This window comes from Zootoca vivipara, chromosome 7 (assembly GCF_965207765.1).
Source record: "Zootoca vivipara chromosome 7, rZooViv2.hap1.1, whole genome shotgun sequence".
Lineage (NCBI taxonomy): Eukaryota > Metazoa > Chordata > Lepidosauria > Squamata > Lacertidae > Zootoca > Zootoca vivipara.
In genome coordinates, this window is record NC_142590.1 from 6,961,816 (window position 1) to 7,086,341 (window position 124,526).

Sequence of the window (124,526 nt, forward strand, 5' to 3'; positions counted from 1 at the left end):
TTTAACGAGGAATTTGATGCAGCAAAGAATAGGCAGGCTATCAAGTCTGTGAGAATGATGAACATTAATACTGATTTGCTTCTGTGTACTTCATTTTCAATTCCTGATTATCAACTCCAGCAAAATCAATAAGGAATTGTGTGCATCAAGGCTGAATTAACAAAAATCTGCATGCATGCATGCAGATGGTGCTCTGCCCTTTGGCTGGATTGTTTACCTCTGTTACATCTTTCCTTCAAAGTTCAATAGAAATTATATGTACGCCCCCACTCCATTAAACCTCAAGTGTAATAGTCAGAGGGGTAGAATGGACTTATAAACTCTACTGGATGCAAAAGGGCATCTGTGTACATTGATGCCACACCCAGAACACCACTGCTAAGGTATCAACAAAGCTACTTTTCTGCAACAATTGCATGTGTATGACAATTTATCAATCTGACATCAAATGAGAGAAATGTTTGCTCTTGAAACTTTCGTTTAGACGATCAGTTTGCATCCCAGTTTTATTAACTTGATTAAGCTTAAGTTACAACCGCTTTGCCATGAAGTGTCTAATAAAGTTTGACATTTTCTGGAGGATTTAAGAACATCTGCCTGAAATTGTTCAGATGTAGAGAGAATCATGCAAATTGATTACTGCATGTTCTTTGCCATCCATGTCTCCTTAATAATCCCTGAAGAGCTTAGCATAACATTTTACCTGCCTTTGCAATATTCCAGCCTTGTATAAGGTCTCAGTGTTTTTGACCGGAACTCCTCTTCTATGACTTTAGCTTTCACGTGCACTCGTAACGCAGCTAAGGCTGGTATATTTGTGGGAAGGAAATCCATCTTCCTGTTAAGAGCACTGCATTTCAGGACTCGGAAACAGTGCTCAGAGGACTAATTCACAGTTTAGTGTGAACTTGTTGTATGTTATGACCTGTTGCTGCAGGGCTTTGGCCATGGTTGAAGCTAAAAAAGAAAAAGCACACCACTGGCATGTTGTCTATTTCACTTGGGTTTGGTTGTCGTCTTTAAAAACAGAAACAAACAAAAAAAAGAACAGGATTTGCTCCTAACCGCAACAAGGAAGCAAATAATGCAAAAGCAGAGGTCAGAATTAGCATATTCACATTGCTCGGTAAACACAATGCTTTCCTAAAGCACATGGGTGACTTGTAGCTAGTGCTGTGGAATAAGAAGGCATCTTTTGTACCTGAAGAGACGACACACAGACTGTGTGCATGATGGTGTCATGAGCTCATCAGGCATTCCATCCAATAGCTTCTCTGTGTAGACATGCAAGCACAGAACTCCTTAGGGGAGGGAAAAGACCAAGAACAAACTCAGCATCTTGGACTCGGTAAAAATGAAGCTGTCCACTTTTTGTTTTTGAATACAGTTTCAAGCAAGAAAAATGACAAGAGCAAGGCTGATGCATTCCTTACATCTCCCTTCTACCCCACCACGGACAGCTCCCTGCAGTTATACATTTTGTACAGTTCTAAAGAAACCTATTTATTGCCATGTGTCTCTGGAAAAACACAAAACAAAACCTGGCCAAGTTTCTTCGTATATGCCTCATGTGTGCTGGCATGAGTTGTATGTAAAAAAGAAAGAAAGTTCTATGTAAAATAAATATGAAAAGTTCTTTAGGATTCAAGTGCCTTTTTCTGTGTTCTATCAATAGTTTAAATTAGAGCAACAAAAACTTTGCTTACAGCACTGACGTACTTTCCCCAAGGATCTTTTAAATATATCACATTCACTACACAACTGAAAAGGTTTTAGACAGCACCTAGCACCCCTTGGCTTAAATTGACCCGCTAGCACCCAACCTCTTTCTTAGTAGAACTGTAGGACACAGTGAAGCTCTTATTTCTTTTTACAGGATGATACGGATAAATAACCAGCTTACCAACTGGTTACAAGATTTTGCAAATTGTTTGTATTCACCCATCCCATCATGCCCATATACAGCTCAGACAGCTATGCAATGAGGGATGGATCTGCAGCCTTACATGGATAAAGGAAAAGAGTGTGAAGTTAAGCAGCCCAATGTATTTGCATTATGACTACAACTTCCATCCTCCAAAGGATGCAGAAGTAAGAGCTGTTAGACAGTGGAATGGTCTCCCTCGAGAGGTTGTGGACTCTCCTTCCTTGGAGGTTTTCAATCAAGAGGTTGGGTGGCCACCTGTTATGGATGCTTTAGCTGAGATTCCTGCATTGCAACTCTACAATTCTATGATTCTTTGAACATTTAGAGGGCCACAGATTCATCATCCCTGTTCTACAGATTATTTATTCCCCCAAATCCCCCCTTTCACATCCTGTACAAGGACATATATTTGGTTCCAATCTCAGAAAACACAATCTGGAGCTAGCTAGCTTAATGGGGCCAGCAGACTTTCAACAGACTAATCAACTGACTAATTAGCTTCTGTGTTTAATTTCAATCAAGACTTCCTCATGTTGAAACACAGAGAAGTGATAAAATATATTACATTATGAGGGTTGGCAGAGATCAGATACTTATTTTCAGATGCCCAAGTTACATAGGTTGAGGTTTATCACCAGAGATTCAGTTATCTCCATGCAGCAACTGGCTGAATCATACCAGTCCATACCATTTAAAAAAAGAGAAGCATGTTGCTTTTCTATTCTCAGAGGCGGTTTTGTTTTGTTGTTGGTGGTGATGATTCTCATATAGTGATGCACATTTTACCACAGTTGTCACTATTACTAAATTTTATTTGGGCTCTAATGTGAAATTTCTTCCCACATTTTTTTGTTCATCACTTGTCCTCTTGGCAGCATGTGATCTGGCCATGGAACCTTTAGAGAATCAGAGTACAGGTTCTCTCCCACCCTGAACTCATACAGGGCGGGAACCTCTCTCTCTCTCTCTCTCTCTCTCTCTCTCTCTCTCTCACACACACACACACACACACACACACACACACACACACACACGACAAAGAGACATAATAATCCTACAGAACCAGAAACAGAATTAAGCATTAAGTCATCAAACCTTCCCCAGTGACTCTCAAAGTTTTTGCTTCCATTCTAGTCAGAGAGCTACTTGCTCTCCAGTTCTGTGAGTCAAGAAAATGGACCAATTTTCTTTTCAGGGAATTCTAAGCTGTATCAGCCTTCGAAGCTCAGGCTTCAGAGATACTGGGCCAAGGAACACTCTGAAGCTGTGTATCTGGGCTCTTCATATACACCATGTTGGCTTTATGTATTTTAATCATTTTAACATTTAATGCTTCTCAATTAAAGTGATTTCCTGGAGTAGATGCCAGGCTTAGTTTGAATATGCATTAACCATTTTCAGTATCGGTAGTTAAAGGCACCAGAGGATTTAAACAGCAATCCAGGGGGCTGTTTGGGGAAAGGTTTGGCTGAATAAAGCAGATTATAAACAATAATATATGCCTTCTCAATTTTTTTTCTTCTTTTTTGGAAGGGCTCCAACTTCACAAACAGTCCTAAAGTGCTATAAACATATTCAGGCCTAAGCTCTGAGCTCTGCAAATGTACTTTGTGAAAGGTGTGGGCACTGCAGCTTGCCACTTTGCATCTGGGCACGCAGCAAGCATGTGTTATTTCGAGAGAGCCTTTTAGTACACAAGATGTCCATCAGAGAGAACTTCCCTTGAAAATATAAAAATGCCAGAAAGGATAACCTTCAGCACGAAAGAATAAATCAATCCTGGCTTCTGGGCAAAGTGGCTGCTTCTGTGGTGCCAAGGGACCACAGAAAGGTGACTGTTGTGCTCTTCAGTGTTTGCCAACTTCTCCACAGCACAATTCCAAAACTGATGACTGATTTCACGAATTTGGCAGAGAGGGGGAGTAGTTGCCAACCATGCAGCAGTGACCATTCTTGTCATGCCTTTCTCCATGCACCAAAATGTAGCTGTCACAATACCTTAGCTGCACAATGATTCCAGCAAACATATCTTTGGATCTAGTTTCCATGGGATGAAGAACCACCCAAACATTCTTTTGGTGTGTGAGAAGTGATTTAACACGGGACTGCTAATTCAACTAAGAGTTTGCCATACAGATGGCTGTATGCAAATATAGGAGATAACATGCCCAGTTCTGAGAAAAGGCTTATCTGTTCTGACAGATTGTTATGTGTCCATCACACTTATTTGTGCATATTTTTCAGACAATTGTACAACCTTGCAAAGAAATCAAAAAAAGGTGGTTTAAAATGCACATCACAGGGGTGGATGCTGAGAGGGGAGGAAACCCCTTAGCAAACAAGATGGAAAATGAGCTTGCCCAGTCATCTTCGGACAGGCAGCAACAGGCAAAGGTAACCTGAGCAATGGCAAGAGGTAGGCACAAAGACAGAGCCACTACCATTCCACTATTAAAGATGAAATTAGGAATATAGGTGTCCACCACTGCCTACATTTCATCTTCTCTGATTTATGCTCTTTAAAGCTTTGCAACCTCGTCTACATCAACCATTTCCGGTAGCATCTACACAAATACTAAAATATTTTCAGTGCAGACCCTGCAGCAGTGAAGAAGTAAAATGGACCTGTAACTTACTTGTACAGTGACAGAGGATAAGGGCGTAGCTGAACACTCCTATCAGTCCTAAAGGATTAAATTCTTGCAATGTTATTTATTTCTGGTGCATATTCAGTCAGCCAGTGGACACTGGTGGATACTACAAAGTTACCAGCATACTTACTCACGTTGCATGCCAAAGAAAAGCTTTCCTCTCTTCTGATTTTCTTTCCGCAGAGAAGTTTCTAACCACATCAGCTCCTCAAACTGTTCTAGCAATCCAAGCACTATAAACTGTAAGCTGCAAATCAGTAATATTTTTCTTCCTCTCTTTCTGGATTCGCAGTCATTTAATATTTGATTTCATACTGCCTTTCAAAGATGCTTTAGTCTTCATAGTTTTTTAAATAGCTCCGTCAGTTCTCTTTCAGTAACTCTAGAACACGAGGTGATTACGACAGGACAATTAAAAACATCCAAAGTAACATTCCAGAATGTTCAACACAAAATCATGCTGCTGTTTGTGCAACTGATTTCACATGAAAGGAAGAAAAATAGCAATTCGGAAACAATTCTTTGACATCTTTTATCGTGCAAGACAGTATTTTACAGAGACAGAGGGACACACACAAAGGACACTCCCATCAGTTCTCAGTCTCATAGCAGTAGCTCAGTCTCCATGTTTTGCCATTTTGAACTTCAGGAGCCAACAGGAAAACACTCAGTTCTTACATCTTAGATAACTCCATTGCTTCCATTACCCAACTCAAGGAAGTAGCAGTAGTGATACAGGACTAAAAAGTGAAATCTGTAATGGGAAGATCGGCTTTGTAAAGATGCTCATTTCTCCCCACCCCTTTCGCCCATCAGCTAGACTTTCGCTTCTTATTAGTAACTTGCATTTTGGAAAAGAGCAGATAGTCTTGCAATTCAATCCTGTCCATACTTACTTGGGAAAATAAATCCCTCAGAGGAGGCTTGCTCCTGAGTAGGCACATACAGGATTGCATTCATAATATGGTTGCTCCCTTAGTTAGCCTCTAGATTCATGATGAAACTCTGCTTCATGCAAACTGAGCCTCAGGCTGCACAAGGTGTACAAAAGCTTGTTACCTATCAAAGAGGAAAGATCCCATCAGCCATGCTTGGCAGCCACCGGAAGCACAGTAGATCTGTTCCTTTTTAATTTGGGGCTGCAAAATCAGGGGTCTGTCAAGCAAATGACAGGTCACAACCTATGGCTGGGGCTGTGTTGTGCCAGGCAGCCGACACAGATACACAGGCCTGTGTTGTTCAGTGGAATATTGCATCGCTCTTGTTTTCTGCTCCCAGAAATAAGCTTCTTTGCTCCGCAGATTCCAGTCTCCATACATCATGCATATTGATTATGTGGACATAGGATGATTTTATTGCAGTTTTTCGTCCATTTTGAGAGCCCTGGGCTGGGGCTACCTGCACTTCCTTGGCCTTTCAATCAAGCTCTGCCAGCCGTGTGCTCCTGCAGCATGGAGGTGATCGCTTTACAGTCTGTTACCTCCTCAGGCAAGTAGCCCTCTGTGTCCCGAAGAGTAGGGTCAGCTCCAGACTCCAGGAGCAGTTTCACAATGTCAGAAAACTCACAGGTAGAAGCTAGAGGGGAAAGGGCAGAAAACACAGGTTACTTTTAAGTGGCTTACAGAACATTTGATGAGTGGTGTGTTTCAGAATTGCCGAAGCAATGAGTTTTAAAGCCAAACGGAAAACGAAGTTGGCAAAGCAGAGAAAACTCTGCTTAAGATTGATATTCCAGATTCTATCAACATGCCTACGGACCACTATTTCAGTTTCTTAAAATGTATGTCAGGTCACAGTTTTGACAGTAGTTAGTAAGGAATGATTACTTGGATCTTGATTTATTACTAGAAAGAAATAGGATAAAAGTCTGAATCTTGGAACATGAAAAAAACCCAACTAACAGAGCTCAGTCTTGGAGAACACTATGGCACCTCTGCTATTAACTATAGATATTACAGCAAAATTACTTCACAGGTAGCCAGGAAAGCATAGCTTGCTGAAACGAAAGAGGAGGAGGATGGAAGAGATGCAGGATATTAAATTTAAATCGTAACCTTTCAGAGAAAACATGAGACCAACCTTGACTCTGACATTTCCTGACTTTTGAGCAATCTAAAAAATGGAATTATTTTACCAGACCATTAACACATTTTTTTAAGATTCACCCTTATAAAAAGACAAATTGCAGGTAAGACATTTCAGGGTGTGAAAAATTTTCTAGGCAAAGGGGGGGTGCATCTTTTGCAGGCGTCGTGGCAATTGTAGTGCATAATGTCTAAATGCTGCCATCACCCACAACTCGTGACCTGCAGCCTTAGGAAGAAGTGGCTAAGTGACCAAGGCCTTCCAAAAGGGGTAGTAAAGCAGTGTTCTTCCCCACAGCAGATGCTTTTTTACTCTGAATGGTTTCTGAGTTGTTTGAAAATCTGCCACATAATACTTCTGGCTATAGAGAAAACTGCTACTTTTTCTGGATTCATAAAGGTTCATGGAACCACCTAGCATCCATAACTCTGGTGGCAAAAGCCACGTCCCATGAGTATCCCTCCATTAGTGGCTTCATAGCTTGTGGAACAGAAGGCTGACTGCAGCAGCTGTTGTGATGCATCTAACAGTCTTCTTCTGCCCATTTTTGGACATGTCTGGCTAATTTACAGGGGACACGAGGTGAATGAAGCAGGAAGGGAGACCACTTGGCTGAAACCTACCGATTGCAGCATAGATAATTCTACTCTCATGGCAACCTCCTATTTTTCAGCATCTGCCTTTGGCTGGCGATTGAATGCGGGTGAGCAGCTTTGAAAACTGAACTGGACAACTGAAACAATGATTGATATAAGGCAAACTGGCATGAAAAATATCTTGGAATCCAAGTCATTGTGGCTAAGTCAACTTAAGGAAGTTCACAGAAGTAAAGATGCTCATTCCATCCTTCCCCAAGCAGCACACTGTGCCCCTGCAAAGTCTCTCTGTAGGGTTAAGGGGCGCCTTAGGAACCATGTAGAATGGCCCTGTATTGGTTTTGGATCCTAAGATCTAATTTAAGGGAGCCCACTGAAGGAAAGTTTCTGTCTCTTTTTGACAGTAGCCCCTGCACACCCCACCCTAGATTGTTTGAGGCCTCTTGTCCCCTCCCTGAAAGGCTTTAGGCAGAGGATTACAAGTGCACTCCGTAAGTTAACTTATCTTGTGATCCAAGACACTCTATCTCCCATGCAAATTTCCCTATGCCAGCATTATTGGAAGGACATCAGATGGGAGAGTAAAAATCCAACCAGGCCACTGCTATGTAAAAACTGGCTCTGCATTGATCTTTATTTGAATTTGAGCAGTAGATGAGCACTGATTTCTTCACAAAGAAATTTCATTCCAACAGCACTTTTCTTGCAGAGGTGATTAATATGGTTCTATTCTCTCCTTCCTTAAAATAGAGAGTAGGAAGTACACCGCTAAAGAAGCTTCCACTTGCCAAAGAGATGAGATGCAAAAATATTACAAATCAGAATTTGCCTGTAGTCCTAGAGAAAAGACAGGAAGACTGTAATGCACTAGAGCCAGGAATATTAAGTGAACTGTTGCACAGTAGGTTTGTGTATTGTAGTTCATACTGGATAGAATTATGAATTGCACACTAGACTAATGTAACACCATAGGCCCACTCTCACTCACACTGGAGAGGAAGCCTTTGCTTAGCCTGAAAACATGATGGCTTTGGCTGGAAGATTTACCCGAAAGCAACTTTGTAACTGAAATTTCCAGTGGGAGCTAAACCTTCAAGAAGCCTCTCTGTTGAACACTAATTACTGTTTTTAATTATATTTCAAATCAGCACATTAGTGGTGTACTTCTTTTAGCAATTAGGTGTAGTAATTAGAAAGTATCTTGAATGTTTTGTTGCCTTCCTCAGCTGACACGGGGGAGAGGAAGCAAAGGTTTAATTAAAATAGGACAGCAGCACATTTGGAGGTTATTTAAAGAACAATTTTAGCATTTTAGGAGCTTATGCTAGGCGAAATATCATTTGTCTGTCTGGGCTGGAGCTGCTAACCACATCTGGAAAAAAAGGTCTCAAACCAAATACTCCAGGATCTTGCAAGCCAAGGCTTGTGTTAGCCTTGTGCCGAGGATTGTGCCCCCATTCCCCATGTGAAGACAACCCAGACTGCTTCCCCAACTCATCCACCTACCTGCCACCTTGGGTAGCAAAACAAAATTGCCCCGTTGGGCAGGAATACACAGATGACCCACAAGAAGCTGTGCCTTTCCACAGAACTAGCGAGGGAGTGACAGGATGAACTGTGTAGTCCTACCTGCCGTAGCAACAGTAAAGCAATCCATCTACAGGACATCTTCTGAGAAGCTAGGAAACTTCCTCATTACATGGTGGTACAATATAAGGCAGAAGAGCGTGGGAGGCTGAATAGAAGACAGCTCAGATCTTTGTTCCACTTCTGGAAGAAAAAGCTAACCAGGTGTAGAACTAGGCTGGTTAAGCCCCTCCCTGCCAGAGATTGTTTTTAAGCCCACATGTTGGGTGTAAAGGTAAAGGTACCCCTGACCATCAGGTCCAGTCTCAGACTCTAGGGTTGCGGCGCTCATCTCGCTCTATAGGCTGAGGGAGCCGGTGTTTGTCCGCAGACAGCTTCCGGGTCATGTGGCCAGCATGACAAAGCTGCTTGTGGCGAACCAGAGCAGTGCACGGAAACGCCGTTTACCTTCCTGCCGGAGCGGTACCTATTTATCTACTTGCACTTTGATGTGCTTTCGAACTGCTAGGTGGGCAGGAGCTGGGACCGAGCAATGGGAGCTCACACCCTCGTGGGGATTCGAACCGCCAACCTTCTGATCGGTAAGTTCTAGGCTCTGTGGTTTAGACCACAGCGCCACCCATGTCCTTTTTTTTACATGTTGGGTGTAGGGTAGCTTAAATGTGCTTTACCTAGTATAGATTTTTCAGGTGCTGAACAGCTCAAAACCAGGGCAGGGACCAATATTATACCCCTGCCCGCAAACAGACAGTTCTGGGTCTCTCTTTTTCAGGAGATGCAGTATTATTCATCTCTAGTAGAAGCAGCTGAACAGTTAAAACAGATCAGGGCTTACTGATCCCACCACACTAAAAGAAGCCACGATGCTATTCCTTCAAATTAAGGGCCAAAAGCTTGGGTAGAGCAAAAGGTTTTCTGCCTGGTGCCTAAAAATAAAGCATGCTTCTCTGGGGAGAGCATTCCACAAGTGGGTTGTCAGCACCAAAAAGGCATGGTATTATGTTACTACCCTCCAAACTTCCCATGGAAGGGTAGCACATGAAGAAGGGCCTCAGATGATGATCACAGGGTCTAGGTTGGTTCATGTGGGGAGAAGTGGTTCTTGGGTCCTGAGCCACATAAGGCTCTTTGAACCAACACATAAAATTGAGCCAGCAAACAATTTGGTAGCTAGTGCAGTTGTGCCAGAATCCGTGTTACATGCTAAGGCAGTCCTGCGCTGGGCAACAAATTGGTGAAATTGCTTGGAGATCAATCTCCTAGAAAGGCTATAATGGAAGGAACCCTGAACAAAAACAATGGTCCAGGCCCAATAGAGAGATCTGTGCAATCTGAAGTCTGACCCATGTTTCTGTGAACACCATGCTATGTTTAGCGAAATACTGACAAATTTCCATGTGCTGGGAGTTCTAGGAAGAGATGAGAACACAAGGGTGTTATTATATGTGTGAGGAGCAAGGGATATCGCGAAGCCCCTCCCCTCCTGAGTTCCAGCCCAGCCCCGAGCGAGGCTGAAAAGAGGGAAAGCTCCAGCTCAAGTGGGGAAACAGGAAGTGGTGTCCAAGGCTCTGGCAGGGTAGAAGAGCCATCGTCCCAGGTGGGACAGGAAGGGGGAAGGAAGGGGGGCAGGCCAGTCCCCCCAACTCCGGAACTTTGAGGAATTTTCAGGTGGGTTCAAGAATGATGCAAGGTGTCATTTCTCATAGTGAGGGAAATCAGTGTGCTTTCAAAAAAGGTTTGTAAAACACGAGAACCTACTTCACATGAAAAGGTAGAGCATGCAAGGTGGCCCAGTTGAGAGCGCACTTTGATTTCGATTTGGTTTCAATCCTCCGTTCTTCCACAGGCATAACTGGCGACCTTGTGCAAATCATTCTCTAAACACTGCAGTTTTGGATTTATGAAAATGTAAGTAAAAGTGACCTACTTCATAGGATTGTGGCAAGGAGGGAAGAGATTGGAGCGATTGAATGGCATATTAAAATTGCTATATTGGCGATAAATAGATTGGTAGTAGGAACCTTTACAGCTGACAAAATTAATTATGGTTGGGATCAGCCCATAAGACGAGGTAGGCACAACCTTAAAGATGCACAACTCAATCCTTGACATGTTTACTTGGAACCCCCTCCCACTGTGTTCAAGGGGCCTTACTCCAAGTACAATGGCAGACGACTTCAGCCTTCATTGATTAATCAGCAAGGGAAATTGTTAAATCAGTCTGGCTACAAGTTAATAGTTCTTTTGGTTCCAGGGTTACCATTAAAGGGAAAATACTATTAAAAGATTGCATTTTCTTCTAACAATGAGTGGCATTTTATATAGTTTCAGCATTGTATAAAATAACCTATATTAACATTGTGTTAACATATTGTTTATTTTAATCAATGCCATTTTAACAAGTTGACAGCCCAAAATGAGCAAGCATCAAGTAGTGGCAGGGTAGTTATCTGGATTATATTTCCAAACAAACCAAAACAAAGAAAGCCAGACATTAATCCAGCCCCCAAATGTCACCATCTTTCAACAGGAGCCTCCATAGTAAGTAAAGTGGGGGGAGCTGCAGCACTACTTGAAAATAGCCTGCTTGCTTCTGCAACAAGGGCAGCAGGGATCCTTTACAAACGGAGGTGCCGTGTGGACAGATATTTGGCATTTCTGAGGAGGGGCCCCAAAGTGAGACAATGTGTTGCCACTGCACCGGGAAACCCAAGAGGGCCTCAAGCCCACCTCTAAAGAGTGCAAAATTTCCCCTGGAGATTAGAACAGCTGTTGGATTTACTGCACATCCTGGGAACGTCTATTTATCAAGCACCAGGGAGGCAGCCCTGACACAGGCACAGGTGAAGATGAATTTTCATTCAGCACAGTTTGCCTTCCAAGTCCATTAATCCTCAGGGTTTTCATGATGGATGTCTCCTTTTATTATTTATTTTCACTCCAGCATCCCCTCCCACTGCCCTGCAACGGTGCAAAAAGAGCAGAGCAGATGGTGCTTCAACGAGAAAGAAAGAACCCGGGAGGATACAGAGAGCCAGCCCACGCTACAGTCAGGTGACTTCAAGTCCAAGGAGAAACCTTGATTTCCTCTGGGAGACACAGAGCCAATCGTTTGAGCATTCCCTGAAGGAAACAAGTGTGTGCATGGGGGGAAGCGGTGGGGGGGGGGAGAAGGTCTTAAAGAGGGAATTTAAGGCTAGCAAGCCATTCATGAGGGAGACCACACACATCCTAGCCTTTTCAAAGGCACAGCGCTAGTGCTGACCACTCAGTGACAGGGGCACCAATAACCAGAAGATATTGGACGAAGGGGGCGGGTCCCCTTAGGCAGACCATTTGAGGGTAACATACTGGGGGAGCTGTCCTTCATTTAACCTCCGAATGGCTCTGACCCGTGTTTAATCAGAACAAACCAGGATTTATAACCCATCTAAGGATGCAGCTTGACACTTTCTGTAATCACAAGAGCTGCTGAGGCAAGGACAGCTGTCAGGCCAAACATCCTCATCAAAAGATAGATAAACTCAGATTCTATTTCACCATCCTTACTGTAAAGGGATTTTGCTAACTACTTGGTTTGTTGTACAGCTGCAGCAAAGGAGGGGGGAAGGATGCCCATAGACAAGAGGTTTGTGTCTGCAATCAAGTCTTGGTTACAACGGATTACTTTATTATGCAGTTCAAGGAATGAATGAATGAATAAATAAATAAGGATTTTTTTTCCAGGAGAGCGCAGGCCTGAGCAAGTCACAATGATTAATTGAACAAACAAGATATTGTCAGGCTTCAAGTAATGTTTGATTAGTGCTATTGGAGGTGGTAACAAAGAAAACAGGATGCAAGGATACAGGCAGTGAACTCAAATGGTAAGAACCCAACATTGTTCCTTGCTGATAAACAACAGGCACCCCTTGAATGTATTAGCCACATCAGACCTAATTATACTGAAAGGATAATAAAAGCAAATACAAGCAATCTGTCTCAAACAACAGAAGACTCCCCTGAATTCTTGGAATATACTTTTTTCACTATAAAATGTTTCTGAATAATAAAACTGTGCATAATGGAATTCAGTGAAAACAGGCCCGGTCAATCTAACAACATCCCACTCCCTGTTACTACCTTATTTAGAGGGGAGAATATGGTTTTGTTTCCTGGCGTGGAACGTTATTACACATATATCTGCACATACCCTCATAAGTCTTCAGCTGTCTAGATTCTATTACAAAATTAAAAGCCAACTAATGAGAAGCATTAGATGAATATTCAAATCAATAGAATGCTGCATCTTATTTTGACCTATCTTTTCTGACAATACCTTAACTCAACCTTGTATTTAAGCACTCACAAAGGAAGCCTCTTCCTCTGGACCCAACAGAGAAATGCAGTGAACTGCAGCAGAGGGGTGAAGCTGTCTGCTACTCCTTTGCCAGTTCACAGCAGGCTAGTAAAACACTTTGTAGGCTAGTAATTTTGCAGACTAGGCTTTCTCTTTAAAGCCTAGAGAAGGGTGACCAGAATAGCAAGGGGTCTAGAAATCAAGTTCTATGACAAATCACTGGAAGAGCTGGATATGTTTAGCCTGGAGAAGCTTCAGGGGAGACATGGCAGCAGTCTTCAGCTATCTGAAGGGCTGTCATGCAGAAGACGAGGCAGGCTTTCCCTCTGTTGTCTCAGTGGGAAAGTCTAGAACAATGGGTGGAAACTGAAGTGAAGTGGATTTTGGCTAAACATTCAGGGAAAACCTCTTAATGGTAAGAGCTGCTCAGCAGCAGAACAGATTGGCTTGGGAGGTGGGTGGGCTCTCCTTAGCTGTAGGTGTTTAAACAGAGGCAGGACAGCATCCTGCACTACAAATCCTGCACTGAGCAGCATGTTAGAATAGTTGTCCTCAAAGATTCCTTCTAACTCTATGATTCTATTTTAGAGACTGACTGAGAAAAGTTTAAGTTACCAAAAGATCCATCAATGGTAATTAAAAAACAAAACACCTTGAAGCCATTTCCCTCATTCATGCAATATTATTATTCACTTTGGCACAGATATTGTAGCAGGTTTAAAGGAGTCAAAGCGAAGAGTCTTAGCTTGGAAAGCAACGTTTCCTAGTTTGAACAACTTATTACGAGTTGCTAAGCAGGCTTTTACTTCTGTTACATTTAGCTGTCTTGGGTATCATTTATTCACTCTACCAGATAATGTAGGTTAATAAGCAAATATGCTCACTCACTGCTTACCGTAATGCAATGCTGTTTGGCCTTCATCATCCTGGGGGGGAAAGAGAGAACTAGATTTAGTTTTATTCACACATGTGCATTTTAAAAGAAAGGCATGATTTTCTCTATGATTTTCCCTGTGCAAAATGGTCACCACCTGTACATACTTATCTGGAAGCAAGTCCTTTTGAAAGTACTCTGCTAGGAGATAGAACCTTGATCTTGAGCCCCAGTGGATGATTATCAATCACCAAAATGTGTTGGGTATTTTGGTTTTCCTAAGACTTTACATGGCCATAAAGACTGAACTTTCAGTATTATTTTTATTTTCTTCCCTCAATGCTACTCTGTTTCCACCACCTTCTTAGCCAGACAAATTAAGCTTTTGGCATCAAGGGTACCAGATCAACCTGGGACCATCTAGGTGCTGTTAATTCCCAGCCAGTTTAGGCCAATGATCAGAGATGATGGGCGCTATGGTCTAACAACATCTGGAGACCCAAGGATGAACAACACTGGTCTAGACTACAGTACCAGCTTGCCTGAACACCGTCCGCACAGGCCTATCCCTCCACATTAGGCTTTATAAACCCTTGGTATCAAAGCCCATCCCTCTGTCTGCACAATTCAACTTGAGGGCGAAGACTCTGAGACTTTGGCCCTTTTTTCTCTCAAATTATGACATCTGTTGCTGCTTAATCTGGTAAGGTGTTACATGGTATTATGTTTATATTTTAGTAAAATTTATGTAATATGGAGCATTGTAATTCAGGTATTATTTGTATTACACAGCCACGAACTGATGAAGTTTCATGGCGAAACCTGTTAGTAATCCGGAGGATAGGTCTTCTTCCTGTGTCTGAGCCGTCTGGGTGATTATGCAAGACCCACTGATACATTCTTCGTCCACCCTCCTCGATTACATCCAGGAGGTTTCTGTTTTAAACCTCTGAAGAATTCCATTATCATTCCACCTACTATTACTTGTGAACTTTTTGTTGGCATCAGGACCTTGTTGAATATCTAGCCTATTGCTGAATGGTTCAGTCACGTAAACATTTATCTTGCACAGTGCATTTATTCTATGATTCTGACCTATACATGGCTTTGTTAATTATTTGGCTTAGTTGAATGACCAATAGTTCATTCCTTTAGATTAGCTTTCGAGTAAATTCCTTGTTACATTTTCTAGCCAGTGTGTGGTGGTTTTGGTTGCATGTGGCCAGCATGGCAAAGCCGCTTCTGGCGAACCAGAGCAGCGCATGGAAACGCCGTTTACCTTCCCGCTGGAGCTGTACCTATTTATCTACTTCCACTTTGACATGCTTTAGAACTGCTAGGGTGGCAGGAGCCAACCATAGAACTGTAGATTTGGAAGGGTTATTTGGTCCAACCCCCTGTAATTCAGGAATCAGAGCTAAAGAATCTCTGACAGATGGCCATCCAACCTCTGCTTAAAAACCTCCTAGGAAAGTCTACCACCTCCCAAGGGAGTCTGTTCCATTGTCAAACAGCTCTTGTTCTTGCACTTGCTCTGGCTTCTGACCCCTACTGTGTCCCACTTCAGCAGTCCTCAGATCTCAGCCTTCACGATACTCTTGTCTCTGCCCTTGAAAGTACCTTCTTCACACAGTGTATGGAACTATGGAACTCACTCCTACAGGAGGCACTCACTAATGGCCACTAACCTAGATTGCTTTAAAAGAGGATTAGACAAATTCATGGAGGAGAGAACCATTGATGGCTTCTAGCTGTGATGGCTATGCTCAGCTTCCACAGTTGAGAGGTAGTAAAGCTTCTGAATACTAGCTGGAAACAACAAGAGGGGAGAAAGCTCTTGTGCTAGAATCCTGCTTGCAGGTTTCCCATGGGCACCTGGCTGGCCACTGTGATAAGTTGCTAGAATAGATGGGACATGGCCTGATCCAGCAGAATTCTCTTACGTTCTTATGAATCCTGGTCTACCTTTTCTGGAAGCTGACTTGTCCAGTTTTGGCTATTCCCTCACCTCTTGGCCTTTGGACTCTGTTCTGCCTTTGCTGGAACTTGACTTTGCATCGTATGAATCACACCAGACTAGCAGCTGGGTGCCCTGCAATTTGCCACTCAGCACAAAAAAGCTGGTTACTATATTTTATACTGGATAAAAGCGCTACAGATCATGGAAGGAACTATGGTCAATTTCCCGTTGTATGAAAAGTACATACAGTGGTACCTCGGGTTACAGACGCTTCGGGTTACGCGTTTTCAGGTTGCGTACCGCGGGAAACCCAGAAGTACCGGAAAGGGTTACTTCGGGGTTTCACTGCTTGCACATGTGCAAAGCGCTAAATCATGCTTCGCGCATGCGCAGGCGTGCCAAATTGCATCATGTGCATACGCAGGCGTGGCGCTGCGGGTTGCAGACGTGCCTCCGTCACGGATTACGTCCGCAACCCGATGTTCCACTGTCCAATAAAACAGATGCAATTCTATTAACCTGAAGTGAACAGCTTAAAAGTTTTGATGATTAACGGGTATATAAATCCTGCTAAATAATAAATAGTAAGTGCCGATGGCAAAAACGCAAGGGACTAAAGCTCTAAAATTATTACACCTGTGACCATATGCTAACTGGAAGGGCACTGGGGTGGAACAGGTTAGCTTTGTACATGAGAGAAGGTAAGTTCCCTTTGGCTTTTGTAACAAATATGCAAAGCCTCTACCGCCAGGCAAGGACCAAGGCCCTTGAACCAGAAGAGTCTTTAACATCAACCCCTGATCAGCTGCAGAGCAGCAGACACCATAAGCAGTGGTGAAGAAATGAGCCCCTTCAGGTGAATGCCCCCTTGCCCCATTCTTCTGTGCTATACCTATGTGCTGCCTATGGCAGTGACCCCTTCATGCTTCTCCATTTAGCATTGTTGCCACTTGTGGCTGCTGGATCAGACACCCTTTTCCTGCATTGAAGCAACTTTCTAAGAGAACACTGAATCCAGAACAGTAATAAAAGATTACTGCCAAGGGTTCACATGAAGCTGAATGCTAGCTAAAGTGTTTGTGCTGTGTTAGCGGTCATATATATTCTCCACATAACAAAATTTTAATCTAGCAAAGCTGAAGAGGCTGCTACAGAAATGCCTATTAAGGATTTCCAACTGCTTCACAGAGCTAAGTCCTTGGATTTTACTGCCCGAAATTCCGTGTCTAATGGGCACCTATCTACTGCGTGCTGGACAGAGACTCTGCACAACTCCAGAGTGAGAAAATCTAATTCTTAATCCTGAGAAATTTCGGCATGAAAACTCATTAGGAGAAGAGTGCCCTAAGTAAGTGTCACCACTTCAGTTGAAAGGAAATAACATGATTGTCACCTACATAATTCTACTGGCCTTCCTGAAAGGCTCACTGGCTCACAAGAAAGCAAGTCACACAAAAACTAAGCTCTTCAGATTCATGCATGCTAGTACTGTACCATTACACAAAATGGATTATATAAATATCCCTAAATTGCCCTAAACTTTTGGAATGCAAGAGGTTGTTCACATTAGGGTTTTTTATGTTTTAAAAAGTGTGGAATAGTGCAGCAACACAGTTTTCCATGTGTAGCCCTGATAAATTGTCTCTGGGCAACTACTGCGGGAAATTTCCAGTCCTACTGTAAAAATGCAACTATAAATAAGCAAATGGAACAGAGTGACAACATTTGATCTTTTTTTCTTGGAAATTGAGCAAGATAATTAAGTTTCATTTTGAGTTACTAAGCAAGAAGAGGGAATATTTGCCACAGTTATTTATACTCTGCTCTGTTCCAGGATGAATTACTGCCTAAATGTAGCTCATTTGGGGCTGTACCTATCAACAAGAACTAAGGACAACTGAAATATGGGGGAAATGGTTAATTGATCATGATTTTATATTTCACATTTCTTCACACTAGGAGTCATTATGTTCATACCCAGGCAGAGTTCTTGCATTACACCGATCTTGGAAGCTCATCCAATAAGTTGTTCGCATCAGCTCTCAAACTGTCATCCATTTTAAAGAGGGCTGGCAATATGAAGCTTCTGTTGCCTTACATCACATTAAATTATCAGCAACTCACAAGCAAACAAACAAACATGGCTTCAAGGGATGGATGAATCTGTCAGGTTTAGTTTCTCATTGTTCCATTGTTCCACATTTTTGCATCCGTTTGTGATTTTTCTTTGTAAAAAAGCTGCCATGAAAATTCATCCAAATTTAACGGAGGATTTCTCTGCTTTTTTGGTACCATATTTTTTTGTTTGGAGAACAGCATTGCAAATTTTAGATCTGGTTTTAAAATGGGAACTAAACCAAATTCCTCCTCCATTCCTAATAATTTCCTTATTAGGTTTCATGTAATCTGCTGTTGCCCAAGAGTGTGGACCTAAGGACAACTAAAAGACGAAGGTTTCATGAGTAACTCCCGATGGAAGAAATAATGAATATTCATGGAGAGGTGAGCTACAACCAGTGTGAAAACATACAACATGGGAATCTTTGATCTCATTTATCTGACAATGGTTAATGCCAAAACTAAAATACTACAAGGAGTAAGAGGGAGGTCAGCACAATGCAGGAACAAAATGTTTTTTAGGAATTTTGACAGAATCTTGCTCTTCACTCCCAGCACCAGATAATTAAAGCACTGCTACATTGACATATTTCTTTCTTGTTTTTTAACTTTTATTTTAATTGAAGCAAGTCAAACAAGACAAGACAAAAAAAACAACACAAGTACAAATCCAAAAAAGCAACACAGTATATATGGAAGAGACTTAAACCAGTTAAGTTGAGTACTTAAGACCATTAGGAAAGTCAAATTTTACTTTATACTGTGAATAAGGAGTCCTGTGCTTATTTGTTGTACAGTATCTATATATATATATATAAATGTTCACACTGCGTGCGCGGATGTAACACCCTTCCTCTGTAACCGCTGAACCGAATTGCATGAAATTAGGACACAACGTTCCATGCCCATCAGGGAGGGATCTGGCATAATTTGTTTCCTAAAAAACCACACCTTTCATACCTAAAATAATGATTAAACACAAAAAGTGGCGCCCAAATTAGACATCACCAGCAAAAGCTCTGAAGACTCCAGCAGCATCCAATAGAAAGGGCGGGGCCAAATTGTTACGTCATCAACCACCATCCAACAACTGCCAAAAGAGCCATTCCACACCCAAAGCCCAAGGATGGACCCTGACACTGCCACACCCACCCCACGAAACAGGCCCTACCCCGATGTCCCAACCACCCCCACCAAAGCCACAATGGCCATTCCACCCCCAAAGCCGGAAACCACCAAGACGGCCATTACCAGACAAAGGCAAACTGCCAAACCCAGAGCCACAGCCACAGGACACCACAGCCCACAACCACAGGCCACAACCCAAAAACACCCCCCCCCCACAAACGCTCACAAAACAAGCAACGCAACTAGCCCAAACCCTCATCCGCAAAAACCCAGAGAGTCAGGCCTGGGCCAAGGATGGAGATACAGGGCGGAGGCCTCGGCTCGCATTTACATACTAGCCCAAGCCAAGGCCAACATACTAGGCCTTGGCTCAACTTTATAGCCTACAGATTAGTCCAGGGGGGACAGGAGAGGGGGGACGGGATACCTCATGGGTCGCGACAGGATGGAAGAAATCACAGGGATGAGACACAACGGGGGGAGGAAAAGAAAACACATAGTCCAGGGGGGAACGTACACATCCTCCCCCTTTCCTGGGAAACAAGGAACCTGAGTCAGGCACAGCAACGTGTCATGGGTCATCACAGGGTGGGGGCAGCCACAGGGATAACCCACAGCAGCGCGTGGCAGGGCCAGCTAGTATATGATAAAATCCCACTAAACATCATACAGTAGTTTTTTTCAGGATCCTCTGAGCATATTGTGACACATAATTTATGAGTTATCTTTTCAACTTATGCTAAATGTCACATGTTTTTATACCAAGGTGGAAGCTGCAAGTCCTGTAAGGTTTTTCTATTTGGAGCAAGTTAAGTTCTGGTGGGCACCAGCATCCATGTCAAGAGCTCCTGAGAGTTGAACCCCTGCAGTTGATTGTCCCATAGATTTAGCAAACAAATCTGCAGTGAAGTTGGAATAGGATATCTGAGTGTTTTGCTCACTTGTTGGCAGTCCCATCATATGTGGAAAAAGAAGATCAGAAGAGCAAGGTCCTACTAGAGAAGAAACCTTCTTACTAGTTCAGGAAGAAAGGATGCATTTCCAGCAACAAGTCGCCCTGAGCAGTTATTACAGTGGAAGGGCAGTGCTGGGTCCAGAAGTCCCCCAGGCACTTTATGTGATCAGATAAAGTCTCAGAGACTTTATCTCTGGCAGGCAAATCCCCCCCATTACAGCTGTTCCCTACCAGCATCACTGGAATCTTCTCTGGTTTTTAACCACAGCCTCCAAATACTTTTGCAGATCGCCACTTCTGAATACAGTGGTGCCTCGCCAGACGAAATTAATTCGTTCCACAGGTCTTTTCTTATAGCGAAAAATTCGTCTAGCGAATCCCATAGGAATGCATTGAAATTTTTTTGAATTTTTTTTGTCCATAGGAACGCATTAATTGAATTTCAATGCATTCCTATGGGAAACCGCGATTCGCTAGACAAATTTTTCGTAAAACGCATTCGTCTAGCGAGGCAACCTCCGCTCGAAAAATCCTTTCGTTAAGCGGAAATTTCATTAAGCAGGGCATTCGTTAAGCGAGGCACCACTGTACTTTGTTTAAAATACATAGAGCTTGGTGTCATGACACCCAAATACTAAGCAATGGGTGGTCTCATATGGGAGCTAGACATCAGTGATAGCACCAAACAGTGAAGAAACCTACATGTCAACTGCAAGGAGCTGACATAGCCTCTCCGACAATCACCCTTTGAGTCCTATTAGAGAAAATGAGAAAGCACACTCCCTCCACAAAAACTACATAATTTAGGATTGGAAGCAAACTTGATCATCTCACTACTGTACTTCACCTTGACTCCAATCATTTGTGAACAGACTAAACACCTAATACAGATCTTTGGAAGATCTTAGTTCTTACTCTCGTGCTTTGTGAGAAATGTCAATTTAATCCTATGCTCTGTTTGGAGTTGTTTAAACTACTACTAATACCTAAGAGGAGCTACCTTCTTATCCCATGACTCCTAACTTTACTTTAATAGGGGACATGTCAAAGGCTTATTTAAAGTCCATGTATATAATATCTAAACAGATCAGTCTTATCCATATTTGTTGTTCCATCTGTCCTTGAGGAAAAGAAGAAGCAACAACCAGTGTGGGACTCCCATCTTCATTCATTGCTATTCTCACCAGCTGGTCTCCCCCTCCTCACTGACAGAGGTCACTAGTTCCCCCTGCCTTGTGACAAAGAGTAGCAAGACCATCTGTTGCAGGGGTGATTGCACCAACTGAGCACCTGTGAACCTATATGATGCAATGGGATTGACAAGAAGCCAATATATGATGATGATGATGATGATGATGATGATTAACAGATTTCAACCAGACACCACCCTGTTATATCAGCAATTTCCAGCTGCATTACAGTCACTTTCAAGAAGGCTAGATCATAGATTTCATAGTATCATAGAATTGTAGAGTTGAAAGGGACCCAGAGGGTCATCTCGTCCAACCCTCTGCAATGCAGGGATCCTGCCCACAGCCCCCCTGGCTGGGCTCAAACCACCAACCTTCGGGTTACCAGACCCATTGCACCACAAGGATCAATGATCAGCAGTTTTCAGGGGGCCCCAATGCTTGTTTTTAAACTGAACAGCCCATCTCCATCCAAAGGAATTAATATAACCACTTTATATCACTAAGATAGGGGGATGCGGGTGGTGCTGTGGTCTAAACTACTGAGCCTAGGGCTTGCCGATTGGAAGGTCGGCAGTTTGAATCCCCGCGATGGGGTGAGCTCCTGTTGCTTGCACGTCAAAGTGCAAGTAGATAAATAGGTACCGCTCCGGTGGCAAGGTAAATGGCGTTTCCATGCGCTGCTCTGGTTTTGCCAGAAGAGGCTTAGTCATGCTGGCCACATTACCCGGAAAAACTGTCTGCGGACAAACGTCGGCTCCCTCGGCCAGTAAAGAGAGATGAGCATCGCAACCCCAGAGTTGTTTGTGACTGGACTTAAATGTCAGAGGTCCTTTACCTTATATATATATATCATTAAGAATTTAGTGTCTGAGTTTGCTTGTTCTCCTTTCCCCATTCTTTTTTCCTTTTGTGTCATCTCTTTTTAGAAGGTAAGCCTGAGGATGAGGACTCTGCTATTTTTATAGAAAGTCACTCTGGGTGAAAAGTGCGGTATAATGCTTTGAAACCAACAGACAGACAGACACAGAACTTTAAAAGATTGGTGATTAATGACTTCTATCTAGGAAAAGGCTGCAGCCTCATTCATTTGTAACTTCCTGAATCCTTTTTCAAATGTTAGTGTTTCATTGCTGGCTTTCTGAGCCTCTGTTATAAAGGCTGGTGCTGGAGGAAAGTTGATTTGTTTGTTAACAGAGCAGAGAAAGAGAGCAGTCATAAGGGAAGCAGCAAATTGGTCAGAGAGATGGTGGGCAGTTCCCTTATGCTGGACACCTAGGAGGTAGGGAGCAAGACATAGCAGCCTGAAATTATTTCCTTGGCACTAAGCAGAGCCTTATTCACAAAGAAATCAAGGCAACTAGGCAACAGATGCAGCTGGTGGGGCACGTATAGGAGATCCATGACTCTCCACGTTCAGAGGGGGAGCCAGGATTCTCAGAGGAAACGAAATCAAAAGGTAGGTGGAGATTAGGAGATTCTTCAACTTGATCCAAGTGCATATACACCCTTGTTGGACTTTGCCACCTGGCAACCAGCAAGAACAGCTGTCTGACTATGCAGATTCAGTCTTCTTCATCTACATAGCCTTGCCTCCTCAGCTGCCTACGTACTTAGATGACTCATTTGGGAAAGCACAAATGTGACTAAGGGCTGCCCAGATGGCAGGGGTTCCTATATTGTATTTCATTTATTACACTTAAACTCTGCTGTTCTTCTGAAGAACACAGAAGTGGTTTCCAGGTAGTCTGAAACAGAGATAGCTGGCAGGGCTTCAGCAGTTGAAAAACATAATGTGCCTTCAAAGGAGTTCTGTGTGTGTCCTAATTAAACCTGTTTCTGTGCAGGGAGGTTAAATTCACATATTCAGACCTATCAGCGTATAGAAACTACATCCAACAGTTGAGCAACTAGCTAGCCCCTTCTTAGGCAACATTCCAAATGCAAATATTTTATCAACAGGCACCTAATGTGGTGCAATCTAAGCTGATAATCCCCCCTCCCCCCCAAAAGCACAGAGTTCTCTAAAACATAAAGGACCCAAGCTGTATGACACTTGTGCTATACCAAATGTTTATTTCCTGCAAGATTTATATCTCACATTTCCAATTCCAAAAGGAAATGCTCATGGCAACCAAAGCATGTAATGCTGCCAGCCCCTCCCCTCCTACCCCCAAGCCCACCAAGATCTGTTCAGGACATCAAGGCGATCCCTTTCTTTAACATGCTCAATGAACAGCGAGCCTTAAATCTGAAGCCCCTCTTCCATTTCCTGCAGCCCCTTTTGCAGCATTTTAGTCACTGGCTCCCTTCTGCCTCCCCCAATTGCTTATCGCTTTAGTATGGATGAGGCAGGTACCTGGTTATTTAAAGAGCAGGATAAATGGTCTGAGACAGTTTCCCCCCAGCTCCAATTCACCAGGGAACGCTCAAGAATTCCACCTGACACTGGGACAGCGTTGTGCTCTTAAACAATCTGCCGTCTGATCCGATTGTTCCCCAGTGGGGAGGCAGGCCGCAGCTCACTCAAGAGTCATTGATTGGATTAACAGCCTAATTCCCAACAGATGAATAGAATACTGATGTCTTGTCAGCCCAGATCATAGAAGGAAAACACAATCTGCTGCTACAGCTTAGAAATTTAACCCTTTCAATGCAGTATGGGTCTGGAGACCTGTATTTTCAAACATAACATTATATTCATTTCAACAATGGTTCAGCTAACTATATGTACTAGAGCTCTTGCTTCCCCCAACTGACGTCATATTTAAGCTTTTCTTAATTAGAAATAGGCACTGGAAGTCCTTAAAAAGAACTGTAGTATCTGCACAGCCCCTTGAATGAGTTTTAAGTAGCTCTCAGAATCCCAGCTGTTATTCTTGTTTATCATCACAACCACCCTCTGTGGTAGTTTAAGCTAAGCCCTCCCAGTGAGCTTCATGGGCCAAAGGGGATCTGAGCCCAGGTCTCCTCAGTCCAAGTAAAGCATCCCAAGTACACTTTGTCACATCAGCTCTACAATTTGATACAAGACTGAAATTTCAAAAAAGAAAGGTGTGTGTGAAGAAACATTAGAAACAAGGAAAGCATGTATTACTCTGTCTAAAATAAATAGTTTACAGGATGTGATATAGGATAATCAAGGAGACAATCAGGAGAACAGTGAATCAAGAGAAAAGCTGAAAGCTGCAGGAGTGTGCAATGCAATCCTCTATGTGCCTTTTCAGATATAAGCCCATTGAGCTCAATGGGTAACACTCTTGGGCGAGTATAGGATTGCCACCCTAGCTAGCTTATCTCTATATATGATAAAAATATAATAATGCCATCACATAGCCTTCATTGGAGGATTTACAGTGCCTCAATACAATCCTGGAATTGCTTGAATTCAGAGTAAGGTAGGGAAGCAAAAGTGAAGGAAGACTGCACAACAGGCATGGGAGTGGGAAGAGAGAACAGTGACAGGGGAAAAGCAGTGGTTTAAAATAACAGAAGTTTGGGTTGAGTTAGCAGAGGATGACACAGAAAGGGGAGCAACAGTTTAAAGCAATGTTTGAGTACTGTACATTCAGAAAGTTTGGAAAGGCTCTGTTGTGTAAGCTTTTAGCTTCTCTATTTTATCCATCTCTACTATTTCACCTTGTTAAAATATTTTCATTAAACCGTCAGTGTTTCCACATCCCTGCTTTATTCAAACCTCTGATATTGTTTAGAACAGTCATTTGTTTTCCTTTCAGCATCTCCCCCTTCTTGCTGTACTCAAACCCTTTTGTGCTTCTTGTAAAAGAAGTGAATGGTACGGAGCCCTCAGCAACTAGGGATACATTGCAATCTTTCAGTTTGTTGGCAGTCCTTGATCGTCCTTAATACTGACTTTGAGTAGCCTCATGCTTATCAATTTGGAAGTGAAACAAAGCCACCAAAAATAAGGGAATGGTTTCTGCATACTAGAGGGTTCCCTGACGAGTAAAAGCATGAAAGTTGTAAACTAAAAGGAAATGCATTTTTTAAAACCCAAAATAGTCCAAAGTGAACTGATGCTCACTGACTTCCAGAACCTATGTGATTAAACCAGGGAGGATGAAGTGCAGAGAGAGAAAATTGGCCTCATTTAAGCCCCGGCAGTTTGTTAGGGGAATGTGTTTACTTAAAAAAAATAAAACAAACAGTACATCATCTGCTCTTAACGGTGTAATTTCCAAACTCTGCACAGTAGGGTACTGTGAGATATAAATTGAAGAAAGTCTCCTGTTAGACTAAAGGACCCAGTCTTATCATGAGTCAGTGCGCTGGCCTTGCCTCTTTCCAATCGGTCTGCTTTGTAGATGGGTAATTATGCTCTGCCACAACAGAATTATCCACCTGTAGGAACGGATGGGTACCTCATCAATTATCCTTGGCTGTGATCTCTCTCAGCAAAACCGAACCTGGGAAGTGGTGAGTTTGAGGGAAAGGTTGCTGGGTTAGGGAAGGAGGCTGATGAGTCAAGGGGAGAGGGGTGCAAAAGGTTAGGTTGTAATCTGCAGTTCAACTGAGTTGGTGGAACTGTACCTGTACATTTCTTAAGCAAGCAAGTAAACCCTACAGGGAAAGGCAACCACAGTGTGGCTTGCTAGCCAGTCTTGGCAGGGGTGCTGGAGTCATTCCTGACTGCCCTTTTGGCAATTGCTAAGCCCTTGGCTGTGAGCAATGTCTATCCACTGAGTCCTCACAAAGGGTACCGTATCTATTTGCCTAATTTTGTTTAATTAAAAGCTTTTTTTATAAGTTGCATATCTTAGACACGCCCTCCTAAAGCAATGTACGGCAAAAGAAATGATACAGAAACATTGGCTATATGGGCACATCAGAAGAGTATATACTACTAAACAAAGTTGCTCTGGTTAAGTCATTCAAAACCTTAACTGAAGGTAGCAGTGAAGAAAAAGGTCTTTGGGGCTTCCCCTTAAATGCCTGAACAAGGTGTAAATCATTTGGAAGGCGTTCCACAGCTGTGGACCACCACTGAAAAGACCTTTTCTCTTGTACTTGCCAATGTCACTGATCTTCCCAGTAGGTGCATGAGTGACACCTCTCAAGTCAATCAAAATATTTTCTAGTTTTTGACTAGTTTGTTTTTGATTTTCTTTTTAAGTTGTAAGCCGCCTTCCATCTCAACTTGAGGAAAAGGCAGGTTATAAATATATTTAATAAACAAAGTATGGGCAAGATAATCTGAGATACAGTATTGGCTACCTAATATCCTACCTCTATGTCGACCAGGGACCCAGGTGGCGCTGTGGGTTAAACCACAGAGCCTAGGGCTTGCTGATCAGAAGGTCAGCGGTTCGAATCCCTGTGATGGGGTGAGCTCCGGTTGCTCAGTCCCAGCTCCTGCCAACCTAGCAGTTCGAAAGCACGTCAAAATGCAAGTAGATAAATAGGAACCTCTACAGCGGGAAGGTAAACGGTGTTTCCGTGTGCTGCTCTGGTTCGCCAGAAGTGGCTTTGTCATGCTGGCCACATGACCTGGAAGCTATATGCCGGCTCCCTCGGCCAATAATGCGAGATGAGCGCGCAACCCCAGAGTCGGTCACGACTAGACCTAATGGTCAGGGGTCCCTTTACCTTTATGTTGACCATAGACATCCCTAACGGATGGAGGAAGCATAGGAATAACATGAAGGATATGATTTTTAAGACAAGGGTTTGCAATTTTTGTATGTTTTATGCCGCCTTGAGCATGGTTTGAACTATGGAAATGCATCATACAAATTATATTATGTACGTAAATTATGTACGTCTACCTGCTGCCTTTGTGCATGAGTTGCTACTCTGGTAGGCTTGCCCACATTCCAATAGGAACAAAGGAAATTGTACAGTAACTGGCGCGTTCTGAAGTGCACTTTGGAGTGAATTTTACTTCCAGTTTTAGTTCAGAATATACAGGTGCTTCAGCTATAATGAGTATGGGAAGTGCTGATGTAACTACTAAGCCAAGAATAAAAATAGTAATTCACTAAAGGTCTTCCTAAAGAGCCAAACTTAAATAGCCTTTTTGGAGTCTGCAAAAGCAGCAGGTTGGCAAAGCAGAAAGCACAATCTTTTAAGGAATCATGCAGAACAATCTGATAAATCACAGGTACGATGAATCTGATTTCTTCCAAAGCCATCTCTGGCAGACATCCATCAGATAAATGTAGCGAATCATGGCTGTTTTATTCAGTAGTAGAATGAGATATTTAATAACATGCCACCCATTTTAATAGTATTTTCTAATTTGAATTTGTTTTAATTAGGCTAGCTGGAGCATGGCTCAAGAAGCTATATTAAAGTATGTTTAAAATTTGATATATTTGTTTTTACAATTGGAGATGTCTGATTTCATACAGCAGGAGCCTTCCTGAATTCATTCCAGGATCCCTTACTGCCTTTCAGTGCATGGTTTCTTCTCTTCTGAATGTTGATCTGCTCTTTGGTGCAAGAATGGTGTCCTAGATGGGGATTCACCTTAGCCAGTGAAAATCATATTCTAGAGCCTCATATCTGCCTGATGGGCCAGCAGGGCAGTGATTTCACTTAATCTCTCTGGACTCCGAGCTGCACGTGCTATCCTGATATCCAACAGCCGGTCCGATTTGGGCTCTCTGCCAGCAGTGACTTTACAGGCTTTGTGGCAGAGATTATTGAAAGGAGATTACCCCTTCTAAACCCCTTAGATTTTAATTATTTCTGTATGTATTTATAAAACCTACAGTCTGCTAGTAGCAGGGCACAACTGTGCAAGAACCCATCCTTAACCTGGTTTCACAAAAGGCCCAATGCCACTGAGTTATAGCACAAGGTCTGGATTGTTCTGGTTTTGTTTGTTCATTCCAGATATGCTGTGTGTTGAAATTTATTTATTTTCTAAAATTTATCTCACAGCCCTCTTCACAAAAGGGGCCCAGAGTGGCAATAGAGATTAATAATATGGTGCTTCAAATAGTAAAGTATTATAATCTAAGTGTTTTTTATGTTTTGTTCATTTTTTTTGTTATTATGGGCTTTAATAACTGGAAGAGGCCTGGGCCTTTCTGGATTTCTGAGAGGGCCTGGTGGTGGACACACTGGTGTCCAATTCCAGCGACATTAAAAGTCTTAAGATTTGTGCACTTAAGATTTCTATAGGCAGCCCTCATTTCCATCTCTGGGGACACTGAAAAAAGAGCTTCTCAGTGTGAACCAGGAAGTGACCTATCCAGAAAACAAGATAGTTCCCATCTGTATTCTCTTCCTTTGTCCTTTTTTGCTCTCAGAGGAATAAAGAGAAAGAGAAGAGTGCAAGAAAAGAATCATTACATCTGAATGTGGCCACTATGTATTTTTTATTAATAAAGTGCCTATGAACTCATGGCATGGTGTAAGATTCAAAAATCTAGCAAAATCTTAATAATCTAAAATCCAAATTCTGTTTCAGGAACCTTGTGAAAACAAGTTTTTACCAATGTGTTTCCTGCCCCCTATGTTTAACCCCCCTTTCTTTGAACCTCTGCTGTGTATCTTAGTGTTTTGTGTTTTTGTTTAGTGCTTTTATATCATGATTTTTGTTGTTTTATTGAAAATTATATACCACTTAGCTATTTTTAAATGCCTAGAAATTTCCAAAATAAATAATAGGTATATAACAAGGAGGGACCCAGATGGCGCTGTGGGCTAAACCACTGAGCCTAGGGCTTGCTGATCAGAAGGTCGGCGGTTCGAATCCCTGTGACGGGGTGAGCTCCCGTTGCTTGGTCCCAGCTCCTGCCAACCTAGCAGTTTGAAAGCACGTCAAAATGCAAGTAGATAAATAGGAACCGCTACAGCGGGAAGGTAAACGGCGTTTCCATGTGCTGCTCTGGTTTGCCAGAAGCGGCTTTGTCATGCTGGCCACATGACCTGGAAGCTATACGCTGGCTCCCTCGGCCAATAATGCGAGATGAGCACGCAACCCCAGAGTCGGTCACGACTGGACCTAATGGTCAGGGGTCCCTTTACCTTTACCTTATATAACAAGGGGGGAAGGTTCCCCAGGTCTTTCACCCGAAAGTTCTGTAGTGACTATATATGTCTGGGTAGCATCAGAAGGAGGAGCTCAAGGAACTGCCTTAGTTCAAGTCAGGCAACTGGTCCATTTAGCTCAGTACTGTGTACAAGGACTGGTAGTTGCTCTCCAGAGTTTCAGACAGGGAACCTTCCCAGCCCTACTTAAGAGTTGTAGGGATTGAACCTGAGCCCTAGTGCATGCAAAGCATGTTTTATATTGCTGAGCTACAACCCTTCCTGGGCTCTAGATGGTGAAGCATCCTCTAATCCTCTACCAATGGGTAATCAGCACCTCCTGGCTCTTCCTAGGATAGCTGATAGGGATAACTGATGAAGGCTTATGGGGGCTCTGGTGTAAAGTTTCTCCTGCCTAAGCCTTAGATGTCACTGCTGTGGTATAGGGTACATTGAAGCCATTATTGTGAAGGCTATTCACTGCAATGGGCAAGAAGGAAACTTGGTGGACATGGCTGAGGCAAAAATGGACTACCAGCCTCCACAGACAACAGTCACAGGCCACAGCACTTTGGTGTCCTTTAGGAGAAAATTCAAATGCCCCTCAATAATGGGAAAAGGTTAACGACCATTACTATTTGATGCTCTTTAATGACATTGCCAAAGCTGCCACCTTAAAGCAGGCTGCCCCACACTGCCCGACACAGGACTGGTCCTAGGAGAGATTCTCCATGATGGGAGGCTAAATGCATTTACAAGCCAGTAAATCATATTCAGAAACACAGCTAACGTTTATGTCTTGGTCACAACTGACCTTTAAGCACATGCATTTATTGAAATTGCACACTAAAACTTCAGATGTGGCCCAGAGACCCAGCAGCTTCCTCGAACCAACCTGGTGCCCTCCATATGTTTTGGGCTACAGCTCAAATCAGCCCCAACCACATGGTCATCAGGCTGGTGAAGGCTGCTCTAATAGCTTCCTGGGCTAGCTTTCACCCCCATCCGACTCTCTGCTAATCCAAGCCTGGCTTCTTCCTGGGAAAGGGGGGTCTGGAAAGACAAGGACTACCCACCTTGATCAAAAGCTTCCCCGATCTCTTTCATATAATCAGCATGATACTGTAAATGGAAACACTCTACTAAGCTTCATTTTCACTTCCGAATGTACTTGAGTGCCATAAGTATATATAGCAGTGAATAAATACCTACACATCAAGCCACTTTTCTGAGCTATCAGGTGCAAAGGGTCAAGGAAGTATGTGGGCTTTTGTTTTTGTTTTAGCTGCACAAGCTAATGCTTTGAGAGTGTCTTGATGGAATCAGGGGAAATTGGATTGTCGTCCCATTTGCTGGCCTAAAACAAGCCTTTTTATATATATCCCATTAAAAAAGAAGCACAAGAGAAACCTTTTAAATGTCACTAAAAATTTCCCCGCAATGCGGAAGCCAGTCAGAAAGGCTTCAATTCTCCCTGAGAACTCTTAAGTAATGCAGTATGTCAGGATTTAATAAATTGGTTAGGGGATTGTGTTTATACTACACTGTTTGTGCTACTTCAACTAGAGGTAGTTTTGCAAGCTTAGCTGTCCTCAACACTTAAGAGACAAATTCCTGCAGCAACATACTACTGACTCAGTAATAGCAGCTTAAATTAAATTCAAGTGGTAAAGTAAAGGGATTCCACAGTATGGATGTCATAAGCTTCTCTACTTCTGCACCTTTTGACGTTCTTTTTAATAAGATTGCAATCCTATACATATCTCCTCAGCATCAGATTACCGAAATAAACAAAATTTTAGCAGGTGTCCAGAAAAGTATAGCTTAAGGATTTGTTGATAGGCATGAAGTTTTTTTAAATAAATAAATAAAACTCTCAGCATGAAGAATACGTTTGGGAACAACCAAGGGGGAAATGTGAACACGATCAGTCTCAAATGCTGTCATGAACATGACAACATTACAAAAGCAAGCAGTCAGTGAGGAAGTCATGACAGGAGTAGTCAAAGATTTGTTAAAAGGAGCCCACACACTGCACAGCTTTATCAGAAGAAGCGTAAAGCACATAGTGGCCACAACCAAAATCTAATATTTTGCAAAGGTCTAAGTCACAAAAAGATATATTTTAAAATGGGAGATCAGGATACATCTCTCCGTCCGCCATACACCCTAAAATCTGCATGCTGGCAGTGGCACCAGAAAACTGCTAGGGAAATGAGGGAAAGGGAATCACACTTTCAGCCAGTTTCAGAAAACAATGCACCCAGGAGACATATATTAGTGCCCAAATCCTTCCTCTAGAGCTTCTTAATCTATTTTATAAAATGTCAAAATTCAGCATGAAAATAGGATAGGGGGTGGTGAGGGACAGAGTGAATGGTTATTGGACCAATGTTAAAAGGATCAGGAGGTAGTGGTTAGGGGAGGGGGAGTGAAGGGGAATAAAGTAGTGGTTCTAATCAAATCAGTTTAAAAAGCTGCAGCCTCTCAGCGCCTCTCAGAGTTAACCTTGCCAATCAGAGCGCAAGCAGGAGCATGCCTGTGCACATTAAACTGGGAGCGTGTCCTTGAACCCACATGGCATGCTTCACAGCAACCTGCAGAAACCGAGCTGTGAGTACCCTTAGGAGGAAGGCGGGGGAAGCAGCCTTGAATTCCATTATGAATGTTCCTCAGGAATGAGTTACCCCTCAAGTGGCAATGAGCATGGCAAAGAGAGCTCATACACTTTCCTGTTATTAAAAGGTGAGCTCATGGGATTAAGGCTTCTGTAACATGAAAAATAATTTTTAAAAAGGCTGCTGGGGGGCAGGGGGAGGAAGACCCAACACTCACAAGTGCTACATCTCTGGCCAACAGGCAGCTGCATTGCAAACCCATTGTAATGGTTAGAGGCAAGGCAGCCACCTCAAAATAAGCATCCACTAAGCACTGCCACGGGTAATCTAAAGGGATTATCCCGAGGCTGTAACAGTGCCATATATTAGGCAAGTGGAGACTACACAAAGGCTTTCACTTTTCTGACCTGAAGTGACTCCCCACCTTTTCCTTATGGTCACAATCAGATTCCATTGATGTAAATGTACTGCTTTAATTTAAGGTATTGCATTTCCTTAAACACCAAGCCGCTGATGAAAAAGGGTGCATTTATTTATAGCAACAAGTCTCAAAAATGACAAATCCTATGACAGAATCTTTGTTCTGAAACTAAAATCACAAAAAACTGAAAAACAGGTTTTCTAATTGGGCATGTGGCAGACTCAGAAGGCATGGCCAAGAATTCCTTTTTAGCTTAGATGAGGTCATAAGGAAGAAGCAAAATTGCAAAACACTTACAAAAAAAAGCATATATAAAAAGTGTAGCGCAGGGCATGCTACCTTACATTATGCAAGTGAAATGTCTGGTCATTAGCAGAGATTTTTAGAGATACTCAACTACGTACAGAGGAAGCTGTTGCTTTCAACATATGGCCAAAATGTTATTAATATCAGAACAATGCAATGTGTACTTCTTTTTTCTAAAGAGTGCATAATTTTTATCTAAATTCCACAAAGTGTATGCAACTAACGGATCAAGAGATTTTTCCTCTGCTGCACAAGTCCATTATTATATTCTAGTTTCAAGCATTAACAAAAACAAATATTTTACAAAGTGATCCCTGTAATATAGTGCAGTCAGTTTTTAAAAGACCAATGAAGTCAAACTGCATGGATTTTTTTTAATTGTGTTAAAATGAAAAGCTACCAGTTGCAATATTTCAGGATTAGTTGGAGGAATCCTGGGGCAGGCATAATCAGCTTAATGGCAACAAAGATTACAGCATAGTTAGTGCAGCTGAAACGCTCAAAATCATTTTACAGAAGGGTAAAGCTCAAACATTGAGCAAACTTTGCCCTTTTTATTTTCCAGTCCTTCCTGCCACAGTGTGTAGCAGATCAACATGTACATAAGCCCTTTCCAGGGCTTCTGATTAGGGGTTAACTTGTGATGAGTGCAGACACTTGCATTAGCTTTACACCCACCCACCCCAATTGCCCTGTATGAGTTGGAGGATGAAGATCTGCAGTGGGGAGCTTGCTGTATACATGGAGGCTCCCTGCACATTAAAAAAAAAACCCTGATTTTTCAATACTCTAAAATACATGGAGAGTCTCCACTAGTACAGGAGGCTCCCTGGTTGAGACCTTCATCCTCTAACTCAGGCATGTCAAACTTGCGGCCCTCCAGATGTTTTGGACTACAATTCCCATCTTCCCCAACCACTGGTCCTGCTAGCTAGGGATCATGGGAGTTGTAGGCCAAAACATCTGGAGGGCTGCAGGTTTGACATGCCTGCTCTAACTAGTAAAAGGTGTCAGGAATGGCAAAGGGAAGGAGAGCTTGAGTACTCATCTTCATGACACCCCCACAGTTAGCGAATGCCTAAAAAGAGCTGCAGCCTACATTAGCATGTAGGTATTTAGACAAGAGAAATTTAGGAAGGACCGGTTAATTGTAACTGTGTTAGAACACTTGTCACGATTCAATTAAGACACAGAAATACCTGTTGTTTCCTGAAAAGTCTAAGTTGTACTTACTTCACATTTAAAATGCACATTTGGGATAAAGCTAGGCTATTAGAGCAAGACTTTGTAAAGCAAACAAGCTGATTCCACTTATAATGAGTGGCTAAGAATCATATTGCACATTTATCTTATAGTGGAAAATGGTACAATACGTTACATCCAATCTAGACGTGAAATGTGGTTGCTTGAGGGTCAGAAGCCACCATTGTTTAGCGAGTAGGACACAGAATGTAGTTTGCAACAACTCCAAAAGTTGAAACTCCCTTTTAGTCTTTTTCAAACACACACACACACACACACACACACACACACACACACTGCTGTATACCACCAGTTTGAGGGTGAACCTCACATTCTTAGGACAAAATTTGGAGAAATAAAAAAGTGGAAATGTATCATATCTTATTAAGCAGCAGGTGTTCCTGATTTGCTTCAGAATCATTACGGGTGGTGATTTTGGGCCCGAAGAGAAGGACTGGAAAGTGGCCAAAGTAACACCTATTTTAAAAAGAACTGGGGGGGGGGTGTTTCCTGGAAATTATAGTCCCGTTAGCTAATTATCCACCCCCTGAAAACTGGTGGAAAGTATTGTTAAAGATAAAATAACCGAGCATCTGATACTGCTGTGGCAAGAAGGTAAACGGCATTTCCATGCACTCTGGCACCCATCACGGTGTCCCATTGCGCCAGAAGCAATTTAAGTCATGCTGACCACATGACCCAGAAAGATGTTTGTGGACAAACTCTGGCTCCCTTGGCCTGAAAGCGAGATGAGTGCCGCACCCAATAGTCACCATGGACTGGACTCAACCGTCCAGGGATCATTAACTTTACCCACTAAAGCAGAGCCAGTGTGGCTTCTGCAAGGACAAGTCCTGTCTCATGAATCTATTGAAGTTCTTTGAGTACGCCATCAAGCATATAGATGGGGAGATTCCTGGAGGCATAGTGTACTTGGACGTTCAAAGAGCTTTTGACTGAGGTCCAGTGCCGAGGGCCTTCTGGCGGTTCCCTCGCTGTGAGAAGCCAAGTTACAGGGAACCACACAGAGGGCCTTCTCGGTAGTGGCACCCGCTCTGTGGAACGCCCTCCCACCAGATGTCAAAAAGAAAAATAACTACCAGACTTTTAGAGGACATTTGAAGGCAGTTCTGTTTAGGGAAGCTTTTAATCTTTAAGAAATTAGTGTATTTTAATATTTCTGTTGGAAGTCGTCCAGAGTAGCTGGGGAAACCCAGCCAGATGGGCGGGGTATAAATAATAAATTATTATTATATTATTATTATTATTTTGAGAAAGTACCTCACCAAAGACTTCTGAGTAAGTTCAGTAGTAAAGGAATAACAGGAAAGGTCCTCTTGTGGATCAGGTATTGGTTAAATTGCAAGAAGCAAAAGTAGGAATAAATAGACGGTTCTCTGAATGGAGAGATTTAGAAAATGGGGTTCCCCAAAGATCTGTATTGGGATCTGTGCTTTTTTAACTTGTTCATAAACAGTTCATTTAGGGATGAACAGTGAGATGGTCAAGTTTGGTGATGATACTAAAGTAACGAAAAAGCTGAAGAGCTCCAAAAGGACATCTCCAAACTGAATGAATGGGTGGTAAAATGGCAAATGCAATACAATGTAAACAAGTGTAAAGTTTTGCATGTCTGGCCAAAAAAACTTAATTTCACATATGGGGAATAATTGTATAATTAGTAGTGATTGACCAGGAATGAAACCTTGGTGCTGTAGTAGATAGCTTGATGAAGATGCTGGAGCTGTAAAAAAAGGAAAATTCCATACTGGGGATCATTAGGAAAAGAACTGAAAATAAAAAGCTGCCAATATCATAATGCCACTATACAAATCTATAAAGAGTGTGCAGTTCTGGTCACCCCACCTCAAAAAGGACATTGTACAGTTGGAAAGGTTCAGAAAAGGGCAAGCAAAATGATCAAGGGGATGGTACAACTCCCCTATGAGGAAAGGTTTCAGCGTTTGGGATTGTTTAGTTTACAGAAAAGATGAGTAAGAGGATAGCTTATAAAATTATGCATGGCGTGGAGAAAGTGGATGGAGAAAAGTTTTTCCTCTCCATGGCTTTAAAAGAGGATTAGACAAGTTCATGGAGGAGAGGGCTATTACTAGTCATAAGGGCTACGCTCTGCCTCCACAGTTGAAGGCTGCAATGCTACCAGTTGCTGGAAGGGAGAGGACTCTTGTGCATGGATCCTACCTGGGTTTCCCACAGGCATCTGGTGAGAACAGGATGATGGACTAGATAGGCCACTGCCCTGATGCAGCAGGCTCCTGTTATGTTCTTATGACATAGGTAAGAAGGGAGAAGCAGGCCTACATTTCACCCCTAGATCTATGTATACTGAATCCTATTCAGACCAAGGAATTAGCCTACTTTCAGTTCCATTTAGGATGTGATTTCAGATTGCTTTTATAGTAGGCAGAAACTAGAAATATAACTTGTGTTTCAAAACACAAAACTTGTGTTTCAGAACTCCTGAGTTCTAAAAATAATGAATATTATTGCCCAAGTGTATTAAAATATAAAAAGCAAATAATTTTTTTACATCTACTTTTTCACACCCAGATGCTGTTTCCCAAAACACTGAAGCATAACTATTACAAATAATTGCTTGCAGAGGGTTGCAAAACTCTGAATTATTAGAATTGACACTGCAACACTTGACAAGACTGAAGACCCCCAATTTTGTCCAACAATACAGAACTACCTATGATCAAAACCTTACTCAGTTCTAAGCTTTGTCCAAAGAGGCTTTCTTACTACAGTGGTACCTCTACTTACGAATTGAATGCGTTCCGAACACACATTTGTAAGTCGAAAAAAATTGTAAGTCGAATCCCATAGGAATTCATTGGGAGAAAAAGTTCGTAAGCAGAAGCAACCCTATCTAAAAATTTGTAAGTAGAAAAAATCCTATCTAAACCACATCCAAGATGGCGAATGGAGCTCCATTCATAAGTAGAGGTACCACTGTATTTCTACTATAGCATCATTGCAATTTTGATGCAGAAGTCAGTCTGTTCATATGCACCATTCCTCATGAACAACAGGTTGGACCCTATACGTGTTTTTTTAAAGTACCACTTCCACTATGCTTCTTTTCAAAAGACAGAAAGTACTTCCTTGCCTCCACTATCTACTATGCAAAGTTGATAACATTATGTACTCTCTGTAGCTGCACCACAATTACGCAGCTGCTTCTCTAAGCAACACGCCCCCTCCAAAAAAAAAAAAACTCCAAAAAGCTGAACGTTTTTGTTTGGTCTATACTGAATTTTGAAAGCTACATTGCAGAAAATATTCCACTTTGTTTCAACCAGTATGTTACTAACCCACCGCCTGTGATATGGAGCAGGATTGTAATCAGCACAGATGTCTCCTACCTCCTAGTGGTCCTTCTGTGGACAAGCCTGAGGGTTAAGCCGCTTATTTCTGCAAGCCGTAAGCAAGTTCTTTTGACCTCAGCCACTGCTAATGTGACTAAAGTCCTTGAACTACTGAAGATACATCAATAAACTGTAGCTAGCTCTTCACCATTTCTATGGGAGTTCTCTAAACTGCATACTGTACTTCCATGCCTCACAACAGCCTATAATATATCACACACTTCCCCTTCTGGGCTCCTATGGTCTTGGAAAGACTACAAACATAACTTGTGGAATACTGTACAGGACACTGCCCTTAACAAGACCAAGCCCTCTGGCCAGTGTCAAATAATCTGTCACTATAAAGTACTTGTATCCAAGCCAGATATTTATTGCTATTGATCCACCTGATCCTAGCAAAAGACTTTTGTTCTCCCAGCCCAGGACTTTGACCTCAATTAAGTTATGAATTTCAATCCGATAGACTGTTCCACTTACCCTGCTGCTCTCTCTGACTGGATTAATTAGAATTAGCTAGGCCACCCTCAAATGCCTCATGGATCATATTATTATAATAATAAATAGAGAGATGGCAGCAGTATACAAGAAAGAATTTTGAAAGATTGCTCATGCAAGTACATCATTTCGAATCTGCCAATACTAATTTATCTGAATTTGATTACCACATTTGCTGCTTTTTATTTCTATTAGAACCGAGTCTTCCTTGACATTATCTCAGCTTCAAAGTTCTCCCCTCTACATAAAGACAATCACATTGGCACTTGCTTTCACATAATACTCCCTAGTTGCAGGTTCAAAATGGTATTACAGCAGTCCGTCAGAACTACAGAGAGCAACAACAGAATAGTTATTAAGCACTTAGTAATCTAAAAGGGATGTTGAGACAATACCATCTTCCATTACTACAGAGAGGGGTAATGAAAAAAAGGATAGAGCAACCCTGAATTGCTATTATAATGCATTTGATAAAGGGTTTTTATATAGTTAGTTAATTGGCTGGTGGGCAAAGAAACGACCACCTTCATGGAAGTAAAGTATATATATCATTACATGCATTTCTGACATCTACACTAATGCTTGTGGAATGGTTATAAAATGGGCTTAATACAAGACATGTTTGATTGGCTAGTGGAAATGTCTGAATTCCCTGGGGTCAGACCACTATAAGATATAGTATTTTGATACATGACTGATACACTGACTTAAGGATTTAGACAGTTCAGGTTGTCATATTATACAGAAGCAGAAATGCTTTAAGCAGTCAGATCACTTAATCATTCAGGTCAACCATCTATAAAAGGTTGCAATTATGTAACTCAGACTGTTAGAATGGGAGCCTTGTTTGTATAATGGCGGGTCATAGCTCAGTGGTAGGACATTAGTTCTACATGCTGAAACTCCCCGCTTTACTCTCTGCCACCTCTGGGAAGGGCTGGGAATGCCCCAAGCATGGGTGTACCCAGGATCAAAACTGGGGGGGGGCACACCAGCCACGCCCCCCACCCCCCGATTGGCTGGCTGGCGATGACGTGGCCGGGATCCCCCCAGGAGGCGTGGTCAACGTCCACGCCCCCCAGAGGGGAGGGGGCCGTGTCCAGCCGTTGTCGAGGTGGCACACGGAGCCACCCGCGCTTGCGCTTCTGCCTCGCCTGCTCCTTTACCGGCAGCGGTGACTAAAACGAGGCAGCAGCAGCGAAGCTGCCTCCGTCAAGGGAAACCTGGACCTGGGCTAACTTCAGCCCACACTCCTTCAAGTCACAGCGAGCACAGCACAGAAAGTGCTGCCCCACAATGCTCTGCGGCACCTCATTTGCATACATGCAAATGAAACGGTCCAGGTTTCCCTCAACGGAGGCAGCTTCGCTGCCACTTCTGCCATTTCACTTCAGCTGAGCAGGCTGAAGCGGAGCACAGCTGGCAGCGTCCCTGCCTGTCGTGCCATGCTCTCCAGTGGCCCATCGTGCCTGGTCCTGCCTGGCAGGGTGCTGGACCATGGCGGCTGGTATAGTTAAGACGGCCCTGCCCGCTGCGGCAAGATCGTGTACCCGACCGAGAAGGTGAACTGCCTTGACAACAGCACACGCCGCTAGCTGTTTTATACCATTTCCCCCCCTTTTTTGCTTCTGGGGTGGCAGCTGCCCCCCCTGCCCTGCGCTGGGTACACCCATGGCCCCAAGTCTGAAACCATTCAGTGTAGTCTACAATATTGGAGACAATGCTCAGCTAGGTGGACAAGCTCACATCTCTGCAGGGAGATAAACCCAACTAACTGACCTTCTTAAAACTGATCAGATTCTTAAGAACGATAGATACGGAGTATTCTTTCTGTTAATTTTAATGTGAGGAGAAAAAAGTAGTAACTGGTTTAGAGATTCAGACACCTTTTAGTGAGGCTGATGGGAGGATATTGTACAAATTTCCAGCAAATATAGTGTGGGATACTATGCCTGAATATTTGTTTAATTTTTAATTCTAATGCCTCCCATAATAAAGTTCTATGTGTAAACACGGTGAAAGTAGCAGAAGCCATGTGTTACTACAATGTGCAAAGGGACTTGTTTTCTACTTTTGGTGACCGATGCAGGTCTTATTTTTGGCGATTCTGCAAAAACCAACCTATTTAGTTGATTATACATTATGATACAACAATTTGCATACCACTTAATCACAGTAGTTTCTAAGCAGTGTACAGGAGACCAATACAGTAAGACTAAAAAGGAGCTTAAATCATGAAGTCAGGGGCCTGCCTGACTACAACTGGCATCGAGTTCCACAAACCTGGACCCGCAAAAGCGAACCCACGGCTCCTGGTGGATATGAGCCAGCCAGGCATCTGAGCCATGGGGGAACACTAACAGCAACTCCCCAAAGACACCAGTACAGGGCTATAAGGAATCATGCAGCCCCTGAAGTATCCTGGACTCAAGTTGTTAAGGGCCTTGCAAATTAATTCAATAACTTTGAACCTGGCCCAGTACCATATGGGCAGCCAGTGCCAGCTTTTGAGCACTGGAGTTATGTGCTGGCGATAGTCCAAGGACCGCCCCTTGCCAGAAGTCTCAATTCTGCCAAACTTAGTCTAACTCCCTGAAGTACCTCTGTCTCCCAGCCTTGTAGAAATCAAAGACTGCAAAACAAGACCAGTCAGTCAGCAACTCCAGGGATCTTGTCAGCCAACATAAGGCTCTGTGCAGGGACAACACAAGCTCTTCAGCTAGCTGCCTGGCTCCCCCCCCCAAAAAAATCAGCAAATAACATGCAATAAGACTGGTTTACTTAAAATGTTGGGCAACTGTCATCTTCCTATTAAATACAGCCAGCAGCAGAAGTCTATTAGCAGGAGGAATGAAGGATTTCCTTTTAACTCCAAATAAATTATTTCATCAGAGAGAGTTCTGTGGATTGACAGGGTGCGAATATGATGGATGCCGCCTTGAAAAATAGGGATTTGTCACTGCTACGTAGAAGCGGAAGATGAGCATGTTGTTTCATGCTTCAAGATGAAACCCAGGATTAAAGGAAACAATTTGAGGCTAGAGCCCTTTTGTTATGATGCACTCACCTGGAAAACTGACTCAGCTGCCAGAGGAATCTTGTTTTGTTCTTGAACAACAGGTTACATTTTCACACCTGACTTTTTTTAAAAGAGCAAATAGCTCAAAGAGGGTTTAAACCTTCTAAACGATTTCCAAAATTTTACAGGTGATTTAGCACATTAGACACATGTTTGTCAGATGACTAAACCACCAAATCTAAGTACACAGTAACAAGATAAGGATAATTAAAAAGGAAATAGGATCATTCAAGAATGTCATATGCCACATTAAAATATGCTTTGCACATTCCACAAAACATTTTTTTTGGGGGGGGGCGATTAATATTTAACAGCTATGTGGATTGGATGAAACTTTATGTAGAACAGAATTTGGGTGATAGGTGTTAATCAAAAGCATATATTCTATATAGTACATTTATTTCAATGGTAAATATATTTAGCTCCCACCTACTGCTGTTTCAACCTAGACATATCTATATATCTGAATTTGGATGCTTAGCAACCACAAATAACTTGTTTTGCAACATAAAGGGGATGTATCAGTATATACACCACTGTCAAAATATTTCCAAGAGAAGCATGTTTAAGGACTGGATTATATGATGCTGAACTTTGAAAACAAAGTTCTCTACGCTATCCACTGGTAATAATGCACCTAAATATAAAGCTTTGTACATTCTTTCAAGTGCAGCTTCAAATACTGACTAACTATAGAACAGGAGGTATGAGGGAAGGAACGACTTTTTTCCATTTCAAAGCCCTCATCTTCTTTCCTGATGGCAAGTTTCATATTTAGGGATGCTGTGAATCACAAATGAGCTAAACAACAATAACTGCAGTTTCCCAATAATTCACGGGATTAACCACCACCACAAGGGGGGGAAAATATACACACCAAAGTCCAGCGAGTTTTGAAAAGTATTCCAGTCCACATCCAATAGGTAGAGTACAAACCAAAATAAATCACTGCCGTATCCAAAACATACTTCAAAGTTCCAGCAGAAACTTGTGAATGCTTTGAATGATGTTTTTGCTGAAAAGGTTTTTTTTCCCCCTCAGAAGACATAAGCAGCATCTGCTGAGCACTGACCACTTAGCATTCAACCTGCTGCCAACCTGCATTCTTCAGAGAGACCTGTGAGAGAAATGTGGAGCTGTGCCACTTCTAATAACTGTGACTGGCACCAAGTCAATACTTTAATGCAGAAAGCTACCCTCTGTCACTAAGCAGATCTTTCCTTTCTTTTGGTTAATGGATTTCACAACCGTTGGCAGGCGTATAAACAGGGTGGGCATATATGCTTGCAGCCTACAGAGAGCTTCCTGAATGGCCAAATTGAGAAACAGCAGGGAAGAACTGGTGTTGGGCAAACTACCCCTTTTAAACTTATGGTATGCTGCTGCTTTCTCTGCCCTCCTCTCTTGGCATCTTTAGCAGGCCTGCAGCAAGAAAACTGGTAGCAGAAGTGCTCAAGGAGCCACAGGAGAGAGGAGGCAATCGGAAGAGTACAATATTAAAACAAAACAAAACAGAGGCCATACTTTCTTTTCTAGGGTAATTTTTTTTTTACTTATTCCAGAATGTATGTACTTGTTTCCTCACATTACCTGGTCAGTCTGAGAGTGCTGTACTTGCTGATCACAGGGTTTTGTTTTTTGTTTTTAAAAGACTCAAATAAGGACTGAAGCTGTGAAAGAAGATGGGAGATTAAATCATATGTTTTCAGATGATAATGACCTACTAATGTAAAATAGGTCAGAATTACAGGGTTGTTGTTTTTGAAGTAAATGCAACACAGGATGTTGGAGAACAACCGTTTGGGAAAGAAGCAAAGCATATCCAAGCGGCCTCTTTAAAAGCGTAGCTAAACATTTGAAGGCACCAAGAAAGAAATATTTGAAGATTTAACACGACTACTCATTCGTCTTCATGGCTGCAAAGATATTTATGAAGATTAAGTATTCTGAATATATACATTTGTCCAATCTGATAAAGATCAATACCAGCCTTCCCCAACCTGGTACCTACAATTGTTTTGGGGCGCAAATTGCCATCTGCCCCAGCCAGCACAATTAACCGTCAAGGATCATGAATGTCATTGGCAGAGGCTGATCTATACTCTTCATACCGGTAGGATCCAGAGAACAATCCAATAAATAAATTCTTGTCTAAGTTGAACTTCCTTAAGTTGGATAAAGTTGAAAAAAAATTACACAGTCCAGCAGCATATAAAGCTTTTGGGTGCTCATTGTGTACTGACAGAAGGATTCATCAGTGAAATGGGGGAGGCACATTTTTGGCGATTCCCCTTCCCACTGCAGTGCCTGTCATCATGGCAAATGCACTTGTGGGTTACTTAGATAAAGCTGGGTTTATTCCAACATGTGATTTAACATGTTGATTTTTAAATAACATTTATAATCCTTCCTTGCAACAAAAAACCTCACGGTAGTCTTACATTACATTATATAAGGTATGTACGACACTGGACATAATTTAGTACATTAAGAATCGTAAAAGGTCAGCAGTATTATTTTTCAGTAAAAGCCTTGGATACCTAAGAAGTGTCTTTCAGGATTTAACAGCTTTTAATTTGGATGGTAATTTTACAAAGTGAATTAGAGCTGTTAGACGCAAGTCTGAGTGAGAAGGGTGCTGGCTGCACATCAGAGCTATCTAACAGTCAAAGTAGTACAACACAAGACTGTCCTTTAGGAGCTATATTACTTGAAAATTTGTATACAGCCATTTGTTTCTGTAGTAAAATGTGAAAAAGACCCGTACCTTTTTTATTGCCATTTGCCATATACATGCAAACAGAATTTGTTGGGGAGCATTCTGGCACAATTACAGATGTGAATGCAAAGCAAACAGGTAAGCAAAAGCTGTAAGTATACTGCCCTTGAATCCTACTTGTGGACTTCCCATGGGATGGTCACGATGGGGGGAAAGTTGCTTCCCTACACCCCTCCTTCAAGGTGGGCCACTAAGTTATTGGTGTGTCTTGTCCTATATTCCTAATACCGATGCTCACTCACAACTGTACCTTTGCAAAAAAAAAAAAAGTCAATTGTAGCCAGAGGAGGCCAGAAAGGAAGGGTTTGAGCAAGGGGGGGGGGGAGAGAGACCGTGAGTGAGTGAGTGTTACAGAGCTTTTGGGGAACACAAAACAACACTAAATACAGGTTCTGGGCTACATAGACTATATAACTGCATCAAATTGGAAGATGACAGAATTGAAGGAGACATAAAAGCATTTTAGAGGCACAGAATAAAAAGGAGCAAGAAAATGGAAAGAAATACGAAGCCATCTTTGATTTATCCATAATTTCTACTTCATTTCTGGCTAATGGTGGAAATTAGTCTTCAGATAGTTGATAAAATCAGCCTGTCTGTGCTGGGTTAGTACCATGATCTGTGGCCAAGCAAGTACTTCTAAAAATTGATTTTTCTTTTTGGCAACCAATGGTCCAGTCAATAATAATGTCGTTTGAGAAGGATTGAGTCATGAGGGAGATGAACCTTCTCTTCCATTTATTATGTTTGTATTGTCTCTATTTGAAAAGCATGTGTCCCCCCCCTTCCCAAAAACGTGCATGAGTGTACTATAAAAGAATTGATGCTCTGCATCTTTGTCTCCAGAAGCCCTCTGACTCACAAGCACCTTCCCATCTAAACTGATGGAATGCTTTCAGTCTGCAATGGGAAAGGTTACATACTGAGGCAGAAAGAAGTCCCCTCCTCTTAAATCAAAACTGACACTGGCAAGTTGGCCATCTTTCAAAAACATCTGTCCCAAAGTGGATCAAGTGAACACTCAGGAGAGTGGCCACAACACTGCCTTTGCTGAAGCAGAACTACATCTTACAAGAAACATGACACTGGCTGACATCAGTAGCTACCACTGGTTGGGGCAGAGAAACACACAAAATGGTGTAAGGACACGGAGGGTCAACTTGGTATCATTTTTGGTGACAGACTGAAAGGTATAGTTCAGGTTCAGACATTTGGTGGATGTGCTTGGCTGAGGAGCCAACAGGGTGAAGCTACCATCTGTGGTATTATGACTGAACGCTTCTAAGTCAGAATCCCCCCCTAAATGTAACAATACTTGTAAGGCACAGTTCCACCTTGAGTAAACATCCCACTGTTTTTTTTAAAAAATGCATTAGGTTATTAGTCAATAACAACAAAAACTGCATAGGTCTTGATGGTTTACAGCCTCTGCAAGCAAGGAAGGTAAATACTGTGGAAGCAATAACCAAAATACACCGTGATGGTGCTCTACAGTGCCATGAATGAAGATTTCACTTGATGGTACAGGAGGTAAGAACGCAGAACAATGCTGAAGCAGCACATTCTGATCTTTCCTGGGAAAGGAACAAAATGTACACTTGTGTCTTTTGAACAGCTGGCTTTCTGGCAATACAATAGCAAAGAAATGCTAAAGGTATAAATTTTACACAAAGCTCTTAAAGACAGGCTGCTGCTGTTGTTCATTTCAATTTCTAGCCCCCCGGGGGCAGAAAAGACCATTTACCATCCTAATGAATAACCACAGTTAAGAATTTCCCCACTCACACCCTTGAAGTGCCCTAGCCCTTTCCTGAAGATAGCTATATTGTTTTCAATTAAAATGGCAACTCAGTGTTGAAACAGAGTAAGAATCTTGGGACTATTAAAGCCCCTTAGACCTCTTTGCCTTTTCTGTTGTGTTGGTTGCTCAGTGTGCAAACAGGTATTATCAAGGCGGGGGCTTCTTATAATAGCTGCTGAGATCATGGCACCATTTCCCCCAAACATGCCCAGGGAGTAAAGATGGGGAACTTCCAGCCCAGGAGTCAAACCTAGCCCACCAGACCATTTTCAGGAAGTCAGGTCCACCTGTGTGACACTTAATGTCTTACATGGGCAACTCCCCTATGAAGAAGAAGAAGAGTTTGGATTTGATATCCCGCTTTATCACTACCCTAAGGAGTCTCAAAGCGGCTAACAATCTCCTTTCCCCTCCTCCCCCACAACAGACACCCTGTGAGGTGAGTGGGGCTGAGAGACATCAGAGAAGTGTGACTACCCCAAGGTCACCCAGCAGCTGCATGTGGAGGAGCGGAGACGCGAACCCGGTTCCCCAGATTACGAGTCTGCCGCTCTTAACCGCTACACCACGCTGGCTCTCAGTGTTTCTATGAAGAAAGGTTGCAGCATTTGGGGCTTTTCAGTTTAGCGAAAGGGGAAGAGGTGGCATAACAGAAATTATGCATGACATGGGAGAAAGAGGATAGAGAAAAGGTTTCCTCTCTACCCCAGAGCCCTGGAGCTCGCAAGCAACCAAAGAAGCTAAATGTTGGAAGATTCTGGATTAACAGAAGAAAGTACTACTTCATGCGCCACATAGGTAAACTATGGAATTCGCTCCCACAGGAGGCAGTGATCGCCACCAACTTGTCTAATCTTCTTTTAAAGCCATCAAAATTCATGCAGTTCAAGCTCAGGAATTTAAATTCAAGCTCAGGAATTTAAATTCAAGCTCAGGAATTTAAAGTGCAGCACAAAGCTTTCAAAAAGGCCTGCAATGTACCTTTAAAGGACCATCACAGGGTCTGTTTGAAAGCCCTTTGTACAATCCACACTGGAGCAGTGCAGCAATGCAAGCAAAGGACTTTCAAACAGCCCTTACACTGCTCCTGTGAATATCTGCAAAACTATGCTGAAACAGCACAAGACTCTTTCAAAGGCCCATGCTGCAATTTGAAGTCCTACCAATTCAGTCCAACCTTCAAAGTGCAGCCTCACCTGACATCAGGTTGCTGACAAGCGGGCAACCATGAGTGATGGGGAGGTGTTAAGATCTGGCCCACCAGCAAGAAAATGTTCTCCATCCCTCCCATAGAGAAAGATTATAGCTGAGTAGAACCAAAAGGAGGAGGGGAATAAGGCAGCAAAGATTAGAGTGTTAGGCGAATGGCATTCTTCAGAGCAGTTGCTAGAGAGAAGGTGCATTTGTGAATGTGACTGAGGGATCTCCAAAACAGTTCATTTCCTTTTTTTCCATAGTTATCAGGCAGTATTTGCCTCACCTGGAGGGAGTGTTGTAGGGTGAGTGTGTTGCAGGGAAGTGGGAGAGATAGGCACCTGGCAAAAATACTCATCTTCTCCCAGCCTTTGGCAAATTAAACATCAAATTAAACTGTGGGGGTATTGTTTTTGTATGTTACTAGGTTATGTATTTTTGTGTTTGATATTGTAAATTGCCCTGTTATCCTTAGATGAAGAGCAGTATAGAAAACAAACAAACAAACAAACAGACTCACAGAGATGGGAGTTACTTTCAAACTATTTCTAACGTTCAGTAGATAAGAGTTACTGCTTATATGCTTAATCTGGTATGAATCTTGGTGATAACTTCAAATTTTAGAGCATCCTATGCAAGATGGAAATTAGCCATATCACAAATTATAGCTTTAGTACAATGACACAACAAACTAGCTTGAGAGTACTTGCTTACCTTTGGACGCAGCTCCCTCACGCCGTATACTAGCAAGCTCAGCCTTTACATATTCTTATGTACTTAAGGAACAAGGAACAATCTGCCACTCACCAGATTAATCATCTAAGATCTGCACTGCTTGTGTGTGTCTATATGCATGTATGACTGTCTATTACCTGGTGTGCATGTCAGCTGTGGGTGGCCTCACCCACTTTTTGGCTACGTGTGGCTCCCAGAGGTATTGGAAGGTATTGACAAGGCTTTCAGGGCAGAAAGGGTTAGCTACCTCTGCTCTAAATCATAAGACAAACCACCACTCACAGCTATGGGCACCCGCATGGCCCCACAGTATGCCAACATCTTCATGGCAGATTTAGAACGTTTCCTAAACTCCTACCCACTCAAACCTCTCTTGTACTGTGATACATTGACAATATTTTTATTATCTGGACACATGGTCAACAGACCCTGGACACCTTCCACCAGACATTCAATGACTTTCACCCCACCATCAACCTAACAATGAACCAACCTATGCAAGAAATACATTTTTTGGACACTACTAGAGAAATACAGGATGGGCGTATAGACACCACCTTATACTGTAAACCAACTGAATGACAAACATATCTACATGCTTCTATCTACCACCCCAAACAATCCATTGTATATAGCCAGGCCCTACGTTACAACCACATCTGTTCCAACTCTACAGAGAGAGACTCTCACCTAAGAGATTTACAGCAATCCTTTTTAGAACTAAAATTTCCGCCCAATGAAGTTAAACAACAGATCGACAGAGCCAGACTGATACCTAGAGAGAACTTGCTGCAAGACAGACCCAAAAAAGAAAATAACAGAACACCACTAGTAATCACATACAGCTCCCAAGTTAAAAGAGTTCAACACATCATCAGAGATCTACAACCTCTCCTAGACAATGACAGTTCTCTCTCTCAAACTTTGGGAGGAAGACCTTTCAATGCCTACAGACAGCCATCCAATCTTAAACAACTCCTCACCCACAATAATACAACCACCAGACATGACATGGACACTGGTACCAAAGCCTGCAATAAACCCAGATGCCAACTTTGCTGCCACATACACTCGGAGAACACCATTACTGGCCCCAACAACATCTCAGGACTATTTAATTGCTCATCTTCTAACATTGTGTATGCCATCAAATGCCAACAGCGCCCTTCAGCTCTCTATATTGGACAAACAGGCCAAACCCTACGCCAAAGGATAAATGGACATAAATCTGACATCAGGAATCATAAGACAGAGAAACCAGTAGGAGAACACTTCAATCTCCCAGGACATTCTATACAAGACCTCAAAGTAGCTGTCTTACTACAAAAGAATTTCAGAAATAGACTGGAAAGAGAAGTTGCTGAACTGCAATTTATCACCAAACTTAAAACCATGGAGAAACCTGGTCTGAATAAAGACATTGGATTCTTATCTCATTATACATGATAAAGCTATCTTTAGCCGTCTCACCCCTCGCTTTTCCTGTGGGACAAATTGCAGCCGTAAACAGTCGTAAATTCTTCCTGTAAGACCAAATGCAGTCATAAACAGTCCAGTTTCCCACCACCCTTCTGAGTGGTGCCCCACCACCCTCTCACTATATGTGGGAATTTGGTGACTTCTGTTTCCGTGTATCTGAAGAAGTGTGCATGCAATGACAAACTTAGTTGGTAGCTAAGGTGCTACTGGAAGGAATTTTTTATTTTGTTTCCACTACATCAGACCAACACGGCTACCTGCCTGTAACCACCACTCCCAAGTTCATACATGAGAACAAACTGCAGCTAACTGAAAAACAAGTTTTCTGATCTCCTCCCTTGTGAATGGGAGAGGGGAAGGCAGAGTACAATCAGCCAAAGACTTGTGCACATAACACAAAGCATAGACCGGTGTTATATCTGAACTCTGCCTATTTATTCACAGTAGGCATACCTATTTTTTATGTGTGTTAAAATTAGAAAACAAAACAGGAGATGCAGATTTTGGATCTGGGGCAGCCACTCACTTACAAGATGCCCAAACCACCTAAGTTCTAAGCATAGCTCTCAAGACAGAGCCACCCACTAGGAAAAGGCCTGTGGTTAAGGATTTAGGTAATTAGATTACACAAATGACCCTTTTAAACACAAAGCAAAGCCTACCTCCCACTCCACAAATTAATTCTTTCTGCACTCCCCCCATCCCAAGCAATCACCATCTCTTTTCAAATGTATTATTAAAGGTAATTATCAACACTGAAAAGAGCTGGACTCAGCCTGCCCTATAATCTGGAAGGAAAAAAGCTCTGTCACTCTGTTGCTGCAGTTCAAATATCCCCCCCCCAACACCTGCCAGTTTAAGACCAGAGTAAAGGCCATCTCAGGCTGACTCAAATTCCGCAAAGCTGGGAAATTGGAAGTTAAGTCTGATGTCTTAACAGTTGTGCCCCATGGTCAGTAATGTTGCTGTTCATACAACAAAACAAGCTTTCTTACAACTTCCTCCATGCACTCTCATTCGGGTCTTTAAGGCCAAAATACAGATTGGGAGAATAAACTGTCTGGGACCAACAAAGATGGTGAATGAATCCATGTCTGCTTGTTGCTTACATCATATATTTAAGGTGTATATAAGGTGTATATAAGGGACTGTGTTGTGCCAAAGCAGTTCTTCAGGTTTCCACAATCATCTAAAGATTGGTGACTCTGGATCTAACCACTGCCCAACACTCATTCTAGCCATTCTATATTAGCATTCACTATGTGGTATTGTCTGCAAGCACTGCAGTACTGGCCAAACTTTTGCTTCAGAAATCAAAGTGTGCTCGCCTAGACCAGGACTATTTACTCTGACTGGCAAATGCAGCTCTCAAGCAAAGCGTTGTTTTACTACCATATGGTTAGTTGATGAAGGTGCAAGCCTCAGTTTACTGGTGTGTGTAGACACAGGACATGACCAACAGAAAAGTTCTAAAGTTTTCCGTAACCTCAAATTAACTAATACTGTATATTAAGAACAAATCTTCTGATGTTTAAGGTGTATGTGGAAACTTTTTTTTTATTCTGAGAAAAGGTTTCCAACTGTAGTTTGGAATACAGTGGTACCTCTACTTACGAATGTTTCTACTTACAAACGGAGCTCCGTCCGCCATCTTGGATGCGGTTTAGATAGGATTTTTTCTACTTACGAATTTTTAGATAGGGTTGCTTCGACTTACGAATTGTTTCTCCCAATGCATTCCTATGGGATTTGACTTACAATTTTTTTCGACTTACAAATGTGCGTTCGGAACGCATTAAATTCGTAAGTAGAGATACCACTGTATGTCCTCCTCTAGCATAAAGGTTTCTGCTTTCCTCTTCATAAAGATAACATCACATGCACAAACACACAAAATATTACTATAATTTAACCCATGCTGGAGTCATGGATGGATGTGAGTCTATGTGCACATTGCCTGGCTTGTCTGATACATTTCTATTCCATTCAAGACCTTTTAGAAAGCCTCGTTTATTATTATTTGGGGGGGAGGTGTAATACAAAATATTTTCATTTTATAACCATTATTAACCCCAAATAATCTGGCTAGATAATGGCAATATATAAAAAGCAGGGAAGAGATAAGGAGAGAAAGGTTTCTGTGTTTAAAAAAAAATGTAATTTCCTAAGTCAATTCCATGTTTAAAATTTGCAACCAGTACATTTTTGTTGCTTTCAAAAACTGAAATGAACATCTTAAACTTTGAGTTTTCAGGGATTGTTATCATGGTACACCAGGTTGAAAAGATATCTAAAGATCAAAGAATAATATGCACTTCAACTGCACCTACTTAAATATCAAGCACTAAACACTTCATCAGCTAAGTTTGTGTTGCTCATTAAGAAACCTATTCTTCTGCTGAACTTTTGTAACAACAGTTTACTAATGAAGCAACCATTAGTCAACTATTTATTGCATTGTTTGTTGAAAAAGTTAACTGCTTTTAATGTAAGTATTTTTAAGCTAGGGCACAGGAAGCAAGTTGCTGCACATCATACCAATGAAACTGACTATAGAAATAAATCGTGTTCCAGCCCTAGTAGGGTTTCTCTCTCATGAAACCAGCAGTAGTCAATTAACTCTGTACATCAGGAAGGAAATTCGTAGCTAGATAAAACTGTAATCTGTGCTCTACTCATCCCTTGGCTAAGTAAGCCCCACTTTTGCTGGTATGTCATCTTTTTTAAAAAAAACTCATTTCCCTTCAACAGCCATGATTTCATCACCTCTAAGCTGATGCATTAGTTCTCTTTTTGCATGATCTTCAGGCTCCTAGCACTTATAAGTGAAAACAGAACACTTTAAACAAATTTCCCTCCTCTCTATTATTTAATTGTCCTCACTTTCTCAGATTCAACTTACTGATTTTCATCCCCTAGCTGACATCTCCATAACACAGACAATCTATCATCGCTTCTATCAAACCTCTCCTACAAAATTCTTCCACTGATCCCTGTGAGGAGGAACAGCAGGAGGGCGAAAGGAACACCCCAGTCTTTTCCTTCTCATTTTCTGTTCACTCAAATTGCCCACCTGAAGCTGCTTTTTTCTTCACAGGGGAAAATAAACAGAGGCCCATTCATCTCCACCACCACACATTTATAGGAAAGCAGCCAGGGAGGGGCACAATTTCAAGTGAACAAATGGTCAGAAGGGAAATGGGTAAACAACCCCCCTCTTGCCATCTGCCCCACTCCTCAAGCTAGCAGAACCCTGGTGATGCTTTTCAGTTAATATGTATGGATGCTAACTCCTACATATCACCCAATTTGGTCCTTCATTTATCTTTTCCTCCCTTCACTTGTGTTTGTGCTAAACCCTTGTAAGAAGGGACTGTGCTGCTCCTATGTCCTGTAGAAAGTATGACACGGTGCTGTTCAGACATTAAATACTACAACACTGAAATTATGATGAGCAGAGGCACCAAAAGTACTCAAACAGAGCAGAATCCAGAAAGAACCCATCATTCAGTTGTGCAAATGAGAACATTTTTGCTGTATTTGCTTCCCTTTTGAAATGCACTAGATATACCAGAATTGTCACTGCTCCAATTTGTACCTGGCTGTTAACATCCGCTGTGTGTTGCAGCAGTACTGAGGCTAGTTCCTTGTGTCCTCTGTCACATGCCCAGTGCAGCAGAGCTCTGCCCTAAAATATCAAGCAAACAACAAATGAGTGAAACTGTTGGAAAAGCTTAAGATAACCAATGTAAGCCTCAAAGAATTTCATTAGATACATTAATATCAACAGGGCTTGCATTGTAACAAAATAACTGCCTTTCTGAGGTATAATTATAATTATTTATGAAATTTGTATGCCACCCTTCATCCAAAGATCACAAGGCAGTTCACAACATAAACAAAATACATAAAAAAACAAAACAAACCAGTAAGGATGCAATGGAGGCAGCCCAAATATGCCTTCCTTGCTGCCACCAGGTAGATCAGCCCTCACCAGTGTTCGATTGCATTTGACCAGAGTTTTTCTTCACCCGCATTCAAGCCCTCTCCCAGCTTCTTTCCTCTTCCTAAGCTCTGGAGTATACCAGAGAGCCAAGCAGGCTCCAAGAAGCGGGAGAGGGTGCTCATGTCAACAGCCCAAGCCATCCAGATGTTCCACAAGTCACCCAGGGAAATCCCCCCAGGGCCATCTGAAAATCAATTGGGTCCATCAGCCTCTGAGGGAGGACCATTCTCATATACCCACTGCTTATGCAGAGGGAGAAAGTTGCTGAGATCCTAAATTGTAACAGGAAGTGATCCAATCCAAGAGACTGATATCAATGCCCCCCACTTTCAGATCACCCTCTTCCTGCCCAGCCAAGAAAACACGGTCCAGAGTGTGACCTGCCACATGCCTTGGGCCGATGACATGTTGGGACAGTCCCATGAGCCAACCCAGAGCTAACCACTTTGGCATGGATATTGCATCAGATCAATAACCATTTATAAGCCTATTAAAAGAATTCATAAAAACAAAGATAAAAGAATTTCCCACATCTAAAAGCGTAATATTTAGTTGGTTTATTTGCTACCATCACTGCACTGCAATAGCCTTGTTTTATTGGAATTTTATATGATTATGTTGCAATTTAGGAGGACTTTACATGACTGTGCTTCCTAGGACATGGTTTATATGGGGGAATCTGTTCAACTCTGACTTCCATCATTCTCGGGCAGCATGGCCAAAGGTTGGAGATGATGGGAGTTGTAGTCAAGCAACATCTGGAGGCCCACAGGATCCCCACCTTTACCACAATGAAATTTCCTCTGAGGTGAGAAACTGATGGACAATACACACAACCTAGCTGAACCAGTGGTCTAGCATAGGAAGAAAACATGGTGGCGTGTACCGTGTTTCTCACATTTTAAGACACCGTCTTATATTTATTTTTCCTCCAAAAAACACACCATGGCTTATTTTCAGGGGATGTCTTATTTTTTTTGTTAAGCTTTTTTATTTTTTACTGGTATTAAGCTTTCAGAGAGTTTTGCTGGGTCGGGACTCGGCGCTGCTGTCTTTGCCGGCTCCCGCTGAGTTGGGGCTCGGCGCAGCGCGCGCTGCTGTCCTTGCCGGCTCCCGCTGAGTCGGGGCTCGGCGAGGACAGCAGCGCACGCTCCGCTGAGCCCCGACTCAGCGGGACCCGGGAGAGACAGCAGCGCTCGGCGAGGCGCGCGCTGCAGAAGCGCCATGCAGACCTGCTCCCACCACTAACAATATCCCAGCATGTCTTCTTTTTGGGGGATGCCTTATATTTTATTGCCTCCAGAAAATCGTGCCATGGCTTATTTTATAGGCACGTCTTAAAATGTGAGAAACACGGTATGGAGAGAATTGTGCTATGAACCTTGAATATTTGAGGCAGCAGCTCAGGAGCAATCAGCAACACCAGAGGTCACAGTTGCTCAGACCTACTCATCAAAGCCTATAAAGAGATCTCCAAGCACCAATGGACTACAAGACTTAAAGAGCAAAAACGGATCTTTTAATGAAGCATTCAACCTGGAAAGGTGGGGCCAGCTGGGACTTCATGTTCTGTGTAAGCTCAGTCACTCTCTCTCTCTGGCTATCATTGAAACAAATTCTTTGCCTCATACCTGTATGAGGTCCTGTGGTTCACCTTCAGCCAGTCTCAGAACTGGTTCCTGTTTCTCTGGCCTTTACTGTTCTTTGGCACTATACACCTGGGGCTGTGCCCCAGAATGTCACCTCATCCTGCAGACTCCCACCCATGGCCAGAATGATAGTACTCTTTATGGACTTGGATCATTTTTTAGAAAGTTTAATCATCTTAAACAAAAAACTTCCTGAAATTTTTCAGTCCATGAACTTCTAAGTAAAAAGCAACTCACATTTAGACTGTACACATTGCACTTTTTAATTAAAACTACCTACTAAAATATTCAATCCAGATGTAACATGTGACCCACTTGCAGAAATGATCTTCTTAACCACCCGTACTAAAGTGAAGCTGGAATCATAATGCAGCTCATGAAATTTTGTAACAGAGTGCATTTCTTTCTGGACTATTCAAACTTATTTGCAGTGCTTCATAAAGCCACCAGCTAGCTAGGTATGGCTCATCCTCACCATGAATCTTCAGCCAGCAAGCAAGCAAGGTATTTAAGCACACTGCAAAGCTTTATACATTTGAAGTTGAGAAGGATAGGATGACACCTGCACCTAACCCAATTCACGTTTCATTCTACATGTTATTCAGAAAGGCAGATGTGGATCATTATTTTAAGTAGGAAAATGCTGTCTCTGGCTTCCACACATTAAGCTTTTCAGCTCCCTTTTAACCCAACAAGTAATTAATTTTGTAACACATTATTTTGATAGTACACTAATTAACCATGAATTAGAATGGGTTTTGGCAATTATTCTTTTTAGAAACATAGATGGCACCCAGATTAGTTCTATGAATTATTAAACCTTACGGCACTCAATTATACGGCACGGAATTGAAAAGGAGTGTGTGGATCTTAACATATCTGACAAAAGCAAAAATGATTTTAAATTAATTCACTGATAAAAGGCTGGTTTATTCATCTGTCATTTATAGGCCATTCTCCACGTCAGGAGTGACTAGGTCCAGAACAGAAAGACAGCCTGTTCTGCCAAGATTGCAGAAGGTTGCATTATTCTCCAACGTCTATCACAACTTTACCTATCGAAAAGTCTGTTGGTTCTCCCTGCCCTGGCTTATCCACAAATAGTTCCAGGTCAGGAATTAGCTTTCCCCATGCAATAGCTAGGTTCCGTTTTGTGTCCACACAGTTCTCTAGGTGGTTTCTGTTAGGTTTCTATTCCCTTAGGGACTCTTCTTCTCCTTCTTCTCTCTCCCTCGGGGATGCACGCCATACGCAGCGCGCACCCACAGAGCAACTCCTCAGGCACGACAAGGCAGCTCACTCTGGGGGTGTTTTTGGTTCCCCCCCCCGCTTCTGAGGGAAGGAAGGACGGCAAGAGGAGGAGGAGGCTGGTGGGGAAGAAGAGGACCTGCCCAGCGATGCCTTTGTGCCCGCGAGAGGCGAGGAAAGGGTGCCAAAAGGCGCCCGGGCAGTGGCAAGGCCTCCAAGCGCTCGGGAAACTTACTTCCGGGTTAAAATAGTTCATAACCCGAAAATACGTATCCCGAAGCCGCTGTACTATGCACTACAGACTGAGATACACTAATCAAAAGTCTGGAGGTCTTGAAATATTTGCAGATGCAAGATGGAAGTGACACCACAGATGGTAAAAGCACATCTGGAGTTTGCTACATGTACAACCAGAGTCTGTTTGACTGGTCATGCAAGACGCAAACAACAGTGAGCCTAAGTTCTTGTGAAGCTGAACTCAATGCTCTGTCATATCCACTTATGGATTGTGAATGGTTGTTGCAATTGTGAAATAACCTGAGAATTCATGTAGAGTGTCCTCCTATACAGGTTTATCAGGACAACAAAGCATTTTTGGCTTTGCTAACCTCTGAGAGTTGTAAGCAAAGCACAAAGCACTTGCAAGGGAATGTGTTCAGAACGGACTCCTAACACTGTCCCATATGCCAGGAACTGAGATTCCTGCAACTTTGTTGTCCAAGCTCATTCCCAGGGAACGACACTGTACCTATGTACAGAAACTGGGGCTGTACTAATGCACTGCCCAGTGATATATATAGAAAGGGGGAGGATGTTAGGTTTCTATTCCTCTCACTGTGCAAGTCACATGCCTGTGTTATGCATTCCAGCAAAGATTGTTGGAATCACACGGGAGCGGATGTTTGCTGTATTCTGTTTCCATTTGGTTTTTTTCCTTCTTCCGACTTCTCTCAGCGAGAGGAGACATGTTTTCTTTTGTTCTGCCTTACGCTTAATAAAGTACCGTAGCTTTTAGTACACATCCTCAGCCTGGCTCCGTCTGCGTTTTATCTCTGCTGGTCTTTGAATATGTGCTCAGTGTCTCCAAGACATGAGTTGTACTAAATCGCCGGGAAGGGCTGTCGGAACTCCCTAGAGATACGCGCTCAACGCTGATGGGGGAGACGGGCTGGATTCGTTCCTGCATTATGCCTGTGGATCATTCCAGGCCCCGGCTGACCCAACAGCTTCCTCACAGCATATAAAATGCATCTCAAGGAAACATGAGCTTCTCCTTCAAATAAGAAAAGAAAAAAGATGCTAGGGTGTGTGTGGAGGATCTCCAAGTGGGAAGAGTGCAAAACAGGGTTGACATTTGCCTGATATTGTATGTCTACTGCCAACATAGCACTAACATGTATACCACATGTAAACTGTTTAGAAGTTGTTTCTACAATCAAGCAGTACATACATTTTGTTAAATATGAATACATAAATATCTGTACTGTCCTGTGCCACCACACAGCAGTTCTACCTGGCTTGCAAACATAGGTAACAGATGGCTTTAGGCATTTTTGCATACCTTTGGCTTGGTACCTTTTTTAATGGTTCTGGCCTTGTGCCTTTAAAAGCAGTATGACACAAATCCAGCAGGATAAGTTTTTCTTGGAAAGGAGGCAAGGCAGGTGGCGGACAAACCCACATTTGTTAAATGTCTACAGTTAAAGGTACAGGATCAGCAACAAAAAAGAGAAAAAAGTGGCAACCAACATAGCCTAGAACAGGCATTCCCAAACTTCGGCCCTCCAGATGTTGTGGACTACAATTCCCATAATCCCTGACCACTGGTCCTCTTAGCTAGGGATCATGGGAGTTGTAGGCCAAAACATCTGGAGGGCCGCAGTTTGGGGATGCCTGGCCTAGAATCTAATCTAAAACATAATTCATTTTACGAGAGCAATATTCAAGTTCCGGCCTTCCTATTTAAATGAGAAAAGCTTCCACCTTACAGTATGTTGTTTTCTAGGGTCTCAAACAAAGGCAAATAAAAAATATCCGTACTTGCGCTTCCAAATTGCATTATCTATATCCCCATATCATTCCAAAGGTTATAAATTTGAAGAATTGGCAATACTAAGGCCTTTGATTAACCAGCTGGGTGGTTAGAGGCAGATATATCACATGTGCTAATACACATGACACTGTTTATTGAAAGCAACCTCTCTAATACTATGCATTGTGCTAAATAATCACATTTTTGAATTTTAAGTGTAAACCATTTGGTGATACTTACAACATTCTAGTAAGACTCTTATTCATTATCTTAATGCCAGCAATTTCACAAATGGTATTTGGTGTTGAGGGGGCGGGGGGGGGGGAGAAACCTGGTATGGACAGTGTTAGTCTGGCCTTTCCATGCTGCAAACTACACTGATTAAGCATAAACAATTTATGCAAATCAGCAGCATTAACCCAGCGCCAAAAGCCAAATTGGAAGTGTTTCATGAGCAGAACAGCCTGTCCATCTTTGGTGTTTAACAGTTGTAGAGCATCCCCAGGAGGACCGTATGCCACTGGATTATTCATTTTATTCCCAAACTGTAAATTAAAAATTGCTAGGAGCTGTGCCCTCAAATGAGTCCCACTCAAAGTAACTTTATTCATTTACATTTCTAACATGCCCCGTCTCTTGCATAAAATGTATTCAATCTTAGATTAGTCTAATATATGTACAGAATTAGTTCATGCTCCAAATCAAGGCTGTGTACACTGAATTGAAAACATGAAAATTCTGTGCCCAGGTAATCCAAATTCTGTGAAAAGGAAAGCTAAATTCTGGGACTAGTAATAATTATGAAGGTTAAGCACATTTTTCAGGATTGGTCTAATCTTTCTAGTCAATAAAAGGGGTGAGGTCAAAGGCAGGTCACTGAAATACCTAGGCCTCCAACTACTCAGTTTGTTCACAACCTTCAGCTATTACCCACACTTTCAAGCATATTTTCACAGGTAAAGGTAAAGGTAAAGGGACCCCTGACCATTAGGTTCAGTCGTGACCGACTCTGGGGTTGCACGCTCATCTCGCATTATTGGCCGAAGGAGCCGGCGTATAGCTTCCAGGTCATGTGGCCAGCATGACTAAGCCGCTTCTGGTGAACCAGAGCAGCACATGGAAACGGCGTTTACCTTCCCGCTGTAGCGGTTCCTATTTATCTACTTGAATTTTGACGTGCTTTCGAACTGCTAGGTTGGCAGGAGCTGGGACCGAGCAACGGGAGCTCACCCCGTCACAGGGATTCGAACCGCTGACCTTCTGATCAGCAAGCCCTAGGCTCAGTGCTTTAAACCACAGCGCCACCTGGGTCCCTATTTTCACAGGTATCGAGGCAAAAAACGCAAATGCTAAGATTCACAGGAAGCCAACTTCTGTTCCCAATATCACATTCTGCTGGTCTCCCTCATTCTCAAGGAATTACATCATACACCCACAGCCCAGTCCAAAATATATTCTGGGTGTCCATTATTATTTTGTTCTTTTCTCATGGAGAACACGTTTTAGCTGCAAAAGAATGAGGATACTTCTTACGCTCTAAATGATCTGGAATAAAAATGCATAAATCTAATCCCAAGTACAGTGACCCTGCCTATTAAATCTTCCATGCCTCACTTGGCCAGCCTCTATAGCAGTTTTTCAAGTGAACAGCACATAAATTTCGCTTTGCTGCATGTCACAGGTCTAGTCACAAACAAAGCAACTGGGGAGGCTAAGAAAGGAACTGCCTGCTTTCAAACATGTGTGCGCCTGAAGACAACATGTGTAGGAAATGTTCTTAATTCAGACAGAAAGAGACAGCATAGCAAAGATAACTAAAAGACTCATTCAGCAGAAATATTGTATTCACTGCTGCTATATTATGTCCAGTTACCTTGATGCACCCACGGGGAGGGAAAATAGAAAAATAGATCTTTTTTGTTCCTCCTCCGGCTCTGAAAAAGCATTGGAAAACTTGGGGAGAAATGCAAACATTTCTTATTAAATATTTTCTTTCAGAACAGCGAGTGAAATGCTTTTTAAAGCAGTGTATTAAAATATTGTTACAGGCAATCCACACTGCTGCAAATAACTTGGGAGGCAAGATTCAAAGGCAGTAATGCTGCTGATAGCATTGCTACCACATCTGATTGGATTACTAAATAAGCAACATTCTTAGGACTTGATATCAGAAAAGTACTTTCAAAAATATAAAACACGGAACAGGTTTGCAGTATGGTAGCATACCAAGCATATTATGCCTATGACATGATGGGAAACTGTTGTTTTTTTAACTACAGCACCAGCTCCCAACACCTCTTGCTTCTGGATCTAAGTTACCTTACATCCCCAAACTTTGGCCCTCCAGATGTTTTGGACTACAATTCCCATCTTCCCCGACCACTGGTCCTGTTAGCTAGGGATCATGGGAGTTGTAGGCCAAAACATCTGGAGGGCCGCAGTTTGGGGATGCCTGCATTACATCTTCTGCATCAACATAAAGGGAAACTGATTGCTGTTCGTAAATTCAATACTGAACATGAATTAAACATTATTAAGTTTAACAAAAATAGTCAAACTTACTGCTGCTCAATTACATTATACGGATATTTTCTGAACTCTTTTTTGAAAACTATATATTTTTTTATCTGCATGGAAATGAAAATGCTGAGATCTACATACTGTTTCAAAACTTACATACATCAAATATTTTAATTTACTATAATGTTTATAGTTTCATTTGTATTATTTTTAGACTGAAAAAATTGTATGATTGTTTTTGTTATATTAATTTATTACCTGGCCCAAGTTATGCTGTATGGCAGATTTCACCTAATTTGGGACTGGAAGGGTGGGACATGTGCAATTTCAAAACCTTTCTCCATGACTGCAGAGAGGACATAATACTTAAGAGCTGACTGGCACCCTTTTTGAACAGGATGAAATCCCCCCACATCCGTATGAATTCCTCACAGCCCTGCTTAAGAGCTATTTTGGCATTGTTTTAACAGTGCTTTTTTCTATCAGCTTGTGCCCAAGGGCCCTGGCACCTCCTTCCCAAAGCCTTTGGGAGGTCGGATGCTCTTGAGGGAGTTGGAGCACCTTCCCCACCACCTTCCCAAAGGCTGCCTGGGTTTGAGAAGGAGCCAAATTTAAACACTGAATGCAAGCCACATCTGCACAGGCACAAGTGGGAATGCACTCCATGTTGTGCGCTTCCAACTGTTCTTTCCCACTTCTGCAGTGTTAGAAACTGGGGTAGAAAAGCTAGGATGGCTTCTGGGACCCACAGCTGCCAAGTACCCCGTTTTCCCCGGGAAACCCCCCATATTTTCTTACCGTTTCCCGCAGGTGTCCCGAATGGCAAAATACCCCGTATTCCCCGGAATTACGGAGCTCCTGCCGGCAGCCATGAACTTCTGGTGCCACGCCGGCACCAGAAGTTGCTTCTACGCACTTCCGGACATGCGTGGAGGCGATTTCCGATGCCGCTGTGCCCATTTCCAAAATGTCCGCAGCGCCAGAAGTCGCTTCTACGCATGTCCTGAAGTGCGTAGAAGCGACTTCCGGTGCCGCGACGCTGCTGATCCCGGATTTTTCAATCCGGAACTTGGCACCTATGCTGGGACCTGGGCACCAAAACAGAATGTCTAGTTGCCACGGGGCAGGGCGGTGGTGCGGTGGTTTGACAACACTTTTTATTTATTACTTTGATAAGGATGAATTAATAAGATAAGATATCTTTAGCAGAAACTGTAAATACGTGTTTAATCTGGTTTACAATAAAAATATTGGTACCATACTTCAGTTTTCAAAACACTCTTTATTCTTAAGCTCCTTAACATATGGTCTATCCTTAACATATACTTCGAGGCTTTAAAGCACATACATTTCAGTAATCCTCGAGTGTCAGCCAAGCGCAAAAAATAGCACCTAGACTTTTTGAGGTGCTCACAAATGAGGAAATGTGCCTGGTGCCCTGCTAATTTCAAACTCTGCACTCCAGATGTTATAGGAAGTCAGATGAGTGACAGGTGAGTGGCCTTGTTCATCTGTCAATGAAGCCCATGAAAGGTGGGTCACTTTCGGATTCAGGGCTCTGGCTAAAAATAAACAACTATCAGACTTTTAGAAGACATCTGAAGGCAGCCCTGTTTAGGGAAGTTTTTAAGGTTTGATGTTTCATTCTATTTATAATCTGTTGGGAGACACCCAGAGTAGCTGGGGAAACCCAGCTGGATGGGCAGGGTATAAATAATATATTATTATTATTATTATTATTATTATTATTATTATTATTATTTTACTACTAAAAGTGCATTTCATAGCTATACATAAAACTTTTCTACGGCCAAGTCATGTAAGAAGCCTCCACGTACAGTCACTGACTTGGGAAAAGTAATGAGAAGGGTTGCAACGATGCTGACGGTTTGATAATAAGTGTGAAATGACCTGTTGTTTTCACCCTGTCTTTCTAGAAGCAGATATTCCAGAAAGTCGTATGCCTCTAACAGTAACCTAGAAGTGGCTTGAATTACCAGTTTATTGCTATTGATATCAGAAAGTTCACATCTAGTTTATTACTACTGATCATCAGAAAAAAATCACAAACCATTCCTGGACTTGCAATTTACTGTATACAAATTTATCTTATATGGCTAAACAATCTGTGACCTCTGGCAATACTGATAGAGCTGAACAATGTACTGTAGAAACACACAGATGTTTCACTTCACTTCATCGAGGATGAGTTTCTAGTCTTGAATTTTAAACTCCCTCCCCTGTTTTCATCAAATTAATTCATATGAGTTCCTGATTAATAATAAAAAGCCATGCCATCAGCATTCAGAACCCCAGCCAGGAATGTCATGGCTCAAAGGGCAGAAATCTGCTTAGAGCTACAAGAGAACCCAACTGAATTTGTGGCGTCTCAGTCTATGAATGCGTAAGCACTTCATCTGTTCACTGCAACACAATATGCTGGGAGACTACATGTTACGGGCCAAAAGCAGGACAGTCAGTGGGCAAAGATAGTAACCAGCAAGTCAAACAGGTTTTATTTTGTCTGACCATTTACATGCCAGATATTTACTATCTGGGAAACTCTCAAGCCTTTAAAAAGGAGCTTTGCGAGTGTTGGTGCTGAGCTTTAAAGCCCCAAATGGCCTCGGCCCAGTATACCTGAAGGAGCTTCTGCACGCCCATCACTCCACGGCCATCATAAACACTGAGGTCCAGCTCCGGTAATAATAATAACAACAATTCTCTTAACACTGCTACTGAGTTATTAGTGCAGACCCAAAAAAAACATAACTCCCCAAGAGATAACTTACAGGCATCCTATCTGGTTTTATCTTCGGCTTGGATCCAGACTTTGCTTCCAACAATGGGAAGTACATTTCAGAAGGTTGAGGGACCCTGAGGAACAGTGTGGGAAGTGGCATTAGGTGCTGTAGAGGAAGGGGGAAATTGGCAATGGTCACCTTCTCCACTTCCACCAGTAGGGTCCCTCCACTGGATGAAAAGCCTTCTGGGGATGGAAGGTAAAGTCTGGACCAAACTCACTAAACAAAATTTATTTCCCTATATGAAGCTGAACCTCAGTATAGAGAAAGCAGAGGAAAAATCCCAGTATGCATAAATTGCACTGTTAAATTTTTACTTCTCGTTGTGAAGGCATGGCAAAAAGGAGAATTTCTGGCACTACAAAAAATGCTAGAAACATAAACTGCTGGTTCCTTCTGACAAAGTTACATTGGGTAGAGGGTGGGCGTGTGGGTGTGTACACATACAAAGGCATGGCTCACAGAAGCCTGAAGCACTTCAGCATGTCAGACCATAATATAGTACTTTATTGTAAAAATAGGTTTTCAGGGAACATAGCTGGCATATATTTTACCCTAAAACTCCTTTAGATGACAAGTGAAAGAGCTGCCCCTCTTTTGGCAAAGGTATAAGACACTTCACTGGCAATGAATTAGCTACTGGTCCATCATTTCTAAGGCCCATTTCATATGTCACAATGGCAACACAATTGATGTCGAAGTCAAGAACAATATGGGTACCCCTCCATAAAGCAAGTCATTTGTATGAAGTACATCCCACATAATCCAGACTGATTTTAGCCACACCAGCAAAATCATGTTCACAAATAGCCTATGGCCAAGTGATGTTAATATCTGCTGCACAGATACAGAAGGGCAGCAACGGGTGTCCAAATACAGTTTAGTTAATAAGAGTGAGTGTTCCATATGTGGAGCTATTACCAATGAAATACATTATAGGGTACTCCTTTTTACACCACTGCTTCATCAGGTATTTCTTGAACCAGAATACGGTTACTCAATTAAGCTCCCACTATCTTTGCCATCAGTTCAGAGGGGACTCATCTATAGGGCATGTGGCCTCTTTGGAAAGTTTTTGGGTGCCATTAAGAGAGGCGGAGTGGGAAGCAGACAGATCAAATCCATAGGGACAATCCACCAAATTTCTTTCCTGTGCCAGCCACATTCAAATTAACTATTCATTTCAATTAGGATTGTACTAGAGAATTTCCCCAGGGCATGTGCCCCATGTTAATGAAGAGGAAGAGGGGTGCCATTTGGGGTTTTGTTTTTTTGTTTTAAACACCAGCCTATCTCTGACCTGCTGTAACTGTTATCACATCCAAAAGTCAAAGTCCAACCATGTGTCAGGTAATTGTTGCTTAGGAGTGGCAGAGTTGGACAATTCTTCCACTAACAGATGTCTGGTCAGACACACTGCAGCAGAGATATAGCAGCTGCAAGGAAGGATTAGAGAAATGGGGAGACATTAATTTGACATACCAGCCCTTAAGACAGATTAATCCCTCCCCTGGCCCAATACCTTCTCATCTTTCGTATTCACATCCACTTTTTTTGATCGGATGGCTTTGGTTACATGGTCAATGTTGTTTTCTCTGCAGTAGTCAAATATGTTCTTATCTTCTTCCCTAAGAAGACATAAGGGAGAGTGAGCAAATGGGTACTGTTACTGAGCAACGCACAGAAACTACACAAACATAAGATGCCCAGTTTTCCCACCAATTCAGTCATTTCATCATTACTGAGTACTACAGATTTCCAGTGCTTTGAATGCAAACAGCATAATTCAGGTTGGGATACACTCTGCATCACACATAACTAAAACAATATACTGAAAGCTAACCTCCCGCAAGGAATGAAGAAAACCAATACAAACCAATTTCAGCCATGCGAAAAAATGTGCACAAATTCATAATAAATTAGTATCTAAAGTTGTCCCTTAATATATCTCTATAAAGCCCCATTTGACATGTACAGACTATAATATATATTAGTGCACTATGGCTGACAGTATTTCTTAGCAAAATAAATATGAAATATTCCTTCTGCCATCCATTATTTACACACCAAGGTCTGTTCTCCCTATTTCTGAAGAAATGCCCCCCCCCCTCAAGTAGCAACTCTGATGCAGATAACTTATAAAAAGTGGGCTAATTGGAAAAGGTCACCAACAAAGACTCCAATGGACATAGTCTCAGTATCACCAGTGCTGAGCAACAAACCAGATTTTCTTGAAAGGATGCTTGAAAGGAAGACAGAGGGGCTTGAGTTTCAGTCCCTATCACTGAACATGTTTAAGGAAGATAACATGTGGTTTGGTGTTGTGTCTCAACTAGCAAACCATAGTTTGCAATTAGCAAATGAACTAGAATCAGAAACGAAAGTTTTGCAGGTACAATAGGCTCTCTCCAACTCCAGAAGCTGTTGCACTAGGGTGGTTAAAGTGTTTCTGAAGCCAAGTGCTGAGAAGGTAGAAAACAAATAGTATTAAAAGAACTGGCAGAGGTGATTTCAGAACCACTGGCAGTAATCTTTGAGAATTCCTGGAGAACAGGTGAAGTCCCAGCAGACTGGAGGAGGGCCAATGTTGTCCCTATATTCAAAAGGGGGGAAAGGGAGGACCCAAACAATTACCACCCAGTCAGCCTGACATCAATACCAGGAAAGATTCTAGAGCAAATCATTAAGCAAACGGTCTGTGAGCACCTAGAAAGGAATGCTGTGATCACTAAAAGTCAGCATGGGTTTCTGAAAAATAGGTCATGTCGGACTAATCTGATCTCATTTTTTAACAGAATTACAAGCCTGGTAGATGAAGGGAACGCTGTGGAAGTAGGCCTATCTTGATTTCTGACAAGGTGCCCCATGATATTCTTGTAAAGAAGCTGGTAAAATGCGGGCTAGACAATGCCATTCAGTGGATTTGTAACTGGCTGACTAATCAAACCCAAACCCAAACTGACTGACCAAACCCAAAGGGTGCTCATCACTGGCTCCTCTTCATCCTGGAGAGAAGTGACTAATGGGGTGCCACAGGGTTCTGTCTTGGGCCCAGATCTCACCTGGAGTACTGTGTCCAGTTCTGGGCACCACAGTTCAAGAAGGATACTGACAAGCTGGAACATGTCCAGAGGAGGGCAACCAAAATGGTCAAAGGCCTGGAAACGATGCCTTATGAGGAACGGCTTAGGGAATTTGCTGCCAAGGAGTGTGGTGGAGTCCCCTTCTTTGGCGGTCTTTAAGCAGAGGCTTGACAGGCACATGTCAAGAATGCTTTGATGGTGTTTCCTGCTTGGCAGGGGGTTGGACTGGATGGCCCTTGTGGTCTCTTCCAACTCTATGATTCTATGAAATGCAGACAAATCTTTGTCTAAACCACAGTTTGCTTGTTGTGCATTTATAAGCTCAACTGTTGGTTTGGTTTCTAAACTACTGTTAGCGTAAACCAAACTGGCAATGAAACTGAACCAACATTGTTATGAAACCTATGGCCAAAATTCAGACAATTATACCTTGGCTTATTAAAATGAGATATGAATAAGGCTTTTGCTATGCACACATCCCTTTTTTGGTGTGCCTCAGTAAGCCAGGTAGTCTCTAATTAACCTAAGCTACCTTGCCTTTTTAAAATAAGGTGATGATAAACAAGTGGAATATATGGATGAGTGAAATAATGAGAGAGGTACAATATAAACCGGAAATGCTGAGTGTGCCCTGTCAAAGTATTTTATTGCTGTCTGATCAGGTCTATCTTGTGGATATACTTTAGCACTCTTAATCTGAACTTCTCCAAGTTGTGAAACACAAAGTAACTCAAAACATGGAACCAAGACATTGACTTAAAAGCACACCAGAATGTATATCTACCCTTCATGTTCACACAACGAAACATATTTAAAAACAGTCTAGTCTGGTTCAGAGCAATATACACTGTAGAAAACACATTAAATTAAAAAAATATATACCTCACTTAGAAATGAACATTTCCTTAGTGACTTACAAAGGGGAAAGAAATTCAGTTCTACCAGAAAGATAGCCACAAAACACCCATAACCACCAGGGTTAGTTTTCAAAGGATATGAGCAATGCTACAATTAACATGCTTTAACTCGCGCCCCCCCCCCATTTTATTGCCTCATTTTCAAATACTCTGGTGCAATTTGATGGTATTTAGGTTGTTTGTCCACAGGAACATAAGCAGAAACTACAAGGAGCTGAAGTCACAGCAAACAATAAGCTTTCTAGAATGTGAGCACTGCCGACTTCGAATTCATCATGCTGCAAAAAAAGGTTTTCCAGGTTATAATGGAACTAATCTCACAGTTCACAAACTGAAGTATAAGCTTACATGGAAGCAAGATACTGACATCACTATGCAATAGCAAACTAATCAAGAGGTCAAATAAAATATAACCACTTTTGTAGTTCAAGCACAAAACAATACAATAACTGATGGCTTTTATATCTTGCAAGCAACAATCCCTCCAAGAAACCATGTATGTGCTGAAACAGGTGAGAGAAAAAAACAGAACAAATAGTGCATCACTTGTGCTGTTTCTTAACTCCTTTAGCTTTATGTGCTTTGTGAATTATGATTCATTCTTCAGAACTCAGGGATTTCTTCTCCTTCCCTTCTGCTAGTGTAGCACTTTTAAAATGAAAGTGTTGATACTGGGTTCCTGCAGCAGAAAAAAATGCCAGAACAGACTTCCTCTGGCCTACTCCTCACTGTGGATGTGGTATCTAAAGAATCTTTCTCCTAAGCATATAAACTTTCATTTTACCTACATTGGGTGCTATATACTACTTTAGGTTGTAAGTGGGGAAATCATATATCTGAAGGCTTTCTTGCTTAAAAAAAGAGAGAGAAAGAAAGGACTCCTGAAGGAGTCCTACTGTCAGAAAGTTCTTCCTGATGTTTAAGCGGAATCTGCTTTCCTGTAACTTGAAGCCATTGGTCCTGCCCTCCAGAGCAGGAGAAAACAAGATTGTTCCATCTTCCATGTGACAGCCCTTAAGATATTTCAAGAGGGCTATCAAATCTCCTCTCAGTCTCCTCTTTTCCAGGCTAAACATACCCAGCTCCTTCAACCACTCCTCATAAAGTTGGTTTACAGACTCTTGATCATCTTGGTTGCCTTCCTCTGCACACATTCCAGCTTGTCAGTATCCTTCTTAAATTGTGGCGCCCAGAACAGTATTCCAGGTATGCTCTGACCAAGGCAGAATAGAGTGCTACTATTGCTTCCCTTGATCTGGACACTATGCATCTATTGATACAGTCTAGAATAGCATTAACTTTTTTTGTTGCTGCATCACACTACTGACTTATGTTAAGCTTGTGGTCCACTAAGACCCTTAGATCCTTTACACATGTACTACTAGTAAGCCAGGTGTCCCCCATCTTTTATTTGTGCAGCTGGTTCTTTCTGCCTAAGTGCAAAACCTTACATTTGTCCCTGATGAAATTAATTTTGTTAGTTTGGGCCCAGTTCTCCAATTTGCACACATATAATTGGAACTTTATAATAAACACTGAATGCTACTAGCACTAAAAAAAACTGGCAGAAGCAGAAGGATCATTAGTGAAAAGAGGAATACAGCACTCCTGGCCGTCTCTTGTTTCTTTGATGATAATTCACTAAACAATTGAAACTTGGCTTATTTAGAAAAGTTATTTTTAAATAGTCTATGCAGTTTGAACTTCTTTGTGAAGGAGAAAAGATGTTTGTGCTCAGTTTATCTGGACAAAGCCCTGAAATTTATTCTTTTTTTAATCTTGTCCCACAAGCAGCTCATATTATCCAGTGAGTCTTTCAAATTTCTACTTTTTTAAAAGAAAAGGCTCTGGGATTATTCTGCATTATTGGAAACACTGCACAAAATCTTCCCTGTCTGCCTACCTTTGTGTTGGGTCATCTTTGAAGCTAAACAGACAGCTGAGAGGTTGATTATGCTCCATCAATGTACCCTCTGTTTTTCTGGACCTGTCTAATTGTTGTGGTAGAAGGAGATTTGGTTGAAGGATCCTACCTTGCCCAGCAAGGCCCATGTGCCACAAACAGGTGGCCTTGCCTTTCTGCTTGGCACCGTGCCACTGAGTGTACTGAAGCTCAATGAAGCAGGAGAGAGAGAGAGAGAGAGAGATGGGAGCCAAGGCACAGTTGCAACAGTTACTGTTTATGTCAAGGCCTTCTTACCCCCAAGGGACCCATCTTCACATAATCTATAATTATCTCTTCGTTTAATCGCCCCGTCACTTCTGAGGCTCTCCTGGGCACAGGAAGAGGAAAAGCTCATTAAGTGAACCTTTTCTCCTCTCTCCAGCCACCCATAGCTTTTAATTGCTTGGTGTTGTTATTATCTATCAGTGCAACTGGGATCATTTTCATAAGAAAGGGAGGTGGGAGGGAGAGAAGCAGGCACGTGTCCCTGAGGTATGCACTGCAGACAAACCTTTGCTTTCTCAATTATTTATGCCAGCTGAGGTTTTACAAGCTGAATAAATCCATAACTCAAGTTTATTCTGAACAGTCTGGTTCCCCAGGGTGGAAGTGTTGCCCACTTGCCTGCACACTTCTGTGCTGTCCTCAGAGAATAACTAGGACATAACAAGACATGTGTCAGCCAATTGCCCATGCGTGAAAGAAGTATGCACAAAATTCAAGATTACCAAGCATTTGAAAAGTCATAGCATAACCACCCCCCTCAATGCAATGCAACATGTTTTTTTGACTCTTACAACGCAAGGGAATGTAGCCTTTGCTAATACTCTAGCGCCTATCCAGTTAAAATGAAAAGTAAAAATCCATTGTGCTTGTCAGAAAGTAAGAATGCAAGTAAACCCCCTGAAGACTTCTACAAATGGCAAATTCATCGACAAATTCCTTTGCCACTCCTGCGCCACCCAACCCTATGAGGATACAGATCTCTCTCCTTCGGGCTACATCTCTGCTGCTGGGGAAGTAACAATTACCAACACTTAAATCACAAATTGACAGCAAAATCAAATTTTCTCCCCACTACTACCAAAAGTCCTACAATTGATACTGTGTGTAATATGACTATTCAATTGTCAGGTATACATACCAGATGATGTCTGTGACATCACTCACGCCACCCTTTTTTCCTTTAAAAAAGGAGAGCATTTCCCTGCTCTTCCACATAAGGGCATTCTATATACCAGGGGTTCCCAAACTACGGCCCCCAGGCCGGATGCGGCCCAATTGGCCTCTCAATCCGGCCCGCGACGACCCCTGCCGCCCGCTGCTGCCGCCCGCTCATGCGGCGGCGATCTTCAAAATCGGCAAAAAATCGCCGAAAATCCTTTGTGTGCATGCGTATGGGCCTCTCCCGACCCAGAAGAGGTCATTTCCGATGCACTTCCGGGTCGGGGGAGGCCCATACGCATGCGCACAAGCGATTTTCGGCGATTTTTTCCCGACCGTGTGCGCATGCGCACGGGCGCGCACTCCCCCGCCCTCCGCCCCGCTGCGCGCGCACTCCCCTACCCTCCGGCCCGCCGCGCGGTTGGCGCGGCAGGCACCGGCCCGAAGCCCGGTAAGTCTGGGGACCCCTGCTATATACAAAGGCTTAGTTCAAACATAATGCTAATTGAACGTGTAAATATGCACAGGATATTGTAGTCTCTTTGCTGCATACTGTTGTGAGAGAAGCCAGGTTTTCTCTCTACCAGACAAACCACGAGCTGCAATCTATGCCTTGATGCCTAAGTAGATTCCTACTGGAGGAAGTGGTCCCAAAATTATTTAGAGCTATACTCAGCAATTTGAATTGTGCTCAGAAACAGGATCAGAATCTAGTAAAACTGTTTTAGCAAATGAGTTGCAATAACCAGTTCTGCTCAAGAGTATGCCTGCAGTAACTGTAGTTTCTGAACACTTTTGAGAGGCAACCCCACACAATATGTCTTGCAGTAATCCCACCAAGACCAAAACTAAGGCAGGGGTGGGCAGAAGGCAGACTGGGATCTACTGGGTAGATCTCTCAGAAATTTCCAGTTGACTGGCAAGAATTTCTGACTCTCAGTTGTTTATTAACAAAATTATTCCTCCTTAAATTGCATTACTGAAACGAAGAAACCTGATGGGGTGTTAACCACAAGTGGATTTTTTGCATGGAAGGACAGAGTTTAGTTCTGATGCTCAAAAACAAATCCCTCAATTCAGAATTATTCAATGTTACGCCCTTGGCTCCAACGGTTCTACTGAAAAATGCAGGTTGATCCCGCAAGCATGAAAGTTACCCGCCCCATAACCGAGGCATGTGTAACTATGGTCAGAATTGGTGCTTACATATCTGAACCAAGCCACTGCCAAGAAAAAAGCTGTATATTATGACAAAATCATGGAGTATGTCTTAGTTCCGCACACTTAACAATCAGCTGAAGTTTTATAGCACAATCCTAAACAGGTACACTCAGAAATCTCCCTGAGTTCAGTGGAACTTACTCCCAAGTAACCATGTATAGAATTGCAAGCTTTAATCATTAGGTTGTTTCTGGAATCTGTTAGTTTCAGGGGAAGTTTACAACTGTATGGGAAAAGCTGCTCTTTAAAATTCTGCAGGCCTTTTCGCCTGACCACACGCAGTGACCTCTGGTATTTTCTGCCAAAACAGTTCATTTGTCTCTCAGATCAACTAATCAATTCCAGAGCCATCAATCATTCCAGTTCAGTACTAGTCTAGCTCAGAGAGTTGGCCAGATGGCTGCCTCTGTTAATGGGATTAATAAAATTCTGATAGATTACATGGCATCAGACTACAAAATATGATAGGGACTATCAAAAATGCTGGAGAAGATTGTGAGGAGAGGGAAGAGACAATAGCCCATCATTTATTGGCAGTTTAGTTCCCTCTTCATGCTGTTGCAAAAAAACATCCTTTACTTTTTAATCTGTTCCTTTAGTATTTCTACCTAAAAGGACCACTTTAAAAAAATCATTTTTGATCAGTGAATGCATTGTTCAAGTTTTCACATTCTACAGTACTAAACATTTCTCAAATTTGCAATATCCAACTTAACAAAAACAGCATTTAAAGACACTGCTTAAAAACAGTTGCCACCTAGCTAAAGCACATTGCTATATTGCTGCACAGTTTACAAGGGTGTTTAGTCATTAAATGAATACATACTCTCTCTCTCTCTGTCTCTCTCTGTGTGTGTTTGTGTGTTTTGTATCTGTATGCAGCTCCTGGTGAGCAGACACTGTTGTTACCTGCATTATTTAGACATAGGTTGCTGTTTTTCAGAGACAGAGAAAGGGTACAGTATATTGAAACACATCTTATTTTATTTGAAGTTGAGTGGGGAAAACACCCCCCTCCTCAAAAAATAAATAAATCAGGAGCAGGCATCATATTTAGTATCAAGGGTCTGATTAAAGTTCATTATGAGCCAGTAGTCTGCAGGTATTGACACATTCCTACAAATGGATACTTGGAAGTAAGTCCTGTTAAGTTCAATGAGACTTACCTCCAAGTGAAAGCACATAGAACTATAGCCTAATTTCTATAGCAGTTATATATATATATAACAAAAAATCTGCTTACAGATTATTGGACAGGTGACTTTTCTACAATATCAAATAATTCATTCCCTCATGGCACCAAATCCAGGCGCCATCACTGAGAGGCTTTTTCAGCAGTTCATCCGTGTTTCCTTTCATTAAGGTTCAGCAACATTTGAAATAGAGGGTAAAATCCAATAGCATCCATTTGCCAGTGGAAAGGACACTGCTGGTGGAAGGATTTCCCCTTCCCCCCACAGCTCCTGGCATGCCCCAAAGATCTACTGTGTAACAGAGGGGTGGGGCACTGTCTTCACACGAGGGTGGATGTTGCTCAGAACTTAGCATCCAGGGCGATGGTAGACAGAAGAACCATGAGTCAGGTGGGACTGAAAAATATTGGAGCTGGTGAGGAATTAATATTTTCATTAGGCACAGTGCTTTAGTGTTTTCAAAGTGTATGACACACATAAAAACATTCAGTAGTCCTCATCCCAGGGACCCAGGTGGTGCTGTGGTTAAACCACTGAGCCTAGGGCTTGCTGATCAGAAGGTTGGCAGTTCGAATCCCTGTGACGGGGTGAGCTCCCGTTGCTTGGTCCCAGCTCCTGCCAACCTAGCAGTTCGAAAGCACGACAAAATGCAAGTAGATAAATAGGAACCGCTACAGCGGGAAGGTAAACGGCGTTTCCATGTGCTGCTCTGATTCGCCAGAAGCGGCTTTGTCATGCTGGCCACATGACCTGGAAGCTGTACGCCGGCTCCCTCAGCCAATAATGCGAGATGAGCGCGCAACCCCAGAGTCGGTCACGACTGGACCTAATGGTCAGGGGTCCCTTTACCTTTACCTAGTCCTCATCCCACCCGTCCCTAAGGAAATTACATTAGCCTTGCTACTTCTTTGGGGATTTTGCTGGTGTGAGATCTGAATGCTGCTATGCCATTTCTCTGACCAGAAAATTAATGTATTTTAATTGGTTATTTAATAGTTAACATTTGATTTGATATAAATATCAAAGTGATAATAGAACAAACAAATAAGTGCCGAATACATGCATACTGTAAACCTCAAATATTTTAAAAAAGTTGGCCCTTGAAAAAACATTTTGTCACTAGTTCAAAATCTTACAATTAACACAATAAATTCTGGCTTCGCTTTATTCCCAGTATCAATCATTTAACAGTTTTCTCTCACATGTCTCATCTCTCATGCCAGACCTTTCAAGGAAAATAAAAATGGGTAATTTGAAAAATAATACTGAGCTCTGATTTAAATCTCATATATATATATATATATATATATATATGTGTGTATATAACCATAGTAAATTTGTTTTAAAATAACTACCGGTTTGAAATGAAGTGTTAATTTAATATAAACACATTAAAATCTACACTTAACCTCTATCAACTTTTAATCTTCAAGGTATCAAAACAAATTAGAAAAATAGTGGGGAAAATACTTACTTTTTGAGGTCATTATAAATGGGGCAAAGGGAGCATTACTGATATTGAGGCTTGGTGCTGAGACCAGAAATTAGCAAGCAACCACCAATGTTTTTGTGGGTGGGAAACTAGTATTTTAGTTTAGTGATTTTGGTTTAAAAATCAGTTTACCTGGGAAGTATGAATCCAAAAGCTAAAAAATGAAAGCTGGGCATTTGGTTTCAAACAGCACCCAGAGGCCTACACAAAAATATTGGGGTAGGAGATGGCATATGATGAAAATACAATACATACAAATAATATATACTTTAAATGGTTTAGAACTAATCCAAATCCTGTCTTTTATTCTGTTTATAGGATTATGGAGCTAAAACTACTTGAAGCTTAGCATCCAATAGTGAAAAGGTGGCAAAAGAATAACATGTCAATATGATATGGTTCACATAATTTTTACCTCTGGCTCATGAGCTCAACATCTCAAGGGCTTCATGTGACACTTAACCAGAAAGAAATGAGATAGGATCACAGGAGCTTGAGGGGTGGTATTTTTCAGGTAGCTTACTAAAGTTAAAGAGCATGGGCTATACCGTATAGTGGTTTTGTGGTAACTAAAAGCACTTTGACTTGTACAAAATAGGGCACTTGATTTTCTCCTACTCCCCCTACAGTGCTTTGCACTGCCCAAAATGCTCCTGAAGGCTGCATGCCCCTGTGGAACAATGTGATATCATCATCATCATCCTGCCTTTCACCCAAAGATCGCAGGGTGGTTCACAATAGAAAATGGGAGCATACACACACATACTCACACACACACTCACACACTCACACACATACTCACACACATACTCTCTCTCACACACACACACTCACACTAGCTGGCCCGGCCACGCGTTGCTGTGGTTCTTTCCTGTCATTCCCCCCACTCTGTCCGGACATATGAGTTATCCTGCCCCCTCCTCCCCCTACCCCCACGGCACATCCATGTGACTGGCCCCACTCTGTCCCAACCCATGAGCTATCGAGCCCCCGTCTCCCCCCACCCCTCTGGCACATCCCTGTGAATGGTCCCCCCCTGTCCTGACTCATGAGCTATCAAGCCCCCTCCTTCCCCACCCCCTGTCTGAGCCCTCTGTTGTCCCCGGGGAATGTTGGCCCCTCCCCCCTGTATCCCCATACCTTGGAAGGAGTGTGAGTTTGTTGGTGTTGTTGGTTATGGTGGTTGTGGGTCCGTGGGTAGTGTGGGTTTTTGGTGGGGGGGGGAGGGCTGAATAGAGGTTAGGATGTTTGGGGGGGTCCTGTTCTTGGGTGGGGGTTGCGAGGGTTGTGGTGTGGGGGGAGGGTTGAGGAGAGGGTATGTTCTTTGGGGGGGGTCCTGATCTTGGGGTGGTTAGCAAGGAATGAGATGTGAGATAGGTCTGTTGAGGGCTGTGGTGTGGGGGGAGGGTTGAAGAGAGGGTAGGGTTTTTTGAGGTTCATGGTCTGTGGGTGGTGGTGAGGCAGTGGGCTCTAATCCATGAAAGTTTATGTCACAATAAATCTAATAATCTCTGTTGTTTTTGTTAGTCAAATATCTTATTCTGGTGGATGCTAAGTTTGCTTCTTGACAAAAGGACAGCCAGATAGATGACCCTGAGTCTTAGCCAATCTTCCCGTCTTCTCATTTTGAAGCTACATTGCCCAAGAATACTGTTGATGGGCTGGCTTACTTGAATGTACAGTGGTACCTCGGTTTATGAACACAATTGGTTCCGGAAGTCTGTTCATAAACTGAAGCGTTCATAAACTGAAGCGAACTTTCCCATTGGAAGTAATGGAAAGTGGATTAATCCGTTCCAGACGGTCCGCAGAGTAACCGTTCATAAACTGAAGCGAACTTTCCCATTGAAAGTAATGGAAAGTGGATTAATCTGTTCCAGACAGGTCCGCGGAGTACTTAAACTGAAGCATTCATAAACTGAAACATGGGTGTAATTGGTTCCGGAAGTCTGTTCATAAACTGAAGCGTTCATAAACTGAAGCGAACTTTCCCATTAAAAGTAATGGAAAGTGAATTAATCCGTTCCAGATGGGTCCGCGGCGTTCATAAACCGAAAATTCATAAACCGAGGTGTTCATAAACCGAGGTTCCACTGTACAACCATGATCTACAGCTACAGAATAGATAGTTGAAAAAAGTCACCTTGTTGTGATCAGAAATCCGGATGACTGGGCAGTGGGACAAATTAGGAGTGTTCAGAGGACTGTTTCACATGGCACATGGCTAAGGCTACCTAATTTCAGCCACATCTACAACCCCTTGTGAGAAACTTTCCAAAATAATTGCCCCCTGGTCTGCTCTGGGCACTGTAGTTCAAGCTGGAGTTGTTCAATGTGGCCTCTTGCCTTATATGCTACTTCAACTTGTTTAATCTTCAGAAGCTGACGTCAGTTTGAAGTGGATACAATTACACGCAGTTCAGATCGTGCCTTCTGTGGCTGACTAAGGCTGCAATCCTAGATGATGTGGCAAAATCTGAAGGCAGTGAAATCACTTTGTTCTATACCCGGTCAAGCTCAAGCCTGACTTCCACTGTCCAGAGATGTGAATTCCTCCCGTCCCATTGAATACTCTCCCAGGGCCCAAAGGATTGCAGTCTAAAAGCATTAGATTAAGACTGGTGGGTTGTGTTCGTATTGGGAGGCGGGTATTAAATTATCTATTATGGAGAGAGGGCCATAGATTCTACTATATGTGAGCAGTTGCCTTAAATATATAACACACACAAGTGAACGTATTTTGCTGGGGATGAACCCTCCTATTACTGCTTAGACTGAAAATCTTCTAGCTTGAAGAAAAATCACCGAGCACGACAGCAGAAGAACTCCAGTCACCCCAAAATTTCATCCTTCATCCACCTATTTCAATCTGACTCTCAGTTTTGACATGCAATGGAGTAGGATCTTTATAAAATCATCTGCAGTTGTTCTTCCCTTGTTTTTCAACTTTTATATTACAACTTCAAGAAGATAAATATAACAAAGCTCTGGAAATAAAGGGGAAACTCTCATAAAGATATTAATGGTTCCATTAATACTATTACCATTAGAATATATCAGAATGTGGATCATACACACCAGATCACCTTACTTCACTATTCATAGTACCCTCTTCAACAGTTGCCCCTCCTCACAATATCTCCATTTGTTAAATCATTAAATGCACATTGATCTATATTTAAAGGGTTAGCTATCAACCCTCAGACTCCACAGAAGTGGTGTTGAAGTAAATAAGCCTGAGACATCTGCAAGATGAATCAAAACATTAAGCGAATGAATAAGTTTTTTATTGTAATAATGTTGCAAAAAGATTTTTTTGAAAATTGTTGGTGTTTCGAGGTTTTTCCCTTTATTGTGCTATTTCTACCACTACCTGTGAAAAGGTGTTGCACATAATGTTTCGATGGTGAATTTTGGAGGTAATTCACATTTAGGAGGATAGAAAAAGGATTAACCAGCTAAAAAAATAAGTCAATTGTCTGTCCTGCTATTTTGCCTTTGCTAGTTCAAAACAACATGTGTGTTTTGTGTGCTCACAACACTGATACTTCTGCAAGAACTTCATTATGTTTTCACACTGGATGTGGCACCACATACTGAGATTCCTGCCTTGCAGGGGGTTGAACTCTTCCAACTTTATAATTTGATTATTCTAGAATCTTCCATTTAACTTATAACTTATTTAACTTATACGCAGAATTCATCATGTGAAAGGCTGGGCTGGATGAATCCCATACCGGAATTAAGATTGCTGGAAGAAATATCAACAACCTCAGATATGCAGATGACACAACCTTGATGGCAGAAAGTGAGGAGGAATTAAAGAACCTTTTAATGAGGGTGAAAGAGGAGAGCACAAAATATGGTCTGAAGCTCAACATCAAAAAAACCAAGATCATGGCAACTGGTCCCATCACCTTCTGGCAAATAAAAGGGGAAGAAATGGAGGCAGTGAGAGATTTTACTTTCCTGGGCTCCATGATCACTGCAGATGGTGACAGCAGTCACGAAATTAAAAGACACCTGCTTCTTGGGAGAAAAGCAATGACAAACCTAGGCAGCATCTTAAAAAGCAGAGTCCGTATAGTTGAAGCTATAGTTTTCCCAGTAGTGATGTATGGAAGTGAGAGCTGGACCATAAAGAAGGCTCATCACCAAAGAATTGATGCTTTTGAATTATGGTGCTGGAGGAGACTTTTGAGAGTCCCATGGACTGCAAGAAGATCAAACCTATCCATTCTGAAGGAAATCAGCCCTGAGTGCTCACTGAAAGGACAGATCCTGAAGCTGAGGCTCCAATACTTTGGCCACCTCATAAGAAGAGAAGATTCCCTGGAAAAGTCCCTGATGTTGGGAAAGATTGAGGGCACAAGGAGAAGGGGACGCCAGAGGACGAGATGGTTGGACAGTGTTCTCGGAGCTACAAACATGAGTTTGACCAAGCTGCGGGAGACAGTGGAGGACAGGAGTGCCTGGCATGCTATGGTCCATGGGGTCACGAAGAGTCAGACACGACTAAACAACAACAGATCTTCCATTTCCTGGCATCCCTTACTTCACCACATCTTTCATATAGCACAGGCATGTCCAAAGTCCGTTTTGGAGGCATAATTCAGCCCAGTGGTCGGTTTAATCTGGCCCCTGTGGCAGTTTAAAAAACCTCAACAACTTCAATCCTTAAAAAAAAAAAGCTTATTGGCCCTTTGGTCGGCCCTCACGGCCCTTCACTTCATCAAATCTGGCCCTCTTTGAAAAAAGTTTGGACACCACTGATATAGCATCAACACAGATTTCTGAGTTTAGTTCCTATTATATTTTTATTTCTAATGCTGACCTCATTTAGTAACCTTACTTTTACATTGTAAGTTTTAAAATACGTTACGTTTATTCACTTTGGCCAGCAATATTGATTGTGCATCTTCAACCATAAACTTTAAAACAACAGTTCTACTAAATGAGATTACAACACAAACCTCCATGTGTTCAGTCAGAAGTAAATCCAACAATATTAGTGGGACTTACTCTCAGCTGGACCATTACCTATGTAACATTCAGGTGCAAAAAAGCTTTTGAACACAGCTTATAAATGAAAGTAGAGTCCCAATGTTAGCTTCCTTACAGTACCTACCCAATATTTTCAAGGGAAATAACATAAAAGGTTTTTGGTAAGTATTAAAAAATTGAACAGTAATTGAAACACAGAAACATATACTCACCCTCCCCAAACATTTCACACTAGGGATAAAATAATACCTGGCAGCAATACCGACAGCTATTGATTTAAATTATTAGGGGGCCTAGAAAGTTCTTTCCTGCCATTTATTATCTGACTGGTGAGGCACTATCATTTTTGTTGATATTCTAAACAAACACTGAATGAAAATGAAGCCATGAAAATATACCTGATGGTTTCTTCTTGATACAGTGAGCTGACAACTGGGCCTCCAAACCCAGATTTCCCCTCCTTTCCTTTCTTTTCTGCTATCTGAAAGAACAAACATTAAAATATCAGTTCTCCAACTGTCACACGAAGAACACAGGAAAAAAGCTTAGTCACCGTTTCATGAAGAAGGCGGAGAAAGATGGGTAGAAACAGTGATATTCTGTGGATATTTAAACAGAAATTGTTTGAACACTAAGTGGGAATATTGTTCCCAAACAGAAAACAATTACTTTGCTACACTCACTTCATCACTTAAGCCAGCAGTGAGGTAGGCATCCTCAATGCAATTTTCAGATGTCTCTTGAATACCGTTTTATACTAAGAGGCTAGTTGTTTTATGATTAAATGGGCGCAAGACATCAGACGCACCAAAGGGAAACACTTTGGAAAACTAACATGAATTTTATGGCATGCTACACAATTAAAGAAAATATGATGAAAATGCAGTTCAGGTGGTACCTTATACCATCAAAACTCTCCAAGATGTATAAAAATATTTCAGACAAATGTTGGCAGTGTGGAGAAACAAAAGGAGATATTTACCATATGTGGTGGACATGATGAAAAAGTAAAGAGTTCTGGAACCTCATCTATGATGAGATGAAAAAGATCTTTAATTTAACATTTGCAAAGAAGCCAGAAGCATTTCTACTTGGAATTTTAGGCAGTGATTTCCCGAAAAATATAAGAGAAATCTTTTTATATGCAACAGCCGCTGCCCGGTTATTAATTGCATTGAACTGGAAAGGGGGGAAAGTACCAACAGTAAGGGAATGGCAGAATAAGTTATTAGAATATGCAGAATTGGCTCAATTGACAGATTGATTAAGGGGAAATACAAAATCATTCACGCAAAAATGGGATATGTTCAAGAAATACCTACAAAAATATAACAATGACATAACATCTATGGTATTGTTTGAATGACCCTTGTGTAAATTAAATACTACTAAGCAAGGAAAAATGGTACGATATGTTATAAGAAAGTACTAGCAACTATAGTAAGAGTAAAGTAAGAAGTATAAGTACATTCAATGTCACAGGTAGGTAGCCGTGTTGGTCTGAGTCGAAGCAAAATAAAAAAAATTCCTTCAGTAGCACCTTAAAGACCAACTAAGTTTTTATTTTGGTATGAGCTTTCGTGTGCATGCACACTTCGTCAGATACACTGAAACAGAATCCACCAAACCCTTATGTATATTCAGAGGGTGGGGGGTGGGGGTGATGGGAATGGGTGATGGGCTGATGGGAGTGGTAAACCTGTAGATGGCTTGTTAACGACTGATGATGACTGCAATTGGTCCTTGGGGTGGGGGGTGGGGGAACAAGGGCTGATCATGGAACCAATTGGAACTCATTACCAAGCTTAAAACCATGGAGCCACCTGGGATGAATAAAGACATCGGATTCTTATCTCATTATGCATGATCAAGCTTTCTTTAGCGCCTCAGCCCTTGTTTTTTCCCCCCAGGACCAATTGCAGTCATCAGCAGTCGTTAACAAGCCATCTACAGGTTTACCACTCCCATAATAATAATAATAATAATAATAATAATAATAATAATAATAAATAGTTGTTTAAACCTTTTCAGGCTGAGCCAGACATGTTTATAATTATTTTATATTGTTTTTATGACATTTTATGTTTTATTGCTTATTTTGTTGAACACTACTTTAATATTTTACATGAGGGGGCAGTGGACATCTGGTGAGGCAAAATGGTGAGCGCCATGGTGGCACGTTGCTCCTGAAGGCAGCCAGCATCAACTGCGCTGCCTGGTTGGCTCGCAGGCCGCCAGAACCCCCCACAACCTTGGCTGAGCCGGGACCGAGAGCACCCAGCCAACGGCCCAGCGGTTAAAACCCGAAGAAAAAAAAGAAAAAAGGAGCCCCGACCTCCCCAGATTACCATTGTTGCCACTGTCACCGTCGCCACAAAAGGGAAAGGAGAGAAGACGTAGAAGAGTACCAGGAGGGCCAGGGAGGCCGCGACGAATTGCACAGTCGAGCCCAGGCCCAACCTGAGCCTACCTCCCTGGCGGCTAGCACGCCAAGAGCAGGCTGGGCCCAGAGGGAGGCCCCCCTTGTTGGAAAATATCTTTTAATATTTTTTTAATTAAAAAAACAACCTTTTTTTAGAGAGCCCAAGGCCGCTACAGCCATCCTTTATTTTTATTTTTAAAATCTTAATTCCATTTCCTTAATTTTAAAAAATATTTCTTAAAAATATGCCCCCCCTCCAATTTTTTTAACCTCAAATTTCTCTTTTAAGAATTAAAATGGCGGCGCCCAGAAGAGCCCTGAATCAGCACAGGCCACTTCCTGGGATTGCCGCTTCACCCCCATGAGGGGGCAGTGTACACATTCTTTTAAATAAATAATAGTAATAATAAACAAGTTAATGGTGCTTGCTGAAAGCAAAAGAAACAAGTAAAGTGAACCCTCTGGATATGAATTAAATTCGTTCCGGGGGTCCGTCTGCAACCTGAAAAGTCCGTAGGCAGAGGCATCGCTTCTGCGCATGCACACGGCACGATTGAGCGCTTCTGTACATCCGCACACGGTGAAACCCAGAAGTATACATCCGTTCATAACCCGAAAGTTACGTATCCAGAGTGGTACGTAACTAGAGGGTCCACTGTATTTTAGCCACATTCCCAAATCAGCTACTTCCAGAAAATCAAGTCACTGTGTTTCTGCAGTCAGTTTTAATGCTGACCTATGCGCCCATCTCTGCAAACCTACGATCAGCTTGAGTAACCCCCAATTGTATAAAGAAATTGAAGAATGAGCAAGTTATAAGTTTGTTACTGAAGAATAATTCATCATGCAACCAAGCCCTCAGAGATATAAATTACTGTATTACACAGCTGTATAGGAGACTGCCTATTGTACCAGGGCAAGCCAGGCATGTCTGCTCTGAATGGAAGCCGCTCTCCAACAGTGCTTCCGGACTGATCCTTATAACTGGACTTTTCAAGGACTGAACCTGAGACCTTCTGCATGCAAGCCTTGTCTTCAGCTTTGTACTATGGCCCGTTGTATAGTATATTCCTTCTCAAATGTATAGCACACAAGATATCCTAGAAGAAACGGTGTACTCATGGCATCGGTTCCCAGGTGTAATGGCTACTTAGAGCACATGTCTACACTGGACTCCCTCTTTTTGATTTGTCCATCATTGTGCCTTATATACGATGTCAGACTGAATCTCCATCGAGAACAGAACTGTCAACTCCAATTTGCAGCCTCTCTGCTCTCAAAGATCTCAGGCAAAGATCTTTCCCAGCTCTGAGAGCTAAGATCTCTAACTAGAGATGCCAAAGATTAAGCCTGGTACAGGAAACGACCGATTTAGACACATCTAATTGATGCATGATCGCACACACGCGCACTGGAAGTGTCCGGGAAACGGGGAAGAACAGGGGTGGGGCATAATGGGATTATGCACACCCCCTTGTTGCACATGATGACCTGGAACACAAACCCCATGCAAACTGGGGGTTGTCTATACATGCAAAACCTGAACTCTTCCATCAAACTATGTATGCCCTCTTCCCAAAATGGGTCAATCTCTTCCTACTATGCTTCTCAATGTGTCTGAGCTTTTCCCTTGCACTTTCATGTTTTGTTTTATTAATATTTGTTTGGTCTGCTAATGTACCACAGCTCTGCTCTGCACATGGCATGCCATAGTCTGGACAACCTCTAACTCAATGCCCTCTTCAATAAGAGCACACCTGTGACTTTACTATGAATGGCATGACTCATCCAGACTCCACAGTCCTGCGAAATCCTCTTCCATTCCTGTTTTCCTGGAAGAGATTAAGCTAATAAAATTGATCTGGAACTGGGCAGAACATATAGATCCACTCAAAACAAGTACAGCAAAGTGTTCCCATTACTGGCTTAATACAGTGTATTTTTCAATAAAAGGAGCAGCTGTATTCAGGATACAATCAGATCCTGACTAGCTGTCATTGGCAATGGTGCTCCAGAGGGCTACATGTTTGAAAGCTGTATTCCAAATGGAATGAAAATGCAGGGAGTGGTATTTTCTAACATCATTAATTCACTTCTGCCTCTCTTTCCCCCCTCTTCTTATTCCTTTATACACAATGTCAAGAAATAGACTTCCAAATTGTTGTCAAGCATAAAAGAGGTGCCACATATCCCAGATCAGAGGTTAACATATAATGACAGACACATTAAACACACTGTCCAATGCCTCCACAACCATTTTAGCTCAATCTTCTCTTTTTAAAAGACAGCAACTCAAACACAATTATAGGCTCTAACAGAATTAAAATCAAATCATGATTGAACAATCAAATATTTGAAGAGGATGGCTATAATGCAAAGCATTATATAAAGGAAGAAAACCCCAGTAACTCAAGCATTTCCTTAAAGGTTCTCTGTACTCTTAACATGAAGTCTGTATCCACTGATGAGTTAAATACTGAGTTTTTCAAAATGTGTTGTCCGGAATCCTGAGGTTCCTCAGAACCACTCAGTGGCAAAATAAATGCATACATATGCCTCTTTCAGCAAAGTAGTTCTGAGATATATTATGTGAATTATATAAGAACCAGTCTGTCTTCTGAACAATACGCTCAAGTGAAACCAGTTAAAATGATTTTAAAAATGTTCTCTTCCTTGATTAGAAGATTTAAGAATGTCACAGCACTCAACAATGAACACAAGTAAGAAGACATGTAAGGTCTTCTGAGAACGAGTCTTTACCTTCCTTCTTGATTAACTGCTCTTCTATGGTAATCCTACTAAAATCTGATTCCAGGATGAAGCAAAGTAGTTTGTTTCAAGCAGACTGAATACAAACATCTTGTATTCATACAAATAATACCCATTAGATGTGGACATTAGGGTAAAACAAAACAGAACGGAACAATGCTAGGGGTGGTGAACCCCTGACCCCCAAACATTTTTCCGGTCTCCAAGACTTTGCTGGCAGAAAATAAAAATAAAACATGAACTGAATGCCCCAGCTGCAGCTCTTCTAATAGGTGGCTTCTTTATCCACCACAGTGGGGATGCAAATCACCCTACCCCTACTCATCAGTTGATGGAGCAGGGATTGGTGGTTATCATTCCCATCACAGTGCTGGGCGATTTAAACCTGTCTACCCAGTCCAGTTGATTGACAAACTGATAAATGGAGAAGAAATGTAGTAACAGCAAAACAAAAAACAAAAAAACTACTATGGCAATATCAGAAGACTGTTAGCATTCATTCATTAGTGGTCATTATTTTACTACAAATAATAATAATAGAAACTAAGGAAACCATGTCCGTCAGTTAAATAGAGAAGAGCTAGTTTCTTGTTGATGTTAAACAGTATAACTCAGATTCTTTGCATAATTTTACTGAACAGGAAGAGGAGGATGAAAACCCTCCTAAAGTTTCAGGTACCCTTTCCCCTTCCTTTCTATCCCAGTGTCATGACCTGGCTCTCCTTTAGGAACCAAATTTGATCAGACACTAATTGTGTTTGACAGACACAATTACATGCCAGGGTGGAGATCTGAAGTTGGTTAATTGTGTGTGCTGTAATTGCTTCTACCTCTCCTTTGCTAGTTAAAGCCAATGCCGAGAGAGAGAGAGAGAGAGAGAGAGAGAGAGAGAGAGAGAGAGAGAGAGAGAGAGAGGAGAGAGAGAGAGAGAGAGAGAGAATGCATCACATTGGAAATCAGGTGGCCCAAGATTGCAGTCTCTAAAATAAGGGGATACACACCTGTCTTTATTAGGAGAACACGGACACAACAATACAGGGTGTTTCTTTGACAGGACAGTTAATGAGGCATGAAATGAGTGTCATTCCAAAAGTGCTTTATCTGTAGGTAACACTGCTGCATTTCACACTGCCACATCCTGAATGCCTGAAACAGTGTTGATTTCCCCACAAAAGCATCCTCCTTTATTAAAATGTACATACATCTTAGACTACTTGACACTTTTTATAGAATAAGACATCAGTTTACATGTAAACATGATAAAAATAAGCATGCTCGAAGAGAGGCTTCCATTTTAGACTCCTTCTGTGAATCCACCTCTTACAAAAGTATATTGTACCTTGGTCACAGGCCTCTATTAGCCTTATCAAAAACATCCCATTTTAATATTCTGTCCTCAGCAGCACTCACTGGCTCCAGTGAACAGCCACACCAAGTGACTGGGCAAGAATTAATACTTGGAATGATTTCAAAAGACTAATGAAGAACCATACATTTTCAGCAAACTGTCCTTTCAACTATTTGAGCCATTCAATGAGCTACAGCTCCAATTCATTAGTTAAAATTCTCACAATAGTTTCCATTTTAAAATTTGATAAACAAATTGGATGTGTGTGTACTCTCACACCTGCCTCCCACATATTGTTATAATAGGAATCACTTCCTAAAAGAGTTTTTGGAAGTTTGTTTTCATTCTTTGTGTCTTAAGCCCCAGTAAAATATATTTTACCCTTTTACTTAAGGGCCTAACAAGGTATTTTTGGAACTTACATTTCCGCAATTAGTGGCATGTTATTTCATTGTTATCCTGCCCTTTCTCTATGGTTATTATTATTATTTATTTATTTATATCCCGTCCATCTGGCTGGGTTTCCCCCACCACTCTGGGTGGCTTCCAGCAAATACCAAAATACATTAAAATATCACAGATAAAAAACTTCCCTAAACAGGGCTGCCTTTAGGTGTTTTCTAAATGTCAGGTAGTTGTTTATCTCCTTGACCTCTGATGGGAGGGCATTCCACAGGGCGGGCGCCACTACCGAAAAGGCCCTCTGCCTGGTTCCCTGTAGCTTTGCTTCTCGCAGTATGGGAAGCGCCAGAAGGCCCTCGGCGCTGGATCTCAGTGTCCGGGCTAAACGATGGGGGTGGAGACGCTCCTTCAGGTATACAGGACCGAGGCCATTTAGGGCTTTAAAGGTCAGCACCAACACTTTGAATTGTGCTCGGAAATGTACTGAGAGCCAATGCAGGTCTCTCAGGACCAGTGTTATGTGGTCTCGGCGGCGACTCCCAGTCACCAGTCTAGCTGCCGCATTCTGGATTAATTGCAGTTTCCGGGTCACCTTCAAAGGTAGTCCCACGTAGAGCGCATTGCAGTAGTCCAAGCGGGAGATAACTAGAGCATGCACTACTCTGGTGAGACAGTCTGCGGGCAGGTAGGGTCTCAGCCTGCGTACCAGATGGAGCTCATAGACAGCCGCCCTGGACACAGAATTAACCTGTGGCTCCATGGACAGCTGTGAGTCCAAAATGACTCCCAGGCTGCGCACCTGGTCCTTCAAGGGCACAGTGACCTCATTCAGGACTTGGGAGTCCCCCACACCCGCCCGCCCCCTGTCCCCCCCAACAGTACTTCTGTCTTGTCAGGATTCAACCTCAATCCATTAGCCGCTATCCATCCTCCAACCGCCTCCAGGCACTCACACAGGTTCATGCACATGCACACATACTTTATCCTCAAAGCAAACCTGCAGGCTAAGTGACAGTGAACGGCCCAAGCTTTCCCAATGAGCTCTACCGCTGAGTGGAAATTTGAACCCAGGTATCAGCAGTCTTAGAGAGAAGCTATTCACTATGCTGCAAACACCATGTTCAACACTGCCAGCATTAGGGGCAATAAACTAAAATCCTTAGAATCTAAAGTCTGGGTGCAAGCTATAGTACTTCAGGTTCTTATATAGAATACTTTTTTAAAAAAAGCATGCTGCTCATTGTATGTTGCGCAAAAAAAAAAAACCAACCCTATTCTGCTTGAACTATCCTCGAAAACCAGCAAACACTAGGCCAATTGCACATCCTTCTACTAAACCACCCCAGACAACCTCAGGGGAAAGGGGGAGGGTTGTACCTGGTACACCCAGGATCACCCCCCAAATGCCTTGTTTTCAGGCTCACCAACCTTGGAACGGCAACAGTGGCAGATCTTTCCACCACTGCACCACCCACAGAGGGAGGACTGAAGCATTCAACAGCTGCTTAGCTGCTCTGTCCAGGACTGCTCTTTAAATGTAAGAGAAATTTAAGATAAAAATCATGCAAGCTGATATCTAACAGAAAGAAAGAACTTCCAGGAAAGGTCCCATCCTGTGCAAATCTTTTTATTAATTGTTAATTATTATTATTTTTAGTTTTATTATTACATCATGTCAGTTTAAACTCCAGTAGCTGGTCTGGCAGTAATTTATTTCAATCAACTGCTAGAATGAAGATGACTGCCCTGTCATAAATAAAAGTTAAGAGTTCATAAATTTAAAGAGACATAAAATCAAAGGACTAACAAATAGCCTATAAACCCAGGCCAAAAATTTTTTAACTTTTTTTTTTAAAGAGATCAACCTCCATGTGCAGTTTTACTTACATTAATTGCAAAAAGACATTTCATTCTTTCCCTGCTATATGGAGCCTATGGTTTGAGATGGCCCTCAGAAGAAACTAGGAAACAGTTGAGCAGTGCACTGGTGTTTATGGGTACTTCAGTGCAAATTGTGACTGCAGTAGAGGGGGAAATGTCAGTCATTTGTCATATTAGTTAACCTATTCGAGTGGTGGGAAAGAAAGAAATAGCCCTGTTAATGTTGTGACACACAGTGCATCTGACAATTTTGCCTGACAGAATGAGATCTGTAAGGCAATTGATAACTCCAGCATACCGTAGAACACCAGGTAAAATGAATAGTTGCTACAACATGCTTATTGATACAGGGCCAAAATACAAACCATTCCGATAACATTTTAAATTTTAAATTCCATTCAACCTTAATTCAATGGCAGATCATTCACAAGAAAGATATGCCCTGAATAGGGTTCTCTTGTCCAGGAATCATGTCAGGATCATATCCAACCCATGGAGAGATCTTGTCAGAGGAAGAGGCTTGGGGCCCCTGCAGGGAACGCCACGCCAACTGAAGACACTGAGCAGTGTTTCTCAAACTTGGGTCTCCAGCTGTTGTTGGACTACAACTCCCATCATCCCTGACCACTGGTCCTGCTAGATAGGGATGATGGGGGTTGTAGTCCAACAATATCTGGAGACCAAGTTTGAGAAACACTGATATAGAGGAATCCACAGTAATTCAAAGGTAGACCGAAGAGCCCTATCTCAGGGATGCCTCACCTGGCGCCCAATAATTCCTCCCACTCCATCTTGAGCCCTGCCCACCCCATCACCCATGCCTCATGAGCAAAGGCAGCAGCTCCACCGCTACTCAGAAGGAGGAGATTCAGCAGCAGGCAATGACTCCACAGAGGACCAGGAAGAGAAGCTGGCTGCGAGATATATTCACAAGCCTCTTGAACACATTCCTCTCCAGTATTATGAGCAACAGAGACTCTAACAGAATTTTCCTAAGTACCACGGCTGTTGCACCATCCGGCCTAGCCAGAACACAGGCAAGTGCTGTCAGCTGCGTAGCACATGGCACATGTTCTTCATATAGTCCAATGAAATTGATCAGCTCACTAAACAGTGGAAAAACACACCTACTGGGTGTGTCCTGAAATTTGCATGATCACCAAACGTATCTCACAATCCAGAAGTAAACAAAGGCTGAACTGTATTTTTAACTAAAGTATAATTTAGAGAATCATATTTAGGATATTTTGTCAGTTATTATATGAGAATATATGCTGATTCGGAAGGGTCTTTCTCATGCTCACTTAACAGCAATTACGGTAATACAATAAATAAAGGCAACGACAGTTTTGTGCATGAGTTGCGTTCCTGACCCCTGCATGTGTCAGCAGAGCACGCATAAGCCTGCTCCATCCCCACTCCCTTTTCTAGCCACTTCTAGGTTGTGGCAATGCACATGTGCATGGTTGCACACATGCTGAACATGTGCAAAACTGTCGTTGCTTGTACAGAAGCAAACCTTCCATATATTTTGCAAGATGGGCAAAAAGGTGATTGGGGGGGACATTCCACCAGGAAGTTTTTAAGTTTCTGGCATTTTATTGTTATGCATATTTATACACATTTCATACTGAAAAGCTTTAAAAGGAATAAAAACAACTAGGAAGTATTTATTTCAGGGGTAGTCAACCTAAAGACCGTGGGCTGGATGCAGCCCAATTACCTTCTAAATCCAGTCCACGGATGGTCCGGGAATCAGCGTGTTTTTACATGAGTAGAATGTGTCCTTTTATTTAAAATGCATCTCTGGGTTATTTGTGGGGCCTGCCTGGTGTTCTTACATGAGTAGAATGTGTGCTTTTATTTAAAATGCATCTCTGGATTATTTGTGGGGCATAGGAACTCGTTCATGGTTGTTGTTTTTTAAAAATATAGTCTGGCCCCTCACATGGTCTGAGGGACGGTGGACCGGCCCATGGCTGAAAAAGGTTGCTGACCCCTGATTTATTTGGATCGTACAGTACTGTATTTGACAGTGCAGAAACATTATGGGTGGGTTTTGAAACAATGTTAAACACAGCAAGTTTTAAGTAGAAGCCTCACCTTCGAACAATTGATATAGTTAGGCATGAGACTGACCACTTACATCAGAAAACAACAGAAAATTGAAACATACATGAAGCTTATCAAATTAAATTTTAAAAAACATATCTGAGCCAGACACCAAAATTAACAAAACCCTCTACATAATGTAGATACTATTTTACACAAATATTGTCTTGCTTTAAATAATACCAGCAGCTTTTTATAGACAAAACATGCACACAATGGGAGTACAGTGGACGCTCGGGTTGCGAATGTGATCCATGCAGGAGGCATGTTTGCAACCCAAAGCGCCACATCTGCACACATGTGGATCGCAATTTGGCGCTTCTGCACATGCGTCGAAACCCGGAAGTAACCCGTTCGGATACTTCTGGGTTTGCGCTGTGCGCAAACCCGAAAAGACACAACCTGAAGCGTCTGTAACCCAAGGTATGACTGTACTGACAACAGTAGCATGTGGAAGAGCTGGCTTTCTTTGCAAATGATGTATCATTAATTGAGTCATTCTTGTGTTAGCAAAATAAAGATACAAGGCAGGATATAAAAGAAGCCATAGATTGAATTAGGCCATGACCCAACATATTTTCCTTTGTTCTCCTCCCAACCTCTGGTAATCCTGACCAAACCTCTATTTCTCCTCCTCACTGCAGATGATGGCTCGCTGGACAGATTAACAACGTGGCATCTGTTTGCGTGACCAAACTAGAGAGACATGTGGAGTCTGGTTTGCTTGCAAGCTACAGCTTTGTTAAAACACTGTATTTACCTCATCTCTTCCAGCAACAAAGTGTTCTCTATCTTACCTTAATTTTCATCACTGAGAAATTGTTTTTATCTTGAGTGCTCTCATTTTACAATGAAAAGTCAGAAATGGGCTTGCAACAAAAATCTACAATAATTTTAAAGACAGAGTGGAATTGAACACCACACTCTTCCAATCATTAGGCCTGCTTGCCAGGAGGAATGATACCTCCTCTCCTGCGCCCACACATTGTTCTGAAGGTTCTCCCAACGCCCAAGAGCCAATTTTCGGGAGTGCAGAGGGGGAAGAGAGGGTGGAAAGCCCAGTTGCGCAGTAGAAGTCATTGCACAAGGCTTCTACTGACAGGGCTGCCTAGGTGAGTCCTATCCACAGGGTTATTATATCCAACTAAGTTTTACTGACAGTAGGCCTACTGAAAGTAATAGCCCTAAGTTAGCCATGTTCAATAGGTCTACCGTGAGTAGCACTAGCATTGAATAGAATCCGAAGGTTTGTATTTTGGCGAACCCAAGATCTGGAACACAACCCACGGATTTCATTTTGTTTAAATCACAGTGTGGTTATAGATATAGATTATAGGTAAAAGGCTTTCCCTATACTGTACAGGAAAAATGTCGACTCTCTACATGATAGCAACAGAGCTGGTGAGACTGTTCTTGCATTTAAGGCTTTCTAAAGCGGCAGAGAAGTGGCAACCTAAAATGATTAAGATACCTTTGATCTGTGGATTTGGTTGGGAGGCACTGTGAGCCACTAACTAAATCAACACAATCCATTCTATTCGCTACTAAACATTTCTTGCTGCTACATTGCTATAAATGCAGCACTATCTACAAGTGTTATCAGCACAGAAAGAAACTGCTTTTCTTCAGTATTATTTATTCAGTATCACGGCTGAAGTTCTAGTGAATTATGAAATTATTTGTCCCGGAAACATTTCAACTGTAGCAGACATTTTATTTTAGTTGTCTGCAGTGGCTTTTTGGCCACTTGATGATACACTGCCCTCTAGAGGCTATTATACAGGGAAGGAAAATCAGGGAAAAACCTAAACACAGGATTTAGGCTAAGTCTGTGAGCTTTCACCACTGCTTTATTTACTTTCAAGCCTGTCAAGTTTCTAATAACACACTGGCTATGCTCCATGTTCCCCCACGACACCACCAGCTGAAAACACAAGGTCACATCCTGTTACCCTAATATTACACACACTTTTCCCCCTAATTTCTCAAGAAATCAGAAAACTATTGACAGATCAAGTGTAGAGAAGAAATTATCTAAATACATATTCTCTCTAAAAGAAAGAGACGTAAAGGTAAAGGGACCCCTGACCATTAGGTCCAGTCTTGACCGACTCTTGGGTTGCGGTGCTCATCTCGCATTATTGACCGAGGGAGACGGTGTACAGCTTCCAGGTCATGTGGCCAGCATGACAAAGCCACTTCTGGCGAACCAGAGCAGCACATGGAAACGCCGTTTACCTTCCCGCTTGGAGCAGTACCTATCTATCTACTTGTACTTTGACGTGCTTTCGAACTGCTAGGTTGGCAGGAGCTGGGACTGAGCAACGGGAGCTCACCCCGTCGCAGGGATTCGAACTGCCGACCTTCTGATCGGAAAGCCCTAGGCTCTGTGGTTTAACCCACAGCGCCATCTGCGTCCCTAAAAGAGAGAGAACTCGGTACCAAACTCGGTAAATAGGTGTACAGTGGTACCTCGGGTTACAGACGGTTCGCTAACCCAGAAATAGTACCTTGGTTAAGAACTTTGTTTCAGGATGAGAACAGAAATCATGCTCCGGCGGTGCAGCGGCAGTGGGAGGCCCCATTAGCTAAAGTGGTACCTCAGGTTAAGAACAGTTTCAGGTTAAGAACGGACCTCCGGAACAAATTAAGTTCTTAACCAGAGGTACCACTGTAATCATAAGAAGCTATGAAGGTAAAACCACCCAAAGAAATCAATTGTATGGGTGATATCCAAATGTAATAAATAATATAAAACCAAACTATCAACAGAGACAAGAAGGGAAAAGAAAGGCCACCGTTTTCATGCACTGCTTATGAGTTCCCAGAGTCTGGTGAGCTGCTTTGGAAATGAGATGCTGGACTAGATCAAGTAAGGCACTTAGGCTCTTAACAGAAAGATGAACACGAGAAAGCAATAAGCATTTTCCATTTCACCTTTTGTTTGGCCAAATACATCCATAACTCCTGAATCAGTAGAAGTTCTAAACGTAAAAGGAAGAGGTAACAGGTAACCCACTTACAATATGTCCAAACAAAATTCTAAATTAAAATCTGAAGTAAACAATTGCTGTGAAAGAATCACAACACTATGGAAAATGAACTTTTATTCACTATTAGAATCAGAGCTCCCTCTTGTGGCCTAAGTGTTAGCTAACTACAGTACAATGCAATTCTAAAGGGCAATGATTTCCGAATACGAAATCACTGCACAGAGTAAGTCTGGTTTACCAACTTTCCAGTAACTCCAGTAATTTTGACAGCACAGTAGTACAATATAGCTTCAGGATATAACATACAGTTTTCAAATAAAATAATTTGTAGTTACAGTAGTTGTTAGAAGAAAATAACTGGCTACGGTAACAGCAGGGATCTGCTTAAGCCTTAGGCTACTTAATACTTCTTAACTTCTGAGGGCTCCAAATTAAGTTCATAATTATTCAATACTATTGCTTAGTCAAGCTCTTCTGCTTCACATCTGAGGCTATGCAAAGTGCTTTATGCTAAAATACAAGCACCACAGCTCAAACTACAAGAAGAATTAAATCAATTAATTACAATCAATGGTCCAAAAGTAAAACACAGAGCACAGTAAAATCTCAGAGTAAAACAGATTCAAAAGTAACAAAAACAAAAAATTATACAGAGCTACAGTAATCCTGAGTTAGCCCCTGAAGATGGTCCTTCCTGTTTCAAATGGTGAGTTGTTCTCCTTTTCTCAGTTACTGATAGAAATTTAGCCACTATCAGTGACACCTTTTATTTTACTTATATTCCATTGTTGTAATAAATTGATTTACTGACTGGCTGAACAAAGGGAACTGAGGCACAGCTCACCTTGGGCAGGCCCTCTAATGTCCACTACCTCAAACCACTACCTCTGATGTCCACTACCCCCCGCTTTGAGGGGGATCAGGCATCATCAGGGGAGTCTCAAGTATTAAAAGGAAATGCTCAGAAAAATCTCTCTGTAGGTTTCTGAATACAGTATTCAGTTTTAATGCTTGAAGTGCACAAAGTACTTCCAAATGCCGCAAACCCGGAAGTGACCGTTCCAGTTTGCAAACCATTTTTGGAAGCCAAATGTCCGAAGGAGCTTCCGTGGCTTCTAATTGGCTGCAGGAACTTCCTTCTGGCGGTTCCCTCATTACGAGAAGCCAAGTTACAGGGAACCAGGCAGAGGGCCTTCTCAGTAGTGGCACCCACCCTGTGGAATGCCCTCCCACTAGAGGTCAAAGAGAACAATTACCAGACCTTTAGAAGGCATCTCAAGGCAGCCCTGTTTAGGGAAGCTTTTAATGTTTGATGGATTTCTGTATTTTAGAATTTCTGTTTTTTTGGAAGCCGCCCAGAGTGGCTGGGGGAACCCGGCCAGATGGGCGGGGTATAAATAATAAATTATTATTATTATTATTATTATACTTCCTAGCTAACTTAGCTTCTAAGGCTACACGCGCTGTGATCCACCAAGAGGCAGCCAGTAGTGAACAGCAACCCCCAAGCTGCAGGCAACTTTTGTTTGTTCAGTCCCAGACAGGCAGCAAAAACAAGAAGTACATTATGTTACTGATAAACCACAGTGGGTGGCTACTAGGCTTGGCAAGTAATGCAGGTCAGGGGTACTAAAAATCTTCACTGTGGATTAGACATGAGAGACAGAAATTGCCCATAAGGCTACCCATTTACTTTGAAAGTGTTCAGTCACCCCTGTTGCAAAACCCATACTTCCTTGCATCCTGATTAAAATGCACAAAATTCACAGATGTGAGGGCATTACATTGCCTTATGTGGCCTATTCAGCTACACAATGAATTGTTTTAAGATGATTGTATCTGCCTACCTGTGGATTCCATGTGGGGTCCAGTTTCTTCACAGTAGCGACATACTCTCGAATAGCCTGCTCTGGACTTGTATCACCCAATGCTTTCCAAGCTTCCCTGGGACATGGATGTAAGGAAAAAAGATCCATTACTCAGTAGAGGTTAATGTGTCTATCTCTGGATTTCCCACCCTCAATTCAATACCCTGGTCAGGCTTATATACTTAATTTCACATCCATAATTAATCCATTATAGTTTGTATCATCACTGCTCTAATTAGATTGGAGAGTTGTGTGCTTTCACCCTTTATGGAGGTTTCATTCAAGAGCTGCCAATACAGAAAAACAGCCTTCAGAGCAGCTTTCTAAGGAGCAGCCCTTGGGGCAAACCTTCTAAGTCACTCTTTGAACTCAGAGAAGCATAGAAAGAGGTTTGGTGGTTCCACAGAGGAGAGCTGCTGAAATCATTATTTGAGAGACTTTTTTTAAAAAGATCCATAGTGAGCTTTTCTTCTCTCTCACAATGGTGGTGAGGTAGTCACCTATGGAGCCGGTACCCAATTCAGATGCTAGTCATTTGACATTGACATGCAAAAATAGTTTCATCCACTGACTGGTCAAATATTGGTCACATTAATATAAATTTAAAACAAATTTATAACAAAATTCTTTAGCTCCACAGTGAAATACTCAGGAAACGTTTTTCCATCCATAGAGAGAATATAAGCTCACTATGGATCTTAGTTTTTTAACATCTTAAAATTAGATCTTAATATACTGCTACTGTAACCAAGAGAGACATGCTAATTAAAACATCCATTTATATATAAAGCAAACTTGTTCTGAATGAGTGTAATTATTATAACTATGTATATTTGTCTTTGCACGACAATTATTTATAGTACAAAAATAGTAGCTGAACAATGTTCAAGAAAAATAACCTTTTATTGGCTTTTACTCTATTAAGATGTTTTAAATGAGTTTTAAAAATTAATACACATAGCAGCTATAAATGCAGTTTTGTTTATAGCCAGTAGTGATACCAACATTTCTAATTATCATTTGGAATATAAATTTATTCTGTCTGTAAGTGTTCAGATGTATGATAAAAAGAGCACAATTTCCCCAAGTAATACTTCTCCAGCTCAGAAAGAATGCAAAACAGACTTCTGCACATGCACTGTTAAAGGTAAAGAGTAAAGGGACCCCTGACCGCTAGGTCCGGTCTTGACCGACTCTGGGGTTGCAGCGCTCATCTCGCTTTACTGGCCGAGGGAGCTGGCGTACAGCTTCTGGGTCATGTGGCCAGCATGACTAAGGCGCTTCTGGCGAACCAGAGCAGCACACAGAAACGCTGTTTACCTTCCCACCGGAGCAGTACCTATTTATCTACTTGCACTTTGATGTGCTTTCAAACTGCTAGGTTGGCAGGAGCAGGGACCGAACAACTGGAGCTCACCCCGTCGCAGGGATTCGAACTGCCAACCTTTTGATCGGCAAGCCCTACGGTAGGCTCTGTGCCACAGCGCCCCCTCAAAATTTAATCTATTTCATTTAAGTCCTGGACATTAATCACAGTTCGGAGAGGGCTCTTTAAAATCCCCCCCAAAGCTGTTTTTCCAGGCTCCAGGTAGTGCATATTTTTGTATGGCTCCATGGGGTAGTGACCTGCAGGGCATAACTCAGGGAAATCCTGAGCCTTTTGAGAATGTGAGCTACATAATCCTTGAGTTTGTTACCATACACATTTTTTAAATTGGAAATGAGGACTGGAGCAAAAAAATACAAATGCATTATCCCTAAGAGTCATTCAGTAATTAACAAAAAATGGTAGCATCCTCTAAAGAAAATTATCTAATGGACTGGGGAAAAGTACATAGAAATTATGAGATATTTCCACTTACCATTTCTGTTTTCCTTCAAAGTCGAAAAACCCAGGTTTGGGAGTGTTGCAGCTACCACATTTGACCTAAAGATAGAATGTGGAACAGTGCTGGCATAAGTGCTAAAGAAATGCTGGTGAATTTTTGTTTGTCTTTATCGACTTGCTAAAATAATGTGACTTTAGCTTTTAACTTTTTCTAAGAACATATAAATTGTTTTCCCAGGTTCCCCAAATGCAGAAACACAACAGAAATAAATTTGTAAGTTCAAGATTCTGCAGGGTGAGAGGTACATTTATATAACCCAGGCCTGCTGATATTCTGCAAGTGGTGAAGACTGAGAAATACTCAGGGCTGGCGCATACAATTCTGCAAAGCACACAAAAAAGCACCAAATGTTGTATTAGTCACAATTCTGTTCTTTTCTTTCTTTTTAATAAAATTTCTAGCTCTTATGTAAAGATGCTTGAAACTAGGTGAACAATGCATATTATCTCAAAAGCAGCTCACTAACATTTTCAGTGGTTAGTGGTTTAGGGGCAAAGTTCCTGGCCCCTCCCCATCACTAGCAGACTTTAATACAAAAAATAAAAATAAAGGCTAGGTTTTACACCAGTGTGAGAATGCAAAGTGTGCAAATCACCAGCGTCTTAGGTTGAGGGAAGTATGGTGTGAGAAGAGGCCACAGACATCCTGAGAACCTCTTCTAGAGTAGACCATCTCTCAACCTTTGAAACTTTAGTGGCCGTGCCAATTTGCACTATCACCTGTTAGTAAAATGAAATATATTTTTAATAAAGTACACACAGCCCTTCCTATAGAGTAGATCTATCAACAATAAAAAAATGTTACCTATTAGAACAAGCACCTGTCTTTCCAGGAAAGGAATTCCTTGCTAGGTAACAGTCAACATAGTGTTCACTCAAGCAACCATGCCTACCAGCATCACATCCATCTAGAATACTTACAGGTGAGCTGGGGATTGCAAAACCCCAACAAGCCAAGCCACATCTTCATTATCTTAACTCTTAGGAAAAAAACATTTTAGAAATCAGCTGAGCACAGTCAGACTCTGAAATGACCTCCAGTAACTGGAAAAGTTAAGTAGGTGTTTATGCTATTTATCTTGAACTGCTGAAGTAAGCAGTGTCTTAACAAAGTGCTCAGCTGTTACTGTCATCTTTTTATAGGGGTTGTTCTCTCTTAAATCACAGTTTGTAGAGAAAAGAAAGAGACGTGAGGAAAAACACAAATGCTGCACTAGGGACAGTGGATTGACCTGAGTCAGCACCTTCCATTCAATGGAGGTACTAGTCTCTGCTAAAGTACCGGTAATATTTTATCAGTCTTTCGTGCAAATTATATGATTAAATTGGGAGAAAGAATGTTGAAGAGTAAAGTCTTGCCTTAAATCAGTAACGAGAGAAATCTAAAGTTATCAAGGCTTCTTCTTGTATTAGTTGACCAGCTGACTTGGCCACACGTTGCTGTAGCTCAGTCTGTTAAATGGACCCTCAGAGTCCCCCTTCAGATTCCCCTTACCTTCAGTGTGCTGTCCCCAGGCTGCAGGGTGGATAAAAATCAATGATTTTTTTAAAAAAAATCAAAAAAATCGGATTTTTTTGATTTAAATCGGATTTTTTTTATTTAAATCGATTTTTTTGATTTAAATTGGATTTTTTTAAAATAAAATGCTTTTTGAGGAAAACATATTACCATCCAAAGGTTATTCCATCATGAAATAAAGATTAGTTTTTTTAATTATGTAGTATAAGGTTGTATATGTTTAATTTTTGGGGTAAATAAATTCCATTAATCCATTCACCTCTTCCAGAGGTTTTTGTAAGATTATTGGGCAGTTTCTCTGCCTACAAGATATTATCACAGGTGCTTGGTTTACTTTTGCAGTTCTCAAAACTGAATTTGACTCAACAGAGATCACATGCCTCTTCTTCACAGCAAAAATGTTATAACATGAACAGAGTTGAGAAAAAGACCTTAATCCTATTGTTCTACAAACCTATGAATACAGAAGCAACCCCTTCAGTGCTAAGTTTCAAGAAGTTCAGTGAATAGAATAGAAACAATATTTTTCTGATTGTTTGGACAGTATTTAAGTTTTTCATGTGTAGGCTGGGCTGACAGTCTAAGTTTCTTAAAATATATATATATATTGTTTTTGTTTAACCAAATTAGTTAACAAACATGGATGTTTGTTTAAGCAAATAACATTTGCTGAAATGTTATTGTTTCAGTTGAATAAATCTATTTAAATTGTTATTATTAAGGCAATGATTATTTTTCTCCTTCCTAAGTACAACAGTAAAGTTGTCCAAATATGAATGATTAACCTATTAAACTGGGGATAAAAAAACTAATATGAAAAGTTGTTATTCTAAAAATCTTCATCTACTTGCATAATAAAGTTATACCAGCAAGAATTAGTCTTTATGATTTAAATCAACTATGATTTAAATCAAGCCTTACTGACTAGTGATTTAAATCGTGATTTAAATCGTGATTTAAATCAGTTTGATTTAAATCAAATCCACCCTGCCAGGCTGTCCCGACCCAAGAGGTATTTGTCCCCTCTTCCCCCCTCCCGTGGGTCATCCCTATGAGTGTTCCCACCCTGTCCTGACCCATGTGCTTTCCTCCCCCCCCCCCCCGGTTCATCCCTCTCCCCCCCGTCCCATCCCATGAACTATCCCGATCCCTTCTTCCCCCCCCCCTGGATTATCCCGGTGATTTGCCCCCCCCCCCACGCCGTCCCGACCCCTTTTGGGTTGCTTGGGGGTATTTTGCTCATTTCATTGAATGCACTCATATACACAGGTTGAATGTGGTTGTGCAGATTTCCTCAAATCAAAACAGATTCTATAAGCCCAGGATACAAACTCTAAAAGCCCATTTGTTATTATTATAGTATACCACCATGTACTTGAATGATAGGTTTTTTTTTAACAGAGCCACAGCAGTTTGCATTGCCATGCCAGATACAAGAAAAGTTCTTCCGAAATGCAGCCAGTGGGCAGTTGCCCATCATACTGTAATAGGCAGCTAGTAATGACATAGAATTCTGACGTCAGCACTGAAGCTGAAGTACTTTACATTTTTGGAGCATATATGCCCATACTTCACCAGACAATGATGCAGTCAACCACTGCTTGCAGACTACTGACCAGAATTAGCCTTTCAGAACCTCTCACCAGCCCATTTCCAAACAAAACTCAAAATGCAAGTTTTAAACTCCTTGAAGCCCTTGATATCTTGAAACAGTATCTGCAGCCGAACTTGTGTGAACCTGCTCAAATGCTGAGATCATCCTCAAGACTGCCCCACTTCTGGAGGGTTGATGGGTAGTGTGATCAACAACTTTTTCAGTTGTGGTACTTGTCGTATGGAATGCTGTTCCCAGGAAGGCTCACCTGACACCTACTCTTATGTCTTTCTGGTGCCAGGTAAAAAATCTATTCAAGTCTGTTAGTTGAATCTGGTTTTTAGTCAATACAGGCATTTGTTCCAATTTACTGAAATGTTGTTCTGTTTTTAATTTAACTCTTCTTCCTGTGTGTCTAGTTTATAAGCTGCCCTGAAAATGGAAATATTGAAGGGCACAGTATATGTTTTTTGACTTTTCGCCCAGGTTTTCATCAAATGATTCTTTGCTAAATATTGAGTTATTTGCTTTTCTCATATCAAACCAGCATTGTCAACCTTCCACACAATATAGTCACAATCATTCAAAAGAATAAATGTTAAGTATATCTTACAAATCTGAGGCTGGACAACAAAATTTAATGGGAAGGAAGTGACTACCAGATTAACAAGTTATTCATGCCACTTACCAAGGCTAGAAAAGTCCCATGAACCTCAGATGTGCAGTGCTATCCTAAGATTTACTCAGCATTAAGCCTCATTGTGTTCGATGGGGCTCACTTCCTATTAAGTGTGCTTAGACCTGTAACCTCAGAGGCAGGAAATGAGGAATTTAATTTTTTTCAAACTCACAAGGATCACACCTAAGGACTTAAAATTCTGCCTATGGCCACAAGGACCAATGTATAAAATAGTAAGAGGCAGTCTAACAAAACTGACAAGTGCTCGAGGGCACTTCATTCATTTCTAGGCTTCACTGCTTCCCATGACAGTAGGGCTGGCTTCGGACATTTATTTTCAATGTTTTTTTTTCTCCCCACACTGTGCAAAGAGGCAAACATCTGAAACAGGGTATCACATAATTTACCGACAGACTTTGGGTTTATTGTGCCAGGAAAGCACAATCCATTGCTGCATATGAACAGATTTCTTCATTCAGGGCCACACTACCGTATGTTGTAGAAATACTGCATTTTCAGGCAAAACTGCTAACTTTCGTACCAGATGAAATGCAATACTTTTTTCAAAGAGAGTGCTTTTTTGCTGCATAGATTGTAATCCCACAAATGCTGTGGACACCAGTGTACACTCAGTCAGTGCAGTATAATAAACATGATGATGAAGATTTATTTATATGCCACCCATCTGACTGGGTCGCTCCAGCCACTCTGGGCAGCTTCCAACAAATTATAAAACCACAGCAAAGTATCAAACATTAAAAACTTCCCTACACAGGAATGCCTTCAGATAGTTGTTATTTCTTGACACCTGACATCAGGGTGTTCCACAGGGCAAGCAGGACTCCTGAGAAGGCCCTTTGCCTGGTTCCCTGTAACCTCACTTCACACAGTGAGGGAACTGCCAGAAGTATCTCCCCCGGATACTCTCACCATGGAGAAGGGGAAGCACAGCTGTGGCACAAGCCCTGGCTGAATACTCAAGATTGATTGTATTACCTCCTCACAAACACTTACTATGCATGCAGCACTTCAAGAACGGTGCACTTCAGTTCCTGCCTATCACTTTGTTCTCTTTCACAGGTACTGGATTTATCCCACAGCTTATCCATTCCAGGCAAAGAGGGAGACTCTCCTCATGACCAGCAGCAATGCCTAGGATGCTCCTGGCGGTCCCTCTGGGTTAACAACCTGCTTGCTCCATGCAGGTTTCTGTACTCTTGCAAGCTCCATGACAGCTATGCAAGAGGAGGTGTTCCTAACCTGGAGCTGGTCCCACATGGAAAGCTACATGCTACCTTGCCGTCTGTCAAGGCACTGTCCAAGTTCCAACGGCCATGCTAGGGTGACCACAGCAACACTGCACTTGTGTCTTTTTAGGATCTCCTCCATGCCAGACACTAATCAATTAAAGGTGCTGACAGCATTACATGATTTGTTGCTGGGAACAGATATATAGCAATCCCTTCCCCAAATATATTCTGCCCAATACAATCTGCCCAATATCCATAGGACTGTGAGGACGGCAAGCAGAACATTTCATGGGCTTAAGGGCACTGCCCCTTTCACTGCTCACTCACGTACCCTGTACCATAAGGAAGCAGGCCTCTCAGGGTACCCAAGTGAGATGGGTGCCATGGTAAAGGCATATGAGGCAAAAATGGGGAGTATGATAAGGAGGAGGATAGGCAATGAGGCCTCCTGGGATACTACTGGAGAAGGCCCAGTCTATCAGACAAAATAGCAGTGGAGAATGGATTAGTCATATAGGTTATCAGGAAGAGGGGTTGGGAAAAAGGGTTGGGTTAGCCCAGCCTTCCCCAGCTCAGTACCTTCAGATGTTTTGGACTACAACTCCCAGCAACGAGGTCAATGGTTGGGGTGATGGAGTTGTGATCCAAAACATGTGGAGGGTACCAGGTTGGGGAAGGCTGGGTTAGCCCACACATGGGCCAAACTTTGGCTCCCTGCAGCACTCCTTCTGATCGTCTCATGTGCAGGTTAAGGGGTTATATACTGGATTTGAACTTTGAAACTTATGCAACTAAAATGTTCCACCAAGTTATGGCTCCTCTCGCAGCTCCTCTACTCTCTGATGGGGGACAGAGGAGAGAGACATATTTCCCATAGGTGTGGATGATTCCTGTCTGGTGCTGTGGCTGTGTGCAAGTGCCCTGTGGGTTTGAATCCCAGGAGCAACTTTTCTTTGGTTACTGACATTTTTAAGTTACTTTGGCATGCATGCAAAAGTATTCATGGGGCATGAATTACCACTTGTGTTTTCCAGCCCTCTGCACTGTGGAGTGAGCCACTGGAGGCTGCTCTTGTTGGATGTTCTGCCCTGTTTAAGAAGAGGATTTTCTTCCTGAATGGCTCTTGAACCTTTATCCCAGGGAGTCTGTGGACTCTCTACAGACATATTGTCCAAGCAGCTACATGAATGATCTGTTACGTTTCTTCTTCTTCCTCCCACTTGGGTGGGTTGTGCTTAGAAGAACAGTGGTTGTGACAACATAATTTAAATGGGGATTTAAACTCATACCTAGAGAGATGTCTGTGGACTGGCTCTGATGGAGTGGGTGTGATTAGGCGTTGTCCTGCATATTGCATTTGATGCAATATACTGTGTGTGGTGCAAATTCGTTGACTACCTCATCCCCTGCTGAGAATAACACAGCAATCCTAACCAGGCAGATATACTGGTCTTTCTCCTGTATAAATTAAGCTACACTGAACTGCTTGTGGCTGGGGCAGGAGCAGCGTAAACCTCCACTTTCTGCCTTCCACTGACTCCCACAGGGTGAATTTTAGTTACAATTGCATTTTTTTGTGGTGCAAGTTACACCAAACTCTGAGGACAAGACCAGTGAATGAAGGGAGATGGGATGCAGCATAACTTTCTTTGTCCTCCAACCCTCTTTTTTGGCCATTTTACACCAGTGTAACGTCCACCAGCAGCGCTTTCCTTCTGCCAGTAGATACAATGGGGTAAGTAACTTACATCAGCTGAAGGCCAGCTCAGCCAGGAAGTGGGAAGATACACCACATGCTAACCCCAGGCATTACCTGGGGGCAAGAACTGCACCATAAGCCTTAAAACATGTATCTGAACTGAATTCACATTCTTCCTATTTAACTCTCTCTCCCTCTTCTTCCTCTGAGACCTTCATTGGTGGGTACTTGTGTCCCTACTCCCAAGAAGCTTGAAATCTTTCCTTCCTTTCTCCAGAATGTGCCATGCACTTTAGAGCGGCTTAATAGGCTGTGGTGAGAGAAATAAAAATGGGGTGGGTAGCGCAAGCACAGGCTAAGATAGTTAGTCATACGTTTATAGTTCTAGCCATGACAAACCACAGGCTAAGGTTGACGCTACACCCACACACACACCCGCCCTATGAAACTCTCAAGTAAGACCCCAGCCTGACAGTTTGCCCATGCTGGCTTTGCAAGGCTGTCCTATCTAACAGGCCAACCCACGGAGATAATGGTGGTGATGACCCTATCTTCATTTCTATACCACGTTATGTTTTTAAGCAAAAAAATAAATAAATCTCTAAGCAGTTTACACCCTTCATTAAAACATCAAACAATCCAGAATAAAACATTATTCCCATAACATACAGCAACACATTCGAAGCAACACCATTAACAGAATAAAGCATTTTCAAAGATGCCTATTATGCCATTTCGCCAGTGGCAGAAGCCTAAGCGGAAGCTCAGTCTACTTTATGGAGGTGAGATGAATAAATGGGCGAATACAGTTCATTTGGATATGCAGGAAATATTTTTTTTAAAAAAAATAAGGAACCGCAGAAAGAGGGGGAAGGAAAGTCATGTTTTGAAGCGTTAAAACGATTATAAATCTATTGAAATTTATAAAATTGAAAATCATAAAATAAATAATAATAAAATAAGCAGAACCTCCATGCTCAGGGCCAGCATACCTCTCCTCTGAACACCAGGCACTAGGGAAGGGCAAGAACGTGAGGGGCTCTTCCTCTCCGGGTCGTGGGTTCGAGAGCCCCACACTGGGCAAAAAGATTCGAGGGGGGAGGGCAGGGTTGGACTAGATGACCCCCGGGGGCAACTCGATGGTTCTATGAGAGGCAGTGAGTGGGGCGGGCGCGGGGAAAGAAGGCGAAGGGCCGGGCCCGAGCGGAGCCTCACCTGCTTGTACCTCGCGTACAGGTAGAGCAGCTGCTCCCGGCTGGCCGACCCCACCAGCGCCGGCACCCGCTGCGCCGCCCGCTCGAACTGCTCCATCGGCGGAGGAGGCGACGACGAGCGGCTCCCGGAGTCGGAGACCGGGGATTCTCTCAGTCCCGCCGCCGCCGCCCGGCCGCCCTCACCCTCGTCCGCGGAGCTGGGGTCGCCGCCGCCGCCTCCCCACTCGCCCGCCGCCCCGTTGGCCGGGAACAAGGAGGCCATGACCCGCCGCCGCCTCCTGAGCGCCTCAGCCGCCTCAGTCAGTCCATCCTCCGCGTCCTCCTCCCGCCTCAGATCGAGGTCCCGCCCACTCCCGCTCGCGCCCAACGGCCGAAGCCACGCCCAGCCACCCCCGCGCGTGCGTCTCACGCGGACGCCCAGGTTAGGCACCAGCCAACGCGCACGCGCGGGCCAGAGCACGTAGAGATACGGCGCGGCTACGGAAAGAGCGTTGAACGCTTTTGAACCAGTCTGAATGAACACCGGAACGTTCCTTTCCAGCCACAACATTTCCTTCCTGGGGTCACTTTACACCGCTGCACCGGCTCCACGCCGGGGAAGGAGTATCCTTTTATGGGAAGAGAGCGAGGAAAATTCTAAAAGCGTATGAGTCTATGATTCCGTAAACTCAATTGCGGGCTTTCAGGCCTAGAGTTCCGGCGGTGACCCCATGCTCCTTCCTGTCCCCCGCGCGGAGCCGGTGCATTGGTGTAAAGTGACCCCGGAAAGGAAATAAGGCTGGAATAGAACGTTCCGAGGCTCATTCATGCTTAAGTCTTAGGGGGTTTTGTAGGAGAGGGTTGTTGCTGTTATTGTTCTGTGTGTGGTCCTTATTATGATCTATGTGGAAATAGTTCAGTTTGGTTTTATAATTTCTGATATTTTTATTTGTTGTTTATTACTGCTTTTGTTATACAGTATTTGTAATCGTGTACTTTTTTCGTGTTGTAAGCCACCTTGAGCGTGGTTTGAACTATGGAAGATGGCATACAAATAAAATAATGTATATATGTATATTCATTTCCATCCATTGATGGAACTGGGAGGATTGGCAGGATATTAACAATATAAGCATATAAACATATATATAAATGAATTAATGGACTCGGAGGATTGTTGTACTTAAAGACTGTGGCCACAATTTAGAAATGGCCTATCACTGCAACAAAACAACACAGTATAAAACACTCTTTTTTCTTTACAAATGTTCATTTGGCACAACAGAATACATTTCCAACCAGAAGGAAGGTTATACTTAATACATATACTTGATAGTGTTTTTTTTACTTTTCTTTGCATCCAACAGCTGCCTTTTTTACGATTTAAAATACTACTTTTTGTGGTGGCTTGCCTTATAAAGTGTTCTTTAAAAGTTCTACAAATATTTCTAAAAATCAAAGTCTGATTTGTAGGTACTGAAAGATTGAATGACTAAAACATATTCTCTTGAACTTTATACAGTAATACCTCGGGTTACGAACGCGATCCGTTCCGGATCGCAGTTTGTAACCCGAAAAGTTCGTAACCCGAACGCATGCGCAGACCGTGCGCGCGACGAAAACACTTCCGGGTTTGCGCAGTTCGTAACCCGAACTGTTCGCAAACCGAGGTGTTCATAACCCGAGGTACGACTGTATATATATTAAAGCTTTCAAGGCCAGTGGAAGTGATGATACTCCAGCTGAACTATTTGAAATTTTAAAAGATGATGCTGTTAAGGTGCTACAACCAATATGCCAGCAAGTTTGGAAAACTCAGCAATGGCCAGAGGATTGGAGAAGATCACTCTACATCCCAATCCCAAAGAAGGGCAGTGCCAAAGAATGCTCCAACTACCGCACAATTGCGCTCATTTCACACGCTAGCAAGGTTATGCTTAAAAGGCAGGCTTAGGCAGTATGTGGACTGAGAACTCCCAGAAGTGCAAGCTGGATTTCAAAGGGGCAGAGGAACCAGAGACCAAATGGCAAACATGCGCTGGATTATGGAGAAAGCTAGAGAGTTCCAGAAAAACATCTACTGCTTCATTGACTATGCAAAAGCCTTTGACTGTGTCGACCACAGCAAACTATGGCAAGTTCTTAAAGAAATGGGAGTGCCTGATCACCTCATCTGTCTCCTGAGAAATCTTTATGTGGGACAAGAAGCTACAGTTAGAACTGGATATGGAACAACTGATTGGTTCAATATTGGGAAAGGAGTATGACAAGGTTGTATATTGTCTCCCTGCTTATTTAACTTATATGTAGAATTCATCATGCGAAAGGCTGGACTAGATGAATCCCAAGCCGGAATTCAGATTGCCGGAATAAATATCAACAACCTCAGATATGCAGATGACACAACCTTGATGGCAGAAAGTGAGGAGGAATTAAAGAACCTTTTAATGAGGGTGAAAGAGGAGAGCGTAAAATATGGTCTGAAGCTCAACATCAAAAAAACCAAGATCATGGCCACTGGTCCCATCACCTCCTGGCAAATAGAAGGGGAAGAAATGGAGGCAGTGAGAGATTTTACTTTCTTGGGCTCCTTGATCACTGCAGATGGTAACAGCAGTCACAAAATTAAAAGACGAATGCTTCTTGGGAGAAAAGCAATGACAAACCTAGACAGCATCTTAAAAGCAGAGACATCACCTTGCCGACAAAGGTCCGTATAGTTAAAGCTATGCTTTTCCCAGTAGTGATGTATGGAAGTGAGAGCTGGACCATAAAGAAGGCCCAAGAATTGATGCTTTTGAATTATAGTGCTGGAGGAGACTCTTGAGAGTCCCATGGACTGCAAGAAGATCAAACCTATCCATTCTGAAGGAAATCAGCCCTGAATGCTCACTGGAAGGACAGATCGTGAAGCTGAGGCTTTAATACTTTGGCCACCTCATGAGAAGAGAAGACTCCCTGGAAAAGACCGTGATGTTGGGAAAGATGGAGGGCACTAGGAGAAGGGGACAACAGAGGACGAGATGGTTGGAAAGTGTTCTTGAAGCAACGAACATGAGTTTGACCAAACTGTGGGAGGCAGTGGAAGACAGGAGTGCCTGGCGTGCTCTGGTCCATGGGGTCACGAAGAGTCGGACACGACTAAACGACTAAATAACAACAACAAAGCTTTCAATTAAATTTCTGGTGTGTCTGATTATTGATCTAAAATCAAAATTAAAGTTATTCCTTGAAATATTAAATTAAGAGGAAAGGTCTATAGAACAGGGTGATATATCTGGGGCAAGTTGCGATAATCATTATCCATATGTCATTAATGAATAATACTTTCGCCTTTGTTGCAAAAAGAATGTTTGTGGTTGTAGTTTTTTTTAAAAAAAAAACCAACTCTTGCACATTTTTGCTCTTGCAGAAAATAGCTGTACTAAGAATCAAAATACCCCCTTCAGGTATAGGAAAAGGGAGGAAAGGAAGTGGCAGGCTTTCATGAGAATAACTCCAAATCTTTGTCTGGCTTGGAGCAACACACACATTTTTCTATTTTTGTTTTTTGCCTGTTCTTTTGTACAACTCTGGTAGATAAAAAAAAAAGTGCAGGCACACAAATTTCCTGCCTCCCTCCCTTTAACAGACCTGCGGGCTTCCTGGCTTAGAGTGATGCCCACATTTATTATCATTATTATTATTGACGGCTTTTGTGCAAAACCGGTAGATCAAAAAAAAACCTTTGTTTTTATAGTGACAGGACATTTTCCAGGCAGCAGGAAACTGAGAAGGGTAAGCAATTCATAAATGTCAGCTCAGGTACACGGGAGGACAAATCATATGAACAAGGCAAGAGCTAAAGATAACGGGGAGAAAGACAGCCTAATTGCTGGCATAAAAATGCAACACACGACCCAAACATTTGCTGGAGCATTAAACACAAAACAATGGCTAGAGCAATAATCATGTCTGAAGTGCACGGCCTATCTGGAAGCAATTATTTTGAGAGAACCGCTCATCATTCTTGTTTCGGCCCTGAGAACAGAGACATTTGAGTGAGCGAGTTTCAGGACTAGCCTCTTCACCAGCTGTGCTCTGAAATGCTTCTGTTTGATAACAAAGCTACTATTCACTTGGGAGTCCAAGGAGACTGAAGTACTTCCCCACTGGCCTCTGAACAATCCCATGACTCTGTCCATTATTTTCAACAAGAACTGCCCTTCCTGGCCATAGAAGCTGCTAGAGGACATTGACGGTCAACAGCCATAGGCCGGGCAGGCAAGGTGGACCTGCTCCTTTGGGTCACTTTTTGGAGGGGAGGGCAGCAAACAGACATCCGGGGCTTGCCCTATGATGAAGCAGATTGGGGCAGTTGCCTCAGGGTGCCATGAAAAAGCAGCAAATGGTCATTTATTGCTTACTGATAAACGGCGTGGGATTTTTTTTTTTCTGCCTCAGGTGCCAAAATACAGTAACTGGGTCAGCTTTGAGTATGGCGCACCTTGGTGAGAGAGGGGGAGCAGCCACTTGCTGTTCTCTCTCAGGTAGCAAAACCCCTTTGGGTGGCCTGGGTGTAACCGCGAAGGTCAATCCAGTGACCATTACCATTACAAAGTTCCCAAATCTGCCAGAATGTTTATGTCTCTGGCTCCACCCATCGTCAGCTGTGACTCTGCTCACTGCTTTATGTGGCCCCCGACAGATTACCCCCTTTAAAGGAAAAGGTTAATCACCCCTGCCCTAGTAGTATGGCTGATGGACAAGGAGCAAGAACTAGCTTCAAACACAGCTTCCTTCTGTTTCCTTCTTTAGTTTCCGCCCATCCCTAGTTTGACAGGGAAAGACACAGCTGCCATCTCAGAGGGAAATAAAGCCACGAACATTGATGGAGCATGTGCAGAGTGCAATTCCTCCACTACTACAAGACCCTGTGCATCTGGCTCGAACCCCATCTAAAAAAAAGTCGGCGGCGACAACACTTTCCGTTCCTTCATTTAATTTATTATCAAATTGATATCCCCCTTCCAAAGGAACCCAGGGTGGCAGACGCAGTGGTATTGCTGAGGGAATAGTAAATAGAAATGTATTTTTCTCCCTCCGTCTCCACGGTGCAAAAAGCTGAACCTCGCCCCCCACAACAGTTTGTGTAGCTGTTTTGGTGTTGCCACTTATACAGCAGGATGCCATACTGAATGCGATCACAAGAGGGCACACAAGGCTTTCCTTGCGTCTTATGGACTAGCAATTTTCTTTGACCACAAAGCGACCTCGCCTGCTTTCAGTTAGGGCCAAACTCTGTGTGGTATGGATGGTTTCTGCTTGCACAGATTCCCTGGTGTTTGTTTTTTTTTACTTGAAAGTAGCCAGGGGGGGGGCGGATAACCAAACTGGATCAGAATGGGACCCGAAGGGCACAATGTGGGGCAGGAGTAATTTTCTCTGCTGAAAATAGGGGTGTCCTATTGCATATTATCAGGGACGTGGGTGGCGCTGTGGGTTAAACCACAGAGCCTAGGGCTTGCCGATCAGAAGGTCGGCAGTTCGAATCCCCGTGACGGGGTGAGCTCCTGTTGCTTGGTCCCTGCTCCTGCCAACCTAGCAGTTCGAAAGCATGAAGTGCAAGTAGATAAATAGGTACCGCTCCGGTGGGAAGGTAAACGGCGTTTCTGTACGCTGCTCTGGTTCGCCAGAAGCGGCTTTGTCATGCTGGCCACATGACCGGAAAGCTGAACGCCGACTCCCTCGGCCAATAAAGCGAGATGAGTGCCGCAACCCCAGAGTCGGTCAAGACTGGACCTAACGGTCAGGGATCCCTTTACCCTTTACTATTGCTGATTATTATTATTATTATTATTGCCCTGCCCATCTGACTGGGTTGCCCCAGCCACACTGGGCAGCTTCCAACAGAAATAAAAACAGAATAAAACATTAAACATTAAGAAAAACTTCCCTATACAGGGCTGCCTTCAGATGTCTTCTAAAGGTTGAATAGTGACATTTTCCACGGCTGAGGGGGGTCACATAACTCCATACCCTCCCACATTTCTCCGATGAAAATAGGGACATACAAAGGAAAAGCAGAACATTCCGGGATCAAATCAGAAACAGGAAAGTCTTCTGGAAAATAGAGACACCACTTGGAGGATCTGGTAACGCTTTCCTTGCCATACTGTTTCCTCAAACAGAATCGTAAAGAAAGCGAGAAAGAAAAGCTGCAAATAACCCCAGAGGAGGAAGAGAAATAAATAAAGGTCCTTGTACGTTCTTCACTCACAGGGCAAAATAGCTGCATGTGTGACTTTGATTTGGAAACCAACACGACAGAGGTTTAAAAATGAACATACCGATCTCTCAGCAAACTGGTTCTGTTCGTGAGAACATGATGTGTGTCTAGGTGCGATCCAGCAGGGCTCTGCTGTTCTCGCGGTGCATGGACCCAAGGCAGTGCCCCGACCCCAAAGTCCAACAGCGACACAGGCTCCGGGCCAGAGTCCTGCCCCCTTAAGTGTTTTCCAGTTATCAAGGAGGGTGTGTAACCCAGAGTGGGGTGGGGTGTCTGGATATCAAGGCGCAAAAGGCTTTTGCCTGATCCCAGACATAGTTGGAGCAAGTAGGAGTTTCTATTGCCTTCTGGTCTCCTCCGTGAGATGAGAAGAAGAGACCGACATGTACGCTCTCCACGGACACATTCAGTAAACACCCCATGTAAAAAATGAGTATATTAGAGAAAATCCAAGGCTTGGAGGGTTTTACACATAGAAAGGTACGGAGGAGCACTCCATAATATCAGACCTTGCCTGTAGCTTTAAAAGGTATAACTCAGACACAGGTTCACCGTTTCAGCGAGAGCCATAGGCCATAGTTTCAATGTACACCTGGGGGTATTTTTTGCGATCAGTTTGTGTAAATTATTATTATTATTTGTACCCCCACCCATCTGGCTAGGTTTCCCCAGCCACTCTGGGCGGCTTCCAACAAAAAATTAAAATACATTAAAATGTCACACATAAAAAACTTCCCTGATGTTCAGATGTCTTCTAAATGTCAGGTACTTATTTATCTCTTTATTAATCTATTAAACATTAAAGCCTCCCTGAACAGAGCTGCCTTCAGATGTCTTCTAAAAGTCTGGTAGTTGTTTTCCTCTTTGACATCTGATGGGAGGGCGTTCCACAGGGCGGGTGCCACTACCGAGAAGGCCCTCTGCCTGGTTCCCTGTAACTTGGCTTCTTGCAACAAGGGAACCGCCAGAAGGCCCTCGGTGCTAGATCTCAGTGTTCGGGCAAAACGATGGGGGTGGAGACGCTCCTTCAGGTATACTGAACCGAGGCCATTTAGGGCTTTAAAGGTCAGCACCAACACTTTGAATTGTGCTCGGAAACGTACTGGGAGCCAATGTAGGTCTTTCAAGACCGGTGTTATGTGGTCTCGGTGGCCGCTCCCAATCACCAGTCTAGCTGCCGCATTCTGGATTAGTTGTAGTTTCCGGGTCACCTTCAAAGCATTGCAGTAGTCCAAGCGAGAGATAACTAGAGCATGCACCACTCTGGCAAGACAGTCTGCAGGCAGGTAGGGTCTCAGCCTGCGTACCAGATGGAGCTGATAAACAGCTGCCCTGGACACAGAATTGACCTGCACCTCCATGGACAGCTGTGAGTCCAAAATGACTCCCAGGCTGCGCACCTGGTCTTTCAGGGGCACAGTTACTCCATTCAGGACCAGGAAGTCCTCCACACCTGCCTGCCTCCTGTCCCCCATAAACAGTACTTCTGCCTTGTCAGGATTCAACCTCAATCCATTAGCCGCCATCCATCCTCCAACCGCCTCCAGGCACACACACAGGACCTTCACTGCCTTCACTGGTTCTGATTTAAAAGAGAGGAAGAGCTGGGTATCATCCGCATATTGATGGAGCCCAAACCCCCTGATGATCTCTCCCAGCGGCTTCATGTAGATGTTAAAAAGCATGGGGGAGAGGACGGAACCCTGAGGCACCCCACAAGTGAGAACCCAGGGGTCTGAACACTCATCCCCCCCCACCACTTTCTGGACACGACCCAGGAGGAAGGAGCGGAACCACTGTATAACAGTGCCCCCAGCTCCCAACCCCTCTAGACGGTCCAGAAGGATGTTATGGTCGATGGTGTCAAAGGCCGCTGAGAGATCCAGCAGAACTAGGAAACAGCTCTCACCTTTGTCCCTAGCCTGCCGGAGATCATCAACCAGCGCGACCAAGGCAGTTTCTGTCCCATGATGAGGCCTGAATCCCGACTGGAAGGGATCCAAATGGTCCGCATCCTCCAGATGTGCCTGGAGTTGTTCAGCAACCACCCGCTCAATAACCTTGCCCAAGAATGGAAGATTTGAGACTGGGTGATAGTTGGCCATACTGGCCGGGTCTAAATATGTTTTTTTAAGAAGCGGTTTAATGACCACCTCTTTCAGCGGGTCTGGGAATGCTCCCTCACAGAGGGAAGCATTCACCACCCCGCAGAGCCCATCGCCCAGCCCTTCCCAGCTTGCTTTTATTAGCCAGGATCAAGGAAACAGGTGGTTGGTTTCATGCGTCCAAGCAGCCTGTCCACATCCTCGGGGGTAACGGATTGAAATTGATTCCATGCAACTTGACCAGTCAGGGCTCTAGCACTCTCCACCCCCACCCACCCTGCTCCCACGGTGGTGTCTACCTCCTTCCGAATACAGTTATGAGCGACTTTATCTGCAAAAAAAACTTTGCAAAATCGTTGCAGGAGATCTTGGGGTCTTTACAAGGCCCCAATGGTAAAGGTGGTTCCGTTAAATTGCAAACCACCTGAAAGAGTCTCCTGCTACTATTTTCTGCAGATGCAATAGAGGTGGTGAAGAAAGTCTCCTTCGCCGTCGCTATTGCCACTTGGTAGGCTCGACGTTGAGCTGTAACCCGTGTCCGGTCAACTTCAGAATGAGTTTTCTGCCACCAGCGCTCTAGCCGTATCAGCGATTGTTTCTTCGCCCTCAGCTCCAAAGAAAACCACGGGGCTGAATGGGCTCCATGCAATTGGAGAGGGCTCTTCGGAGCCAGACAGTTGATAGCCCTGGTTAACTCCACGGCTAATGTCTCCACGCTCATGAAACTTGGCCATCCACATCCCACAAAGCGGAATCGAAATCGCTGCAACCGCTAAATGACACATACATACCTGAGAGGTTTGGCGCATTTTCCTGGATTCCTTGTTCAAAATATTGCAGCAGCAAAACTGTGGGGTTTTTTTGGGGGGGGGGAATTTGTCACAAGAGTAAAATCTGATAACACATATTCTTGGGCAAAACTGGCAATGTGAGTTGATGCGCACACAGCAGCTTGGAAAAAGGAGGACTAGCAGTCCCCAAGGTCCCCTTTAGATCCTTCATGTGCCTCTTCCTCAAAGAAATAAGGTCATTTGCCGCGCACACCCAAAGGCTGATTATAACTCTCTTGAATGAAGGGAACCCGCCGCAACATAAACATATATTTCCTTTGTTTCTGCTGTAAACACAGAAGGAGTTGAAGGCACCATGGAGACAGACAAGCACGATGTTTTCTATATTATCGTTTAGAAGTGGCACAGAAAACAAAAAAGTTTTCCTGCAGGGGATGTTTGTTGTGTCACCCAAACTGGAAATGGTCCGTACACCTTTGCTGAACGTATGAGGCTTGGAAATATCTGGCACTCAGGAAGGCAGGCAGAGGAGAAAGGGCTTCTTCGGACTTTTCAAGACACATTAAGGAAGGAACAGATTCACTGCCATTTTGGAAATGGCTCACCTAACGGAAAATTTATGGGGAAACTCAAAACAATTATTTACTGAAAAATGGAAAAAAATTCAGGAATTACTTGCAAGAAAGCGACAATAATGATGGACTCTTCATGGCAGTCTTGGAATGATGGCTGGTTTGTAACAAAGATCTAGATAATTGGGTATGATCAGATTTAATATGTACAAAAGAAAAAAATAAGAATATGATGAGTAAGGTCTATACATTGGAAATCTAAAGGAGACACACAACGGAAGGTGACAGGAAGTCAACGGAATTATATTTATTTTGCTTTGCAAATGAGATGTAATAATAGTACAATTGTTTAATTTTATATATGTTCAATAAAGTATTTTTTTTTAAAGAGGAAATGGTCCGTACATCTTTGCTGAACGTATGAGGCTTGGAAATATCTGGCACTCAGAAAGGCAGGCAGAGGAGGAAGGGCTTCTTCGGACTTTTCTAGACACATTAAGGAAGGAACGGATTCACTGCCAGCGCTGCTATCTACAGGATGAAACAGCTGGCTTCAGGCAGCAGGGAGGAGAATAGTTGAAGGTGGGGGTGGGGGGTTGAATGGTGCATGCAGTACTCACAAAAAGAGGCGCCAGTACTCACCATGAAGTTGTTACTGTAATAATAATAATAATAATAATAATAATAATAATAATTTATTATTTATACCCCGCCCATCTGGCTGGGTCTCCCCAGCCACTCTGGGCGGCTTCCAACAGAAAAATAAAACACAGTAATCTATTAAACATTAAAAGCCTCCTTGAACAGGGCTGCCTTCAGATGTCTTCTAAAAGTCTGGTAGTTGTTTTTCCTCTTTGACATCTGTTGGGAGGGCGTTCCACAGGGCAGGCGCCACAACCGAGAAGGCCCTCTGCCTAGTTCCCTGCAACTTGGTTTCTCGCAACGAGGGAACTGCCAGAAGGCCCTCGGTGCTGGACCTCAGTGTCCGGGCAGAATGATGGAGGTGGAGACGCTCCTTCAGGTATACTTCAGGTTACAGCAAGTGCCGCTTTTTTAAAACAACAACAAAAAAGGGGAGGGCTGGTACTGAGTACCCTTGAGTGCCCCCTAAGAAAGAGAGCACTGATTGCATGGAATGCATGTAAAAACCCAAGCCAGTTGCATAAAATGTTCCCATTCAGGAACACTAGCTAGACCTGCTGCACATGGTTCCCTCTTGCACACAACGATGAGAGCGGAATAACCCTGTCTGTCCTTGTCAGGGACCGGGCAGAAGAGGAATGGTGGAAACGGCCTACCCATCCTGACCCTTCCAGGAAGGAGGAAGAGGAAGACAGTATAGATTTACAACAGGGGTTTGGGGGAGGTCGCACCTCAGAGGCAGGTGAGGGGAAAAGCTGGGAAATCATGGGGAAGGAGGGAGAGGAAGCCCCCGGGGGGGGGCAACAGCTAACGGACACAGTGCCTTTAGAAAGCAGTCCAGGTCCTCCATCTCCCAGAAGCCAGTGAGCCTTGAAAGTAGGAGAGCAAATTGCTCAAAGACAGAGGGCACGTAGCAGCACCCATAGAAGTGAAGAATGAGGGAGAGATGGGGGGTGGGGTGGAGATTCACTCGAGACAACGCCATTATCCAGGAGGCTGCATTCTATAGCCTCTCTCTGTAAATACTGAATAAAAAGCAGACAGTAAGAAACATTTCCTTTGTACATTCCTGTGGAGACCATCCGTCAGAGTCACTGTCAGCAACCTGACAGTCCTCTTGCATGTGGCCACCCCTACCCTTGTGAGACGCTGGTGGCACTGTGGGTTAAACCACAGAGCCTAGGGCTTGCTGATCAGAAGGTCAGCGGTTCGAATCCCCGCGACGGGGTGAGCTCCCGTTGTTCGGTCCCTGCTCCTGCCCACCTAGCAGTTCGAAAGCACGGCAAAGTGCAAGTAGATAAATAGGTACCGCTCCAGCGGGAAGGTAAACGGCGTTTCCGTGCGCTGCTCTGGTTCACCAGAAGTGGCTTAGTCATGCTGGCCACATGACCCGGAAGCTGTACGCCGGCTCCCTCGGCCAATAACACGAGATGAATGCCACAACCCCAGAGTCGGTCACAACTGGACCTAATGGTCAGGGGTCCCTTTACCTTTACCCTTGTGAGAATACACACAGTCTGATTCTCACGGAGGAAATGAGCCAATGTCTGGGCAAATGCCTCTTTCAGAATGCAGGTGGAAGCTGATAAGACGGAATGCTTTTTCTAGGCAGAACGATCACAAGCAGAAAATGGATGCCCTAAGGAAGAGCCTGCCTTTCTCACTGCACTGACAGGTGTGCAGGTTGGGGTTTGTTTGTTTGTTGTTCGTGCAAAGGAACACACATGCACCTGGGAATCTGAAGAGAGGTGGGGGGAGAGAACTAACAGGATTTCCCCTTGGTTCTCCTTTCCCCTTTCTCATTATTATAAGAAACGAGTCTTCTGATTCAACCTAGGAAAATCCAGTTTGCCTCTATCGGCTGCAAACCTAATCCAATCACTTATTCATGTGAGTGATGAATAAACACCCAAAGCTCAAAATAGACATCAGTATTTATAAGGGGAGCTTGCTGTGCTAGGAGCCTGGAGGAAATGAATTGCCGCCACCCAGTTTGCACCAAACCTTGCTGTCCCGCAGTTTCTTGTAAAGTTTATGCAAGGGATTCCGTGTGCTATGCCTCACCACCACTGATGCCCCCAAAGACTGGCATGAAGGGCTTCTTGTAGCATTTAGCACTGGCTTGTGGACCCAGGTGGCACTGTGGGTTAAACCACAGAGCCTAGGGCTTGCTGATCAGAAGGTCAGCGGTTCGAATCCCTGTGACGGGGTGAGCTCCCGTTGCTCGGTCCCAGCTCCTGCCAACCTAGCAATTCGAAAGCACGCCAAAAAAGTGCAAGTAGATAAATAGGAACCGCTACAGCGGGAAGGTAAACAGCGTTTCCATGTGCTGCTCTGGTTCGCTAGAAGCGGCTTTGTCATGCTGGCCACATGACCTGGAAGCTATACGCCGGCTCCCTCGGCCAATAATGCGAGATGAGTGCGCAACCCCAGAGTCGGTCACGACTGGACCTAATGGTCAGGGGTCCCTTTACCTTTACCTGTGGTGCACAGGTTACAGAACAATTCCTCTCCAGAGGAGCCTTGTGGGGGTGAAAGGGGACCCTCTACTGAGGCAGATAGTCAATGAGACTTCAATGATGCAAAAGCAACTCTATGGAGCCTCAAACTAGCTGCCTAATCTAGACGTCTTAACTCCATTGCTGGTGCCGTGCCAGTTCCAAACTATTTCTTTCTCTGCACATGCTATCACTATCCATTGAGGAAACATCCTCAGGGACAGGCAGACAAGCAACGCACACATAGTGTCATCAGACTGTCTGTTTACACTTCATGATCGCAGCCCCATGCATGCACAGGCTGTTTTCCCAGTCAAAGGTCTATACTAATAATTTCTCAGCTGCTTTCCCACCTGCAGGTGGAAGCAACCCAGATCTTTGTGGGTCTTTCTCTTAAGGTATCCAATCTTTCTAAAACAGCTTTTTGCTCAGTTTGATAGTACAGTGGAACCAGTCCAGTTGTGACCTGCTGCCCTCTAATGTCCCCCTGACCCAACTTGTGGATACGTGTTTATGCATACTGACGTCCAGGAAGGTTTGCCACCAGCGCTGTACGTTAAAACTACTGTATGCGTTTGACAGCTGAGGGTTTTGACAGCTAGCTTTCTATTTGATGCGGTTTGCCGACATCACTCTAAGATCACTGCTACAATCCAGGCTATTGAGTTCTGTGTTGGAGCCTTAGGATTCACTGCATTATTTTATTATACCCAAATAATCTGGCATTTCATCTATTTGATTTTGACTGATAATTTTTTTGGGGGGGGGGCAGGTTGTTGTAGTCTTCTAGAGGCCTGTGCTATTTTTCGAGAAAAATTGATGCTGGGACTCACCATGAATCCTCGTTCTCTTATCCTGGCAATGGTGCCCACCTGAAAGATGTCGGAACTGGGTGTGGGGTGGGTGTGGGGTGGAATTCCTAGAGCATTTGGAGAAGCAACTTTGTGGCCGCAGCCGAGACTGTTTTCTACAAGGGTGGCTCAAGCAGGAATACTGCATGCGGTGAGAACAAAACTGACGAGCGACAAATTAGCTTTAATCACACGGTGCGATTTTTTTTGCACGGTCTCCATGGTGAATGTGCCTTTGTTGCCTAGCTTCATACCTGTTCAAAAACACTTTCCGTCAGCAGGGTCACACCTTTTGTTTCTCCCCCCCCCCTACTTTGCTCTTAGCAAATGCACATTTCCACTTAAATGATAGGGGTGCTCCTATGCAAGAAAAAGGATGTGGTTGAGGGCTATTTGAATGGGGAGGGGGGCGTTTTACATTGCATATTCTAGACACACACCCTCCTTTTCCCATACCAGGATTCCTGCACTTACAAAGAGTATCTGAGTGTAAACTAACTCTGCAGGCATGGCCTATTAAAGAAATGTGAATCGTATGAGCTTTCAAGAGCTATTCGACAGTGGAACAGCCTCCCACAAGAGGTGATGGACTCTCCTTCCCTGGAGGTGTTTCAGCGGAGGTTGGATGGTCATCTGTCATGGACGCTTGAGTTGAGATTCCTGCATTGCAGAGGGTTGGACTAGAGGACCCCCATGGTCCCTTCCAGCTCTGCGATTCTAGGATTCTCTACGAGGGTGATACGGTAGCTGTACACCCAGCCAGCTATTCTAACACCATCAATTCCAATTGACAGGCAATGGGGCTGTCGGTGGGTCTGTTTCCTCTCAGCCCCAGAAGGCAAGGGTGGTATTTGCCTGTGCAGAAGGAATGGGGAAGAAGAGGAGCTCATAGGCAGCCAGGATTCTAGCTCTAGTTACAGGTAGGTAGCCGTGTTGGTCTGAGTCGAAGCAAAATAAAAAAATTCCTTCAGTAGCACCTTAAAGACCAACTAAGTTTTTATTTTGGTATGAGCTTTCGTGTGCATGCACACTTCTTCAGATACACTTGAAACAGAAGTCAGTCCCTTATGTATATACAGAGGGTGGGGTGGGGGGTGGGAATGGGTGATGGGCTGATGGGAGTGGTAAACCTGTAGATGGCTGTTAACGACTGCTGATGACTGCAATTGGTCCTGCGGGGGAAAAGCAAGGGCTGAGGCACTAAAGAAAGCTTGATCATGCATAATGAGATAAGAATCCAATGTCTTTGTTCATCCCAGGTGGCTCCATAGTTTTAAGCTTGGCAATGAGTTCCAATTCAGCAACTTCTCTTTCCAGTCTGTTCCTGAAATTTTTCTGTAATAAAACAGCTGCTTTGAGATCTTGTATAGAATGTCCTGGGAGATTGAAGTGTTCTCCTACTGGTTTCTCTGTCTTGTGGTTCCCGATGTCAGATTTATGTCCATTTATCCTTTGGCGTAGGGTTTGGCCTGTTTGTCCAATATCGAGAACTGAAGGGCACTGTTGGCATTTGATGGCATACACAATGTTAGAAGATGAGCAATTAAATAGGATTCTATTTAATTTAAGATGAGCAATTAAAAAGGATTCTAGCTGTAACAGTTGGACTGGGAGAATGTGGACCCACTACACGGAAGCGACTTTTCTGGTTCCGTACCAAGGAGAGAGACATTTGAATCACTGCATGACTCATCCATTTAGACCTTCCTCTCCCCTGCCTGAATTTCAGTTTAGGTTTGAGCTGAAGATGAGTTGAGAGGACCTGAAACAAGGCGCTGCCATTCCCTTTAATTGTATTTTTGCCTTCTCCTGCTTTGATCCATGATGTCATATGATGATTATGGGATATCTGCGCCCCCCCCCCCATGGTAGCTCCACATCTGTGAGCATGCCAATGTCACGCTGATACACCGTGGTTTGGGGAAACGATATTCCTTGCGAAAGGAAGGGGAAGAAAAAGCTTACAATTATAGCCATTTATCGGGGCGTGGCCTGCTCAGCAGCCAAGCACACTGCCAGCTTGCAGCAGGTAAAACCACAAGGGCAAGAGCTGTTTACATAGCCTCACACAATGACAGCTCTCGCTCTGCAGTCGCCTAAATACAGAGGAAGCCCCAAGCATTCTTTCCTAGCGCTACTCGTCTTGTTCCAAGAGAGCAGCCAAGACGCTGCATGCGACCTACCGTAATAAATGGAAACAGAAACATGGGCCCCTGAAGACGATATCACTATGAATGGTTCCTGCTAGGAGCCTTTAGGAACACAGCTGCTCAACGGTGCTGAAAAGGAGGAAACAATTAAGGAGGGTGGGGGCATGGTTTTACATCTTATTCACGCTTTAGCCCCCAGCTACTGTGGGTTAAGCCACAGAGCCTAGGGCTTGCCGATCAGAAGGTCGGCGGTTCGAATCCCCGCGACGGGGTGAGCTCCCATTGCTCGGTCCCAGCTCCTGCCAACCTAGCAGTTCGAGAGCACGTCAAAGTGCAAGTAGATAAATAGGTACCGCTCCAGCGGAAAGGTAAAGGGCGTTTTCGTGCGCTGCTCTGGTTCTCCAGAAGCGGCTTTGTCATGCTGGCCACATGACCCGGAAGCTGTACGCCGGCTCCCTCGGCCAGTAAAGCGAGATGAGCGCCACAACCCCAGAGTTGTCCGCGACTGGACCTAAAGGTCAGGGGTCCCTTTACCCTTTTTTACATTTCAGACCAGTTTGCCGGCACTCTTTGATCATTGTCATCAAATAGGAAATAGATCTGAATACGAGGAATGCAGGCTCCAAAGTAGATGGGCAGCCAGTACTGATACTTTAACAATGATGTCACATGCAGTCAGCAATCTGACTGCCATATTCTGCACCAGATGGAGGTTCCGGACTAGGCCCGAGGGCAGCCCAGCACAGAGCTTGATGCAGTAATCCAGCTCAAGATACTTGGTAACAGATACCAAGTCATGTTAGCTTTCCAAAATCCTGTGGGAAAACTCAAGGAGCGCTCTCTGAGGGGTTGCCTCATGTTATGTTAGTGGCAGCAAGGCGAACGATAGCCCAGCGCTGGAGGGAAGCTGGAGACTTAAGCGCTGCTAAAGGATGTGCCAAAGTTATACTAGCGATGGGGGGAAAACTCGGGCACCATTTACAGGTATTAAGAGGAAGCTGAAATGGACTCTTTCTGTGTGGTTTGAACCGAAGCCATCACTTAGGTTAACAATAAAAACAGTGGGACAAATGTAACAGCACAATACGCCTTTATCTAAGACTTGTGAAAACGGAAATAATTGAAAATCTCAGACTCTGGAACTCCCATAAGATGTCAAGGATGCTCTGTTGGGAAAGTGAACTTTCTCCCCCTGTATAGCCTTGTGAACAAAACAGTAACATTGCCCTATCTGGCTGAAGTGTTTGTTATTTGCTTCCTCCCAGTTATTTACTTTGCATTTGATCGCTTGCATATTCAAAACTTGTAAGGGCACCCTTAGAGTCATATTCAGTTTTATGTGGTGGCTTTGCAAGAAAGTTAAACCTTTTTGGGAGTTAATTTATAATGAACTGAAAAAGTTGCTAAAATATACATTCCCGAAGAAGCCAGAGTTATTCTTGTTGGGCTTAATTGGAAATGAAATAAAAAAGGATGACACAAGAATATTTATGTATGCCACCACAGCGGCCAGAATGCTGCTGGCACGGCAATGGAAGACACCAGAGATTCCATCATTAGAAGATTGGAGACGCAAAATGATAGAGTATATAGACTTAGTTAAGCTAACGGGAAGGGTAAGAGAACAAAAAGATCAGAAAACCCAAAAGGGGTGGTGTAAATTCTCGGAATATCTGAATACATACTGTAAAACTTTAAAAACACTCACAGATATCTGATAATACCTGCATCAGTAACTACTGAGTTTATTCGGACGCTGATGAAACATAGCTAAGTAAACCAGGTTTGGACTTAGAAGAGCAAAAGAAGTAAGAATTTGATAAATAAAACCAAAGTAGGGGGGAAGCTGAGTTCGGCGGAACAAAGGCCAAATATTTTTGTTATTCAGTTAGATATCCCCAAGAAATGGACAGGGGGATATTGGCTTATGTATGTGTTTATGTATGTTCAATTCTATCTTTGTTTAACTTTCTGTTTTTATGGAAAAACTTTAATAAAAATCAATATGGAAAAAAATAGAGTCATATTCAGTTTAATTTATATTGATTGATTGACTTCTTCCTTTTGCATGTTAAGAGATGTGATATGAGTGTGTGTGTGTGTGTATACACACAGAGAGAGAGAGTGTGTGTGTATATATATGAGAGAGAATTCAAAAGCAATAATCAATTCTTGAGCTCAAAGGAATGCAAAGCCGCCCCCTTCTTCCCCCCTAAAAATGACAGAGAGAGAGAGAGAGAGAAGCTTTCCATCACAAATACTGCATGGCAGCACCGCTTTTCCAGCTGGGAAGAGATTCAAAAGCAATCTGTGATATGACATGGAGGTGGGGACTCAGCTGTTGGAAAGAAAAATATTTTTTTTTTAAAAAAAAAAAGATGAATAGCTTCAGTGTACCCTAGCATTAGCTCTTTCGTTAAATGCCATAGCTGCTACATAAATGGTGTGTAATATGCATAAAATATCTTTGTAAGCCCTGTATGCGGTGCTTGTTCACCAAGATAGCAACAGATTGCCGGTTGCATGTGTTGCACACACATGCGTTGCATGGGTTGGGCTTCCTGGACCCCTGCAGGGGCTACGGCTTTGTACACTCCCCCCCCCAATCTTACTGAAACCATCCCAAAGGGGGATTCAGCTCATGCCTAAACAGTCCACTTTCTTTCATTAGAACCAAAGCGCGTTATCTCTCTCAAAAACAAAACAAAAAAAAACCTTGATCTAGAAGATCAACCTACTGGATCCATTTGCTTTTTATGGAATCATAGAATCGTAGAGTTGGAAAGGCTCAACCCCCTGCCATGCAGGTATCTATTTGTTTCTCAAACTTTCTTTACTCTCCTGTTGGGCGGCTGCCAGCAACTCCCACGGCTGGTTGCCCGGGAACGGACAAAGACAAGGAATGTTTCTTACCGTCTGCTATTTATTCAGTATTCACAGAGACAGCCTCTTGGATAATGGCGTTGTCCTAAGTTAATCGCCACCCCACCTCCCCATCTCTCCCACTTCCTCATTCGTCCTTTTCATCACATCCTCTACGGGTGTGCCCTCTGTATTTGAGCTCTTTGCTCTCCTACTTTCAAGGCTCGGCAGGTTCTGGGAGAGGGGGGTCTGGAATGCTTTCTAAAGGCACTGAGTCTGTCACCTGTCACCTTCCTGGTGTTTCCTCTTCCTCCTCCTCCTCTCCCATTATTTCCCAACTTTCCCCCTTATCTGCCTCATACCCCTGTTCTAATTCTTCCTCTTCTCTGGAAGGGTCAGGTTGGGGAGGCAGTCTCCACCATTCTTCCTCTGCCCAGTCCCTGACATCTGCCCCCTCTTCTAAACTTGTTTCACCTTTTGGGTCCCTCCGAGCCATGATACCCATGCATTCCACATTGCAGCTTGCAGTAATCCTCCCACTCTGTTGTGACTCCTCAGATGCCGAGGAATCAAGATGCATGTGTGAACTAGCAATTAAGCTTTTCTTCTCATCCCGGTCCTTTCCTTTGGAGCAGATGACTCTAAAATGTCCTCATAATAGTGCCTTCCCTTTCTGTTTATGCCTAAATGTACTTCTGCAGACTAGCCAGGTAGCCAAGCAGAGCCGTCCCCTAAATCCCTGCCCAGAAAGTTTCAGAAACACCCCGGAACAGAAGCCGTAAATATTAGGGTTGCGAGTTTAAAACCAATAAACAAAGCCCCTCGCAGCACAACAAAGGCCTGCAATGATGGGTGATGAGCGATATATTCATCCAGGAGGAATGAAAATACTTTGGTATAATTAAATGCCATACACAACTCAAGTCTTGAAACCTATCAT

General features: G+C 42.9%; 1 protein-coding gene across 1 annotated transcript; it reads right to left on the reverse strand.

The window, feature by feature from the left end:
- Nucleotides 1-5,096: 5,096 nt before the first annotated feature.
- Nucleotides 5,097-105,205, reverse strand: ACBD6 (acyl-CoA binding domain containing 6). Its single transcript, XM_035123572.3, has 8 exons — nt 104,870-105,205; nt 96,888-96,952; nt 95,005-95,101; nt 79,629-79,711; nt 64,734-64,839; nt 52,551-52,640; nt 14,081-14,111; nt 5,097-6,153 (listed from the first exon to the last, which is right to left on the reverse strand). The coding sequence occupies exons 1-8, from the start codon at nt 105,128-105,130 to the stop codon at nt 5,999-6,001; spliced, it is 888 nt and encodes a 295-aa protein (XP_034979463.2). The 5' UTR covers nt 105,131-105,205; the 3' UTR covers nt 5,097-5,998.
- Nucleotides 105,206-124,526: the final 19,321 nt, after the last annotated feature.

Coding starts and splice junctions, on each gene's coding strand:
- ACBD6 (XM_035123572.3), bottom strand. CDS start 105,130: ATGGCCTCCTTGTTCCCGGCCAACGGGGCGGCGGGCGAGTGGGGAGGC. Junction 95,102..96,887: donor TTTGAAGGAAAACAGAAATG/GTAAGTGGAAAT, acceptor TCCATGTCCCAG/GGAAGCTTGGAAAGCATTGG. Junction 64,840..79,628: donor TATCAAGAAGAAACCATCAG/GTATATTTTCAT, acceptor ATGTCTTCTTAG/GGAAGAAGATAAGAACATAT.